The sequence below is a fragment of the Hyperolius riggenbachi genome, chromosome 8 (genome assembly GCF_040937935.1).
Source record: "Hyperolius riggenbachi isolate aHypRig1 chromosome 8, aHypRig1.pri, whole genome shotgun sequence".
Lineage (NCBI taxonomy): Eukaryota > Metazoa > Chordata > Amphibia > Anura > Hyperoliidae > Hyperolius > Hyperolius riggenbachi.
The window spans coordinates 279,829,874-279,974,052 of record NC_090653.1 but is presented as its reverse complement, the minus strand read 5'-3'; the positions used below and the strand labels follow the sequence as shown (position 1 = coordinate 279,974,052).

At 46.2% G+C, this 144,179-nt stretch overlaps 1 protein-coding gene across 1 annotated transcript; it reads left to right on the top strand.

Annotated features, from left to right (window-relative positions):
- The first annotated feature begins 64,155 nt into the window (after positions 1 to 64,155).
- On the top strand, positions 64,156 to 133,726 carry LOC137528583 (histo-blood group ABO system transferase-like). The gene is made up of 6 exons (XM_068249924.1): positions 64,156 to 64,199; positions 69,361 to 69,402; positions 90,151 to 90,219; positions 111,901 to 111,936; positions 114,156 to 114,290; positions 132,438 to 133,726. Exons 3-6 carry the CDS (start codon positions 90,206 to 90,208, stop codon positions 133,126 to 133,128), a joined length of 876 nt encoding a protein of 291 aa, XP_068106025.1. The 5' UTR covers positions 64,156 to 64,199; positions 69,361 to 69,402; positions 90,151 to 90,205; the 3' UTR covers positions 133,129 to 133,726.
- The last annotated feature ends 10,453 nt before the right edge of the window (positions 133,727 to 144,179 follow it).

Genomic DNA, 144,179 nt, shown 5'->3' with positions numbered 1-144,179 from the left:
CCCCCCCCCCCCCGCTCCCCGGGGCCCTGCTGAAAGGATATTAACAGCCACAATTACTTTTTTAGTGCCGGCGGGTGAGCAAGCGGGCGGGCTGTGGCTACACTCAGAGACACGCTTTCTCCCTCCTTCTCTATGACCTGGTGCGTCATGCGTAAACATGCCGGGTCATAGAGTGGGATGGAGACAGCGTGTCTTTGAGTGCAGCCACGGCCCACCCACCGGCACTAAAAGGTAATTGGGTAATTGTGGCTGTTAATATCCTTTCAGCAGGGCCCGGGGAGCGGGGGGGGGGGGCTGGGGGGCGGGGGAGGAGCCAAAAATTATAGCAGGGTCGGCGCTATATAGTGTACTCTGCCCGGAGATTTATCAGTGCTGTGCGCTGGACTGAGTTACAAGCTGCTGAAACTTGATCCTGTAACTTCTCATTAGCAGCCGAGGGGAGGGCCCCAGAATGCTTTGCAGTATGGTATGCGGCTTGCGTCCTCTTAAGAGCTTGTGTCTAACAGCTTTGATAAGCACACATCAAATGTAAGAGAGATTTTTAACTACAGTATTGACTTTTTGGCTTCCTTCTAAACTGTTCAACATAGGAGAATAGAGGTTTAAATTAGCTTTTGCAGCCTGACAGTTACTCTTTAAAGAAACCCTATAAACAAAAAAAAAAAATCTACCTGGGGGATACTTACCTCGGGAGGGGTAAGCCTCTGGATCCTAATGAGGCTTCCCCTATCCTCCGGTGTCCCTCCTTTACAGTAGCGGTACCCCCCCAAAGTGCGGCGATGTAAATATTTTCCTCTCCGGGATCCTGCGCAGGCGCACTAGCTGCTCTTCATTCAGGATAAGGTGGAAATAGCCGAACCCGATCAATCCGCTCTACTGCGCAGGTGCGACTCATTTTGCGCCTGTGCAGTAGAACGGATACGATCGGGCTTTTCTATTTCTGCCTACCCCGAACGAAGAACAGATCCTGCGCGGGATCCTGGAGAGGTAAATCACCGCTTGTCGGGGGAGGATTCAGGGAAGCCAGCGCTGAATTCTCGAAGCTACAGGGGAGGGGGAGGCCTCATTGGGACCCTGAGGCTTCCCCCTCCCGAGGCAAGTATCACCTAGAGGGTTTTTTATGTTAGTCTCTTTAAGATTGGTTATATCAGCAGGTCACAAATTGTGTTTTTTTCAGAATAACGTATGTTTGACATGAAATACGGCTGTAACAAGCACATCTAAAAAAAATAAATCAGTTTTATGTTAGCAGGTGCCTACAGGGCTGCCATCAGAATTATTGGGGCCCCTCACACATCATCAGGTCTGGGCCCCCCTCCCTGGGCCCACCCACTGGTTGCTGTACCCGCCTACTAGCCACCCCACCCCTGTGTCCATGCGTGAAGTGCACTGCAGCGAAAAATGTGCGTGGCTCCGACACTGAAAAAAGCGGCTTGCACACCGTGATGCGGAAAAAAAATGGCAGTGGCTCCCCACTTTCAAGCGCTGATGTCACTCTTCTTTCAGTGCTGGAACACTGTGTGCTGGTTAGTGAGCCACAGGCCCACAGCAGCCCTGGGCCCTTCACTGCAGTGTCAGTTGTCCCCCCCCCCCCCCGCCCCCCCCCCCCCCCTATGGCTGCCCTGGGTGCCTAAATTCGGTTAATTCTGTTCAAAATAATTTGACATGAATGGCACGGACTAAGGTTAGGCACGACCATGTGGGTTTAAGGATAGGCACTACCTGGGGGTGGGTTATTTGTGACTAGTGTGTTTCCCCGAAAATAAGGCACTGTCTTATATTCATTTTTGCTCCAAAAGATGTGCTAGGGCTTATTTTCAGAGGATGTCTTATTCTTGGGGGAAACGCTGGTAGTTTTCCTATACAAAATGTATATACTGCATGCCATGCTGAAACACAAGCAGCGTACACAGAGCTTGTGGTTTGCAGATATTGGCTCTCAATGACAAGAAACTGATTCTGCTGATCATGTGGGTGAGGGCCCAAGCCGGCGATTTTGGCAAAACACTTGAGCGCTAGCTCTTTTGAAAGCGCTTGTGCTATAATACCCTATGGGCCCGTTCTTACTTGGGCGATTTGCGTTAATCGTCGGTGATTAGTGCAAATCGTCAAACGCGTAACCTGCCCCATTTTCAGGCGATCGCGTTTCAGTGCTATAGAAGCGCTAAACACGACGCGGAAAAATTGCAGCAGTGTCCAGTGATCGCCAGGAAATTGCCTGAAAATGGTGAGGGCTACACATCTGCGTTAGGCGATTTACGTTAATTGACAGGGATTAACGCAAATCACCCAAGTGAGAACGGGCCCATACGGTTTTATTGCACTAGCGCATAAGTGTTTTGCCGAAATAGTCGGCAAAACGCTCTAGTGTAAATGAGCCCTAAGGACCCTTTTCCACCAGCGCGTTTGCGCTGGCTGAATCGCAAACCGCTAGCGATTTTACAATCGCTACGGTTTGCTTTTTAACATAGGAATCGCGGTAGGTCATTTCCACTACCGCGATTCGCTTTTGTCGGGAACGCGAACGCGCGGCGGAGCGATAATTGCCGCGATTTTGCTATGCAGTGCATAGCATAGCAAAATCGCAGCCGCAAACGTCGGGGGAATCGCCGGTTTTGCGATTCAGCAATCGCTAGCGTTCAGCGTGAACGCTAGCGATTGCAGGTGGAAAAGGGCCCTTAGAGTCTATTTCTTGTAGACAGAAAACTCTGTCAGGCTCTCCAAAGCTATGATAAGGATAAGCTGTGTGTCCTGGGAAGAGTTGAAGTGCTGCTGATGCTTATCGGTACAGATCAGGAGGGCTGGCTCCAACAAAAACATAAATTGCCTCCTGACACATATACAGGGCTGTAGAACTCACATTATACTGCTGCTCTCCTGTATCCAGGCTTTGTATTGAGGTGACTTGCTGGTGTCATGTGGGCTGCTGCCTAGCTAGGGCTTACATTCATGGGAGGTCTTATATTTCAAGCATGCTAGGAATTCCTGCTAGGGCTTGTTCCCAGGGAAAGTCTTATGGTGTGTACACACATGAAAGATCTTAGATCTTAATTTTACCCCCTTCCATGTAGTATGAGAGCCATACCTACACAGTCTATTCTATTGATCTGAACTCACCATCAGATAAAAATCTTTGCAAGATGCTGCACACACAGATGCTGTACACATGCAACAGATCAGTATCTGCAAAAGATCCGTTCCTGCAAAGTGCAATAGTGCATTCATAGTCTATATCTGCAGATCCTCATACACTCCTTGTTTGACTGACATTCATCTGCAGATCAGATCCACCAGGATGGATCTTCAGATCTGCAGATGATTGTCTGATCTGCAGACGACTAATGTCTGTTAAACAAGGTGTGTATGATGATCTGCAGATATCGTAGACTATGAATGCATTTTGCAGGGAAGCATGGAAGCATGAAGGGAGCTGTGTTTCTTCTGTGGAAGCTTGCTGGGAGTTATGGTGCCTTAATGGGAGGCCCGGGGGAGCAAAGATTTTATCTGATGGGGAGTTCAACTCCATAGAATAGACTGTGTAGAGTATGGCTCTCATACTACATGGAAGGGGGTAAAATTGGTCTGTGATCTTGCATTTTCCAAAGACTTTTATCTCAAGTGTGTATGAAGCATAAGTGTCCGATTGCCAAACCACCATTCCTAATGTAGAACTTCGCCCCCTCCTTTTTGAGTTTCACCCTAGCTTAATTAATTTTTTGCACTGATCTAGCTGCCACAATGTCAGACCAGACCACCACCGCTTCAGGAAAAAGTGACCTAATCCTGAGAAAGTCGAATTTTGAATTTTGATAATGACCCTGGTGGATCTTGAGGCCATATCATTTCCCCCTACGTGTAAAACGAGTATATCAGGTGCCCTATCCAATCTCGCGAATCTATGCAATTCGGATAAGACCCTGGACCACACCATGCCCGGGAAGCCCAACCGCCTTATACGCACCTGATCTTGCAGGAAGCCAAGCTGTCGGCCCTCAGCCCTGAACTCTGCCCTCTTGGCACCCCAGTACACATAGGAGTGCCCGACGATCCAGACCAGCACCTGAGGATCTGCAACATAAAGAAAACAAAATCAGAAACTGTGCTCCGCACACGGCCCCATAGCAACCGATCAAACCAGTTGCGGCCTCACATAAGATTTGTACCTCATAGATTCCCATCTCCCAATTTGTTTTATGATATTCTCTCCTAAACCCCAACGTGACGCCTCAGTAGCGGCCCCAATTCGGAAGGAGTGGGAGGCAAACTCGGCAGGACGCAACCCCATGGAACTCAAACACCTCCTGAAAATTGCCAGAAATTGAAAACGCGATAAAGCCGTGCCGTCGCGATGAGACGGGAAGACCGCGGCCCCATGGGCCGGACCTTGAAAAATGCGTCCACTGCTGCGTGCAGGCATAATGGCCCCCCAATCCAATTTTGTTAAGACTCACAAGCTCACCTACCCGAAACGCCCCCAAAAAAGCCAATATGAAACCCGTTCTAAACAAAAGAACCTCGTAATCGGAGGAGCAAGTGGCTGAGAGTGCTTGAACCAATGCCCCCAATAACTCAAATGTCACTGGACACCTAGCGTCCCTGCACACTACCCCTGACCTAAAACCTTTCAAAGCCTGTCGCACCCTGAAGTCCTTCGTAACGTCTAAGAACCCCCTGATTTTGAACCAGAAAGCCATAGCCGACATTCTTTTTGCCATGGCAGACACCAACACCCCTTCCGCAAAACTCGTGCCTACAAAATATAACCATAAACACAACCTGTCCTTATCTGAATTACAACCCCCAACCTGCAACATCAAGGCATCCCACGTGTGTCATACTACCGTGTATGCCGTCATTGATGAGCTTGATAGGGACTCTCTCGATCAAACATGAAACCGCCCGAAAGGAATCTTCCACGTCGCTGAAGGGCAGGGAACCCCACTCTCTTCCGCCGAAGGGGCCGCCGCCCGGAACCGTTCCCACTGGAATCGAGAGTGCATCAGCAATCACATTATCGACTCCAGGTATGTGTACCGCAAACAAAAACATGTTCAATCGCAGGCAATCTAGTACCAACTGCCTTATCAAACAAATAACTGGAGGGATGAAGCTGAACAATTGTTGATCGCCGACACCACCCCCATGTTGTCGCAATTTAACCTGACCCGTTTGTTTGCAAGCTGAGGGCCCCACAGCTGTACCGCCACTACAATGTGAAACAACTCAAGTAGCACCAAGTTGGATGTGAAGCCCGCCTCGATCCACGTTTTGTCCCAAGCGGCCGCGCACCATTTTCCCGCCAGGAATGCGCCGAAACCGTGCGCCCCGGACGCGTCAGTGAACAATTCCAATTCAAAATTGTTCACTGTGTCCTGCATCCATAATGACCTACAGTTAAAATCCGTAAGGAAAAACGCCCAAACCTCGATCTGCCCGCATATCCGCACTCATCCGAATATGGTGATGCGCAGCAGTCTTCCCCGTCGTTTCCAGGGACCATCTCCTGCAGAATATACGCCCCATGGGCATAATCCTGCAGGCGAAGTTCAATTTGCCCAACACTGATTGAAGTTCCCTCAGCGTGAGCTTTCTGCTGCCGACCGCTGACTGAATCGTTTTTTTTTAAGATCATCCACCATATCCTGCGGCAGCCTGCATTCCATAGCCACTGTGTCTATCGTGATCCCCAAAAATGTCAGGTTGTAGGGCCCTCCATCTTGTCCTCCGCTAATGGCACCCCGAAACGTTCACAAACATAGTAGCTAGAGCGTATGCACAACCAGGTGAATCAGCTGCCCCCATGAATAAGAAATTGTCCAGATAATGTATGATCGACTGGACATCCGACACGTCTCTAACTACCCATTCCAGGAAACTACTAAATTTCTTAAAAAAACGAACAGGAAATGGAGCAACCCATAGGAAGGCACCTGTCCACGAAATACTCACCCTTCCAAAAGCAACCTGAAACTAGAAGGGTTAATACAATACAATAACATTTCTATATCGCTTTTCTCCCATAGGACTCAAAGCGCTCAGGCTCTCTCAGATTCAGTAATTGGTAGTAGGATGAAGTATTCACACAACAAAAGTTATATTTCTGCAAATGCCAAACTGAACAGGTGGGTTTTCAGTCTGGATTTAACCACTTAAGGACCAGGGCTTTCTGCAGTGATCAGTGCTGCGTGGGCTCTCCAGCCCGCAGCACCGATCAGGATTGAGCCTTGGCGATCAGACTCCCGGTGGATTTCCGTCCTGCGCATTGAAGGATAGGCTTCAGCCTATCATATGCCGGCGATCCCCGGCCAATCAGAGGCCGGGGATCGCCGATCTACATCACGGCGCTGCTGCGCAGCAGCGCCGTGTGATGTAAACAGCGGGGATTTCTTCCCCGCCTGTTTACAGTTCGCTGGCGAGCCGCGATCGGCGGCTCTCCGGCTGTTCACGGAGACAGCCTCCGTGAACTGGCATGGAAAGGCCGCTCGATCGAGCGGCCGTTTCCATGCTATACCACTAACGACCCGCTGACGCCTATCGGCGTTAGGCGGTCGTTAAGTGGTACACGTCCAGGGATGGAGCTGTCCTGATCTGTTGAGGTAAGGAGTTCCAAAACGTAGGGTTGACAGAACAGCCTAAACGCTGCCTCAATGTCTGTTTTGGCTAACAGTGTTCCCTGCCCCAGCTTCCTCACCCAGGACAGAGCCGTATCAAAAGCGGTGTAAACTACCGCGGTGTCTTCGACCAACAGACCGTCATTAACCGATGACCCCCTCGGGAACGATAAATGGTGAATGAGGCGGAAGGAACCAGGTTCCTTCTTTGGCACCACCCCCAATGGAGATACAACCAGACCCTCCAGTGGGCAAGCTGCAAAGGGTCCCACAAGGCGACCCGCTGCCACTTCCTTAGCCAATTTTTTATCTACCACCTCAGGGAGGGCGTTAGCCGATTTCAAGTTCTTAAAAGGAGGACGGGACATTAACGAATAACTACTGGGTATAACAAAACCCTCCTCAAAACCGCTCCGCAGGAACTCGGCCACCTCCGCCTTTGGATACCTACTTAGGAACGGCTCCATCCCTGCTACCCTCACTGGGGTCGTCCCTCTTACCTGCAGCATCTGCGGACCTACCCTTCCTTTGTTTATAACACCTTGAAGCTGCGTGAGAGCCTCCGCAACCGGAGCACTCATGTTTAAAACGGCAGGACTGACCGAAACGACATGAACCTTCGTTGAACTGCCAGCACAATCCTTTTCCTTTGTTGGCCAGCTGTCCGGCAGGAGCCGCCCCTTGATTGAATCATGAGCTGCATCCACAAGCTAATGTCCTTGTGGTCCCTTCGTACCGCAGGCCGCGCCGCCTTTGTTTGCCTAAACTGCTCGTCATATTGCAGCCACGCGTTGTCCCCGTATGACCGGTGCGCTTCCCCAATTGAATTCCTATATCCAAAAAGCGGCGAACAATGTTCAGGCGGTTTCTCCCCGATCACACTGGCCAGAATCGAAAAAGCCTGAAACCAATTTGAAATGTGCGTGGTGTCAGGCGATACCGACTCTCCTCCTCCCGTTTCTTTTCGTCCGGCTTATCCTTGTCAAGATTACATTTTCCCAAGGGTAAAAGAGAAAAAATCTTGACGTATTCCCTTTTCCAAATACGCTCTTTTACCTCCTGCTTCAGATGTCTACCCAACAGACCATTGAAGCAGACATACAGCTCAGCATGCGACGCGTAAGCTATCCTCACCTGACCTATCTCACCTGACCTACCAGACTCACCTGCTGCTTCCGTCTATATCGCCACCTCGGACTGTGCACTGACTGAGGGTACCAACCCCTCCGGATTGGCCACCACTGTGACGCCCGAAGAGACTGGGGAAGGGGAGTGAGCCCCTACTGATGGCGTGTTACCCGATCCCAGAACACCTGGTGGCACGACCCCCACGCCCACGGGAGAGGCAGACCATACCCCCACTGGAGACATAGGCCCCGCAGCGACAGGCAATGTAGCCTCACCCACTGGCCCTGCCAAAGGAGGTTGACCCACTTGTGAAGCTACTAGTACCCCTAACCCCCCCCCCCCTCTGTGCCCCCACAAAAGCCCCCAACAACAATGTAGCTAAAGTATTCAAGGCATTCAAATTGACCTCACCTGGCCGCTCCGGACGGTCATCCCGGACAGCCGTTCCTCCAGATCCAGCTGACGGGCCTGCACTCCCCTCTGGTATTGATCCTGCATCAGAAGCTGGACGTCTGCTCCCTGCAGTCTGGATGTCACTGTGTTGGGCAGCGCTCTGCTGCGAACGACGGTCCTGGCCATCCACTCTCCTCTGGCTTGATCCCTTGGCCTATGCTGGGGCCCCGCCCCTCTTTCCCTTCTTTTGTGTGAGCTCCTGCTCACTCCGCGTGGTGACTGGGCTGCCGCCGCAGGCCTGGAGGAGGCAGCGCCCGCATGTCCGGTGCCCTTCTGCTGGGCTCGCTTGACCTGCCGCGCAGAGTGGGGGTCAAGAGCCACATCAGGTCCGGAAGTAGAAGCCGGCGAGGCAGCGGGGGAGGTGCGGGCTGCACCTCTCCGGACGAACTCCGCCTTTGCTGGGGATTCCTCCCGGCAGACCCGCTGGCCGAAGCAGTGTGACGCTTGGCCGGGGGAGCCGGAGGGTCCTTGGCAGGGCTCCCATTGCGGCGCTGAGCTCGCAGGGATTGGTCTGGGCTGAGCCGCTCTGGCGGCCGCGATCTTCGCTCCCTCCTGCTGGCCAGATGTACCTGGGGCCAGAGCGGCAAGCTGGACCTGCACCCAGTCTGGTCCCCTGGCCACAGCTTCAGCCCGGATCCTATCCACGAGGTCCTCCACACCCTCCATTACGGCCAGCAAGCGAGGCACAGCTATCAGCTTCTTTCACCTCGAGCTTGCTGAGCCAGGAAGGTCTGCCCACCCCTCTTATACCCCTCCTCACCCAGTCCAGCCCTTTCCTGCCTAGACCTACGCTCCTTTTCCCCACCCACTAATCTTAACCCTTGTTTCCCCACCTGTGGGCTTGATATACTATCATCATGGTTGATGAGGAAGAGTTGTTCGGCGGTGCCTCTATTTTGTTTTTCATGCACCCTGTACGAGTATTGATTATATTTTTTAGTTTGGCACCTGGTAAAGGCATTACTACTCACTGTAACGTCTGAAATAGATACTAACGCTACTAATAGCCTTAAGGCAGCCATACACTGCTAGATTGCCACCAGATCGACCAGCATATAGATCCCTCTGTGATCGAATCCGATCAAAGAGGGATCTATTGGCTGCCTGCACTGCAATCAGATTTTGAATTGATTTCACTATGAACAGGTGAATGGAACAGGTAATGTATTGCAGCTAGTGTCGGTCATCGGACTTTGAACACAGCTATCGATGCACTCCTGACCCGCCGGCGATCGAGCGAAATTTTCCGTGCGGACAGGTCTATCGGCGGGAAATCGAGTAAGTGTATGGGCACCTTAATGCAGCACGTTACACCTCAATGCAATGTGTGCACTGTGAACGGTGCATACTGTAGATTTGTCATTTCTGCGTTTTTATAAATGGTTTTTATAAGGCGCGACCTATAATGTCTCACTGTGTACTTAGCCTTTAAAAAGAAACTGTAATGATGCTTACCTAAGCTATATCACTAAAATTTCTCCTCCCAGTGCACTCTGGGAGACTAAGCTTTATTTCTGTTCCCCCTCAGAACACACTACAAACATTCCGCTGTGACTCACCTGACAGGACTTAAAGATGTTACCACCTGTGATAAATTTAAGAATGTGATCAAGAAGGGGCAAGATTTTACAACGGGCAAACACTTACTAAATCCTTTATAAAGTAGTAATGGAAAAAATAGCAATTTTTATTCAATAAGTTATATTAAGCAAAGTTGCTCTTTTTAAAGTGGTCCTGAACTCTTGCACCGAACAGAAAGAAAACATAAGGCTCACACACCCACATACATCACATCACAATTTTGACTTTTAAAAGTGTAAAATTCGAATGCGGTGAAATTGCTGTGCTCATCCCTTCTCGTGACCAACATCAGCAGCATGCTGGGAAATTCAACATTCCGACTATAAAAACAAGAACACAGGGGCGTAACCATAGCTCATACAACCGCGTGAGGGCCCACTCCTCCTCCCTCTCCTTACCCACATGTAGAGTAGCACAGGTAGTGGGGTAATGTTTACTTTGCATAGAGGAGACCAGCAGCACTGGAGCAGGTTCATATTACCAAAAAAATGTGCTGAAAAGTTGCCCCCTCAGCTTATATGTGAGGCAGAACGGATGGTGGAGCAGGTTTTGTTACTGGCAGAGGAGCCTAAGGATCCTGCACTAGTGATCCTGCTCTTACCAGCTGGCTCCCTGTTGTGCTGTGTCCATACCCCCACCCATAGGCAAACACGGGGGGGGGGAATTACAGCTGCCCAGAATCCCCCCTCAGACCAGGGTCGGTGCAGTGTCTGGGGACAGGCACACGTTGAGACACCAGAATATCTGCAGGCATCCTGCAGCTCACAGCACCTCCCCTTTTTTTCCCGGCTACATTTGACTTTGGATGTAGCAGCGGCGTGTGCGCAGAGCATGGAGTAGCGGCGCGTGCGCAGAGCATGGAGTAGCGGCGCGTGCGCAGAGCATGGAGTAGCGGCGCGTGCGCAGAGCATGGAGTAGCGGCGCGTGCGCAGAGCATGGAGTAGCGGCGCGTGCGCAGAGCATGGAGTAGCGGCGCGTGCGCAGAGCATGGAGTAGCGGCGCGTGCGCAGAGCATGGAGTAGCGGCGCGTGCGCAGAGCATGGAGTAGCGGCGCGTGCGCAGAGCATGGAGTAGCGGCGCGTGCGCAGAGCATGGAGCAGCGGCGCGTGCGCAGAGCATGGAGCAGCGGCGCGTGCGCAGAGCATGGAGCAGCGGCGCGTGCGCAGAGCATGGAGCAGCGGTGCGTGCGCAGAGCATGGAGCAGCGGCGCGTGCGCAGAGCATGGAGCAGCTCTGGGGAACTTAACAGAGTCAGGTATGAGCACAGCCCTGTGCCCTGCTGTGTGAAAGCTTCACTTTTCCCTTCATTAGCAATGTCGGCTGTCCTCATTATTATCTGTATCCAAACTGCTCCTGATCAATCCCATTGTCGATAGGGAACAGATCGGACATTTAGGAAATAATTGTCAGATCCTGTCGGAGGGGAAATTGCATTATGTGTACTCAGCATGATGTCCTTCCATATTATTATTCTACTGTATTGTGCGTGGCTGAGGAAGACCTTTCAGGATTCCCCCCCCCCCCCCTTGAAAATCCTGGGTTTGCCCCTGCCATCCCCTGCATCATGGTGTGCAGAGTGCGCAGCTCAAGACTACCTGTGTCCCCTGGCTTGTGGAGCGAAGCATGCAGGCGATGCAATGATCATGGATTTTTCCTGTGTGGCAATCGCTGTGTCTCATATCGATGACTCCATCTAGTGGCGTCTTGAGCCGCAGCTGTATCATCCTTGGGGCACATCTGGCTATGGGAAGAAGGAATGACTTGTACTGGGGGCACATCTGGCTACTGTGGAGAGGGTTATACTGGGGAGTGGGCTTATACATGAGTCAATCACGGTTTCCTGGGTTCTGAGAGAAAAGTGGGTACCTTGGCTTCTATGCTGGTTGGCTTATATGTGAGTATATGGTCTGTGCACTATTCTGCATTTGTATCACGGCAAGGTGTGTGTGTGGAGGGAGATCTGGTTTGGTGGGGAGAAGTTTGGATTCCAGGGGGCCCCCAATGACCATTTCACAGGGAGGGCTTATGGGCTTTTATGCCCCTACTAGAACTGGTGAAGGTATTTGATGATGATAAAATAAAAATAACACCTGCTATCACTTACAGCCAGCCCCGGATTTGTGGACAGGCCCCCAAGGCCCAGGACTAGGGCGAATACATGTTCTACCTTTTTGTGGGGCGGCTACGGGTGACAGGTTAACTGCACCTGTCACCCTCCTCTATAGGCTGTCAGGTAAGCTGCAACTGTCTGTCCACAGCCGCCCGCCCCACTTGCCGCTCTGTGTGCGAGTGCGATGTGAGCAGAGCAGGTCAGGTGGAGGCGGCTGTGGTTGCCTGGCTACGAGGAGGCGGGCACCCGGAGGACTGAGGAGATTGGAGGCATGCGATGTGTAGTGAAGCTGCTGCTTCCCGCCCTGGACTCGAGCGAGTCTGCCTGCACCTGGCAGCCAGCCAGTACTACTAGGCACTGTAGGCAGACTCTCGCTTTCGAGTCCCAGGCAACTTAAGCAGCTCCAGGCTTCCAACTTGCGGGCGGCTGTTAGAGCGAGCGAGTGTATCTATCAACAGGGCGCCCCCCTGTCAATCAACTTTACTGATCTGCCTACGCACGTGACGTCACATCAACACAGCGCTGGCCAGGAGCCTGTAGTGAATGGGGAGGTCTCGCGGTGCCACTAGGGCTGATGGATTCATGAGAGGCTCAATGTGCAGGTGCCTAGGAGAACGAGACCACCCCATCCCTAATTATCTACTGCACACATCCCTGGCTCCAGCTTTCAGTGTCTATACTCTGCACCTTCAGACTTGAATGTAAGTGAAAAACTTAGTTAGACATCATATGCTGCAGCATCATGTCTGTCTGTGTGTCAGTGACTGTAAAATCAAATGTAAAATGACAACTGCTGGTGGTGATGTTTACTGAGGAGATGGGCTACTGTGCAGTTGCTGCATATTCCGGTCAGTGGATGCGGGCAGGCGGACAGTGCGGACAGTGCAGGTGAGACAGGTAGGAGGAAGGGGTTGATTGATTTCAGTTAGTTGGAGAGGAATAATTGTTAAAGTGAACCTCCGGACTAAAAATCGACTCAGCAGCACTGAAAAGGCTTTGTGTTTCTTTAACAGTTTCACAGCATCAGAACTTTGTTTCTCTTATACAAGCCTCATTTTTAGCTGCACAGAAGAAAACTGCCCGGGCTTTTTTCCGCTGATGCTGTGCAAAGCATGATGGGATTTCTGATTTTGTTCTCGTTCTGCTGTTTTGGTGCAATTTTTTTTTTTTCTTTTTTCTTACATTTTGAATTTGACATTTGAAGCCTAGCATGTGCAGCTGGGAGGGGGTAATCAGGACACAGGACAGTTGGAACTGTGTCTCCTGCTCCTTGTGACCTCCTTCCAACCAAAAAGATGGCTGCCCCCATGACAAAGATGGCAGCCCCCATGAATCACAAACCTTTGCCTGTTCTTTTAAAACTGGGTGGGTAAGAGATTATATTACCTATCTATTCTAATTAACATAACTAATGTAACTTGATGACAGTATGTTTGTTTAGGCTGAAGTTCCCCTTTAAAGGGAAGGTTCAGGGACGCCTTGAAAAAAATAAAAATCCATATCCACTTACCTGGGGCTTCCTCCAGCCTGTGGCAGGCAGGAGGTGCCCTCGCCGCCGCTCCAGAGGCTCACGGTCGTCTTCGGTGGCCGACCCGACCTGGCCAGAAGAGCCCGACCTGGCAGCCAGCCTGGCCAGGTCGGGTCGGCCACCGAAGACGACCGAGAGCCTCCTGGAGCGGCGGCGAGGGCACCTCCTGCCTGCCACGGGCTGGAGAAAGCCCCAGGTAAGTGGATATGGATTTTTATTTTTTTCAAGGCGTCCCTGAACCTTCCCTTTAAGCATCAAAGGGGTTGTAATTGTCACAGGATATTTTATGGGTAATGTCAGGTTTGTGAAGGGAAGAAGGTTATGTTAAGCGTTAGTGTGGGAACAAACTGCTGAGCATCATATTCTGCATGGTGGGGGTACAGTGTGGGCATTGTCTACTCAAGTCTCTGGTGGGAATTTTGTAATGAGGAAGTGTGCTTTATTTGGGGGAATTATGATTATTAGGTTGTATTGTTCACACAAACTGGTTGTACCATTTTGTTGTATGCGGAGCTTATACCTGACTCAAGGCAAAGCTACCTAAGGTGAGCAAAGAGTGGTGTTGATGCTGGATACACATAACTCTGTGCGTTCCTCTCTGTTCTCGCCCCCAGTCCTAAAATCACTTATTGGTTTTGGGTGAAAAGAGCAATGGACAATGCACAGAGGTATGTGGATCCAGCATGTACCAAGCTCCAAAGATCTTTGCTTACCTTAAGCTGGCCACTAACGGTCCAATTTCTAGCGAAAAATCGTTCGAGCGATCAGAAATTCTTATCGGACGAAAAATCGTTCACCACACCATCAACTAACCAATTATTGCTTCCTATCTATCACGACCACCAAGAAAATCCAAATTTTCGTGCGATGAAAATTCATTTGGGCGTTCATAATCGATTGTGTCCACCAATGGAGATTATTTACAACCAATCCGATTAGAATTTCTGATCGCTCTAACGATTTTTCGCTACAAATTGGACCGTTAGTGGCCAGCTTTAGATAGCTTTGCCTTGGGTCAGGTATGCTTTAAGGGAAGAGATTATGTCACTAACTTAATTAGCGAGCAGGCATCACTCTTCGATTGAGTCTGGTAAAACAAATATTTGATGATATGGAAACAACGGTCATCACTTTTGATCGCACTTACTTTCAGGGCAATTGATCAAGGGGGGAGGCGGGGGCACCTTGTAACAGCGGGCCTAGGGTGATAAAGTACAAATCTGGCCCTGCTTCCAGCAAGTGCTGCTGTGTCTACATTCCTTTGTATTTGAATAGACAGGTTGCTGGATGAGCTCAAACTGTCACATGTTGTTGCTATTCTTGTCTAAACTGTGATTTTTCTTAGGTTGGAATTTGCAAACCAGGTTCTTCTGGGAGGTGGCATTTGTAAATTCGTGGAAGGGATTAAAAATAAAAACACTCGTGATTTCATTCAACGTTCCTGATCCCCAGTAAAGGGCAAGGCAACAACATGAGTCAGAGAAGTCCTCTGCTTGTGACTGTCACGCTCAGCGGCGCGAGAACCAGACAGCCATAAAGGCTGAGGAATGGTTGATGGCTAAGGTCGAAGCTCAAAAAAATTTTTTCATACACTTTTGTCTGATGTGCAAGGCCGGCCATGAAGCAAGGTGAAATGCTTACAGGGGTGGCATCTGTGTACTGTATGTTTTACACTTACAGCACGCAGTCAGTCCTTGTTGGTGGACTTTTGTCCCACTTTTTTTTTTTTTTTTTTTTTTTTTTTTTAGCGTTGTGGGCGTTTTTGTAAGCGCTTTTGCAGAGCGCTTCCGTTTTTTTGATCCATTGAATACAATGTGTTTTTCTTTTTTTTTTTTTTTTTTTTTTTTTTTTTTTTTAACGCTCACGCAATCGCTTGCCAAAGTGATTTTGTGAGCGCTTTGCGTTTTTATCCTATACCTTTCATTGAGGCAAATCGCCTCAAAAAATGGCTCGAGCACCTCTTTTCAAATCGCACCGCAAACGAACCGCTCTGATATGAACTCTCTCTCTCTCTCATAGAAAATCATTGCACAAGCGCTTTGAGGGCGATTTTGAAAATCGCCCGCGTTTAAAGAGACACTGAAGCGAAAAAAAATGATATAGTGAATTGGTTGTGTACTATGAATAATTACTAGAAGATTAGCAGCAAAGAAAATATTCTCATACTTTTATTTTCAGGTATATAGTGTTTTTTCTAACATTGCATCATTCTATAATATTACACAACACTCAGCATTCAAAATGATTCTTTCAGAGCAGTCTGTGAAGTAATGACCTCTCCTCTGCCAGAGGAAAAGTAAATAGTCCAGGAACAGTTGAGAAAATAAAAGTCAGATAACAGCCCTCTCCACGACTAACTTAGTCGGAGAGCTTAATGGCTTGTTTGCATAGAGATAACAACTGGAGTTTCTCAACTCTTCCTGTACTGGAAACAATTACACTGATGTATCTGATCTTAATGTTTTATTTCTTAGCTGTGCTACACATACAAATCATATCATCATTTTTTTTTTTCGATTCAGTGTCTCTTTAAAATTTTACAAAAACGGATATAATGTGAACAAGGCCTCTGAGTAGGAGGAGAAGGGAGAGGAGAGTGAGCGAGGTGAAAAGGTAATTATTGGGGAAAAGCAGCTTGTTGTGCTGTGTGAGAAGTCTGACAGTCTGAACTGCGGCAAAGATACAGCGACTAGATCGTCTGGAGCGTCGAAAGCGGTGAGAACGCGCGGTATCAGTGAATTGATATCTACGCCCAGGCAGCCAGATCGGCATCAAAACAAGGCGTAGGTTTCACTTAACGTCGTCTTTAAATGGGTAATGAGTCAGCGAGGGATCATATGCAACAACCTGAGACCTGATATGCTGCAGCGCAACACAATAACACACTGGCTGGCTGTCAGGCCCAGTGCACACCTAAAACCTATAGCAGATCTGCCAAACCCTAGAGATTTTTGAAGCAGATTTCAGAGCGATTTCTAGGCATGTTTAGGGCCCATTCCCATCTAGAGTCGCAAAACTTTGGCGATTACCGCTGGCGGTTTTGCAGGAGTGATTTTCCTGCGATTAACGCGGAAAAATCACTGGACTCTGCGGCGGTTTTGGAGCTAATCGCGAATCACAAATCGCCGCCAAACCACTGAAAACGCGGCCGTGAGAACACTGCTACTTGCTACAATGTGTAGCGGTTTTTGCAAAACCGCTTGCGGGTTTGCCATGAGCGGGAATCGCGCAATTCCCGCTCAGGTGTGAATGGGCCCGAGGTTTTCTAATCACGCCTAGCGTTTTTTGGAGCGTTTTTTGTGTAGCAGATTCCATATATTACAGTAATGCTGTTAAAAAACGCTCCAGAACCGCTCTGGTGTGCACCAGCTCTCAATCTGTGACAGACTGCTCACCCTCAGCCAGCCGGCCGTCCACCATTTCTCCTAAATCAGGACAGCCAGGGCCGGATTTGGACTTCCCAGTGCCCTAGGCCCGGTACCACCAACCGCCCCCCCCCCCCCCCCCCCCCACACACACACTCACACACTCAGGGTGCATACATACATCAGACCATAGTCTTTGGAAAATGAAAGATGACAGACCAATTCTACCCCCTTCCATGTAGTATGAGAGCCATACTCTACACAGTCTATTCTATGGAGCTAAACTCCCCATCAGACAGAAATCTTTGCAAGATGCTGCACACAAAGATGCTGTACACATTCAAAAGATCTGTATCTGCAAAAGATCTGTTCCTGCAAAAGATCTGTTCCTGCAAAATGCATTCATAGTCTATGAGATCTGCAGATCATCATACACACCTTGTTTAACAAACATTCATCTGCAGATCAGATCCACCAGGATGGATCTTCAGATCTGCAGATGTTTGTCTGATCTGCAGATGAATGTCAGTTAAACAAGGTGTGTATGAGGATCTGCAGATATCATAGACTATGAATGCATTTTGCAGGAACGGATCTTTTGCAGGAACAGATCTTTTGCAGATATTGATCTTTTGAATGTGTACAGCATCTTTGTGTTCAGCATCTTGCAAAGATTTCTATCTGATGGGGAGATCAGCTCAATAGAATAGACTGTGTAGGTATGGCTATCATACTACATGGAAGGGGGTAAAATTGTTCTGTGATCTTTCATTTTTCAAAGACTATGGTCTGATGTGTGTATGCACCTTCACTCAATATCATTCTGTCCAACATCCTGACTAAAGGCTCATACACACATCAGACCATAGTCTTTGGCCACATACACACATCAGACCATAGTCTTTTGAAAATGAAAGATCACAGACCAATTTTACTCCCTTCCATGTAGTATGAGAGCCATACCTTCTCAGGCTTTTCTATGGAGCTGAACTCCCCATCAGATAGAAATCTTTGCAAGATGCTGCACACACAGATGCTGTACAGAGACAAAAGATCAGTATCTGCAAAAGATCTGTTCCTGCCAAAGATCCATTCCTGCAAATTGCATTCATAGTCTATGAGATCTGCAGATCATCATACACACCTTGTTTAACTGACATTCATCTGCAGATCAGACAATCATCTGCAGATCTGAAAATCCATCCTGGTGGATCTGATCTGCAGATGAATGTCTGTTAAATAAGGTGTGTATGAGGATCTGCAGATATCATAGACTATGAATGCATTTTGCAGGAACAGATCTTTTGCAGATACTGATCTTTTGAATGTCTACAGCATCTTTGTGTGCAGCATCTTGCAAAGATGTTTATCTGATGAGGAGTTCAGCTCCATAGAATAGACTGTGTAGGTATGGCTCTCATACTACATGGAAGGGGGTAAGATTGGTCTGTGATCTTTCATTTTCCAAAGACTATAGTCTGATGTGTGTATGAGCCTTAACGATCACTTGTTTGCAGGAAGAAATGCCTGTTTTAGTGACTCGTGTATACCTATGAATGTTTTCTCTCTGAAAAATGATGAATGATTGTTTTTCCTGTTAGAGCAGTGAGTCACTAATGCCTGGTACGCACCAGATAGATGGGTTGAATCGATTTTCCGATCACTTATACAAAGTCGATTAGAAAAATGATCAGAAATCAGATTAGACCTGTCAGAAATAATCAATTCGAACCCATCTATCTGATGGCAAATTGCATGGTGTGTACCAGGCATGAAGTAGCAGAGCGGCATTCATCTCCCTCTCTGCTCTTCTGTAACCACAGATCTGTTGCATTTATTTTATAGTATTTATTGTACTGATTCTTTCACAGGTTTTTTTTTTACGGTTTGCCAACACGGTACAAATATATATTTTTTTTTTAATTTTTAGTGTATGTTATTACTTTTGGTATACAAAACAGAATGTAACAATACAAAAGTATACAACAGTACATTTGCAATTATAATTATAGAGAAGTTGTCTATCTCATACTAGACTACTGCTGCCTTTAAAATGAGCCAGCAAGGGGTTAAGATTTAGCTTAGAAGGGGCTGTCATAAATCTCTCTAAGGAAAAAAACAAACCTTATCTTTCTGTTTAAGATTTACAATCCAGCGGGAGAGAGGAGAAGGAATGGCTCAAGTCATTAACAGAGTCTGACCAGCAATACATTGTTTAGCCCAGCTTGAGTTGTAAAGTGGAAATAATTCTGTTAAAATGTTTACCTTACTGGATCAGAAATTGTTCCTACATTGTGATCCATGTTTCTCTACACCCCTGGCAATAAACTGAAGCTTGTATGTTCAGGAGATAGCACTGTCTCATCGCACACCACAAAGTAAGTAAAATACACGGAGCTCTGGAATTCTGTGTGTGCAGCAAAGCCGGGGCGGCTTCGGAGCAGGAGAAATGATTTATTTTGACATGAAGCCTCTTATCTCTCTCAGGTCCTGCCGCCCTTTTATCCTTCTGATTTTTTTTCGCCCTAGGCCGTGGCCTTTGTGGCCTTTGCAGAAATCCAGCCCTGAGGACAGCAGTGCCACCTCCTCCCCTCTGCTGTGCAAGTCAAATGAAACACTGTTGCTCTCCTGCCTCCCCCCCCCCCTCCTCACTCACTGTTGGACTCCTCCCACAGCACAACAAGCTGATTTTCACCAATGATCTCCTCCTCTTGATTCTCCTCCTACTCTGACTGCATGGTGTTAGTGTAAACACACAGTACAAAAATGCTGCCCCTGTAATCTCTGCGCCTGATGCAAATGTTTCACCTTGCTTCAGGAGGGAACCGGCCCTGGCGGCAAGAGGCGGCTCCCCCTCCCCAAATGTCCCTCTCCTCACACTCCCCATCTCCCCCTTCCTAGATGCTCAGCGCTACTTCACTCACCTGCTCTCAGCGTTGCAGAGATAGAATCTCCTTCCGCCCGTCCAGTGCCCTGTATCCATGGCTACAGCGGTACCTCATGTGACCTGTTACGTGCTGCCGGGTCACATGAGGCGCCGCTGTAGTCAGAGAGGAAGCAGGACTTCATGTGGGGCTGGAGATCCAAGGGCGTAACGATAGACCCTGCAAGGGATGCATCTGCAGGGGTGTCCAGAACCCTCAAGGCAAGAGCAAACACAGGATTTTTAAGGGAGGGGGGGGGGATTCCTGAAAGGTCCAGAAGCACTTATGTCCCTGAGTGCTTCCGAAGACAGGTGGCTCCATACTGCCCATGCACAAAAGTGTGCAGTAGAGATGTGTAACCCACCGCAAACAGCTGTTTGTGTTGTGACGGCCGTGCTGGACTGGTGCGCACCATGGCGAGATTACTCTCACTCAGTGATATCAGGTAATGTCTGACTGCCTTATCAACTTTCGATGGTTCTTTCTCTACCATTGTTAAAGCTTACATCTATTTTTTGTTTTTATTTTTTTTTTATTTTTTTATTATTACATTTTCTGCTTGCTGTTCAGTACCTGCAACGAGAATCTATTATGAAGGGCAAGTTTGCCATTGTGACCACAGGAATCAGGGTTCGATTCCGGTCTGGAGTGGGAGCCTAAGAAACTGCTACCACCCACCACACATCCAAGGAAGGCAGCAGGCATGCTGTGGGCAAAGGAGCAGGAACGGCTACCACACATCCAAGGAAGGCAGCAGGCATGGCATGCACGTCCAGAGGTAGTGAACAAAAATAACAATACAGGAGGACTTTCGAGGCCCTGCTGTATATGAGATGAATCAACTTTAAATCCTTTAACGAGAATCTGTTATGGAGGGCAAGTCTGCCATCAATTCAAGTGAAAGGTATGCACTGACTTGACTAATACAATGTGCAGTCACACAGGTGCAGTTAACTGGTATGCACAGATCTCTGCACAGCAGCTCTCCCTTCTCTAATTACTGCAGGCACACGAGTGAGTCCAATGCTTGACACTGCCTGCCTTTTATAAGGGGGAGAGTGGCTCCAAAAGGGAGTGTAGCCTGATTGGCTACAATGTGCCTGCTGACTGTGATGTAGAGGGTCAAAGTTGACCCTAATGATGCACTATGGGGGTGAATCAAACTTCTGGAAAAGTTTGCGGTTCTCCGCGATCGCGAACCCCGGAAGTTCACCCGGGGTCGTTCGGGCCATCTCTAGTGCGCAGGCGTATTACGAAGCTGCCTATCTTTGGAAATACTCAAGGACACAAGTGTTTCTGAGGGCTTCTGGAAGCAGCAAATTTGAACGGGGGACAGCGCTGGAACAACTCCCCGAGAGAGGAACGGGAGATAGACTTAGTTTAGACAATTCAGTGGAATATGCCACATAGTGTCACATAGCGCAAGCGATAGCCATATGATGCAGAGATGTATGCATCTGCGGAAGATGGCGGCGCTATATAAATTCTAAATAATAATAATATTAGCATCTGTAAATCAGCTACATATCAATTCAGAGGTTAGAAACAAATTTTCAAGTCTCACAAATCATTCCCAGTAGAAGGGTCCATATATTGTCACTATATAGATCAGTACATCAGTTCCAAGGCTTGAAAAGGGACAAAGAATTTGGCACCAAAAGACCTGTTCCTCTGTAACAGGAACAGCTAGTACCCAGTTTTTACAAAACTTTCAAAGTGATACAAAGGGCTCATTCCCACTAGGCCACGCATGCATGAACGCCAATTTCATACATGCATTGTAAATCGCATAGGTCCGCAGCTTCCATTCTATAAAAAAAAAAAATGCATGACAGACAATACATACGTTGTGTGCGATGATGTTCCCGGCTAAGTTACAACGCAGCACATGGGAACGCAAACTGTAGTGTGAATGGTAACATGAAGGTCTATAGGCTTTCATGCTACCTGCATTGCAGGCGTTATGTGTGGTGCTGTCTGTCATGACTCACCGCACATAGTGTAAATGAGCCCTAAAGCTATACGAATACCAACTGCCATCTAAATAGTATCTTCAGCAATGAATACACAAACAAACCCTTGCAGTTGTGCAGGGCCTTTTAACACCTAATTTTACAACACAGCATAGAAAGCAAACATATCTCCACATTTAATGTTCATATCAGAAGACGCACTTTTTGTCACAAAGGTGCAATTCATGGCATGGACACATCCAGCCAGCACTAGGGGAAGGGGGAAAACAAGGGTGAATGAGGGAGAGAGGAGTGGTGGAGAGACTGAGATAGAGCAGAGAGCATATCTGTATTGCAGTCCCACATCACACAGAGGCTACTTGCCTGTAATGTGTCTCCTGTCCCTGCCAGCCTCTCACACAAGCTGCAGGCAGCCCTCCTGCAGTTTAGGGACTGTCAAAAACTTGTCAACCTGTGAAATACCTTATGTAGCTGTCCACATGCAGTCTTTACAATGGTCAGATAGCTGAGTTTTCCCCACAGACCCTGCAGGAGGCAAGCCTCTGTATATTTACCAGCTTGCCTGCTTCAGTAATTTCAGGGAATTTTTTTTAAAGGTACGGGAGTCTTAAGGGGCATTCCAGATGCGGCACGCCTGTGGATATGGTTCCCGACTGTGGGTTTGACCAGATTGAGAGGGGAGCGGCCTTATTCAAGCTACAACAAGGCTGTCGCCCCTCAAAGCACTTCTCACTGCCACCACTAGCTGCTGCTAGACACTTCAACAATCCCCACTCTGCTGTCGAGTGATCTGCATGCAGTCCACATTTTCATATTTGGGTCAGCTTTGCGCTTAGGCCAAACACAGGAACACCAAACACACAATACAATCGTACAGTAGCACGGCACAATCAGGCACTGGACTCTTAACGTAAATTACACTGCAGTCTCTTTTAGGCTATGAGCGTTGGCTTAGTACAGCAGAAGTCAAACTTATTAAATAACGATTTAATATTCCAGAACAAAGTGGAACAATGCAGAAAATATATACACAAGATTTACAAAAAAACAAAGTAAAAATTACAAAATAAAAGTTGCAAAGATACACAAGACAGTTTGCAGAAAATGGGGTAAACGTTACCAATATGAGGTCTAACTTGGTCGTGGGAAGACACGAATTTCCGATTCGATCGGGATCATCTCTAGCTATGTGCTACCTCCAAGAGAAGATGATTTGTAGGCATCTGGCCCTGCCTTTTATGCTGGGAGATATGCCTTGAGGCTGCAATTTCGTTGGGAAGGGGAGGAACTAGTTTTAATTAACTTTCCAGACATTTCCATCTCCCCATAGATCTAATTTCCACAGGTAAAAGTGTATTTTAGCACACACATCAAAAAGACTTCCCTACTCCAAGTTACAGGTGACCACATTGGTGACAGTATTTCCTAGCAGATCAAAGGTAAGGACAAGGCTGCTATTGGCCTAATTAGCCATCTCCTAATTAGAGGCTAGGTAGACAGTCCCTAATTGATCTATTCCATGCAGACAATAGTAGTTTTCCTGTTAGCCTTTGAAGTTCCCAGACTCAGTTGGTCCTGATTTGTATATTGGGACAATGGGCTGTCTACATGTACACAGAGTTCAAAAGACATGCAGACACAGAGTATTCTTCGCCAAGTGGCTGCTAATTAGCAGCTCCCTGCTACCAGAAGGACTAAATGCAAATGTAGTTGTCATTGACACGCAGACAATCACAGCTTCCTCCAAAGCCAGACTGGCTTTTAGCAGGCATACACATGTGACACAGACAGAAAATGTGAAAATATGGCTTCCACGAGATACACCTGTGCATGTTTGTGGTTTCCTGCAAAACATGTACTGTTGGTGGGGACAGGGTTGGGGAACTGTGCTTTTAAAGGACCAGCGAAAAAAGTAAGTAGTTAAAATCTGACAGAACCGACCGGTTTTGGTCTAGTCCAGCTCTGTACTAGTCTGAAAGCATTTCCTGAATGGCAGTTGCTAAGTCTTAACTGTCAAAATAGTGTGCTAGTGTATAGGGAGGCTGATTGGTGTCTTACTATTTTGGTAGTTAAAACTGCCTTTCAGGAAATGTTTCTGAAAACACTGAGAATCCCCCCATGAGGAGATGGACTACTCCAAAACCTGTCGGTTCTGTCATATTTTAAAGGATGACTGAAGTGAGAGGAATATGGAGGCTGCCATATTTATTACCTGTTAAACAATACCGGTTGCCTGCCAGCCCTGCTGATCTGTTTGGCTGCTGTAGTGTCTGAATTGCACCATAAACAAGCATGCAGCTAATCTTGTCAGATCTGACAAGAATGTCAGAAACCTCTGATCTGCTGCATGCTTGTTCAGGGGCTAGGGCTAAATGTATTGGAGGCAGAGGATCAGCAGGGCTGCCAGGCAACTAGTATTGCTTAAAAGGAAATAAATATGTCCGCCTCCATATTCTTCTGTTTACAGTTGTCCATTAACTGCTTACTTTTCTCACTGGAATGGTCCTTATATCAGGGACACCTATACTGGGGGCACCTATACTTGGCCACCTATACTGGGGGTATCTATACCAGGCTATCTATACTAGGGCACGTATATTATATTGAATTAAAAAATATTTTGTGCATATATGAACAGCGGAGGCAGCCTGGAGGCTGGAGCAAGCAGTTGCCATGGACAGGTAATGTATAGAGTGCATCGGGGGGGGGGTACAGTAAACATTAGGGGGACAGTATCGTGTCAGCATCACAAAGCCGATTCCCGAATGAAATTGATTGATAATTAAGCTGTAGTGTACGGGCACCTGACATCTCTTGGTCGAATCTACCCATCCTCACTAGATGTAAGGATGCCTTTACAGGGAATGCATTCAACTTCCACTGTGAATTTTGTCTAAAGGGGCCCATACACTGGTCGATTTCAGCCATCGATTGATCTATTCTATAGAATTGATTGATCGATCAGAAATCTATTCTATCAAATTCCCCATTCGATCGATTTGCAGCCGATTTCGATGGATTTGATCTATCTGACAGGATGGAAGATCTAGGTCAATCTGCTGCTGGTGGCAGATCCATGGCCCATAGAGTTGCATTGGATCTAATGGTCCAATAATGCATTTAGATCGATTTCCGATAGATTTCATTCTGAAATCTGTTGGAAATCTGTTCCTAGTGTGTGGCACACATCAGATGGATTGCTGTCAGATTGGACTTGACGGGCATCAGACAGAAATCTCTCTGATGGTCAAATCTGTTGCAAATCTATAAGTGCATGACAAGACAAGACACAGAACATTTTATAGTGCACCTTTTCTCCTGGCGGACTCAAAGCGACAGCTGCAGCCACTAGGGTGTGCTCTATAGTAAGTGTCAGGGAGTCTTGCCCAAGGTCTCCTTAATGAATAGTTGCTGGCTTACTGAACAGGAAGCGCTGAGATTGGAAGCCAGGTCTCCTGTGTCAGAGGCAGAGCCACTATCCAGCCACTGTATTGCTCCAGGGAATAAGAAGATGCATAAGTAGGCCATGAAATTTAAATCATCTCAATTTAGGCTACTTTCCCACCAGGACGTTGCGTTTTAGGGGACGTTATGGTCGCATAACGTGCCCCTAACGCAACGCCTGGTGGTGTTGGATGTGGACGTCAGACTGAGCCGCATTGTGCAGCTCACTCTGGCGTTCGTGATGCGTACTCTTGGACGCATGCAGCATCACGTGGTCCCGCCAGCCAATCGCCGCACAGAGCGGCCGCTCCAGGAAGTAAACACTGCACGTCACACCGTGCAGTGAATATTAATTAGCCATGTGGCTGGCCGAGGAGGAGAAGGGGAGACCTCCTCCTCAAACACTACTGAGCATGTGCAAACAGTCTAACGTGGCTTAGACGCTTATAACGTACAGCACGCAACACTTTAACTTGATGTGCTGCATTACAATCAGGGGCGTAGCAATAGGCCCTGCAGCGCCTGCGCCCGCGGGGGGGCCCGGCCCCCCCCTGGGGCCCGCTCGGGGCCGTTTTTTGGGGGCTGGAGGGGTGGCAGTATGAGGGGAAAGCCTTGCCCACAGTCGGCGGGGAGAGGGGAAGTTCCCCCCCTCTCCCTCACCTCGGGGCTCTCCCCTCTGCGCTCCCCTCCAGCTAGTCAATGTGTGTGGGCAGCGGGCAGCGGCGGCGGGATACATACCTTCTTCCTTGCGTTCCATCGCCGCCTTCTCGCTCTAGCGGCTGACGTCACTTCCGGAAGCGGAAGTGACGTCAGCCGCTAGAGCGAGAAGGCGGCGATGGAACGCAAGGAAGAAGGTATGTATCCCGCTGCTGCCCGCTGCCCGCTGCCCACACACATTGACTAGCTGGAGGGGGATTTTCAGGTGTCTGCTGCCCACATTGTGATTTTCAGGTGCCTGCTGCCCACATTACGATTTTCAGGTGTCTGCTGCCCACATTACGATTTTCTGGTGCCTGCTGCCCACATTACGATTTTCAGGTGCCTGCTGCCCACATTACGATTTTCAGGTGCCTGCTGCCCACATTACGATTTTCAGGTGTCTGCTGCCCACATTACGATTTTCAGGTGTCTGCTGCCCACATTACGATTTTCTGGTGACTGCTGCCCACATTACGATTTTCTGGTCACTGCTGCCCACATTGCGATTTTCTGGTCACTGCTGCGCACATTACGATTTTCAGGTGTCTGCTGCCCACATTACGATTTTCAGGTGTCTGCTGCCCACATTACGATTTTCAGGTGTCTGCTGCCCACATTACGATTTTCAGGTGTCTGCTGCCCACATTACGATTTTCTGGTGACTGCTGCCCACATTACGATTTTCTGGTCACTGCTGCCCACATTGTGATTTTCAGGTGCCTGCTGCCCACATTACGATTTTCAGGTGTCTGCTGCCCACATTACGATTTTCTGGTCACTGCTGCCCACATTACGATTTTCAGGTGCCTGCTGCCCACATTACGATTTTCAGGTGTCTGCTGCCCACATTACGATTTTCTGGTCACTGCTGCCCACATTGCGATTTTCTGGTGTCTGCTGCCCACATTGCGATTTTCAGGTGTCTGCTGCCCACATTACGATTTTCAGATGTCTGCTGCCCACATTACGATTTTCAGGTGTCTGCTGCCCACATTGCGATTTTCAGGTGTCTGCTGCCCACATTACGATTTTCAGATGTCTGCTGCCCACATTACGATTTTCAGGTGTCTGCTGCCCACATTGCGATTTTCAGGTGTCTGCTGCCCACATTACGATTTTCTGGTCACTGCTGCCCACATTACGATTTTCAGGTGTCTGCTGCCCACATTACGATTTTCTGGTGACTGCTGCCCACATTACGATTTTCAGGTGTCTGCTGCCCACATTACAATTTTCAGGTGTCTGCTGCCCACATTACGATTTTCAGGTGTCTGCTGCCCACATTACGATTTTCTGGTCACTGCTGCTCACATTACGATTTTCAGGTGTCTGCTGCCCACATTACGATTTTCTGGTCACTGCTGCCCACATTGCGATTTTCTGGTGTCTGCTGCCCACATTGCGATTTTCAGGTGTCTGCTGCCCACATTACGATTTTCAGATGTCTGCTGCCCACATTACGATTTTCAGGTGTCTGCTGCCCACATTGCGATTTTCAGGTGTCTGCTGCCCACATTACGATTTTCAGGTGCCTGCTGCCCACATTACGATTTTCAGGTGCCTGCTGCCCACATTACGATTTTCAGGTGTCTGCTGCCCACATTACGATTTTCAGGTGTCTGCTGCCCACATTACGATTTTCTGGTGTCTGCTGCCCACATTACGATTTTCTGGTGTCTGCTGCCCACATTGCGATTTTCTGGTGTCTGCTGCCCACATTACGATTTTCTGGTGTATGCTGCCCACATTAGGATTTTCTGGTGACTGCTGCCCACATTGCGATTTTCTGGTGTCTGCTGCCCACATTACGATTTTCTGGTGTCTGCTGCCCACATTAGGATTTTCTGGTGACTGCTGCCCACATTAGGATTTTCTGGTGACTGCTGCCCACATTGCGATTTTCTGGTGACTGATGCCCACATTGCGATTTTCTGGTGACTGATGCCCACATGGCGATTTTCTGGTGACTGCTGCCCACATTGCGATTTTCTGGTGAACTCTGCCCACATTACGATTTTCTGTCCCACATTACGATATTCTGGTGAACGCTGCCCACATTACGATTGTCTGGTGAATGCTGTCCACGTTACAATTTTCTGGTGACTGCTGCTCACGTTACGATTTTCTGGTGAACTCTGCCCACATTATGATTTTCTGGTGAACTCTGCCCACATTATGATTTTCTGGTGAACGCTGCCCACATTACGATTGTCTGGTGAATGCTGTCCACGTTACAATTTTCTGGTGACTGGTGCCCACATTACGATTTTCTGGTGAACTCTGCCCACATTATGATTTTCTAAAGGCCCACATTACGATTTTCTGGTGAACTCTGCCCACATTACGATTTTCTGGCCCACATTACGATTGTCTGGTAAAATGCTGCCCACTTTACAATTAATTTACAGTGAAACGCTGCCCCATTACGATTATTTGGCACCTATGGGGGGGGGGGGGGGGCCCATCTAAATATTCGCAGGGGGGCCCAGTGATTTCTAGTTACGCCCCTGATTACAATGTAATGCAACGTGGGCACTGTGAACAGCCCATTGACTTTTAATTACTGTGCAGTGGGGTGCGTTACAGGCAGGGCCGGTTTAAGCAACATTGGGGCCCCAGGGCAAAATAAACCTGGGGGGGCCCCCCAACATATACCCCGGAACAAAAATCGGCATTAGGGGACCTTTTTTGCAGCTGGTATAGTCAGGGTGTGAAGTCCCAATCGGTCGGAGCTCCACATTCTGGCTATCCCAGCCTGCATGGGGGACAAGGGGTTAAAAAGTTTCAGGAGGGGGACCCCACATAATTTAAAAAAAAAAAAATTCAACACTCTAAACATAAAAAAAAAATTGGGAAGATAGGAAAAAATGCCAGGGATCTTCATGCAGCCATATACTGTGTAGCGATCCCTGGCCAAAGCGCTGCGGCTGCGTATAGACCCCCTGGAAACCCCGTCAGGAAATGTATTGCGCTTTCGTTTGATGCATGTAAAATTACACTACCGTTAGGTTTGCTACTAAAAGTGACATTTACCGCATTTAAAAGTATACTTTTTTTTCTTCGAAACTTTAAAATCGATTTTCTCAAAAACTATAAGGTCCTTTTGAAAAATTGTTTTTTCCTCTTATTTCTAATGATCTCCTTAACATACCCTGCAAATTTAGGGTTTCTAGCATTTAAGGAGGATTTGCTATCAACCATTAAAGTCGGCAGGTTTTTAAATGTGTATTTTTTTTTCCTTTGAAACTTTAAAATCGATTTTCTCAAAAACTATAAGGCCGATTTGAAAAAAATGTTTTCCTCTTGTAGCCACTGGGGGCCCCTACAAGCTCTGGGGCCCTGGGGCAGCTGCCTCCACTGCCTCTATCGTAGCGCCGGCCCTGGTTACAGGCTGCACTAAGGTGCGCCTGTAACGTCTAACTGTGAAAGCAGCCTTATAGTCTTTATGAAGACATGAAAAAGAGGCCGTTAAATTGATAATCCTCAAAAGGGTGTTGTTGTAAAATCTGACATTAATCCTGACAAAGAGCATGGGACAACCATACATTAAATGCATTTCAGAATGACATATTGTAACCTGTGTGGGCGGTGCCCTCTCTAATTAGATCTTGTTAATCGATGGTTGAGTAATGTGGTGTGAAATGGATTTGTGTTGCTTCTGCACATAGTGTGTATACTGTGCTGGCTGAACGATTACCGCCTGTGCAGTGCGCCCTGGAGCTTTGCATGTCTTTGAATAATATGTTTCCCGGTAGGAATGCTGTGTTGAGACTACAGGACTTCCCGGGAACTGTCGATTCATAAGGGCTCTTTCACATTAGGGCAGATTTTCTGCGTTTCAACGCAAAGGATAAAGTTTGCGTTACCCAAGGTGAAATGAAAGTCCATAGACTTTCATTTTAGCTTTCACATATAACGCAGCCTTTTTGTGCGTTGCGTTCCACTGCACCCAGGCGCAGTTTTTTGGCCAACGCTAGCTTTATGCGTTACAATGTTAGTCAATGTAAAACGCACACTATGCGCGTTTTTAATCCGTTAACGCAGGCAATCAGTCCCAGAATGCAACAGAGGAACAATGTAGAAAGTTGACAACTAAAAGAAAAAAAAATTACCTGCGTTTTTCTATGTGCAGTAACGGATTGAAAACGGATTAAAAACGCACACTCACTGCAGTGCAACGCATATCAAAACGCAGTAAAAGGCATACAACAAAACGTATGCTTTGAGCGTTCTCCAACGCAAGCTCTGATGTGAAAGAGCCCTAAGAAAACCTGTGTGGGTATTTTGACTGAACTTTTTATTGTATGGTTTGGAGAGCTCAGTGAGTACACATAATAATGTTTGGATATCAGAGGAGAATATGTAAAGGTGCCCATAGATCTAGCAATTTTATTTATTCTTTTTCCCTTTTGCGTCCTGATCAATTATCTGATTTTGATTATCAGACTGAAATCGGTCAAATGTATTGATTGTACATTTTGGAAAATATTATTGTTCTGTTTGGTATCCCTCGCATGCATCAGATTTGGTGGGAAATTCAAACTATATGTACTAAATTTAAAAATGTGCACTTATGTTTTCTTGTACCACTTAAAGGGAAGGTTCAGGGAACTCTTGAAAAAAATAAAAATCCCTATCCACTTACCTGGGGCTTCCTCCAGCCCGTGGCAGGCAGGAGGTGCCCTCGCCGCCGCTCCAGAGGCTTCCGGTCGTCTTCGGTGGCCGACCCGACCTTGCCAGGTCGGGCTCTTCTGCGCTCCATGGCCGGGCTCTTCTGCGTCCCACGCGGGCGCGCTGACGTCATCGGACGTCCTCCGGGCTGTACTGCGCAGGCGCAGAACTACTGCGCCTGCGCAGTACAGCCCGGAGGACGTCCGATGACGTCAGCGCGCCCGCGTGGGACGCAGAAGAGCCCGGCCATGGAGCGCAGAAGAGCCCGACCTGGCAGCCGGCCTGGCCAGGTCGGGTCGGCCACCGAAGACGACCGGAAGCCTCTGGAGCGGCGGCGAGGGCACCTCCTGCCTGCCACGGGCTGGAGGAAGCCCCAGGTAAGTGGATAGGGATTTTTATTTTTTTCAAGAGTTCCCTGAACCTTCCCTTTAAGGACCACGTGGATTTTTAATGATCGGTGCTGCGTGGGCTCTCCAGCCCGCAGCACCGATCAGGTAAAAGGCAGGGCGATCAGACTTCCCCCCCCCCCCCCCCTTTTTTCCCCACTAGGGGGATGTCCTGCAGGGGGGGTCTGATCGCCGCCGGCTGCCTGTGATTTGCGGGGGGGGGCTCCTCAAAGCCCCCCTCCGCAGCGATATTGTGCGCTCCCTCCCCCTACCTCCCTCTCTCTTCCCCTGTGTGAGGCGCAGGACGGATATCCGTCCTGCGCCGGATAGGATAGGCTTCAGCCTATCAAATGACGGCGATCCCCGGCCAATCAGAGGCCAGGGATCGCCGATCTCCGTCACGGCGCTGCTGCGTAGCAGTGCCGTATTGATGTAAACAGCGGGGATTTCTTCCCCGCGTGTTTACATTACGTGTGCGAGCCGTGATCGGCGGCTCGCACGCTGTTCACGGAGACAGGCTCCGTGAACTAGCATGGAAAGGCCGCTCGATCGAGCGGCCGTTTCCATGGGAAACCACTAACGACCCGCCGACGGCGTTAGGCGGTCGTTAAGTGGTTAAATCGTATGCATGTCACGATGACGCGAAAACGCCGTGACCGATTTGAACGAAACTTGGTACACAGATCCCTTACTACCTGGGATGATATGTTCTGGGGGTCTCGCGTCACCCCTGCTTACCTGGGCAGAGCTACAAACCGCAAATCAGATTTCACCCATTCAAGTCAATGGAAAAAATGTAAAAGGCTGCCATTCTCACAGTAATCAAGCCAGAGTCCCCACACTTGGCACAGTTGGTCACTTGGTGACCGAGGTTACAATTCCAGGGAAGTGGGCGGAGCATAAATCAAGCCAATCAAATTTCAGCCAATCATTTTAAATTGGGAACTGTAAACTGCAGCCATTTTTACACTATTAATCGCAGGGTTTTCAAACTTGCCACACTTGGTTACTGGGTAACTGGGATTAATATTCAGGAATGTGGGCGGAGCCTACTACAACAGCCAATCAAAATTCACCTATTGATTTTCAAGGGGGATATTTACATTGCTGCCACTGAAAATGGCAGTCAGTCACTGGGAGACTGGGGTTTAAATTTATGAAAAGGGGTGGGGCCACAAACAGCCAGATTTGTTTAATTTCCGTGGGAAAATGCAATTTATTGATGCCAAGGACTCCAAAGCTCATAAACTTGGTCATTGAGTGACTGTATGTCAAGGTTGGAAACCAGTGGGCAGAGCCAAAAACAACTAACTTGAAAAGATAAACTGCAGCCATTCTTACACTGTTAATGGCAGGGTTCTCAAACTTGATACACATGGTCACTGGGTGACTGGGATTAATATTCAGAAAAGTGGGTGGAGCCTACAAGAGCCAGTCAAAATTCACCTATTGATTTTTAAGGGGAATATTGATATTGAGTCCTCAAACCTGAGCTACAGTCGGTCATGTCATTAAGTGACAGGGTTCAAATTCCCTAAAGAGATGGAGCTACAAACAATCAATCAGATTTCTTTGCTGGACAAACTGCTTCCATTCACGCAATTTTGATGCCAGGAACCCGAAAGCTCACAAACTTGGTCACTGAGTGACTGTGTGTCAAGGTTACAAAAAGTGGGTGGAGTCAAAACATACGCTGTATGAGCGTCCCTATGCGTGGCACGAGGGCGGACTTCGGATAGTGGTGGACAGTTGCGGGCGTGCACGCAGGTGTCGCAGCCGTGCGTTGTGTTAGGGGGCGTGGCTGTGATCTAACACCTGTTTTAGTTAGTGTTCCAGTTAGTGGCCTAATCGTAATTCGCAAGAACGATGCAACATTTTGGGAAAATTTGTCATTCAAAGAAAATTAAATATGAAAAGGAAAAATGGTTGTCATTTTTCTGAGTTAAAAAAAAAATGTTTTTTCTCTGCAATTTTTAACCCTCCTGGCGGTATAAAAAATTCCGCCAGGAGGCAGCGCAGCAGTTTTTTTTTTTTTTTTTATTACATGTAGCGAGCCCTGGGCTCGCTACATGATAGCCGCTGCTCAGCGGCATCCCCCCGCCCGCTTCGATCGCCTTCGGCGATCTCCGATCAGGAAATCCCGTTCAAAGAACGGGATTTCCTGGAGGGCGGGATGACCTCACCGACGTGGGGATGTCATTGGGAGTCCCGAACCACCCCTCAGCGCTGCCTGGCACTGATTGGCCAGGCAGCGCACGGGGTCTGGGGGGGGGGGTTACCGCCAAGGAGGTTAATATCTATTTTCTCTAAAACTACATGGTCTTTTTGAAAGATCCATTTTTTTTCTCCACTTGTCCCCCGTTGGCTTCCAGGATTCCTCCTCTGCATACATGCACACCCCACGTGCGTTTCCTAGCAAGGGCGTGTGTGTGATGTCACAAGAGCGCCCTTACTAGGAAACCACGTGGGGTGTGCGTGTATGCAGAGGGGAATGTGCCCAGAGCAGCGGGGGACAAGTGGAAGCCGCGGAGAGGTAATGTATACTTCACACGGGGCATGAGGGGATATTTATATTGGGGCCCACAGCATCGGGCATTTCGTCACGTTTGTCAATCGGCAGGAAATTGCACGCAGTTTCCGCGAGTCAGCCCAACATTTTGCAGCAATGTGCGATCGAGAATGCAACCAATTTGTGTCCCGAAATTGGTCGCATTGTCGGTCGGGCATGCACTTGGCGGCACCGATTTTCAACCAATTTGTTTATAAAAATCAAATTGGATGGTTGGTCGGCCGCTAAGTCACCTGATGTATTGCCACCTTAAGTTGTACATCTTCTACAATGTACTCCAGGAATTTTCCTGCACATACGTTGTTTAAAATTTAATAAAAACAATATTGCAAGATCATTTCCAGCATGTTCAATCTGCTTCTGATCAAGGAAGGGGTTTTGAGTTGCTCTGCATAAATTCAATCCCTCTCTTGATGGGAATGCCCATGTACTCAAAGTAGAGACATACTACAGAATTTATATGTAGGTAGAAAAAAACAAAGTCTTGTAAAAGTAATACCTTTTAATGGCTAACTGATAAAGTTAAATAATGCAAGCTTTCTGGGATCTAGTCCCCTTCTTCAGGCATATTTCTAGATGTTAGCTGTAGTAAAACACTGATGCAGGGAAGCTGCATGAAGATGGCAGTTGTACTGGTTGCTGTTTAGCAGTTAGATGTCAGGTGATCAGCAGGCTGGAGCCAGTGAGCTTATGCAAGCAAACATGAAATCTAGCAGGTTTCTGAAGATAGTGAAGCCAAGTCAATCATGTTACATAAGGAGTCATGAATCCCATTCCACAATTTAAACCTTCTGTTAATGTCTTGAACATTTTCATAAATTTGTACTCAGAAATCTTTCTTGCTTGTTCATTTTTGAAGTTACCCTTAAGAATAAATACTTTTAGATCTTGCATGCTGTGTCCTGGTTCGCAGAAGTGTTGGCCCACTGGAGTGTCCATTTTACCCTCATTAATTTTAAAGCGGTGATGGTTCATTCTTGTGCGCAGTTTTTGTCCTGTTTCTCCTATATAGATTCCTCTTGAGGGGCATTTCATGCAGCGTATCATGTATACAACATTGGATGATTCACAGGAAAATTGGTCTGATATTTGATGATATTTCTGTGAGTTTGGTATTTACTAAACAGCAACCAGTACAACTGCCATCTTCATGCAGCTTCCCTGCATCAGTGTTTTACTACAGCTAACATCTAGAAATATGCCTGAAGAAGGGGACTAGATCCCAGAAAGCTTGCATTATTTAACTTTATCAGTTAGCCATTAAAAGGTATTACTTTTACAAGACTTTGTTTTTTTCTACCTACATATATTGTTTGGCTAACACGGTACAGAAACATTTTTACTACTATCATCATACAGAATTTATATTAATGCATTTTGTTAGTGGCTGATTAGCAGACCTTGTCCTGGTCCTACAGCACCCAAGGCTGAGACACCAAAGTGCGCCCCTCCATCCCTCCCACCCCAGCCGTCACACACTGATTGCTATTAGAATAAGAGGCTCCCCAGGGCCCCCAACACCTTAATCTCTATTTATCTGGCTTGCAGTCACTGCCATGTATACCCTTTCCTTATTTCTCTCTGCTTCAAACACAATAGGGGTGTCAGGCTTGTCTGGTAAACAGCCACAGTTCAGACTGTATGCCCATATGACTGACCCAGAGCCCAGACCAAAACAACTGCACAAACTCCTGTCAACACAATTACTACAATACACCCTGCAGGTAGATACAGTCTGACAGATAGTTAATCCACCAGACAGAACCTGATCATTCTTGGATATGCAATATGGGCACAGGGGGTATGTATATATACACATGGTCACCTGAGGCCTAGTGGATGAGGCTATTCAGACAAGTAAATCAAGTGCCAGGAGTTCCTGGTGACAGCGAGGTAGTACAGATCGGAACTTTCTAGAGATAGCGTAGTCAAGGCAAGCCGAAGTCAGTCCAGGCAGAGTTCATGCAAATCTGTATCCAAGCAAAGGTCGATCTAGGCAGCAAGGCAAAGTGTAGTCGAGGTACAAGGCAAGGTTGGCAACAGCAATCCAGCAGAGATGAGTGTGTTCAGGATACAAGGTAGTAGCCGGCAACAGGAATCAAGCAGAGGTTAAGTGTGGTCAAGATGCAAGGCAATAGTGAGCGCTACCCAGAAACAAGCCAAAGCTAATGCTATCACAGGCGATGACTGGGGGTGCTCACCAGGTTTAAATACTAGAACTAACTAATCAACAAAAGGCAGAATTTAACCTCTTGAGGACTGCAGGGCTAAACCCCCCTAGTGACCAGGCAATTTTTAGTTTAAAAGGCCACTGCAGCTTTAAGGCCAAGCTGCAGGGCCGCACAAAATAGCACACGAGTGATTTCCCCCCCCCCTTTTCTCCCCACCAACAGAGCTCTCTGTTGGTGGGGTCTGATCGCTCCCCCCATGTTTATTTTTGTTTTAATAAATATTATTGTTGCCTTTTTTTAAAAAAAAAAACCCTCTTCCTTTAAACCCCTTCCCTCCCTCGCTCCCTCCCTCCCCACAGCCGGCCAATTACGGCGATCGGCTGTCATAGGCTTCTGCCTATGAGAGCCGATCGCTCTCTTGTCCCCCAGGGGGACAGCCGTGTCACACGGCTGTCCCCAGTGCAGCGCTGCTGCTGATCGCAGCGCTGCACAAAGTAAATAGACGGCGATCACGCCGTCTACCGGTCTCCCGAGCGGCAATAGCCGCTCGGAGACTGAAGGCGGGGCGGAGCTCCGCCCCCCAAGCAGGAGATGCGCGCGATCTCCTGCAAAACAGAGCCCCAGGACTTTACGCCAATTGGCGTTAGGCGGTCCTGGGGCTGCCGCCGCGGCCACGCCTACTGGCGTGACGCGGTCGGCAAGAGGTTAAAACAAACAAACCAATAGCAATCCAGCATGTCAGCTGGATCAGCTGCCACACAATCATGAACGTCAGTTACTGCTTACATTTGCGGAGTACATACAGAGAATGCATCCTCCACCTATCCAATGGGAACTAAGAAGCCTCCTGCGTTCCACTGAAGTCAGCGGTTTGCCGAGACCCGAAAGTCGGAGCTTCAACCCGAGTCTTGGCATTCCGCTGCTGACCAGACACAGCGGATCTTACAAGGGGAATGATAGCCGAGTGAGATGTGCACCCCCCTCCTACACTGCGCCCTGAGGCTGGAGCCTCTCTCGCCTCTGCCTCGGCCCGGCCCTGCTGGATAACATACTCTGCCTCTGACACAGGAATTCAGGGTTTGAGTCTCCGTTCTTCCTGTTAAGTAAGCCAGCACTTATTCAGTAGAAGACCTTGGACAAGACTCCCTGACGCTGCTGCCTATAGAGCGCGCCCTAGTGGCTGCAGCTCTGGGGCTTTGAGTCACAAAGAAAAGAGCAATATAAATTATCTTTCTAGTCTTGTGAGTTACATAGTGCAATCAGCATTGATTCTTACCCCTGGGCCACTCCTGAAGGCTGGTGTGTGTCCAATATACGCACGCTTAATGACGTGCTCACAGGTACAGTTGTAGGTCTGAAGGGTGTGCCCAAGAATGTTTATCTTTGTAAATTTTCACATTGAGCAAATCTTGAATTTGAGATAATCATGTTCACAGCTAATCAACGATTGGAGATTGTGCTCACCACAACTATGTGAACAATCCCTTATTTATGTTCAGCAAATATGCAGTCTGCTCAACCCAATGCCAAATTCAGAAATAATCAATTGATTAAACACCAGGCACCTTATATCCTCCTTTATTCAAGTTTATTAATAACAATAATAAATGCTATATGTCAAAACGTTCAGTCTATAATTAGGTCCCTTTAGAGATTAACTTTACTGAATGTAACTTGATTCAAATTGCTTATATTAAACAATATTCATTTTATTTCTTCTGCCTCTGAGCAAGGAAGGGGTTTTGAGTTGCTCTGCATAAATTCAATCCCTCTCTTGATGGGAATGCCCATGTGCTCAAAGTAGAGACATACTACAGAATTTATATTAATGCAATTTGTTAGTGGCTGATTAGCAGACCTTGTCCTGGTCCTACAGCACCCAAGGCTGAGACACCAAAGTGCGCCCCTCCATCCCTCCCACCCCAGCCATCACACACTGATTGCTATTACACTAACAGGCCCCTCCACTATCCCTCCCACCCCAGCCGTCACACACTGATTGCTATTACACTAAGAGGCCCCTCCTCCATCCCTCCCTCCCCAGCCGTCACACACTGATTGCTATTACACTAAGAGGCCCCTCCCCATCCCTCCCACCCCAGCCGTCACACACTGATTGCTATTACACTAACAGGCCCCTCCATCCAGAGGCGGGACAAGGTCCTCCAGCACCCAAGGCTGAGACCCCAAAGTGCGCCCCTCCATCCCTCCCACCCCAGCCATCACACACTGATTGCTATTACACTAACAGGCCCCTCCATCCCTCCACCCCAGCCGTCATACACTGTTTGCTTTTACACTAACAGGCCCCTCCTCCATCCCTCCCACCCCAGCCATCACACACTGATTGCTATTACACTAACAGGCCCCTCCATCCCTCCACCCCAGCCGTCACACACTGATTGCTATTACACTAACAGGCCCCTCCATCCCTCCACCCCAGCCGTCATACACTGATTGCTATTACACTAACAGGCCCCTCCCCATCCCTCCCACCCCAGCCGTCATACACTGATTGCTATTACACTAACAGGCCCCTCCCCATCCCTCCCACCCCAGCCGTCACACACTGATTGCTATTACACTAACAGGCCCCTCCCCATCCCTCTCACCCCAGCCATCACACACTGATTGCTATTACACTAACAGGCCCCTCCCCATCCCTCCCACCCCAGCCGTCATACACTGATTGCTATTACACTAACAGGCCCCTCCATCCCTCCCACCCCAGCCGTCATACACTGATTGCTATTACACTAACAGGCCCCTCCCCATCCCTCCCACCCCAGCCGTCATACACTGATTGCTATTACACTAACAGGCCCCTCCCCATCCCTCCCACCCCAGCCGTCACACACTGATTGCTATTACACTAACAGGCCCCTCCCCATCCCTCTCACCCCAGCCGTCACACACTGATTGCTATTACACTAACAGGCCCCTCCACTATCCCTCCCACCCCAGCCGTCACACACTGATTGCTATTACACTAACAGGCCCCTCCCCATCCCTCCCACCCCAGCCGTCACACACTGATTGCTATTAGAATAAGAGGCTCCCCAGGGCCCCCAACACCTTTAATCTCTATTATTTTATTTCTTGTAACCCCCCCCCCCCCCCGCCCTGATTTACTTTCTTAGAGAAACTGTAACAACCCAATGCAGTAAATTATTCTGGATACCCACATTACATATCCTGTTTTCAGTATCTCCTCCTATACAGGGCTGGATTTAGGCCGAGGGCACCACAGGAGGAAGGGCACCTAAGCAGCATACTAAACAAGTGCAGCATTTGTAAGCTTGCAAATGCTACAATGCAGGGAGATCAGGCGAGCGCCAGACCGTGGTACTCTGCTGCTAGCCGCCTGTGCAGCAGCCACCTTGCTCTCTGTGCACGTTTGCATTGTGGCCGGCGGCTATGGACTTGGGCAGCATTGGAGACAGAGGGGAAGAGGAAGCTTCTGTGCTGGAGATGGGCAGAGAAATGAGTGACACTGATGGCTGCTGCGGTGTGAAGGCAAGCTGTACTGAAAGGGGGGAGTGGGAAAGGGAGGGATTAAGGGAGTCATCTGGCTACCTATACTGGAGGGAAGGGGGAGGGGTCGTCAGGCTACCTATACTCAAGGAAAGGGGGAGGGGTCATCTGGCTACCTATACTGGAGGGAAGGGGAGGGGCCATTTTGCTACCTATACTGAAGGGGGCCGGCTGGTGACATTGGCCTTGGGCGGTAAAGAGTACAAATCCAGCCCTGCTCCTATAACTCTATAATACTGTTTATTGGTATGTAGCCACACCCTCCCACTGAGGCTTAGCCTAGTTTTATTATTATGCGCAATTCCCCCCCCCCCCCCAGCATTTTGAGAGGCCAGAAATCTTTTCTCTTGGCTTAAAAACTCTTAAAGGGAACCTAAACTTAGAGGGATATGGATGTTTTCCTTTAAACCATACAATTCGATTATTCTAATCGACTTGGATGAAAATCAGTGCTGCCATCACTGACCAACAAAGCGTCCAATTTTGGCATAGTCAATCACGTATTTACATCAACATCAGGTGAACGGTGTAGAAATTACAACAGTTTGCATATGTGACTCCCACTTGTTAAGGGAGTAAAAAGTAATTATGGGACAGAATAATTATTCTAACTCAAACTTTCACTTTTTGAAAATTGGTTGCAAATCCATTGTAGTCAATTACAGCCTGAAGTCTGCAATGCATAGACCTCACCAGATGTCGGGTTTCATTCCTGGTGATGTTCTGCCAGACCTCTACCACAACTGTCTTCAGTTCCTGCTTGTCCTTGGGGCATTTTCCCTTCAGCAAGTGAAATGCATGTTCAATCGGATTCAAATCAGGTGATTGATTTGGCCACTGCATAACATTCCACCTTCCCTTCATAAACTCTTTGAGAGTGTAACGATCGGTGTCAGCACGCAGAGAGAATCTGATTATTGGTGATCTGCAGTATCACCAAGAATACAGATTATACCTGATTATTGATGATCTGCCGAATCACCAATAATCCAAGTATAACTAACCTCTGGACACCTTTATAGTGTGAGTGTTTGGTGCAACAGTAATGACTTTGAGTAAGACCACCCGAGGAGCAGGTGGTCTTTGGTAGTATGGAGGATATCGCTTTTTGGGAAGTGCAAAAACCTTCCAGCAGCCTGAGACCTCCAAAGGGGTGGAGTCCCAGGCTGAAAGTAGGAAGGACCTGTGAGTGAGTGACACCTGAAAGGTGGATGTCACTAGCAGGTCTGGAAACTATCTCTTAAGGCGAGAGATAGCTCTCAAGGTCGGGCAAGCCAGGTCGGCAACACACAGACAAAGTACAGAGACAGAAGGCTGATTCGGTATCCAAAGGCAAGCAGGGTTTGGCAACAGATAATCAGATATGCGTAGGTACCGAATCAGAAAGCAGAGGGATGGTCAAGAATGCAATACGTCATAACAGATATGCCTAGTCTTGGGTGTGAGGTCCGTGGTCTCTACACCCTGGAACTAGTCTGAAGTATAACACAATAATACACAGAAGTAATCTGGCTCAGTGTGAATTCCCAGGTCCTCCTGGTTCTAACACACTGTAGGATCTGACTAAGGTCTGAGTGCTTCCACGTAGTGTTCGCAACGGCAGACAACTTGAGACTGACCAGCAGTGACTATATATAGAGCGGCGCTCTCCGGCGCCACCCATCAGCGATCAACCAATAGCCACTTGCTTTGAGGTCAGCTGACCAACCTGGTCAGCTGATCCCTCCTCGTTTGTCATAAAGGTTCTGCCTCTCGGTGCACGCGCGCGTATTCCTCAACCTGTGTGAACTAACAGACCCAACCACATCAGATGCACGCTGCTGCGGACAAACCGCCGCGCTGGACGCGGAATCAGCCGCCTTGCCGCCAGTACACGCGGCGGCTTTTCTGCGTTCTATCACAGGGTGCTTTTGCAATATGCTTTCATTGTTTATGAAGCATTTGGCCGAATATGAGCATGAAACATGAATATGAGCAGATAATATTGCCTGAAACACTTCTGAATTCATCTTGCTGCTTTTGTTAGCAGTCACCTCATCAATAAATACAAGAGAACCAGTTCCATTGGCAGCCATACATGCCCACGCCATGACACTACCACCACCATGCTTCACTGATGAGGTGGTATGTTTAGAATTATGAGCAGCTCCTTTCCTTCTCCATACCTTTTTAGATGTCTTTGGCAAACTCTAATATGGCCTTCCTGTTTTTGAGGCTCTCCAATGCTTTACATCGTATGGTGAACCTTCTGTATTCTGTATCCTCTGTATTCACCCTGGTGAAGTCTTCTCTTGATTGTTGACTTTGACACACATACACCTATCACCTGGAGAGTGTTCTTGATCTGGCCAATTGTTGTGAAGGAGGTTTTATTCATCAGGGAAAGAATTCTATGGTCATCCACCACAGTTGTTTTCTGTGGTCTTCTGGGTCTTTTCATGTTGCTGAGCTCACCAGCGTGTGGCGGTAGAAGCCAGCCTGAACCAAGTTCGGGCTTACCGCTCTCAGCTCCTAGAATAGAGCCTGAGCTCAGTACGGGATTACCACAAGGGGGCTTAAAGTGGACCTGAACTCTTGCACAGGACAGAAGAAAAACACGGAGAAAAGCACCCTGTATATATTTAGAGAGTTTAGCCCATTTAGTCTAATTCCCCCTCATCTGTGACTTGGCACAATTTGTTGTTTAATGCCTAAGATGTGTCAGCTGACTACCATGGCAGAAAGCTAATTTGTAAGCACAGGATGTTAACCCTGTGTCCGCTTCCATGAAAGAAGGAAATAGAAACACTGCAGATTTGTATCCGTTGTAACAAAGAAATGTTCTTTTGCAGTAGAGGGGAAGTTCTGAGTTCAGGTCTGCTTTAAGGTAAAGCGAGGGTGGAGTGGTTGTTTACTTACCTGAGGCTTCATGCAGCTACTCGTAGCCTTTCAGCTCCCTGGGTGTCTTCTGGGTCCCATCCGATGTGCTACTGTCAGTCCCGTTAAAGTCCTCTATTGTGCTTGCATGATCCTGTCTGATCGCCTCCGTCATCACCATGCCCATGCCTGGCACGGTGGAGGGGACCTGGACACAGGGCCACTTCTAGACTTTTTGCTGCCTGATGCAAACTTGTGCCCCCCCCCCCCCTCCACAGAGCTGGAATGATCGAACAGCACCCAAAATTTTGCACTGCACGTTATAGCTGCGGCGAGCCCCCCCAAAAGCGCCCTCAGTATAGGTAGGTAGCCAGGTATAGGTGCCCCCAGTATTGGTAGCTAGGTACAGTTGGCCCCAGTATAGGTTAACTAGGTACAGTTGCCCCCCATATAGCTTGGCCAGGTCCTCTCTTCACTTCCTGTTTCTGCCTGGTGCTGCCCCCAGACTTCTGCTTCCTGAGGAAGTTGCCTCACTATTTGGCATCATGGGCGGACCGGGCCTGCCCGGACGACACAGAGATCTGAAACACTATCGGGGTCTGGAAGAATCCCCAGTTAAGTAAAAACCACCACTCCACCCCCAACCTGCCCTCACACCCTTTTGGGTTTTCTTTAAAAATGAAACCAACTTTACCAGCTATCAGTCTGATGTTATTATGGATGAAGTTGCAGAATTGTGCTGGAAGATGGACATGACTCGCAAATCTCAGAAGCGCGATGCAGAGTAACATTTCTGGCTTGACTTGTACATAGCTCTCAACTGTCCCTCTTTTGGAGGGACAGTCTCTCTTTGGGAGCCCTGTCCCTCCTTTCCTCCTTATTTGTCCCTCTTTCAGGACTTTGTCCCTCTTTATTTGTAAATATACTGCATATATTTCTCTACTAAAAATGTGTTTGACCCTAAACTTTATTCCCATCCTTTCAATTGATATACAGGTAGTTCCCGGGGACTGTAGAAAGGGGACTGTAGGTTCGTTCTTAACCTGAATCTGTTTTTAAGTCAGAACTGTCACAGACCGCGAGCCGGTCTGCGGGTGGGGTAAATCGATCAGCGTCAGAAATCCTCTTACACGGTCATTTGTTCATCACGAAGGGTAACCCGCATTCGCAATTTGATGAACTGACTCGCGAAGGGAACGTTCTGATACCAACCGAATCACTCCACACACATATACAATTCAAAGATCTGCCACCAAGCGAGTTACACAGCCCGCTACTGTAATTTTACTAGGACTTCGAGAACACTTTAGTAACCCCTAGCAGTATGTAAGAATCTGGGCCAGATCGTTATGTCTGGGCCGGGTTCTCGCATACGGGTTATAAATGTATACTTCTATTAAACACAGGGTAGCGAGTTCAGGAGAATAGGTACGATTGTGTATGTTCAGCAACAGGTCATAACCGCTAAACGATTTTTAAACGTTTAATAACACAAATGCATTACATACAGTTATATACACCTATTAACATATAAAACACAGAGCTTAAAAATAAGATGAATAAAACAGAAAGTTCTTACTTAGTTAGCTGAGCAGTCCATTTGAAGCATGAAGAAAATAGTCCAGTTTAAACGTAGGCATTCAGCTTAAAAGTCCTTTGTACACAACATGCGCCCGGTTCTTCCGTGAGCACATGTCTGGACTTCCCTAGTTGATGTAAATTGAAGAACTGGGTGGAGTTCCTTGCAAACGCTTTTTACTGACCAGAGTTTTGGGGCGGTCACTACCTGGAAAATAGGTGTGTTTGAGGCAGGGTTACCTCCTGGCAGTCAGGTTACCACCCCCAGACTTGGAGCAAGGAATGTACCAATTATTAATAATTTGTGTAATTCCGCCCCAGATGGGTGCAACGCAAATCCGAGACCATATTCATAAGCAGCATGCGACTCTGTATTAAATGAGACTATACACGTCTAGTCTAATGAATTTGCTCTACGCATGCCGGATAAAGGGGTCTCTCTATTGATTGCTGATAGCCAGAAAATTATAAATCATGTGAGTGATAGAACTGATTTCTGGGTATCAGGAAATGTGTTTGTTGTCTTTCTGTGCCAAACCCATCTTGAATTATTAATAAAGTAAAGGTTCTCATTGTGTGAAGCTATGAGCTTGGAGGGAAATGTGAGTCTCAACCAGTTTGAGCTGGTTTGGTGGAACATGAGCTATGTGACCAAATGTCTGCTGTCCAGGTGGTCTGGCCACGTGTGAATTCTTTCCTGACCTGAACAGGATGTGGGGGGGAAGGTTACTGTTCTCAGTAAGAGAGAGGGAAATTGACATCTATTGTGCATTTACCCAAGACTGACAGGGACTGCGCACGACTATTGCGAAAATCGCTGGCGTTTACGCGCACGACTTTCGCAATATCCGTCACATCTCTCCCCTACCAGACGGACGCACAGAGTGGGTCTGCATGACCCGCTCTACGTGCCGCGTAGCTACTGAACGGGTTCTCCGCAGCGCGACAGACCGTCGGCATTCTGGTGCCGACTCCCCGCCTTATGCTGGATTGTGAAGTCATACTGCTGCAGGGACAGACTCCAACGCATGAGTTTGCCATTGGTTCCAGCAGCACGATTCAGCCAGGTAAGGGGGTTGTGATCCGTGATGATCGTGAAAGAGCGACCGTACAGGTACGATTGTAGTTTATGTAGGGCCCATACAATCGCCAAGCACTCTTTCTCGGTGGTTGAATACGCTACCTCTCGGGGAAGCAGCTTCCTGCTCAGGTAGAGGATAGGGTGTTCCCCGCCCTTCTCGTCTACCTGGCTGAGAACTGCCCCGAGTCCGTAGTCAGAGGCGTCGGTTTGCACCAGGAACCGACGTCTGAAGTCCGGGGCTTGAAGCACAGGAGCACTGACTAGCGCCTGCTTCAAGGCCTGAAAAGCGGCCTCACACTCCGGGGTCCAACTGACTATCTTGGGGTGCTTTTTACTAGTGGCATCGGTCAGGGGCTTGGCCAGGGCACTATAGGCTGGGACAAACTTCCTATAGTAGCCTGCTGTGCCTAGAAAGGCCTGGACCTGCTTCTTGGTGATAGGCCGAGGCCATGCTAGGATGGCGTCAACCTTCCCAATGTCAGGTCTCAGGGTGTTGCCTCCCACCCGGTGTCCTAAATACTGTACCTCTGTCATGCCAACTTGGCACTTACTTGGTTTAACTGTCAAATTGGCAGAGGACAGCCTCTCTAGAACCTGCGACAAGTGATTGAGATGTTCATCCCAGGTGGTGCTGAACACGGCAATATCGTCCAGGTAGGCTACGGCAAAGTCTTGCATCCCTGCCAGCAGGTCGTTTACAGCCCGCTGAAACGTGGCAGGCGCATTTTTCATGCCAAACGGCATCACCGTGAACTCGAAGAGGCCGAATGGCGTGACAAATGCCGATTTTTCTCGCGCTTCGGGTGCAAGAGGAATTTGCCAATACCCCCGGCTCAGGTCCATGATTGTTAGATAGCTTGCGGCAGCCAGCTTATCCAACAATTCATCGATGCGAGGCATGGGGTAGGCGTCAGTGGTGGTGATGGCATTTAGCCTCCGGTAATCCACGCAGAACCGAGTTGTCTTGTCCTTTTTGGGGACAAGGACAACTGGGGCGGCCCATGCACTGCAGGATTTCTGAATCACCCCTAACTCTAACATCTCCTCTATCTCTCTCTTCATATCTGCCTGTACCTCAGGAGAGATGCGATAGGCAGATTGCCGGAGGGGCGAATGGGCTCCTGTGTCTACTCTGTGAACAGCGAGATTGGTTCGCCCAGGGGGTTCTGGTGAACGTCTGGCCATGCCTTCCTAACACCTCTTGCAGCTGCGCTTCCTGTGAGGGGGTGAGTTGGGGGTTGACATTGACCCCACCTTTGAACCCCCGTGTGTCGGCCAGTAAATCTAAAAGGGGATCTGTCTCTCCTGGTTCCAGCTGGCTACACACTGGCAAAGCATACTGCGTTCTGTCTCTGTGGGCCTTCAACATGTTCACGTGGAAGCTTTTTTGCCTTCTACCTCCCATGTTCACTAGATATGTAACAGGGGTCACCCGCTTCACTACAGTGTACGGTCCCTCCCAGGCGGCGTGCAGCTTATTATGCTTTACCGGGAGTAACGCATACACTTTGTCATTTACCTCATATGCTCGGTCTCTGGCATTGCGGTCATACCACATTTTTTGATTGGCCTGTGCCCGGGCCATGTTTTCAGTTACCACCTCCATGAGTGATTCCATTTTGTCCCTGAATTTAAGGACATAATCAATCACGGACGAGTCGGTGGGGTCACCTTTTCCTTCCCACGTCTCCCGGATCAGCTTCAAGGGACCTCTGACATTCCTTCCGTACAGGAGTTCAAAGGGTGAGAACCCTGTGGACTCCTGTGGCACCTCTCGGTACGCAAATAACAGGTGAGGCAAATATCGCTCCCAGTCCCCCCCTTGCGACTCGACGAACGTTGAAAGCATCTGCTTCAGCGTCCCGTTGAATCGCTCGCAGAGGCCGTTGGTCTGCGGATGGTAGGGGCTGGAGACGATGTGCGTCATCTGGATTTTCGTACAGAGGGCCCCCATAAGGTCAGACATGAATTGTGGTCCCTGGTCTGAGAGCATCTCAGCAGGGAAGCCTACTCGTGAAAAAATGCCGAGTAGCGCATCTGCCACTTTGTCTGCCCTTAGGGAGGAGAGTGCGGCAGCCTCTGGGTAGCGGGTGGCATAATCCACCACCGTCAAGATGTATTTTTTCCCAGAGCTGCTTGGAATGGGCAGGGGTCCTATTATGTCAACTGCCACCCTCTGGAAGGGTTCACCAATGACTGGCAGCGGACAAAGAGGAGCCCTGCAGGTTCTTCCCTTCTTAACCTTCTGGCACACCGCACATGACCGGCAATAATTAGTCACATCTGACCGAACTCCAGGCCAGTAGAAATGCCGTTGAATGCGATCAAATGTTTTGTGGATCCCTAAGTGTCCTGCCAGGGGAATGTCATGTGCAGCTTTCAGCACATGCCCTCGGTAGGCCCTTGGTACCACAAGCCACTTGGCATCCAGGCCTGTCTCCTCGGTGGTGGGCTGTATCGGTTCACTATACAGCTTCCCACCTTCCCAGTACACTTTAAAACTGGCACCGTCTGCGAGTGGCTCAGAGGCCTGCCTTCTGAGCGACTCCAGACTGGGATCGTCCCTCAGTGCCTGAACAAAACCGTTAGTCTCAGCCAGCTGGCCTGTGGTATAGGTGACCAGCTGTTGAGGGGTGCTATCCCTGGGGTTGGAGCAAGGAGGGGGGGCTGCAGCGCCTCCTGCTTGCTCCGAGCTCAGGCGCTTAGCAGTGCTGCTGCGAGTCACTGCTAACACAGGTATAACATCAATATCACCATCATTGTCTTCATTTACATTAGTTACACATATATTGAGAGCATCATTGTCAAGTTCTGTAGTAGAAAAGCCAGGATTGGATGGCTGTACACTCAAACCCAGTACCTCTGTAGAAGGTACTACCACATCCCCTCCCCTCTCCTGTTCAGTCCCAAGGGTGCACAGTACCTGAGGGTTGGCAGGGGTTTCCTGTTGGCTGGCGGCAGGCTCATAATACGACACTAACCTGCCCAGGTCAGTTCCCAGCAACACGGGAACAGGGATATTATCCCAGATGCCGACTACTTTCTCTTGGGGCCCCACACCCCAGTCGATCTCCACACGAGCCTGGGCAATGTGGGAAAGGGTGCCCCCCACTCCTGTGAGGGTGAGGTGCTTATCAGGGATAATGTCCTTTTCCGCAACAAGGTGGGAACGAATCAAGGTGATGTCGGCGCCGGTATCTCGGAGGCCAGTGACAATCTGGTCGTTCACCCGTACAAGCTGATGGTTATCGGAGCTGCGATGGGTGCCCTCCTGGCCAACAACCAGAGCCGATGGGGAGGAAAAGGGGTTGCTAGGCAGCCTCTGACTGGGCCCTGGCGCTGTCATCTTTGCCTTTGGACAGGCGGACTTGAGGTGTCCTCGATCCCCACACTGGTAGCACTTGGGAACATAGGTCGCATCTGACGAATGAGCAGCAGGTGTAGCCCCCGGCCTCTGTGGCTGTGGGACCCGGTTCCCACGGTTCGCAGGGGGAGGAGAGCTGGGTTGCATAGGTCTCCCCCCTCTCCAGCTCGGGACTGGAGGTTTGCGGCTGTCCGGCACACGGGTGGCCACAAAAGTGTCTGCAAGTTCTGCGGCAGCTTTGGCGGATTCAGGCTTCCGCTCCAAGACAAACTGCCGAACATCTGGAGTGCAGCAGTTCAGCAACTGCTCCTGTACGATGAGGTCCTCCAGACCTTGGTGAGAGTCTTTTTTGAGGCCCCGCGACCACTGCCGGAACACGGTCAGCAGGCGACTCTCCAGGTCGGTGTAAGAGTCGGTGTGGCCTTTCTGCAGGGAGCGAAACTTTTTGCGATAGACCTCTGGGGTCAGCTGGTATTTGGCGATAATTGCAGCTTTTATCGCCTCATAGTCATTGTCCTTGTCAGCGGGTAAGTCCACAAACGCCTCAAGCGCTTTGTCCCGCAAGTTGGGTGTCAGATATCTCGCCCACTGCTCCTGGGGCAGATGATGCTGATGACAAGTCTTTTCAAATGAGTGTAAATAAGTGTCCGGGTCGGTTCCCTTCTCCATTTCTGGGAACTTAAATTTTGGAGTCCCAAACGGGCCTGCTGTGGGCCGGGGTTCCGGAGCACTTTGCGAGGGATTTTGGCCTTGCCCTCGCAGTTTGGCCATTTCAAGGTCGTGTCGGCGGGCGGATTCTCTCTCTGCCGCCTCTTTCTCAGCAAGCCACCGGCGCTCTGCACGGTCCGCTTCCCGTTCCGCCTGGCGTTCTGAGGCTTCCATTTCCGCCTGGCGCTGGCGTTCTGCACGGTCAGCATTTTCTCTGACAATCTGCATGTACAGCTCAGGATTTGTCTCCAACAGCCTTTGTAATCCAGGTTGCATTCCAGCATCAGGAACACAGAACAGGTTGGCATGGGCGGGCTCCTGCCGGCCACCATGCTCCTCAGCAGTTACAGCAACCGGTTCAGCCGCGGTACCGTTTTCCTCTGGGTCTGGAAGTGGGTTGCTTTGCTCCAACTGTTCACTTTCCTCTGCCCCAGTTACAGCACCGTCTGAACCAGGAGTGTGCTCTCCCAGCATCTGCTCCGGCTGGGTATTCAGTCGCAACAAGTCCTCAATCAATTGCGCTTTCTTTTTTCTATAAGTCACAATGCCTTTTTCTTCACACAAGTTCACTAGGTCTGCCACTGCCATTTTCTTGTATCTTGCTGCAGCCATTTTTGCCAAATAAAAGATAGGATAGGAAAAGAGATTGGGGGGGAACTCTGTGCTACACGTTTAGTCTATATAAATGGTAATGCACCGGTTATCGACCACAGATTTTTGATCTGTTCTGGCAGGTTAATCAAATAACGTTGCCGTTGATGTTCTGAACATACACAAATCCCAAAAAGCTGCCAAACAAATGTCACAGACCGCGAGCCGGTCTGCGGGTGGGGTAAATCGATCAGCGTCAGAAATCCTCTTACACGGTCATTTGTTCATCACGAAGGGTAACCCGCATTCGCAATTTGATGAACTGACTCGCGAAGGGAACGTTCTGATACCAACCGAATCACTCCACACACATATACAATTCAAAGATCTGCCACCAAGCGAGTTACACAGCCCGCTACTGTAATTTTACTAGGACTTCGAGAACACTTTAGTAACCCCTAGCAGTATGTAAGAATCTGGGCCAGATCGTTATGTCTGGGCCGGGTTCTCGCATACGGGTTATAAATGTATACTTCTATTAAACACAGGGTAGCGAGTTCAGGAGAATAGGTACGACTGTGTATGTTCAGCAACAGGTCATAACCGCTAAACGATTTTTAAACGTTTAATAACACAAATGCATTACATACAGTTATATACACCTATTAACATATAAAACACAGAGCTTAAAAATAAGAGGAATAAAACAGAAAGTTCTTACTTAGTTAGCTGAGCAGTCCATTTGAAGCATGAAGAAAATAGTCCAGTTTAAACGTAGGCATTCAGCTTAAAAGTCCTTTGTACACAACATGCGCCCGGTTCTTCCGTGAGCACATGTCTGGACTTCCCTAGTTGATGTAAATTGAAGAACTGGGTGGAGTTCCTTGCAAACGCTTTTTACTGACCAGAGTTTTGGGGCGGTCACTACCTGGAAAATAGGTGTGTTTGAGGCAGGGTTACCTCCTGGCAGTCAGGTTACCACCCCCAGACTTGGAGCAAGGAATGTACCAATTATTAATAATTTGTGTAATTCCGCCCCAGATGGGTGCAACGCAAATCCGAGACCATATTCATAAGCAGCATGCGACTCTGTATTAAATGAGACTATACACGTCTAGTCTAATGAATTTGCTCTACGCATGCCGGATAAAGGGGTCTCTCTATTGATTGCTGATAGCCAGAAAATTATAAATCATGTGAGTGATAGAACTGATTTCTGGGTATCAGGAAATGTGTTTGTTGTCTTTCTGTGCCAAACCCATCTTGAATTATTAATAAAGTAAAGGTTCTCATTGTGTGAAGCTATGAGCTTGGAGGGAAATGTGAGTCTCAACCAGTTTGAGCTGGTTTGGTGGAACATGAGCTATGTGACCAAATGTCTGCTGTCCAGGTGGTCTGGCCACGTGTGAATTCTTTCCTGACCTGAACAGGATGTGGGGGGGAAGGTTACTGTTCTCAGTAAGAGAGAGGGAAATTGACATCTATTGTGCATTTACCCAAGACTGACAGGGACTGCGCACGACTATTGCGAAAATCGCTGGCGTTTACGCGCACGACTTTCGCAATATCCGTCACAGGAACATTGTGCCATCTCTGTCCCCTGTACCTCTTCTGTGCCCTCCTGTGCCTCCCGTGTCCCCCTCTGTCACCTCTGCCCTTTGTGCCTGTTTATACAAGTTTAAAAGCCATTTTTTCTTGGAAATGTAGTTTTTGAGAAAATCGATTTAAAAAAAATCAAATTTGAAATTTTTTGTTTGACTTGTTCCCATGGAAACAGAGAATCCATGCCGTATCGGCGGCTCATTCGTAAGTCGGGGACTACCTGTAATAATAATTTTAAAATGTAAATATAAAAGAAAATGAACCAGGATACAAAGGACCTGTGTGGTTTGAATTATAAAACCACATATTTTTCTTATGAAATCTTTATGGTTTGTGTGATGGGGCGTGGTCAGGGGTGTGGCAGGGGCATGGCTTAAGTGTCCCTCTTTCTCATCTTAAAAAGTTGGGAGGTATGTTTGTAAATCCGATGAGTTCCCAGCAACGTTTGTAACGTGAGCACGAGACTGCATACCAAATATGATGATTGGGGAATTAATTCATTCAGAAACGGTTGATTTCAGAGTGAAGGACACTTCCCACATATCAACATGACTGTGACTCAATCATTAAAAAGTTTGAGCCTTATAGATAGACAGTGATGAGGGAAAATGATGATATTGTTAGATTAGACTTTCAAACGAAAATAGCATCAAAAATCGTTTTGTAAAAAAGTTTGTGCGGTCTTTTTTTTTTTTTTTTTTAATGTGAATTTTTGTGCTAAAATTATTTTTTTTCTTACAAAAATAATTTTTTTTTTTTTGCAGTGAAAAGAGACTTCCTATTTATGCAGATTTTTCTCCATTATTGCGCAAATGCAATGTATTTTCTCACATTTCAAAAAATGCCATTTTCAATGCCAAAATAATTGTCGAAAATTTGCACACAACACGGCTTCTAGGAAAGGAGAAGAATGTAATGTATAGAGCTGGTCAGAGGGACGCAAAATTGCAGCGTCCATGCAAATTCCCTCCTAAATCGCATGAAACTTGGAGTCAATCGGAAGTGTGTTTGGCCCAATTCATAGCTGCATACAATTTGCACGCAAATCATAAATATTTGCATGTCATTGACCATCTCTAGGACATGTTATGGAGAGATGATCAGAATGTTCTGTACTATGGGGGGGTTCAAAGCGTGTACTGCCGAGACCGGATTTATACTTTTTGTGCCCCAAGGCCAACCTTCTTACAGCTCCGCTTCCATGTTCCACAGCCCCCTCCTGTTTCCTGTGCAGCCCCCTCTTCCATGTCTAACATTCATGTACAGCAGCCCCTTTGTATCATATACAAATCCCCTGGGCTGCAGCTCCCTACTGCTATCTGTTGCTCCTTATTGGCAACCTCTGCATTCAATTTGCAGCAAGCCCTCCTCCATGTCTAGCCGCCCCTAAGCCAGCTGCAGCCCAAGACCCGGGCGTTCGTGGCCTTCCCAGATATCTGTTCTACGTTGTTCCATGAATAGAGGATGAAGGTGCAGCGGTGGTAATTAGGGATGGTCGGAAATGCCAATTTCTGATTCCGAGGTAAATCCGCATTCCGCCATTTCCAAATACCGATTCCGCTTTCCGCTACCAATTTCCGCATTCCGGAAATCGCGGAAATTTCGCCCGACTTTAACATCGATTTTCTCAAAAACTATAAGGTCTTTTTGAAAACTTTTTTTTGCATCTTGTTCAGGAGATTAACAAACCCTGAAAATTTGGTGTTTCTAGGACTTACGGGGGCTTTGCTATTAACCGCTAAAGTCGGCGGATTTTCACTGTAATGTAAAATGCAGAAAATAGGCAGGTGCAGATTTTCTGCATTTTACATTACAGTAAAAATCTGCTGACTTTAGCAGTTAATAGCAAAGCCCCCGTAAGTCCTAGAAACACCAAATTTTCTGGGTTTATTAAACAGAATCTTCTGCTGAACAAGATGCAAAAAAAAGTTTTCAAAAAGACCTTATAGTTTTTGAGAAAATCGATGTTAAAGTCGGGCGAAATTACCGCGATTTTTGGCGATTTTCGGCGGAAATCCGCCTAATGCACTTGCATTACCGATTTCCGTATTCCGATGCGGAAATGCAATTTCCGATAGGAATTTCGGAAATTGCATTTCCGTGGAATCCGAATGAGCATCCCTAGTGGTAATGGTAAAATAGAGGGAAACCTCCAGCGAATGGCAACTTCATACAGTTTCCTGCACCTGTCCCTTTGTCATCTGCTGGTGGCGCTTGTGTTTCAGTATTATATTGGAGTACCAGCAGCCACCAGCAGGTGGCTCATTGTATATATCATGGATCCTGGGAAACTGCAAGCTGCTAATATTCTTAACCTGTTTATCACTGAGCAAATCTATAGTTTAAAGGTGGACAGATGCTGGCAGATGGCCACCTAATTTGACCAAATGGATAAATCCGTCTCTGATCAAAGTCTGATCAGACTAGTGGGATCTATTTCTGCCACATGCTGCTTGAAATGTGAAAAAAAAAAAATTCCCCAAATTTTGCATTGTAGAGCTCCTCAGTAGCCCGCAGACAGGTGAGTGCACAGGGTCCCCGTAGGAGCACTGCCTATATTTGAGGGGGGGGTTCACTCAGCCGTTGATTTACCGCAACAGCCCCACCCCCTTTTAAACAAGTTCTTGCCATCTGGAGTGATCGTAATTTTGACTAATTCACCGTCAAAGTTTATCGATTAGGCGGCCATTTTGGGGCATTGACCTCGATCATAGAGATGCAATCTGCCAGGGGAGAATCAGTAAGTGTAAGGACACCTCTACAGGACACCTGAGGCAAAAATAAAGTAATTAAAGCGGACCCAAACCAAACATTTTTTTTTAATTCAAAATATTTAGTTGCAGCACTCTGACACATACAAAGATAGATAAACACTCCTGCAAGCCTATGAGCATTTCAGTGCATGCTTTTCACCCTTCTCTTTTCATAACTAGGATTATACAGGTGGCAGCCATTAGCAAATCCTCCTTTGCTGGACACCATATACTCCACTAGTTTGCCGTATTCTGTCCCGGCAATATGAAAGGAATAGAGGGGTTCCTTTCAATAAATGTAAAATACATTATATTTGTCATCATGCGGCTGAAAAAAGGCTGCTATTTATTATTATAATTTAGAAAATAGATTTTATTTCTGAAATCTTGTATTTTTAATTTGGATCCACTTTAAATGAACGATTATATCTAGCTTCCTTCTCCTAAAAATGACTTTTTAAGATGTTCCAGTTTTTTTATTTTGTTTTTTATATCCATTTTTAAGTTGTTTTAACTGTTTTTGCTCAATGACACATTCATAGATTTTAGCTCTGGCATACTTCAATGAACTATTGATCCTTTTTATCTCTTTTCCCGCTCTTAGAAGCAATTTTCTGCTAGGAAAGTGTTTTATAGTTGGCATTCCTTATCAGTGAGGGTCACACTGTAGTCACTTCCTGTCTGAGTCAGGACTGAGTCAGCCACTTACATACCTGATATTCAACTCTTTCAGGCAGAGAAAGGGGGAAAAAAAGGAACACAGCCTAGTAATATGTGTGTACATACACATGTCTACCTCATCATGTCACATGCCAGTTCGGGTATCCTTTAAGTTACCTTCCTTATATTTTTTTTCCGCACTGAGCCAGTTTGCTGCAATGACTTGTTAACTTTTTAATAACTTATCTTTGCTCTGCCCTGACCTCACCAGACTTTGTTGCTATGTAATCTATAAATTGTATATAGCTTGCTGGATGTCTTTTGCTTGCTGTTTGCTTTTCCTGTATAACATTCGACATTCGATATGATTCACTGAATTACCCTGGTGAAACATAATTTGAGTGCGAGATCCACCTGAAAAGTGAGGCGGTTTAAATCCGGTGAGCCTCTCTGTTGTTGGGTGACAGGTGCAGGAGTGCCGACACTTGGTTCACACTGCACGGAGGTTGTGTGCTGTTTATGCCTGGCGGAATTACGCGATGTGCAGTCAGTTTGTTTTGTAGGTTGGCCACATACAGATTGAAGAGTGAGAGCGTGGTGGACTGTTTATTTATTTTTTAATTACCTGGATTGGACAAACCATAGTGAGCTCACAGAACTTTTATCAGAAGAGAAGCAGTTTTGAATAATACAAATTGTTCTTTGTTGCGAGGTGGTGCAGCCTATTGTTCTTTATTAAGATTTGTAATATTGCCGTGAAAGCGCTTGTGCAATGATTCCCTATGAGAGAGTTCACATCTGAGCGGTTTGTTTCCGATCCGCTCAGATAAGCGGTGCTTGGGCCATTCTGGGCTTTGTGCAGCGACTGCGTTCGCATTTTTAAGAATAAATACATTGTATTTATTATTTTCCTGATCAAAGAGTTCACTTCCTGACTGACATCAGGAAGTGAAAAAACAATCGCTCTGCAAAAGCGATTAGAAAAGTGCTTAAGTAAACCGTCCAACGCAGAGAAATCGGAAAAATAAAAGCTTCACTCCTCTCCCATAGTGCCTCTCTCTATCCTTCCCTATGCAGATTCCTGAGCTGCATAGGTAAATGTAAGATTACTCACCCAGCTAAGTGTTGCTCGTCAATTTTCGCACAAGTCATTTTCGACGCGAAAATCCTGTTTTCGATTTAGTAAAAATGTTCGCGAAAATCTATTTTCGCTTAGAAAGGCGAAAATTCACCTTCATTTTTGCCTAACGTCCGTTTATTTCACGTTTAATATCTAAGCCCCCTTGCCAGCTAGAATCACCAAATTTGCAGAGTATATTAAGGAGATATGTGGGTACCAGAGGAATTTTTTTTTTTTCAAAAACAACTTATAGTTTTTGAGAAAATCGATTTTAAAGTTTCAAAGGAAAAAAGTACATTTAAATGCAGTAAATGACTGTAGCAAACCTAGCGGTAGTGTAAATTTACTAATATCAAAAGAAAGGGCCAAGTGCCAAGGGTCAAGTGCAAGTGCCATGGGCCAAGGGTCAAGTGCAAACTGCCAAGTGCAAAGGGCCAAGTGTTACTGTTACTGTAGCAAACCTAGCGGTAGTGTAAATTTACCAATATCAAAAGAAAGGGCCAAGTGCCAAGGGTCAAGTGCAAGTGCCATGGGCCAAGGGTCAAGTGCAAACTGCCAAGTGCAAAGGGCCAAGTGTTACTGTTACTGTAGCAAACCTAGCGGTAGTGTAAATTTACCAATATCAAAAGAAAGGGCCAAGTGCAAAGGGCCAAGTGCAAGTGCCAAGGGACAAGTGCAAAGGGCCATGCCAAGTGCATAGTGCCATGCAAAGTGCCAAGAGCAAAGTGCCATGCAAAGTGAAAAATGAAAAGTGCCAAGTGCACTTGGCCCTTTGCCACTTGGCCCTTTGCCACTTGGCCCTTTGCCACTTGGCCCTTTGCCACTTGGCCCTTGGCACTTGGCCCTTTGAATTTGACACTTTGCACTGGCACTTGGCCCTTTGCACTTGGCCCTTGGCACTTTGCAGTTTGCACTTGGCATTTGGCCCATGGCATTTGCACTTGGCCCTTTCTTTTTATATAGGTAAATTTACACTACCGCTAGGTTTGCTACAGTAACTGTCATTTACTGCATTTAAATGTACTTTTTTCCTCTTGTACCCACATATCTCCTTAATATACCCTGCAAATTTAGTGATTCTAACTTGTAAGGGGGCTTAGATATTAAACGTGAATAAAACGGACGTTGGGCAAAAATTAATGCAAAAATATTCGGGCAAATTTTCACCTTTCGAAGCGAAAATAGTACTTATTTTTGCAAAAATTCGGTGAAAAGAATATTTGCATTTTCGCTCATCACTGACCCAGCTCTCTGCCTTCCACTGACAAGATCTCCCTTCAGTTGGGGGCACCTCTAGCTACTTAGTATTTGGTACTAGCCAGAGCTATCCTCCTCAGTATTAAGCTACCTATGATGGGCAAGGGAACTAGGGGAGAGGTGACAGCTGGGCCAGCAAGCACAAACATGGGGTGCGGTTCGGCGGGGTTTGTAGGTTCATAAAGGGCGAAGTCTAGGGTGCCGTGAAATCTGTGCCTATAGGCTCCAGAGATATTAATCTGGGCCTGCTGACACAAACAATGATAACACAACTGATCTCCTTCCGGTAGGAATTTTCCCCATACAGGAAATATTTCCGTGTCAAGGTGGAATGCATTTGTTGTATGACTGGTTCTGTAGGTTTCTACCTCCTCATATGTTGCTGTTTCACCACCGTGAAGTACTGTAGAGTTGTTGAAAGATATTCTTTGGATGGCTTGAAAACTTGAAAAGCCATGCATGCCAGCCCAGCTGCAACGATCTGCAACAATCTTTCACATGAATATGACCTATGTTGGTCTTCTCATTGCCCTGACTGTGTTTCAGATACTATGCAGGAGAACAGAGGCGCCAAGAGGATAAGCTAAATGAGCTTAAAAACCAAATTCTTGGTAAATAGAGGAGGTAGTGGTGGACTTGCCTCCTCCAAGTAGACACACAACGACTGTAGTAAAGACAGTCAATATATTTTATTTATGAACTCCAAATATGCAACGCGTCTCACAGGTTCGATCCCGCTTCATCAGACAATAACAACGAAGCAATAGCATATGTGACTTCTCACTGAGGTGCCTGGCTCTTCTACTGACCATGCTAATTGCTCCATTGTTATTGCCTGATGAAGCGGGATCAGAGCTGCAAAACGCGTTTTAAGCTCATTTAACTTCCTTTTTATCCTTTTGGCGCCTCTGTTCTCCTGCATAATATTGAGTCCACCCTGGGTGGAGGGTTGAACCCCCATTTTCTCATCTACAGAGAGCGACTTCTTATTCCTGAGTGGGGTCAGGAAAATCTCCCCACCTGCCTTTACAGTGGTTGCCTAATGGTAACCCTGGTTTGTGAGTATTAATATTTACTCTATCTAGTAACCATTTACCAGTACATATTACACTATTGGGGCTCTTGGTGTTCCTTGTTTTTATTTTGTGTTTCAGATACATTCACAGTCGGTAACTACAGTGGCTTGCAAAAGTATTCGGCCCCTTTGAATTTTTCCACATTTTGTCATATTACTGCCACAAACATGAATCAATTTTATTGGAATTCCACATGAAAGACCAATACAAAGTGGTGTACACATGAGAAGTGGAACGAAAATCATACATGATTCCAAACATTTTTACAAATAATTAACTGCAAAGTGGTGTGTGCATAATTATTCGGCCCCCTTTGATCTGAGTGCAGTCAGTTGCCTATAGACATTGCCTGATGAGTGCTAATGACTAAATAGAGTGCACCTGTGTGTAATCTAATGTCAGTACAAATACAGCTGCTCTGTGAGGGCCTCAGAGGTTGTCTACATAGCCAGCCTTTGACCTGTGCGACCAGAGCGGTCGCTCAGGGCGGAGGGACGGATCTAGGGGGGGGGGGGGGGGGGGCAAGCAGGTCTCTTGCCCCAGGCGCAGTTTGTTGAATTCTTAAAAAGGCGCAAAATTTGGATGGGGAATGGTAGTTTAGGCGCCAAAACCTGACCTTACCCCAGGCGCAACTTGGGGCAACTTGGTCTAGATCCGTCCCTGTCAGGGCGCTGGCTTCCAAGGGGGCGCCTAATAGCTGATTACCTATATTGAGGGCACCTATAGCTGGCTACCTTTACTGAGGGCACCAACACCTGGCTAGCTATACTGGAGGCACCTACGCCTGGGTACCTATGGGGGCGATGGAGACCTTCAACTGACTTCCTATACTGGGGGCACCTATGCTTGGGAACCTATATTGAGGGCACCTACACGTGAGATCGGGGGTGTTTTTTTTGGGGGGGGCGCACTGCAGCTATAACGCGTGGTGCAAAGTGTCGGTGCTGTGCTATCATTGTAAATGGGGGGGGGGGGGGGGGGAAGGGCGCCTAACTGTCCCACTGACTGTTTTTATTAATATTCCTGAAAGGTTCTAGCCTTCATTTTTAAGTATATTCAGGATTATGCGCTTTTTCCATCCATTCAGGGTTATTAATAGTATTTTTCCTATTATACATATGTCACGTGTCATAGAGATCTGAGCATTTTGCGTGATGTGTCATGACGTCAAAAAAGTTGGGAACCGCTGTCCTAGGAGATATCTCAGGAGAAAAGATAAATTGCATATGGGCCTGTGTGTGTGTGTGAGTGCGTGTGTGTGTGCGCGCATGCGTGAAGAGGATGAAGGGGGGCACAAAAATCAGGTTTCGCTCAGGGTGCTCTGAAACCTAAGGCCAGCCCTGGTTGTCTAAGAGAATATTGGGAGCAACAACACCGTGAAGTCCAAAGAACACACAAGACAGGTCAGGGATCAAGTTATTGAGAAATTTAAAACAGGCTTAGGCTACAAAAAGATTTCCAAAGCCTTGAACATCCCACGGAGCACTGTTCAAGAGGAGTATGGCACAACTGTACACCTACCAAGACAAGGCCGTCCACCTAAACTCACAGGCCGAACAAGGAGAGCGCTGATCAGAAATGCAGTCAAGAGGCCCATGGTGACTCTGGACGAGCTGCAGATATCTACAGCTCAGGTGGGAGACTCTGTCCATAGGACAACTATTAGTCATGCACTGTACAAAGTTGGCCTTTATGGAAGAGTGGCAAGAAGAAAGCCATTGTTAACAGAAAGCATAAGAAGTCCCGTTTACAGTTTGCCACAAGCCATGTGGGGGACACAGCAAACACGTGGAAGAAGGTGCTCTGGTCAGATGAGACCAAAATGGAACTTTTTGGCCAAAATGCAAAACGCTATGTGTGGCAGAAAACTAACACTGCACATCACTCAGAACACACCATCCCCACTGTCAAATATGGTGGTGGCAGCATCATGCTCGGGGGGTGCATCTCTTCAGCAGGGACAGGGAAGCTGGTCAGAGTTGATGGGAAGATGGATGGAGCCAAATACAGGGCAAACTTGGAAGAAAACCTCGTGGAGACTGCAAAAGACTTAAGACTGGGGCGGAGGTTCACCTTCCAGCAGGACAATGACCCTAAACATAAAGCCAGGGCAACATTGGAATGGTTTAAAACAAAACATATCTATGTGTTAGAATGGCCCAGTCAAAGTCCAGATCTAAATCCAATCGAGAATCTGTGGCAAGATCTGAAAACTGCTGTTCCCAAACGCTGTCCATCTAATCTGACTGAGCTGGAGCAGTTTTGCAAAGAAGAATGGGCAAGGATTTCAGTCTCTAGATGTGCAAAGCTGGTAGAGACATACCCTAAAAGACTGGCAGCTGTAATTGCAGCAAAAGGTGGTTTTACAAAGCATTGACTCACCCCACTTTGCAGTTATTTGTAAAAAATGTTTGCAATCCTGTATGATTTTCGATACACTTCTCACGTGTACACCACTTTGTATTGGTCTTTCGCATGGAATTCCAATAAAATTGATGCATGTTTGTGGCAGTAATGTTACAAAATGTGGAAAACTTCAAGGAGGCCGAATACTTTTGCAACCCACTGTATGCATCTGTGCTTCCTACATGCTTGAGTGTGCAGGTTTTAAAAAAAAAAAATAGGCGTCTGGTAAAAAGGGCACAGCTAGAATATCGGCAAATGTATTGATATTTTACTACTTAATTCTGATAGTAAAATGCCGATAATTCGATGTAACCCTCTACCAGACCCTGACCTTACTCTCACACAGAACCCTCCCTCCACCAGAGCCTAGCCTTAACTCCCCCCCCCCCCCCCCCGGGAGTGCCTAACCTTACTCTCACACAGAATCCTCCCTCTACCAGAGCCTAACCTTATCCCCCCCCCCCCCGGGAGTGCCTAACTTTACACTCACACAGAACCCTCCCCCCCCCCCGGGAGTGCCTAACCCTACTCTCTCACACAGAACCCTCCCTCTACCAGAGCCTAACCTTATCCCCCCCCCTCCCGGGAGTGCCTAACCTTACACTCACACAGAACCCTCCCTCTACCAGTGCCTAACCTTAACCCCCCCCCCCCGGGAGTGCCTAACCCTACTCTCTCGCACAGAACCCTCCCTCTACCAGAGCCTAACCTTATCCCCCCCGGGAGTGCCTAACCTTACACTCACACAGAACCCTCCCTCTACCAGAGCCTAACCTTAACCCCCCCTTCCCCGGGAGTGCCTAACCCTACTCTCTCGCACAGAACCCTCCCTCTACCAGAGTCTAACCTTATCCCCCCCGGGAGTGCCTAACCTTACACTCACACAGAACCCTCCCTCTACCAGAGCCTAACCTTAACCCCCCCCCCTCCCCGGGCGTGCCTAACCTTACTCTCACCACCCCCACCCCCCTGGGAGTGCCTAACCTTACTCTCTCGCACAGAACCCTCCCTCTACCAGAGCCTAACCTTAACCCCCCTGGGAGTGCCTAACCTTACACTCACACAGAACCCTCCTTCTACCAGAGCCTAACCTTAACCCACCCTCCTCTCCCGGTAGTGCCTAACCTTAAAGGGAACCTAAAGTGAACTGGAAAAGAAGTTTCATGTTCCTGGGGCTTCTACCAGGGTCGTACCTAGACTTCAGAGGGCCCCCTGTAAAAATGATAGCATGGGGCCCCTTTAGCCCCCCCGAACCCTATGGAGGGTCATGTGATCGGGAGTCGGCGAATGGCAACAGGGAGTGTTCTGCTGTGAAGCAGTGTCTGGAAGCAACAAAAAAAAAAAATTACACCTACTTGCTACTCTGCATGGTGAGAGAAGGTGGCAGGGACCTTTTTTGAGTGAACAGGGAGGTTTCTTTTGCTAACTGGCTGCACTTGCGGTTGGGGGAAGGAGGAGGAGGGGCCCCCAAAGCCTCTTGGCCCTCCCTGCGATGGCAGGGGTCGCAGGGGTGATTGCTACGCCCGTAGCTTCTACCAGCCCCCTGCAGCCGGATCCTCTGGTCCCCCGCATTGGCTGAGTCTTGATTTCACCAACAGAGCCAGTCGCCGGCCAATGTGCCTGTGCAGCTTCGATCACAATCCTGCCCACGGGAGCGTCCTGCGCGTGAGCTTTTCTCCTACTGCGCATGCGCAGGGCACTCCCGGCAGTGGGGGGCTGGTAGATGCCCCAGGTAAGTGATTTTTTTCAGTTTACTTTAGGTTCTCCCTTTACCCCCCACCCTCCACCCCCCCCAGATGCCTAACTTTAAAGAGAATCTGTACTCTAAAATTCTTACAATAAAAAGCATACCATTCTATTCGTTATGTTCTCCTGGGCCCCTCTGTGCTGTTTCTGCCACTCCCTGCTGCAATCCTGGCTTGTAATTGCCAGTTTTATGCAGTGTTTACAAACAAAAGACATAGCAAGTGATAGGCTGAGAGTAGCTCAGTGTGTGAGTCATACAGTGTGTGCAGGGGGCCTGTGGATAGGGTATGTATAGCTTCTATCCAATCACAAGCAGTGCAGCACATTCCAGCCTGACTGCCTCAGCCTGACAGAGGACAGAAGATCAGATCATATAACAGCGATAATACAGCCACTGTGCATTTAGAAAAGGCTGCAGTAAGACAGAGCACATTAGAACAGGTATAGGAACTTATAGGATAGAAGAAATGAGGATGAACATTTTGTTAAGAGTCTCTAACAAACATCCCCACCCCACTCCTAATGCTAAAAACCCAGCCTCCTGACCCTAACTTCCAACATGTTAAAGGCCGAGATTAATCGCTATAAATGGTAAATATTGGCTGACGCCTGACGCCCGCTATTTCATTGGGTGACTTTGGGCACAGTCTTGTAACTGCTAATCGCGGCTTTTAACATTGACGCTTACAGCAGTGCCATTTTTACCAGATTGCCGCTGGGGCCCTTTTTACCTTTTCCACCTGTTTGAAGCATTGTGATACATTAGCAAAGAGGTTTGTATGATGCATGGGGACTGTAGGGGGACATCCAGAGGGATATACAGACGTTGCCTATATAGCCTGTACTACCATTGTTGGGTGCCCTTATGACTTAAAGGGAAGAGAAATATGGAGGCTGCCATATTTATTTCCTTTCAAACCACACCAGTTGCCTGGCAGCCCTGCTGATCCTCTGCCTCTAGAACCTTTATCCATAGACCCTGAATAAGCAGGCAGCAGATCAGGTGTTTCTGACAGCCTCTGTATCCCGCTCTTCAGGTACCCTTTAAATCTACAGTATAATACAGATGAAAACTAAGGTTCACAGACAAGGTATCATTAATTTTTATTGTATCAAAAAGGCACTCATAAAGTGTAGAGAAACCGAGAGCCCAATATAGTGTAGTATGTTAAACATAAATGAAGTAAAGGTTATCGTGAGAAAATTATACTCACAAACATGGGTTACCACAAAGGCAACCACTGTATAGGCAGGTGAGGAGATTAGACCTGTCCTCACTCAGGGATAAGAAGTCGCTCTCTGTAGATGCGAAAGGGGGTAGATCACCCCTCCACCAGGGGTGTACATGATATAGCAGTAGGAGAACAGACACATCTGTGCCTATAGGCTCCTGTGATGTAAATCCGGGCCTGACTTTAACTGTTGGTCCTCTGATTTCAATCATCGGCAGACCTTAGCATGCGACTGCCATGAGTTCCTTTTTAGCAGTAGGAGAACAGAGGCGCCAGCAGGATAAAAGCGGATAAAAACTTTAAAATTTGCTGGGAGGAAGTGGTGGACTTACCTCCATAAAGCAGACACGAAACCTGTCTGAATAGCTGCAATCACATTTATTAAATATTACCCCAAAAAAGTGCAACGCGTTTCGCAGGCCAAGCCCGCTTCATCAGGCAATAAACATGGGGACAAAACAGAATTTCGGCAATAGTAGGTGTAGCGCCTCTGGCACTTTTTTCGGGTACTATTTAATAAATGTGATTGCTGCTATTCAGACAGTCTTTCGTGTCTGCTTTATGGAGGTAAGTCCACCACTTCCTCCCAGCAAATTTTAAAGTTTTTATCCGCTTTTAGCCTGCTGGCGCCTCTGTTCTCCTACTGCTAAAAAGGCACTCATGGCAGTCGCATGCTAAGGTCTGCCAATGATTGAAATCACAGGACCAACAGCTAAAGTTAGGCCCGGCTTTACATCACAGGAGCCTATAGGCACAGATGTCCTGGCATCCTGAACATCGCCCTCCATGAACCTACAAACCTCGCTGAAGTGCAACGCAAATGTGCTTTCACTTCCCTTGCCTGTTATAGGTAGCTACAGGTTCCCCTTAGTATTCAAAGCATACATGTGAGATTTTTGTTTTTTTTTCTTGATGTTGCGTTGTTCTGATTTGTGATGTCATTCTTGCAGCTGAGAAAACACGCCGGAGCAGATGGTGCATTGTGAACTACCTGGTAATAATTCTCCTCCTGTCCGCCTTGTGGTGAGTAAGACATGGAAATGATCCAGTATCTGTGAAAAAAATGTCAGCTTCAAAGTTTTTACTGTAGACTTTAGCCGGGTAAATCTGAAAATATTTCTATGTAAGAGACAAATAAGGAACAAAACATTTACCGTATTTGTCGGACTATAAGACACTCCTGACTATAAGACGCACCTAGGTTTAGAGGACAGAAATCAGGGGAAAACCTGGTGCATGCATGGTGGAGAGGCATCTTGTGGATTATGCCCCTTTTGTACCTCATGTCCCCTTGTACCTCTTCTGTCTCCCTGTGTCCTCCTCTGTCCCCTTGTGTCCCCATGTGTCCACCTCTATCCTCCTTGTGCCCTCCTCTATGCCCCTTTGTGCCCTCCTCTATGCCCCTTTGTGCCCTCCTTTATGCCCCTTTGTGTCCTCCGTTTGTCCCCTTGTGTTCCCCTCTGCATGGACACAGTACTTGGAATCCCCGTCATTGCGGTGGGTTGGAGGTTCATAGTGGCAGGCGTTCACAAGCCAGGAACTCCCTGCATTTGGACTATAATACTCCCCCCCCCCCCCCCACACTTTTGGGGGAGCAAAAAAAGTGAGTCTTACGGTCCAAAAAATACAGTAAGTGCTTTTCTCCCATAGGACTCAAAGCGCAGCGCAGAGAACGCCGCCACTCTCATTTCAGCAGCCACTCCCCTCTGCTCTTCTTTTTATTGTGAAATTGGAGCGCCAGCTAAAAACACCTCCAAACTTCCAGCCAGGCCTTCCCATTGGGACACTAAAGTGGACAATGAGAATCCACCTCAGGGAGAATTCTCATCAGTTCAGTTTAGGGGTTAATTTAAAGGAATAGGATGTAGTGTCAGGCTGGGGTTACGTCAGTGTTAGATGATCAGGGGCTTGATTCATTAGGCTGAGCTGCTTTAGCAGCTTAACAAGAGGAGCGCGAGCTTAGTGCATGCTATGCTGCGGTAGTGCCGCGTAATTCTCTTTGTAACTAACGGCTGCTTCACTGAACCTTCTCTGAGCCCCGTCGGGTCCAGTGGCTTTATAGAATGTGATCCCCGCACGTTGATTAGCCCGATCGGCTGTCTGTCAAGTGACAGGAAGCCTATTGGGCCAATCAAAACGCAGGGGTTAGGCTAAAGTTAGATGATAAAGTATCAGGCTGGTGCAAGTTATGGGTTAGATTATGTGGTGTCAGGCTGGGGTTGGGTCATGGTTAGAAGATGTAGGCTGGAACGACAATGGTGCAAACATCAGTGCTCAAAGGAGATACCCTCCCTAATTGTTCTCCAAAAGAATAACCAGGCAATGATCAACAAGTCCTCTTTTTCTATCACCGGAAATTTAAAAAGCAACCAGCAAACCTGTCCAGCTATTCTGCACAGTTTAGAGTCTATGTAATCCATATTGCCAGAAATCCAACCTCACATCCTCAAAGGACTGATATGGATTTTATGGCAGACCGAATAGATAAGACTTTGGCCTCAATTCACTAAGATCATGCTGGAGATAATAAGGCAAGAGAAAACGTACCTCCACACAGTGAGAGAGTTCTCTTATCTCTTCATTCCTTAAGTTACCTCTTCTGTAGTTAATTTACCTCCTCTGTAGTTAATTTCACACGCAGTTAATTAATAGCCTGTCTTTAACTCTGGAGTTATTTTAAGGATTGGAGAGTTAACTTAAAGGGACACTTAAGTCAAAAAAAAAATGAGTTCTACTCACCTGGGGCTTCCAATATCCCCCTGCAGCTGTACGGTGCCCTCGCCGTCTCCATCCGATCCTCCTGGCCCCGCCGGCAGCCACTTCCTGATTCGGTTACAGGAGCTGACAGGCTGGGGACGCGAGTGATTCTTCGCGTTCCTGGCCACAATAGCGCCATCTATGCTGCTACAGCATATATCATATACCATATAGCAGAATTAAAGACGTTATTAAAGACAGGAGATAAGCTTAGTGAATTGAGGCCATTGTCTGTGAAAATCGGGGATACGCAGAAACTACGCCAGTGCGAATTTACACATCGTATTTCGCATCTATGCATCGTAGTTCATAGGCGAAGTTTCAAAACTACACTTATGCATTTACGCGTAGCAAAGTACCGCTATGCGTAGTTTATGCCTGCTACGCGTAGTTGACGTGTATTGAGCAGCAAACTACGAATGCAGTAATTGCGTATATTTTTCCACGTACAGATCAAATTTACGCTTGCACATACCCAGAAATATTATTTCTGTTTATGCATACAAAATTACGCTTTGGAAAGGGTAATGTACGCATGGAATAGGTCCCTGAAAAAGATTTTAAAGGTGAATTCATGCAGAAATTTTTCCGCTTAAGGGCATACACTACGCTTTGCACTATGCATAATTATTTTAACGCGTAGTCTAAGTAGCGAAGTTGGCTGACTACGACCATCGTTGACCTAACACAAACAAATCAGAATTTCGGGAAATTCATCCATTGTCGAAATTGTGTTCCAGTCCAGAGCCTCCTGATACATTTCAAGCGACAGCACTTGCAGGGACCTTTGCATTATTAGATATTGCAAGGCCCAAAACCAAAACATGACCGCTAAGTGCACCATGGCAAAGAGCACCTGTCTTAGAAGTGTCTGCAGATAGAGCCTCCTGATACATTTAAAACGACAGCATGTGCAGTGGCCTTTGCATTATCAGTAATTGCAATCAATGAATGACTTTCCTAAGTTTAGTCATTAACTAAAGGTGCATAATTACTATTAGAAATTAAATTACATCCATTTTTCGTAAGTAAAATAATTTTTTTTTCTATAGAAAACACGAAATTACGAGATTTCATGCTAAACACAAATTTGCGCCAAAATGCGAAATTACAAAACCGTAATTTCGCTTACGGAATTCCGAATTATGGTTTATATGGCAAATACGAATTTGTGTCGTAGCGGCAAAATTCGCGTCCGTAATTAAGGAAACAAATTATGAAAATTTCAGCTCAACACTAGGAAGAACACAAAGGGTAGCCTTGGGGCTTTACCGGTCCAGCTCTGTACCACTAAAATATGGTGTGCCCCAGGGCACCCAGCTATACTTGTCATTCAAAGCCGACATGACAGACCACATTCCAAAAATGAACACATGCTTAGCTGAGCTTTACGAGTGGATGAATGACAACGGATTTAAACTAAATGCTTACTAAACGGAGGCTTCTGTCATTCGAGGTCATTGCCTAGGAGCAAAGCGGCTCCAGACAACACCACTGAGGGTAGGGAACTCAGACCTTGCTAGCCCCAGCACTGTGTGCAGATTAGGTGTACTGATTGAAGGAGAAATCATATTTAAAATTTCAGCTGTTGTGTAACATTCCTTTTTTTCACCAGGGGAATATTGCAAAAATTAAGCACTTCATTCCTTTTTAGGACCTTCCAACTCTAGTTTACGCCTTCATCACATCACAGCTAGACTTGGGGCCGGATTTGTACTTTTTACCGCCCAAGGCCCACTATCGCCAGCAGCCACTGACCAACAGCATCCAGGACAATTCAGATTCCAGCTTTCAAGTCTTCCTTCAGTAAAACGCATGGGCACATCACATGGTGGGAAGCCAGCCTCACACAGAGATACATAATCCTGGATCTACTGTGCTTGCTGAAAGAGCCCTTTCATCCCCTGATTAAGTACCAGACTTGGCCACCCTCTGCTATATACAAGCTAAGCAGGGTGGCCACAGACTGGGTATGGCTGCTACTGCTAAAAGCTACTCTGTCTGTCTATGGTTCTGCAGAAATGGCATGGCCGGCGCCCATGTCCCGACCGTTGTAAACGTTCGGCAGGTTAACTGCCAATAAAGTCTGCTGCCCATAGCCCGCCCCTTTCATCCTGGCGCCCTAGGCCATGGCCTAGGCGGCCTTGCCAGAAATCCGGCCATGGCTGGACTATTGCAATGCCCTCTATGCAGGCCTTCCAAATAAAGACCTGCACCGCCTACAGCTAGAACAGAGAATGCTACTGCAAGACATTTAACAAGCTAACCCTGTCATTGCCACATGACACCAATCCTTTGTTCTCTACACTGGTTACCCATAAAATGGAGAATCCCTTTCAAAATTGTCAAGCTAACGTTCAACGCCATATGCGATCTAGGCCTTGGCTACCTGATAAAGCAGAGGGACACCAAGAGCCCCAATAGTGTAATTCGTCTTGGGGACAACAAAATAAATGAGAAGTTAAAATTATACTTACAGAGGCGCCGAGCTCACTGATATAATACAGATGCTGTGACTCCTACTGTATTTTGCCTGAGGAAGCGGGATGTATGGCCCGTGAAACGCGTTGCATTGTTTTTTGGCGTCCCGAATAAATTGTTGACTGAATCGCAGTCCTTGCCTGTGTCTGTTTGGAGGGGGTAATGGCCCATACTCACGAGGGACTTTTGTCGCCTCAACACGCGGCGCGTGTTGCGGCGACAGGTCGCCCGTGAGTATGGGCCGCGCACACCCCGAACTGTCGCCCGGAACGGGCGCGCAACCGGAACTGTTGCCCGTCGCTGATGTTGCCAGGCGATTGAAATGTTCAATCACCTGGCGACAGTCGCCGCCGCAACTCCGCCGCAGCTGTCACTAGTCCGCGTGAGTACGCGGACTAGCGACAGCAACCTCCATTGGGATACGCAGAGCTTCCGGCAGGGGGAGGAGGAACGTCGGCGACAGCTTCCGTCGCGGCCGCTGGTCCCTCTTCCGCGTGTGTACGCGGAGGGACGTGGCGACGAGCTGTCGCCGGCCTGTCGCCCACACGCTCACGTGTGCTGGCGACAGGCTACTTTTGCTGCCCGTGAGTATGGGCCATAAGACCACTGCTGCCTCCTCTGTTTAACCAGTTGATTTTTTAAGTTCATTTAATTACCTTTTATTCTTTTGGCGCCTCTGTATTTTGTACACTACTTGGCTACCTGAAGGATTTGTTGCGACTGTGTCACACCTGGATGATGTAGTGCCAGAATGGGGTCAGATCAGGGTTAGATGATGTCGTTTCAGGCCTTGGTCAGATAGGGTTGGATCAGACCTTGGTCAGATAGAGTTGGATCAGGTTGGGGCTAGGCAAAGTTAAATACGATAGTGCAAAGTTCACTAGTTTTAGTTTTAATAAATATTCCATGTAGGACCAGGAATAATTTTTACTCTCTCTCTTTCCAGGTATACCATCAAAGGTCGCCTTCAGTTCCAGTGCGGAGCTCAGTGAGTAGCTTGTAGCTTTACGTTGTCAAATTCGTCATTAAAAACATTGTTGAATCTCCAACAATGGTTTCTTGTCAACTGCATGCTGTGTTTTTTTGTTGTTGTCCTTTTTTTCTTCCTTTTTGGGATAACATCCTCTCTATGGGCTTGCTTTAATTGTATGTTCTGTATAACTTCTCTGATAAAGAGGTGCAGTGGTCCATAATGGTAACCTAACTCTACCTTTTACGAGCTTTAGAAGCAATCAAAGCATAAAACAAAATGGAAGCGGCGGAACCATGAGCTCTCTGCCGCAGATTGTGGAGACTAGTGATGAGCACAACATTTGCAGAAACGTTATTTCGTATCGTAATTCACAATTACGTTGTGAATTTTTTGGGGAAAAACCATAATTGCATTTCAATATGGAATCAATACGAAATCAATCAAGAACAGCAATTTTGCGTTATTTTGTGCCGACCTTAACTACTTAAGCTTTTTGGACGTAAATAGTATGTCCAAAAATGCATGCTGGATGTAGAAGCTACGTCCATGAAAAAACCCGTTGCTGCGGCCGATCATGTGTTCACCCGCGGGGGCACTCGTCGCCGCTCGCTAGCCTGGAGATCAATGAATGGGAACATAGTCCCCGTTGTAATGATCGGCGGCTTCAATTAGCCGCGATCATTCAGAAAAAAAAAAAAGTTACACGTCCTCTCTTCACTTCCTGTAAGCCTAGCTTTCTGGAATCTAAATTTTTTTTTTACAAAATTACAACTACATACATTTATTAAAAAAAAAAAAAAAACACAATTACATTTACAATTAACCGTCCCACACACTCCCAAAGTACCCCCAACATTTTGGGGCATAATTAAAAAAACAAAACCACAAACAAACAAAAAAACCATTTACAGAAATAGTCACCTCAGGGACTGAATTTTTTTAATATGTATGTCAATAGGGTATATTGCTGTTGTTTATTTTTTTTTTATTATGGGCTTGCAAATAGTGATGGACGCAAAATTGAAAAAAAAAAATGCACCTTTATTTCCAAATAAAATATTGGCGCCATACATTATGATAGGGACATAATTTAAATGGTGTAATAACTGGGACAAATAGGTAAATAAAATACGTGGGTTTTAATCATGGTAGCATTTATTATTTTAAAACTATAATGGTCGACAACTGAGATACTATGAATTTTTTCATTTCCCCCCCCCCCTTAATATTCACGTTAAAATGCATGTAGGAATTTTTTTTTTTTTAAGCAAAATGTACCACCCAAAGAAATCCTAATTGGTGGTGGAATAAACAAGATATAGATTATTTAATTGTGATACAGTTATCTGCAAATTAATGGAAGTAGTGCTGAAATGATGCATAAGGTGAAAAAACACTGAAGGCTGAAGTGGTTAATAGCAAAGTCCCCATACATGCCATTGTCACCAAAATTGCTATGTATATTAAGAAGAATAATGGGGAAAAATCATTTTTTTTTCAAAAATACTAGTAGTTTTTGAGATAATCCATTTTGAAAAAAAGAAAAAAAAATGTTTTTTAAATTCTAATTTTTCTGAGTTTAAAACCCAATTTTCCTTTGCATATTCGAAATCTATTTTCTCAAAAACTATAAAGTACTTTTTAAGTTTTTTTTTTTTTTTTAACTTATTCACACTATTCTCCTATTGCCTAGTAATGTTGGTGACAATAGCCTGTATGGGGACTTTATTGACCACTAAAGTTGGCAGTTGACACAAAGTTATGTAAAAATTACATGAAATTATGAATGGTTTACACTGGAATTTCCGAATCGTTATTAAGAAAAATTGTGTGAAATTTTGCATAATCGTAGTTAGCAGAAATGTAATTAGCAGATTACAATCATCGCTAGAGGAGACTGAGGGTTGGGGAGATGCTGGTGCAACATCCTGAAAATGTAATGAATTGACTGAAGTAAGGGTAAAATGTTTGTATAGTGTATTCTGCATTTATCATGGTGCCTAGCAATTACCGGTACTTGGGATACGTAGAAAAGGATAAGGGATTAGAGAAAACCTTGAAAAAATTATGATGGGTTTGTATAGTAACAGCACATTTTCTAGTGCTTTGCAATGATGTTGCCACAAACCATACATACAATGACCTGATCAGGGCCAGATTTACCATAAGGCACTTGTAGGCACATGCCTACATGCGCCTGATGATGGAAAGGCGGCTCACTCCCTCCCCTAGTACCTCTCTCCTTCCCTATCCAGAGTCCTGAGCGGAGTGTAAATAAGAGGTTACTCACCCGGCTCTCGGCATTCCACTGATGAGATCTCCCTTAAGTCAGGAGCACCTCTAGCTACTTAAAGAGAACACGAGGCGGAGTTCTGAGAATAAAATCCGCATACAGAGGCTGGGTCTGTCTATAGAGCCCAGCCTCTGTTGCTAGTTAGTTTCCCCCAAAGCCCCTCCTGCGCGCTGTCAGACCCCATAAAACACAGCCGCGCTGGTGACATGCAGCGTGTCGCAGCCGGCTGTGTTTACCTCACGAATGTCAGTCTCCACTCTCCCTGCCTCCTGAATCGCTCCGGTCCCCGCCCACGTCCCTTCCCTCCCCACTGATTGGAGGGAAGGGACGCGAGCGGTGACCGGAGCGATTCAGGAGGCGGGGGGAGCCGCCGAGACTGACATTCATGAGGTAAACACAGCCGCATAGCGCGGCTGTGTTTTATGGGGTCTGACAGCGCGCAGGGGGGTCTTTGGAGGAAACTAACTAGCAACAGAGGCTGGGCTCTATAGACAGACCCAGCCTCTGTATGCGGATTGCGATGCAAGAACCCTGCCTCGGGTTCTCTTTAATACTGAGGTTCCTCTAGCTACCTAATACATGAAGGCACCTCTAGCTACTTTAGCTACTTAGTGAAAGGAGTTGGATCTATTTAAGTTCATGTCAGATATCAGATGCTTTAGACTACTTCATTTCCTGGCGCCAGGACATAAAATGGTTAATCAGAACACACAGACACAAGAGATGTGAGCACAAATTATGCTAAACTTTACTTCAGCTGCTTTCCTTATATGCTACTCAATACAGGGTTTTGCTCATGCGCAGTATATCATCATATGTCACCATAATTACAGAAAGTCATGTGATTTACGAGAATTAACACAGTTCAATGATCACGGGGAAAACATGTTATTTATGACATTCCAGGTGTCCCCATTTGGGGTATTTATGGGTTTTCCCCAGAGAGAAGAATTTGGCTATTCTCTACCTCATGTAGCCAGCTCTTCCTGCACAGATGTGTGTGGGTGGCTGATTGTTCTATAGACACATTAATATCACACTGAATAGATACATGTATGCTTGTATATGAAATTGATCTATATACTAATATATATACTATATACTACTATATATATATAAATATATATCTATATCTACATATCCTTTCAGTCCCCCCTTTGGTCATTTCTTCCAAAGGAAGAAGATGACCATACTAAAGCCAATACCTAGAACAGGCAGAGCTAGCATTATAGTGGGCAAAATTTTGGTCGAAGTCTTCTAATGGTCAAAACACGAATAGCTATTTGGTAAAGTACTCCTACCAAAGAACATTTCTCTTTCCTGATGTGATCTAGTAAAGATCTTATGCGGACTACATGTGAGGGTACACTCATGTGTATAACTTAGCCTGCGCCAGGAATATTTCTCTTAGATCAATATAAGAAGCTTTCTTATCTCAGCACTTACTCCAAGAGAAACTTCCATCTGCTCTATTTTAGAAAAGGCTTTTCTAAATACTAGGCCTTAGGTAGGCCAAGGTCAGAAACCCATATGGTAGCAACTAACTCATGCATAAGGTGGCTATATTTGGGAGAGGGTGGTCTTGACTCTACAATTTAGTTCACAAACCGTTTGTGAGGCATGGCAGACCACTCATCCTCCATCAGCCACTGTACTCCAAGCTATCTCTGTATCCTTTACTCTAAGTCACACACTCCTGCTAAAACAGGGGGTGGACACCAACCCAACTACACTCATACTCAGGTCTCAATGCCCAGAGTACAGAGGCTGAGATCAGAAATACAGGAGTACTGCCAGAACTCACCAAACAAATCAAAACCGTAGCTACAGGCCTCAGTCCAGGACATATCTGTGAGAGGGAATACAGATCACAGCAGAAGTCTAGGGAACAAGGCTGCATGAGACCATCAACATCTCTGGCCTTCCAATTATCCCATATTAAATATACCAATCTGGTTGCTCAAGGCAACTGTGTTGCTGTGAAATTGTAGTCCATCACACCAATCATACTGACCAAAGCCTGTTATGCTTGCTTCAGACAAACAGATACAACTCTGATTCAACAAGGGAAGGGAATGTTAACTAATTGACTTTTTACCACAGTAATGGTAAATATCTAAACAAACACACTACAAATCAAAGCAGAAAAAGATGTAACTAATAGCAACCGCTGCCAAAGATACTCTTTCAAGGTCAGGACTAACAGGACAACTGTAATGATGGCTACCTTCAGATTTAACCATACTAGAAGGACTCTGCTAATCACACATATGGACACTCATCAATTATACTCACAATCAGGATAGGACAAACCACAATAGCAACATGAACCCTTCGCAAAACAATTATGGCCAGATTAAATCTACTAATGACCAAGGTATGAAAAAGTAGGAGACTTGTTCCCTGAAAATCGCCCACTGAGATCAGGCCTGCTGAATTATATGTGTAGTAACACATATGAGTATGTATGTATATATATATATACATACATTTTACTGTCTGATAAATATACAATTTTATAGTTATCTGGGTTGAAGAAAGATGTGTGTACATAAAGTTTAACCAAAAACAAAGCACCACACCGGCCCATTTCACTGCTGATCCAGAGGAAGGCAAAAACCCTTATAGGGCATAGTGTAATTAGCCCCAGAAAGGGAAAAATTCCTTCCCGACTCCAAAATGGCAATCAGAAAAAATCCCTGGATAATCAGCACTTGGCCTTATTTAGTAATTGAGATAAAAAAAATATCAGCTCATTACATATCAACCCATTATCTAACTTACAAAAACCCTAATCCTAATCTTTACTTAAAGAATGATATAGCAAAATAAAGGCTTTTTACTATTCAGAAAGCATTAACCCATAATGTGACTTCCAACTAACTCTCCATCTAGAATATCCTTAATATCGTAGCCCACCCCTCTAGTACTGAACCAATAGAAGTTATTTTTAGATAAACCAAGGTTTTCCCCATAGTCACTATTAATAGCTTTCCTACGAGCCCAATACACATAAGAATGTCCCACAATCCATACAATCTTCCTGGGTCTGAGATCCAGATCTTGTTCCATTCTTCAACAGATGACACAAGCAACCTTGAAACTTTTATCAGAGCACGCGTTACTGTCCACCTGATGAATAGTCTCTTTTTTTCTTGGGATTCAGGACTTAGTAGATACAGTGGAACCAGTAGAAAATCCTTCTGTAAAGATAACCTCAGGATAGCTTCTGGTCAGAGATTCCCTCTGGATGGATTCATCTGGATGGATTACCTCCGGATGGACTCCAGTCAGGCAGTCTTATCCTCCTCAGGATAGATGTCTGGCAAGTTGTTTCTGAAAGAATAAAGAAAAATGTGCGAGTATCATGTTTTTCCCAAAAATCCAATAAGTCATTTATTTTTCCTAGTACTTGTAATACTACTATGATTCATACTCTCCACCATGAACTTCAAAACATACTTAGCGGATCTTTCTATGATCCCAACGGATCTCTCGCAATACCCCGTTCGCATGACGTCGTGTCGCTGTACCCGTGCGAGTATGTGACTCCATACATGGCAGAGAGGATAAATTCCCAATGAATTTTTACACCATAATGAATTCCCATTTTTCATTCTTCCATTACCAGTCACACTCTCATTCCATCATCATACCTTCCACAATCATACCAAACCCTAAATAGTGATGTATTTAAAGAACTTAGGTGGCCCTAGGCAGGGCTCTTTCCCCTCTTTGACCATACATTAAAGTTATTTTAATGTCTGGTCAGAATTAGCAAAAGACTATATGGCATAATATGAGCAGGGTCACAGTACAGTGAAACAGTGGCCAGCGCTGTCTCCCTGTAATAGGGTTGGATCCCCTTTCAGATTTAAAGCTACAGACATACAAGGAACATCTATAGTGTCCTTATCCCTATAGTGCGCTTAAGGTACTACAGCTATGGTTGTCCCTGAGACACACAGAAACAGCACTAGAGAGACTAGACTAAGGTCTCCTTACTAAACAGGCACTGAACTACAGATCAAGCAGAACTGAAATTAAAATCCTGTCAGAGGTAAAGCTTCTAATCAGTACACTATAAAATTAAACAGTGTATTTTTTTTCTCTCTGGAGTCTTCAGAACAGTGAAAAATCCATAAAATAATTGTCATACCAACATCAAATGATTCTACAGTTTGTCAAAAAGCTCAAGCAAACTAAAATATTTTCTCCAAGGCCCTGCCTCCATCAATGTGCCTCCGTCCGCTTCCCAGCAACATGTATCAATCTGGAACATTGATGTGCTGATAAAAAGCGGACAGAAGTGGACAGACGGAAACAAGACCCAAGGATGGAAAAATGTTCTCATTTTCCCATGCTGAGTGTAAGGACTTTGGGCTTACAAAAAAACCATATATTCTCACTAAAAACATGAGTGACTTAGAGTCAGAGCCTTAAACAGCTCTCTGCTAATATATTTGTCATTAATTACATACACACAAAGATGTTGTGTCACCCGGAGAGGAGATATTAATTTAAAGGAGATGGATTTATGAACAGGAAGAGGGGTTATTAAGGTCAAAACCCCACTATTGGGAAAGAATTCCCATAATCTAAAGGGTGATATGAAATAAACAGCAAGTGTGACCCAGAACTACACATGCGATCTTAATTGACCTAAAACTGTATACCTGTCCTGACTATTTAATATGTCCTCAATGTTTTCCATACATTTTCCCAAATGAATATGGCTTTCAGAGTTTCACAATATCCACTAAAATATAAGTACAAACACTATACAATGCATTATTTTTTCAATAGTTGCATGACATTTAGAAATATTGAAGTTACAATAACTGTGCTTTATCAGTATGGCTTGGAGGAGGAGCAAGCTGAGAGAATTCGTTCAACTGGGTGACCAGGCCAGTGAAGAATTAAATCAGACACAGTTTAGTTAGAACAGCAAGTAACACTTCAACAATGAGTTGCAAACATCATTAAATGCCTTTTCTGCTGCGATTTATATAAAAAAATACAGCATACCAACTATGATACAATATTCAAGAAGGAACTTATTCATGGAGAACTATTGAGTAAATCATTTGAATCTATATGCTTCAAAGTTACAAGCTATATAAATTCTGTTCAAATATGAACATTATTCTAACAAACTTATGGCAAACTACCATTACATGGGGAAATGATTTAACTCTACTCACTTGTATAAGTCTGGGTGACAAACGCCATTACTTAATTAATCCACCTTAGACTAAGGGAATTAGGTTGTACTAAAACTCAATTCTCGTTACACTATGAAACTAAGGTAACACGGTGACGTAGCAGCCAGTGCTATCGCCTTACAATGTTACTCAAATCTCTGACTGGTCAACATCTGCACGGAGTCTGCATGGGTTTCCCCCAGGCACTCAGTTTCCTCACCCAAAAAAAAACACAGACAAATCAACCGGCTTCCTTCCAAATTGGCCCCAAACTATGATATATGATTTCACTATACTACCTATGAAAAAATATCAGAACCCCTTTTGGACACGTATAAAAACTCCAGAAATCTATTCTGCAGTATGGGAAACTTCATTCATATACATATGGACCTGGGTGACAGTTGGTATCAATTAATTAATCTAATTTAATTTAAGGATACTAAGTTTCAGGAGGAAAATCATTCTTATTAAAAAAACTTCCTATACTAGACTTGTGGATTTATTTAGAGACTGCCACGTGTGTAGTGAACACAGAAGCAGGTATATTAAAGAAAGATAGGGACAAAAGAAATATATATATAAATTATTCACTGTTCCAAATACTCCAAAAATATAAATCATAAAATACATATATACATATGTATGTATACATGCATACAGATATACGGTATATTTTAAATGTACTTTTTTTCCTCTGAAAAGTAGTACGTTAGTTCCTCTTTTTTCTGCTGGCAGAAGAAAAAAACCCACAAACAGGTGTTTTGTGCAGCCACCCGGAAACACCAATTAAAGAAAGAAAAAAAATGAATCCTTTGTCACAGAACCGGGCCTATTTAGATACAATTTAACTCTTTTATTTCTAACTATTAAGAATACATCCGTATATATGCAGAAATCATTTATTAACAGATAAAGAGTTGAAAATACTACTATTTTATAAGGCAAGTATACCTGAAATTAATCCATACATACGGACATATATGTTTCCTAATTAATCTAATGTCTAATGTTAAACCCTATCAGATTAAAAGGTAATAAACTTTTTACTTCCTCATTTCTGTACTCATTTTACTTTTCCTGTCACTGACTCCTTCAGAAGAGGAACCCACACAGATGTTGGCAGGCGTAGATTAGATCCCTTAAAAATGACATGTCCTCATCTTTAACCCTTTCAAACTTAAAGGGGAATTCTAACTCTATTTAATAAAACTAATACTTTCTGATTATTTCAGAATTACATCTGCATTTAGCTAAAAACCTGGTGTAGGTTTTACATTAGGGCCCCCCTCCCCCAAGAACTTTATACATAGCAATTGATACAGACTGTGATAGAGAGTGGACCCTTCGGGGCCCTTCTAGACCAAGGGCCTTGGTGCGGTCACTACCTCTACACCAAGCATGTACTCAATACAATCTTTCAATTTACACACAATATATATGAATACATTATGATACATGGTATTTTATAACTATATCCTAATTTACAGGAATTACATTACTATATTTCTGAAATTTTCTCTTACAAAAAAAGCTTATATTAAATGACCCATGGATAATTCAGATAATTTCTGACGGTCAATGTACAAACCTCAGTATAACCAGATATTTGTTAAATATGGCATCTGAAACCAGGTTTGTACGTACATAGAATTTATACTGTAGATTTTGATAAGTGACCGTTCTCATCCGAATTTCATAAGTGTCCCCAATATTACTAATCATCTCTTTAGAAATCTTCAGAAAATACAGTAATGATCTTATAACACTTTATATAATACTTTGTCATCGCTGGCGCAACCAGACGGAGAACAGACATAAAACACACATTACTAGTCAAGATTAACACACAAACAAGACAGACTTGGACATATATAATTCTAATCACCGTTAGACATAGTTCTTTAACCAATTGTATATGGATTGAACTATTACTCCTCTCTCCCCCCCAAGGGAATGACAGCCCAAGACTAATATACTATATTATATTCTAACCAAAAATGAACGAAAATTTTTTCTCCCAGATATTCTGGCAACATAAAGGTTCATAAATTTCATCTATATTAGGGATTGGGATAGGAAACATTTTGACAATATTTTGACCCATTGATCTAATTCCAGTTTTATACTGCAATTTATTGGCCCTCTATTAAATCTATGTATCAACTATAAATATAAGATATTGCCGTACCAATAGACAATTCTTAACTAGATAAATTATAATTTATGTATTTTTCAAATTTATCAACACTATTTTTATCAATAACTAATATATATCAATAATTCTATCTATAATTCTCATCTCATGAGAACAAAACAAACTTTGTCTAGGGATTTTATCTTTCTACAACCTCACTAAACCCAAACTGTTTCTCAGAATTTAATAACTTTTTTTTTTTTAACCTTGCTAATAAAACAGATTATTAGTTACAAAACAAACGCAGACACATAATCTAAAACATCTGAATCTTATCTGACATTATAAAAACCTTACAAAAATCACCTATAATAAACCCATTCAAAACCTAAGAAGAACTACAAATACCCAGAAATCCATACTATATGGTGTTCTGTTCATTTCCCAAATGAACTCTATTTTCTTGCCAAAAGAAAATTTATTGAAGTTGATCAGACTTCAAATTTGCTAGATTTTTCCCAAAAAATCTATATTTCCCTTAGACCTACTAAGAGAAGTGTAATAGACTTACCAAAAGTCTACCTTTTCCCTAATTTTTTTTTTTTTTTAAACTAAGGCCTTCTAAAAACCTTATAATCTATATAATTAAATTATACTATCAAAAAACACAAACTCCAACACCGGATTCGTTTTGGTATCAACAGAAATTTCACATAAATAATATAGACACCTCTCTCTTTAAAAAAATAAAAAGAGAAATATAGTCATATTACTTACGTGATTTCTTGAAGAAGACCATCCGCGACGAGCCCTCAGCTGAAAGGAGTTGGATCTATTTAAGTTCATGTCAGATATCAGATGCTTTAGACTACTTCATTTCCTGGCGCCAGGACATAAAATGGTTAATCAGAACACACAGACACAAGAGATGTGAGCACAAATTATGCTAAACTTTACTTCAGCTGCTTTCCTTATATGCTACTCAATACAGGGTTTTGCTCATGCGCAGTATATCATCATATGTCACCATAATTACAGAAAGTCATGTGATTTACGAGAATTAACACAGTTCAATGATCACGGGGAAAACATGTTATTTATGACATTCCAGGTGTCCCCATTTGGGGTATTTATGGGTTTTCCCCAGAGAGAAGAATTTGGCTATTCTCTACCTCATGTAGCCAGCTCTTCCTGCACAGATGTGTGTGGGTGGCTGATTGTTCTATAGACACATTAATATCACACTGAATAGATACATGTATGCTTGTATATGAAATTGATCTATATACTAATATATATATACTATATACTATATATATATATATATATATATATATATATATATATATATATATATATATATATATATATATATATATATATATATATATATATATCTATCTATCTATCTACATATCCTTTCACTTAGTTCTCTTGAAGAACCTCAGTATTATTACTTGGTGGCACCTCTAGCACACTTAGTATTAGGTAGTCCGATGTACCCTCGATACTAAGGGACAACTGTAGCTACCTGTGACGGTCAACAGAGGTGACCCCTGGGACAGCCTCCACACTTGTGGTGAGGTTTGGTGGGTGGTTGTGTGTTCATGGAGGGTGAATTCTAAGGTGTCGGTACATCTTTGCCTGTAGGCTCCTGTGAGGTAAATCCAGGTCTGTACATGATACAAGAAGTCTGAGATGCATAATGCACAGTTGCACAGCGTGCCCAGTAGGAAATACACAGCAAAGAAGGCAATATGCAACAATAACGTGATGGATCCAGAAAGGTGGCCCAAACCATATGAGTTTACAGTTTACAGTGCTAAAAATATTAGTAATAATGGTGTAAAACACAAGCTGAAGGGCATTGGTAAGATGGGGTTAACTGAATAGTCCGTACAGAATGAGATTGGGCTGCATCAGTAGCTTGGTGGCATGTCCTATGTCAAACTGTATGCTTACTTGAAGTGGAATTTAAAGGGAGCCTGAAGTGAGAAGTATATGGAGGCTGCCATATTTATTTCCTTTTAAACAATACTAGTTGCCTGGCATCAGCAGGGTGCTGATCTATTTGGCTGCAGTAGTTTCTGAATCAGACCACAAACATACATACAGCTTATCAAGGTAGATTTGATAAAATGTTAGAATTTGCTGCATGCTTGTTCAGGGTCTGTGGCTGAAAACATAAGATGCAGAGAATCAGCAGGACAGCCAGGCAACTGGTATTGCTTAAAAGGAAATACATATGGCAGCCTCCATCTCCTTATACCTCTCACTATAGATGTCTTTTAAGGTTGTATTTCAATAGCTTGAAGGATAGAGCGTACTGGATGGAAGTGCATTCCAAAGAGTAGGAGTAGCTCTTCTAAAGTCCTGAATGCTGTTATGGAAGAAGGTGATTATGAGAGACGTGATTATGTTTTGGTTGGTATCTGGGAATTGTAACATGAACTATACTGGTTTCTGTTGGCAAAGTGAAGTAGATTAACAATCAGTGTCGGTCGGGCTGGGAGGTGGAAAAGCTGAGGAAAAACCCCTGCTGGCTGAGCAGCAGAAACTATGGGTTATCACTCCCAATAGAAACCTGTAGCAACAAGTCTTCACTGTGAGCAGCAACACATCATTACTGCTGCTTGGCCAGCAAGATGATTTCCTCCATTTTTACTGCTCCCAGTCTGACACTGTTAACAGTGTTGCTTGTACCCTGGCGGTACCCCTGGCCATATGGTCACTGTACTCCCCTGGAGGCATGATGGTGGCCACCACACAAGCCATGTGGCCTCAGTTCTCCTCAGCATCAGTGATGGTAGCCACCACAAAATATGTGGCTGCAGTTCTCCCCTGAATGGATGATGGCAGTGACCACAATCCATGTGGTCACCATTCTCCCCTGCATGGATGATAACCACGACAAGACATGTGACCACTGCTCCTTCTTGGAGGGATGTTAGACTTATCACTAAACCCTGAGGTTACTTTTGTATGTACTTTTGTTAAATGCACTTAAATATAAATTTACCAAGAAAACAGGAAAGCTGCAGCCCTCATAAATCCCAGGATCACCATTCTATCCCATAGGAATGCTAAAAATCTGCGTAAGCTCTGAATTAACTTATATTTGTGTTTGTGATTTTGTCTCTCCATGGAGTTGGGTACTCTTGCAAGCATGTTTGTTTCTGTGTTGGTTGTGAGTCTGTCAGTCGTCCTCGTCTACGTCTTGGTCTCGGTCTACGTCTTGGTCTTGGTCTCGGTCTACGTCTTGGTCTAACTCGCTGCACTATGACACTTGACAAGTGTAAAGTTAGTGACACACAATGACCCTCAAACAATAGTTCATCCAACTCCTGTCTTTTGGATGGCGGCAGAGGATGGAAATTCCTCAAAAGTTCCTTCAGAAAACTGCTGAAACAAAACCATTATTCCACTTAGGGTGGAAAAAAAGAAACCTACAAACCACTTTCAACTTGACACAAAATTATGACAATTTTTGCTGTTTGAGTTATGAATTGCCTTGGTTATGTGTAACTGACATTTTACACATATGGAGAACATTTTTGTAACATAAACAACCGTTTAAGAAAATCACCTGGTGGCTTGAGTAATTGGTTGGTACTATGTGTGGCCAGCCTGGTTACAGACATTTCAATTAATAACTATTTTAAATAGATTTGTTTAGAATTTATATTTGCAAATTAGAATACTCAAGAGTGAAGGGCGAAAATGGCAAAATTCTTTTCGCAATAATATTCATGGAAATAATGTTAAATTCGATTTTCAAGTGAATCTCTCATTTTCACAGTAAAAAATGTTCGCTGTAAAAATTTATTTTTTTCCATGTTTTTGCGCTTTTCATGGTAAAATAACAATTTTTTACAAAGAACGAAAAAACGAAAAAAAATTGAAGTTATTTTTCACAAACATTTCTCTATCGAAAATACCATTTTAACATTGTTCAACAAGCATAACACTGCTCAACAATAAGTGATTTTGAAATAAGCTAGCCAATTGTTAGAGTTAATGGAGTGTCAAAATAAATGATTGTATGAAATATGTAGGGGAATTTGGAACACTATCTTTATGAAGTTTGTATGAACTCCCTGTGTCACCCTAAAATTGGCCTAAAGGTGGCCATACACGATTCAATTGATTTTTTTTTTTAATATACTGGTAGGTGATCAGAGGCGCCAGCAGAATAAAATTAATATAAAACTGTTAAAAATTGCCGGGAGGGAAAGTGGTCGACTTCCCCTCAATAATTAGACACCAAGGTCTGTCCTTGGTGTCTAATTATTGAGGGGAAGTCCACCACTTTCCCTCCCGGCAATTTTTAACAGTTTTATATTAATTTTATTCTGCTGGCGCCTCTGATCACCTACCAGTATACTTGAGTCCACCCCAGGTGGAGGGGTGACCCTACCCCATTTTTTCTGATCTACAGAGAGCGACTTCTTAATCCTGAGTGGGGACAGGTCTAATCTCCTCACCTGCCTATACAGTGGTTGCCTGAGCGGTAACCCATGTTTGTGAGTATAACCATCTCACTTATTCATTTCCCTTCGTATCTCTGACATACTACACCATATTGGGCTCTCGATTTCTCTCTTTTCGGCTTTTTTTTTTTTAATGACTAAATAAATGTACCGTAATCAATTTTTTCACTTGATCTTTTAATTTGAAAAATCTAACCAATAGATTGTACACAATCATAATTTTTGTTTGTTTCTTTAAAATATCCAACGTTCAGTTTTTGTATTTATTTATTTTTTTTAACAAATCTGCTCAGATATCTATCAAATTTTTTTTAAAAAACCTATTTAGTCATCGATTAAAAATTTGTTGTATTTTCACTGTACATTTGATAATTTTATCAGAAAAATAGGAAAACTGATCTATTTGGATGAATCATGTATGGCCACTTTTAGACTACGATAGGGACTTTATACTATGGTAGAATTAGATTGCGAGCTCCTCTGAGGACAGTCATTGACATGAGTATGCACTCTGTAAAGTGATGCAGAAGATGTCAGTTATATATAAATATATTAATAATAATAATTATATGGTAGGACAATAAAAATGGCTATGACGGGGTTAGAAAATGTCAACAATCTTTAATTAATACACAATAACAGTAATAGGATATAAAAGCAGTGTAAAGACCCCATAACAATCAATCATATTACAGAAGAGAATAGTCAGTGGTTTTGGATTAATTGTGTGTTGCTGAACTTTGTCTTGTAGTGTCGGCTTCTGGTGCCTTGTGTCACTTGGGAGGAGCTAATCTCAGAGCTACTTTTGTTTTTTGATTTATTGTCTTGTTGTTGTTTTTTATGTAAAAGTTTAAACCGTTTTTGAATATATATTTGTGTGTGTCAAAACTGAGAATAAAGTAGTTTGAACTTTACACTTGGACAGCCTTTTGTGTTCTGGAAGTTATTTGTTTCCTGACATTCAATCATCTTATTGAAAAACTGTGAAAATGTAACTCTTTGGTTGTATTGCGCATGGTCCTTTTTTTTTTTTTTTGACATGGCCATACACAATTTTTTACATATTTTTTAACCTCTCTTTAGAATATAATTGATTTTATTCATTGATGAAATCATCATGCCTAATTAGATATTTTATCAAATGTTCTACAAAATTAATAGACATTTTAAACTTTAATTTGATTTTTGCTATACAACTGCTCATTTTATTAAATAACAGTATAAATCTTTTTTTCTTTGTGTTGTGTATTTCTAAGCGTAGTAAAACCTCTCAGAACAAATAAAGAAAGGGTATGCATATGCACATCTGATTTTGAAACAAGATTAAGAAACCCCAGTTAAGTAAATAAAAACAAAAATAATTATACTTGGTCAAGTATTTTTAGAAGGAATAAAAAAATCCAATAACTAATCTGTGTGTGGCAAAAGTAAGTGAATTCTTAGGATTATATCATTTTCAGGTCTTTTCAATGAATGGGGTGACAATCCAGTATGAATGAGGCCCCATTTTACTAACACATACAACACTGTTAAGATTAAGGATTGGTACAGTCCGAAACATGTCAGCTTTGTGCTATGCCATGCTGTGTTACGATACATCTATAACGGCATTGTCTAGAACGTTCTTCTTTTTTCAATTACGGAAGTGTATTCTGGCTTGAAGAAAGGAGGTGTCTGAGTACCTCTTAAAGGGAATCTTAACTGAGGGATATGGATGTTTCCTTTTAAACAATACCAGTTGCCTGGCAGTCCTGCTGATCTCTTTGGCTGCAGTAGTGGCTGAATCACACACCTGAAACAAGCATGCAGCCAATCCAGTCTGACTTCAGTCAGAGCACTTGATTTGCTTGCTTGTTGAGGGGCTGTGGCTAAAAGTATTAGAGACACAGGATCAGCAGGAGAGTCAGGCAACTGGTATTATTTTAAAAGGAAAAATCCATATCCTTTTCAGTTAAGGTTCCCTTTAAAAATGGTCTTCAAACCTTAAACAACTTCATGGGCCTCAACTTTTTTTTAAGTGTTTGGACTCCTCCAATCAACAGTCATGCATATTGTGCTACATAGTTTGGTTGAAAAATACATCCATACATCGAGTCCAACCAGGATAAAAAAAATCAAAAAACAAAACCGATACGGAAGAAAGAGACGGAATTTGGCATTCCAGTCCCATGAAACTTTATTAATGCATGGTTACAAGATTACAACGAAGAAAAAAAGGCTGCCTGTGTCTAAGGCCATTTCACGTGTTTCCACGCCTCATCAGGACAAGGCAAACAGCAAATAAACAAACATTAGAAACCTTTGTGTCCTACACCCTCGTATATCCTAGTTCAGGGTACAGCAAAAAACACAAAAACAAAAAACCCTTACAAGTCTTGGGCCAATTAACCTGTAAGAGTAAAAAAAAAAAATCATTTCGACAGTCAGATAAAATCCCTAGATCAACACCACAGAGAATAACCTGGTAATTATAGCCGAGGATGTTATTCAATGCAAGGAAAGCATCCAAGCCTCCTTTCAATGCAGATATAGAATTTGTCAAAACTACTTCTTGTGGCAAAATATTCCACATCATATGGCAAAACTTTTTCCTCTCTATGCAGATCATGTCCTCTTGTCCTTTATACAAGTCTAGGAACAAAAAGCTAATCTGCCCAGCTTTTGTATTGTATTTATGCATGTTAATCAGGTAATTTTTTTTCCAAGCTAAATAAACCTAGTTTGTCCAGCCTTTCTTGGTAAATGGGACCTTCCATCTCCCTGATTAATTTAGTTGCTGATCAATGTCCTTCCTATACAGTAGTGTAGCACCCAAAACTGTATTCCATACTCTAGATTTGGCCTCACTAGGGATTTATACAGAGGGAGTAGTATACTAGCATTTTGTGATTTTTTTATTTCCTGTTTTATGCATCACAGAATTGTATTTGCTTTAGCTGCTTGGCATTGTATATGGTTACATGTCCTCATCAACCAGTATTCCAAAGTCCTTCTCCAAAGCCCCATCTACACAGTACAATTTTCCATCAGATCGACCAGTGATCTGATAAGAAATTGCATCCTGTCTAGACGTCCAAATTGCTTCCGATCGATTTTGCATTGATAAGTACCCAAAATTGATTGGAATTTGATTGCACCGGTTGGAAATTATCCAAAAGATCCGTCGATCTGACGGAAAATTGTTCTGTGTAGATTAGGCTCAAGTCTTCTGTTAACAGCTGTAAGACAACCCGTAAATATTCAAGACCATTGTTATCCCATTTAGAAGTAGTTGACAATCCAAGATAAGTCCAACTGCAAGGGGAGTAATAGTTTGAGATGTTACAAAGGAACCCAGGGGATTGTCTCACTATGGTGAATGTTTATGTTAATAAGTGCACCATCAGGAGAGCACTGAACAGCAATAGTGTGGATGGCAAGGTAGCAAAAAAGGCCTCTGCTCTCCCCCAAAATATTGCTAGTCCTCTACAACTTGTTCATGATCACAAACCAGAAGGACACTGGAAAGGATTTACACCAAATGCTGATTCACTTACTGTTGTCTCATGAAGCTATGTTACTGGATCATTTTTTTTCAAAAAGCATGTGACCAAATGTAATCCTTTTTGCTTAATTTGTTTAACCAGGTTTTCTTCGTCTACTTTTAGGAATTACTCAATCGGTTTAGTTCTTTCTTCTTTTTCCTTATGCTTTTTCATGTTCATCAGCAATTCAATTCATCAGCATAGCCAATTCAGAAAAACTGAATACTCCTGATCTACAAGGTATTTTTGATTTCCCCCCCCCCCTCCTTGTTCCCACTGTTTACCTTAACATTCCATGCCATTGACTTCAATGCAATTTTGCAAAAGTGTTTTGGCAAAAATGTGCGGTGCCACCCAAATTTCAAGTAAATTCTTGTGAGACAGTCAAAGACCTTTTCACTCATCCCCATTGATCAAAAATAGGCAGTGATGATCATAATCACCAAAATGGCTACATATGTTGAGGAGAATATTGGGTTCAAGTAAAAAAAAAATTCCAAAAAGACCTTGTAGTTTTTGAAAAAAATCGATTTTAAAATGCAAAGAAAAAATGGTTTTTAAACCAAAAAACAACAGTTTAAAAAACATTTGCATATTTAAAATCGATTTTCCCCAAAACTACAAGATCTGTTTGGAAAATATATATTTTTTCGAATTGTACCCAATATTCTCCTTAACATATGTAGCAATTTTGGTAGCAATAGCATGTAAAGGGGCTTTGCTATTAACCGCTAAAGTCGGCACAAAATTTAGCAAAATTTTGAAATATTACTATTACAACCGAAATAAATTAAGATTTTCCCTGAAATTTCGCATGATGCGTAAATGTGAATTTCGATGCGAAATTTTGCATTTGCGAAATTCCGCCCACCACCACTGCAAATAGGAAGAAAAAAATCATTACACTACTCTGAAGGGAACTATCTTGTAAAAGAACGAAGGTAGAATTTCTCATACTTTGGCTGGGAACACAGTAGGCAGTGTAGAAAACCATGCATTTTCTGCACTTTGTTTTTTGTTTTGTTTTCTTGGCATTTTTGTATGCATTTGCATTTTTTGGTGCATCTTTCATTTTTTTTTTTTTTTATATTTTCCCATTATCAATGGCACGGCTGCAAAATTAGGTCTTAGCCCAGAGTCCACTGCGGTCTGGAGAGACTATAGTAAAAAGAAAATGCCACTGGGATTTTTGCAGGACCAGGGTGAGACGTTTTACGGTCTTAACCTGCACCCAAATTTCCCGGTGCCTTACATGTACATGTGTGCAATTACATGTACACCAAAATTCCCCATTTTCTCAGAAACAAGTCCAAAAGTGTGGCTTTAGAATAACATGTTTAAACATTTTAACACACTGGCCTTTATTCAAGTCATTTTTTTTCTCCTATGTGATATTTTTTACTTTTTTTTATTTATTTGTTTAAATAATGCCTTTTAACCTCCCTGGCAGTATTGACGGTTATACACGTCAATACAAATCAAGCTGTGAACAGTATTGAAGTGCATACACGTCAATACTCTCCTGCACTGTATACTTGAGATGTGCTTGACACATTTTGGCAAGTTACAGGAAAAAAAGTTATGAAAATTAATTGGATCACTTTTTTGCAGAAATCCTGGGGAAATTGAATGCCAGGCAGGTTAAGCCACCAGCAAGCAAGAAAATACTTTGAATAATGTGTACAGTACTTTTTCACTTACTTTTTTCAATTGTGTTGAAAAATTATTTTAAACAGAAGATTAAAAAAAATCTCCTAGGACAAGACTCCGTAGCAAAAATGAATTGAATAAGGGCCACCACAGATAAAAACAAAAACCTCCTAGCTCAAAACTTAATAAAAATAACTCAACTCGTACAGCAATGCAGGAATAGGCCAGTCCCTAGACCCAAGGAAGAAGATGGTATGTAAAATCTGCAGTATACTGGGAGACAAAGTTGAAATTAAAAGTCCCCAAATCAGGGAGGGAGACGGAAAAATGGTGGAAACATTTTTCAGATGCTAGGTGTCCATATAATCTTGAAAGATAAAGTATGCATAGCTGTTTGAAAAAAAAGCCTGATGCGTTTCAAACATCAGCACCTGTATTCTTTTAGCCCCGACTGGGAAATCTAGCTTCATCAGCTGCGTGTTACTGCTGGGAAGTAGTGTGCATCAAGATTTGCATGCTTTTTTTCCTAAGTCCCCAACCCCCCCCCCCCCCCCTCTCTCTTATTGTTAATAGAAATAAGGCAGCTGATCCTTTTTTTTTTTTTTTTTTTGCCATCTTCTGCATGAATCGATAAAAACCTTTTTTTTTTTTGGTCTCCCTGCATGCTAGTCTGTAGAGAAACACACACACACAAAAAAGGATATAGAGAGCCCAATATAGTGTAGTAAGTACTGGTACGAAATGTAAGAGTAAGTATAGCTATACTCACTAACCAGGGTTACTACTTAGGCAACCACTGGCAATGCAGGTGGGGAGATTAGACCTGACTCCACTCAGGATTAAGAAGTCGCCCTCCGTAGGAAAAAAAACTAGGTAACACCCCTCCACCAAGGGTGGACTAACACAATCTGGAGTTGAACAGAGGTACCAATGGTATAAAAATCCCTAAAATGATTAAAATAGAGGAGGCAGGGGTGGACTTACCTCGTCCAAGTAGACACAAGATAGTTGCACAACGATATAGTTTATTTACATACTGAAAGTTACAATGCAATGCATTTCGCAGGCGTCACCCCACTTCATCAGGCAGTATAGACAGCAGCATATAACAAATGCAGGTCTAGTTCAAACCAAGCGCCTCTGTGCGTCTGTTAAATGTTCCTGTCTATACTACCTGATGAAGCAGGGTCACGTCTGCAAAACGCATAGCATGGCCACATGTGAGATGAAGTTGAGAATACCGTAAGGCATTGCTGGCCTTTTACTGGAGAGGTGCTTGACCATTCTCAGTGATGTGATGGATATGGATAATGATGGATGATTTATGGGAACGAGGAAGGACTGGTAGGTTGACACAATTTTTTTTTTTTCTTATTAAATTTTTTTGTGAAGAGTACATTTTTGTTGAGGTTCAGAAGAACTTTGAATTCAGGATAGTCTTGAAATGTCCGCTTTCTCCGTACAGTTTGCACCACAGAAGGGCCCACCACAATGAATCACCCCTGGACCACATAAAAGACATGAAGCTGCCGAGGTAAAGTCCATCTGGAGGAGCCAGCCAATTATTCATGCTGGCAATTTTTTCATTTGTCAAGATTTTCGTATGTTGTGTTTTTTTTTTTTTAAACACTTGGATATGTGTGCGCATGGGATGGATGAGAATATTTGTTGCGGCTTTGAGTAAAGCTGAAATTCTTTCCAAATACCAAATATTACACATTGTGACATGAAAAAGAACATTCAGAAGTCTATCTGATACTGTCTTGGGCCTCCAGTTAGCAGCTGGGGATGACCGAGGACATGGAGCTTTATGGGAGCGGGATATGGAGATTTATAGGAGCTGGCTTTAGGTAACATGTGAAAGGGGGCTGTGGGTAATAGGTCTCCCCACATGGACTGCAAGAAAGTGGAATTCTCATCTTCTTAATATTGCAGCAGTGTATATGTATTTGGTCTGCATGTATGGTCATTCCTTTTTATTGGCATTTTTGTTTTTAAAGAAAATCTGTCCAGGATCTGTTGTCTGTGTTTGGAGGCTACAGTTTATTCTTCTAGCACGTCAACCATACCTGCTGTGTTTCTGAGGATGCAGCGAAAGTACATGTTCCTAGTGGTGATCGTAATCAACAAATTACGATTTCGCTAAATTTCACATCAATTTTTTCGCAATTACGTAATTACGATTTGCAAATGAAATTGCTTTCGTGTAGCCATTCGTAATTTTGCATGAAATTTCGCAAAGTTTAGCAGTGAATAGCAGAGCCTCCATACAAGCTATTAACCCCCAAATTGCTACATATGTTAAGGAGAATGATGGGTACAAGTCAAAAAAAGAATTTTGCAAAAAGACCTTGTAGTTTTTGAGAAACTCTATTTTAATAATGCAAGTAAAAAATGTTTTTTAAACTTACAAAAATGACAGTTTAAAAACCATTTTCTTTGCATCTTTAAAATCGAGTTTCTCAAAAACTAAAAGGTCTTTTTGAAAAATTATTTTTGTGACATTAACCCACTATTCTGCTTAACATATGTAGCAATTTTGGTAGCAATGGGGGATTTGCTAATAACCTCTAAAGTTGGCACGAAATTATGCGAAAATTACGCAAAATTTTGAAATGCTACTTTTACATACGAAATTAATTACGATTTTCTCTGAAATTTTAATTACAATTACGATGCGTAAATGCGAATTTCGATGCGAAATTTCGCACATGCGAAATTTCGTCCCACCACTGCATGTTCCTGGCTGCCCAGGACTATAATTTATTATAGAATTGAACTCAAAAAGTTAGTTGGTGCTGGTTTATGGTGGTGATTTCTATACTATGTGGTGTGCATTTCTTGGGATCTATTGTTTCCGTTAAAGACTTCAGTGAAGCAGAATTATGTGGCGTAGAGATTCTTACTCTTATGTATAATTTGAGGAAGGATTCTGACCTTATTACATAAAGTCTTTCTATCTGATCGTAATCTGCTAATTACGATTACCCAAAATTTTTGCGTACATTTCTGCAATTACACCTATACGTAATTACGATTTGTAAATTCAATTGATTTTGCATAGTCATTCGTAATTCCGTATAACATTTTGCGTAATTTTCGCGTAATTTCATGCCGGCTTTAGCAGTGAATACATGCTATTGACACTAACATTGCTACATATGTTAAAGAGACTCTGTAACCTCAAAAACATCCCCTGGGGGGTACTCACCTCGGGTGGGGGAAGCCTCCGGATCCTAATGAGGCTTTCCACGCCGTCCTCTGTCCCACGGGGGTCTCGCTGCAGCCCTCCGAACAGCCGGCAACAGACCCGACTGTAAAATCAATATTTACCTTTGCTGGCTCCAGCGGGGCGCTGTGGCTGCTTTCCGCTCTGAACTACACGGAAATACCCGATCTCAGTCGGGTCCGCTCTACTGCGCAGGCGCCGGAAACTTGCGCCTGCGCAGTAGAGCAGACCCGACGGCGATCGGGTATTTCCATGTAGTTCGGAGCCGACAGCCGTCAGAGCGCTTGCGCAGGAGCCGGGAAGGTAAATATTGACGTCCTCTTTCACGGAGGGCTGCAGCAAGACCCCCGTGGGACAGAGGACGGCGTGGGAAGCCTCATTAGGATCCGGAGGCTTCCCCCACCCGAGGTGAGTACCCCCCAGGGGATCTTTTGATGTTACAGATCCTCTTTAAGGAGAATAGTGGGTTCAAGGCAAGAAACAAAAGAAGAATTTTCCAAAAACACCTTGTAGTTTTTGAGAAAATCGATTTTTAAAAATGCAACCACTGTTTCCATCATTACAGGGTTTATTTAACCTCCTGAGCATTAGGCCGCTTAGGAGGTTTTGTAGCCTGGGTGAAACATATCACATTAATTGTAATCAGAACATATTCGTTCGCACTAGGCTAGCTAGTATTGGTGGCCGGCACCCCCCGATCGCCCCCAATCCCCCATCCAGCTGCTTATACATTACTCAGCCTGGATCCAGCGATCGCCGCAGCCTCCCCGCACAGCTCCGGTCTTCGCTGGATCGCGGCGATCGCTGGATCCAGGCTGAGTAATGTATAAGCAGCTGGATGGGGGGATTGGGGGCGATCGGGGGGTGCCGGCCACCAATACTAGCTTGCCTAGTGCTAACGAATATGTTCTGATTACAATTAATTTAATAGCTTTAACCCGGGTGAGGCTATCAAAACCTCTAGAGTGGGATGCCTGACACAGTGTCGGTCATACCGCTAAGGAGGTTAACTACATTTGCAAGTGCAGCATATTAGACCAGGCATGAAACACCAGTGCTGGTTTTCTACTCCACCATAAACTAACATTACTATGCTTAACTACTGAAGGACCTTAGTGATTGAAATCTACACCCTGGCAGCCAGGTAGCCATCAAAACAGGGTGTAGATTTCAATCAATCGACCCCGTGTGCTCTCTGCGCTTTTCGTCACTCCCGACGATCTCACTGCTGTCTCCCCGCCGCAGCTCAAAAGCTCATACACATATACAATTGAAAAAGAGAAGAACCGAGAGCCCAATATGGTGTAGTATGTCAAGGCAAATGGATAATTAGAACGAGTAAAAATTGAATACTCACAAACCAGGGTTACCTCCAGGCAACCACTGTATAGGCAGGTGAGGAGATTAGCCTGTCCCCACTCAGGATTAAGAAGTCACTCTCTGTAGGTTTGAAGACAAGAAGGGGTATCCCCCTCCACCAAAGGTGGATACAATAAGTGTTATAATATAAAGAACAGAGGCGCCAAAAGAATAAAAACAGTATTTAAAAGTTTTAAAATTTTGCTTAGGAGGCAGTGGTGGACTTACCTCCCACAAGCAGACACAACAAACTGTGTATTCACAAAAGGGATATTTATTGGTATACTCCAAAAATAGATTGCAATGCGTTTCGCAGGTCAAGCCCGCTTCATCAGGCAAATACAGGAAGGAGCACACAACAGCGGTATGTCTAGGTAGCACCAGTATGTCCGAGGCGCCAGGTGCTACCTAGACATACTGCTGTTGTGTGCGCCTGTATTTGCCTGATGAAGCGGGCTTGACCTGCGAAACCCGTTGCAATCTATTTTTAGAGTATACCAATACATATCCCTTTTGTAAATACAGTTTGTGTCTGCTTGTGGGAGGTAAGTCCACCACTGCCTCCTAAGCAAAATTTTAAAACTTTTAAATACTATTTTTATTCTTTTGGCGCCTCTGTTCACTTTTCATACAGTAGACACACTTGTATATGTGTATTAATAGAGGAGTATGAAGGTGATCAGAGTTCTTGTTTCGGGGCAGTCTCCTTTTGGCAAGTGCGGCCTCTCCTGCAACTAGATCGATTTTATACAGAGCTCAGTCTACACACACTCCTATGTTGTAGCTCTGGGTTCTGACTAGTGTTGGGCGAACATCTAGATGTTCGGGTTCGGGCCGAACAGGCCGAACATGGCCGCGATGTTCGGGTGTTCGAGCCGAACTCCGAACATAATGGAAGTCAATGGGGACCTGAACTTTTGTGCTTTGTAAAGCCTCCTTACATGCTACATACCCCAAATTTACAGGGTATGTGCACCTTGGGAGTGGGTACAAGAGGAAAAATTTTTTTTAGCAAAAAGAGCTTATAGTTTTTGAGAAAATCGATTTTAAAGTTTCAAAGGGAAAACTGTCTTTTAAATGCGGGAAATGTCTGTTTTCTTTGCACAGGTAACATGCTTTTTGTCGGCATGCAGTCATAAATGTAATACATATAAGAGGTTCCAGGAAAAGGGACCGGTAACGCTAACCCAGCAGCAGCACACATGATGGAGCAGGAGGAGGGTGGCGCAGGAGGAGAAGGCCACGCTTTGAGACACAACAACCCAGGCCTTGCATGAGGACAAGAAGCGTGCGGATAGCAATTTGCATTTTGTCGCCATGCAGTCATAAATGTAATACAGATGAGAGGTTCAATAAACAGGGACCGGAAACGCTAACCCATCACAGATGTTCATTGTTCATGTTACTTGGTTGGGGTCCGGGAGTGTTGCGTAGTCGTTTCCAATCCAGGATTGATTCATTTTAATTTGAGTCAGACGGTCTGCATTTTCTGTGGAGAGGCGGATACGCCGCCGATCTGTGACGATGCCTCCGGCAGCACTGAAACAGCGTTCCGACATAACGCTGGCTGCCGGGCAAGCCAGCACCTCTATTGCGTACATTGCCAGTTTGTGCCAGGTGTCTAGCTTCGATACCCAATAGTTGAAGGGTGCAGATGGATTGTTCAACACAGCTACGCCATCTGACATGTAGTCCTTGACCATCTTCTCCAGGCGATCGGTGTTGGAGGTGGATCTGCACGCTTGCTGTTCTGTGTGCTGCTGCATGGGTGTCAGAAAATTTTCCCACTCCAAGGACACTGCCGATACCATTCCCTTTTGGGCACTAGCTGCGGCTTGTGTTGTTTGCTGCCCTCCTGGTCGTCCTGGGTTTGCGGAAGTCAGTCTGTCGGCGTACAACTGGCTAGAGGAGGGGGAGGATGTCAATCTCCTCTCTAAAGTCTCCACAAGGGTCTGCTGGTATTCTTCCATTTTGACCTGTCTGGCTCTTTCTTCAAGCAGTTTTGGAACATTGTGTTTGTACCGTGGATCCAGAAGGGTATAAACCCAGTAATTGGTGTTGTCCAGAATGCGCACAATGCGTGGGTCACGTTCAATGCAGTCCTAGGCCGAAGAGGTCATAGCCTAGGGTCACAAAACCTGTTTATTTGGGCAATTTCAATGGTGGCGAGTCTGACGTACATAAATCGCAGCAATGGCCGTTAGCAACGTCTGAATCTCACGAAATGTCTCATGCAGGTAGAAGACATATTGTTAGACTTGGGCTCCAAAGATGGGTTCCCTACATCTCTGCAAACCAGAGTTACAGGGCTCCAAATTTGGTAAAATCCCCTATAGGCTTTCATTGGGCCTCCTATTTACAGTTCCAAAATCTCACATCTTTTCAAAGGGCAATTACTCAGCAGTGGCAAATTTTCTAGCATTGTAGGGACCCTTAGGGGGAACATGACTGGTGAGTTTCGGGTCCCTAGGCCGAAGAGGTCATATCCTAGGGTCACAAAAACCTGTTTATTTGGGCTATTTCAATGGTAGTGATGGTGACGTACATAAATCTCAGCCATGGCCGTTAGCAACGTCTGAATTTCACGAAATGTCTCATGCAGGTAGAAGACCTATTGTTAGACTTGGATTCCAAAGATGGGGTCCCTACATCTCTGCAAACCAGAGTTACAGGGGTCCAAAATTGGTAAAATCCCCCATAGGCTTTCATTGCCTCCCTATTTCACTTTCCAAAATCTCACATCTTTTCAAAGGGCAATTGCTCAGCAGTGGCAAATTTTCTAGCATTGTAGGGACCCTTAGGGGGATCATGACTGGTGAGTTTTGCTACTGCTGAGCCATTGCCCTTTGAAATGGTGTGAGATTTTAGAACGGTAAATAGGAGGCCCAATGAAAGCCTATGGGGGATTTTACCAATTTTGGAGCCCTGTAACTCTGGTTTGCAGAGATGTAGGGACCCCATCTTTGGAATCCAAGTCTAACAATATGTCTTCTACCTGCATGAGACATTTTGTGAAATTCAGACGTTGCTAACGGCCATGGCTGAGATTTATGTACGTCACCATCACTACCATTGAAATAGCCCAAATAAACAGGTTTTTGTGACCCTAGGCTATGACCTCTTCGGCCTAGGGGCCTGAAACTCACCAGTCATGTTCCCCCTAAGGGTCCCTACAATGCTAGAAAATTTGCCACTGCTGAGCAATTGCCCTTTGAAAAGATGTGAGATTTTGGAAAGTGAAATAGGGAGGCAATGAAAGCCTATGGGGGATTTTACCAATTTTGGAGCCCTGTAACTCTGGTTTGCAGAGATGTAGGGAACCCATCTTTGGAGCCCAAGTCTAACAATATGTCTTCTACCTGCATGAGACATTTCGTGAGATTCAGACGTTGCTAACGGCCATTGCTGCGATTTATGTACGTCAGACTCGCCACCATTGAAATTGCCCAAATAAACAGGTTTTTGTGACCCTAGGCTATGACCTCTTCGGCCTAGGACTGCATTGAACGCGACCCCCGCATTGTGCGCATTCTGGACAACACCAATTACTGGGTTTATACCCTTCTGGATCCACGGTACAAACACAATGTTCCAAAACTGCTTGAAGAAAGAGCCAGACAGGTCAAAATGGAAGAATACCAGCAGGCCCTTGTGGAGACTTTAGAGAGGAGATTGACATCCTCCCCCTCCTCTAGCCAGTTGTACGCCGACAGACTGACTTCCGCAAACCCAGGACGACCAGGAGGGCAGCAAACAACACAAGCCGCAGCTAGTGCCCAAAAGGGAATGGTATCGGCAGTGTCCTTGGAGTGGGAAAATTTTCTGACACCCATGCAGCAGCACACAGAACAGCAAGCGTGCAGATCCACCTCCAACACCGATCGCCTGGAGAAAATGGTCAAGGACTACATGTCAGATGGCATAGCTGTGTTGAACAATCCATCTGCACCCTTCAACTATTGGGTATCGAAGCTAGACACCTGGCACAAACTGGCAATGTACGCAATAGAGGTGCTGGCTTGCCCGGCAGCCAGCGTTATGTCGGAACGCTGTTTCAGTGCTGCCGGAGGCATCGTCACAGATCGGCGGCGTATCCGCCTCTCCACAGAAAATGCAGACCGTCTGACTCAAATTAAAGGGAACCAGAGAGAAAAGGGGGGTGAAAAAAGAAAAAGATTTTATACATACCTGGGGCTTCTTCCAGCCCCATAAGCCTGAATCGCTCCCACGCCGCCGTCCTCAGCTTCCTGGATCCGCCGGTACCGGGCCCGTCACTTCCGACGGACGCGGCCAATTGTCCGCATCACAGGAGCTCCCTCCATACATGTACGCATGCGCCTGCGCAGTTAACAGCCACATGCGTATCTGTATGGGGAGAGCACCCTGTGATGCGGAGAATTGGCCGCGTCCGCCGGCCGACTTGCCGACTCGCGGCAATGACGGGACCCGGTGGCGGCTGATCCAGGCAGCGGAGGAGTGCGGCGTGGGAGCGATCCGTGCGTATGGGGCTGGAGGAAGCCCCAGGTATGTATATTGCATCCTCTCTGGTTCCCTTTAAAATGAATCAATCCTGGATTGGAAACGACTACGCAACACTCCCGGACCCCAACCAAGTAACATGAACAATGAACATCTGTGATGGGTTAGCGTTTCCGGTCCCTGTTTATTGAACCTCTCATCTGTATACATTTATGACTGCATGGCGACAAAATGCAAATTGCTATCCGCACGCTTCTTGTCCTCATGCAAGGCCTGGGTTGTTGTGTCTCAAAGCGTGGCCTTCTCCTCCTGCGCCACCCTCCTCCTGTTCCATCACGTGTGCTGCTGCTGTGTTAGCGTTACCGGTCCCTTTTCCTGGAACCTCTTATATGTATTACATTTATGACTGCATGCCGACAAAAAGCATGTTACCTGTGCAAAGAAAACAGACATTTCCCGCATTTAAAAGACAGTTTTCCCTTTGAAACTTTAAAATCGATCTTTTTGTTAATTTTTTTTTTCCTCTTGTACCCACTCCCAATGTGCACATACCCTGTAAATTTGGGGTATGTAGCATATAAGGAGGCTTTACAAAGCACGAAAGTTCGGGTCCCCATTGACTTCCATTATGTTCGGAGTTCGGCTCGAACACCCGAACATCGCGGCCATGTTCGGCCCGAACCCGAACATCTAGATGTTCGCCCAACACTACACGTGACCCGTTCGGCCAATCACAGCGCTAGCCGAACGTTCGGGTAACGTTCGGCCATGTGCTCTTAGTTCGGCCATATGGCCGAACAGTTTGGCCGAACACCATCAGGTGTTCGGCCGAACTCGAACATCACCCGAACAGGGTGATGTTCTGCAGAACCCGAACAGTGGCAAACACTGTTCGCCCAACACTAGTTCTGACCTCTTGTGGCAAAAATAGAATATAGTATCTAGTTGCCTGATTCCATTTAAACAAGGGAGATCACTAACATTGTAATTTACAATAACCAGGTAAACTACACGTATGTAAAAAAAAATAAAAATCTAAAAACGATTAACAAATAATCTGAAATGTAAAAACACACTGTGCCTTTCAGTGCGCATTTTAAGCGAGCAATTATAATAGCATATTGTTGGTATATATAAATAAAGGCAAAATAAATATATATATGTGTGTGTGTGTATGTGTATATATAAATATTTTTTTGTAAGGGAAAAGTTGGGGGCTTGGCTTGTACTCGAGTATATGCCATACATTGATTCTAAATTCTTAGTGATATGCAGATCAGGGGTGTGGTGGGGGTGTGATCAGGGGTGTGGCAGGGGCGTGTGTTAAGTGTCCCCTCTTTCTTATCTCAAAAATTTAGGAGAGATATAGATTTGTAAAAGATGTTTGGAATCATGTAAGATTTTCATTCCACTTCTCACATGTACACCACATTGTGTTGGTCTTTCACGTGGAATTCCAATAAAATTGATTCATGTTTGTGGCAGTAATGTGACAAAATGTGGAAAACTTCAGGGGGGCCGAATACTTTTGCAAGCCACTGTGTGTATATAGATAGATAGATAGATAGATAGATAGATAGATAGATATAGATGTTTTTCGACCCGAGTATAAGTCGGGGAAGGGGGGGTGGGGGGGGGGAGGGGAGCGGTGTGGGTTGAGGATAGGAAATGTCACAACAGCAGAGCGTTCACCCACCAGCTGCCAAGAACCAGGGGTCTAGCTATTAATATTTTATGCAAAACTTGAATTCTACTTGCCATTTGAGCGATACTACAAAGTACAAGGCGCATTCACCTCGCATGCACGCAGCTGAGCTGCACATAGCACAAGTAGAGTTGGGCCGAACCTCCGATTTTAGGTTCGCGAACTTCCGCGGAACGTTCGGTTCGCGGAAAAGTTCGCGAACCGCAATAGACTTCAATGGGGATGCGAACTTTGAAAAAAAAAAAATTATGCTGGCCACAAAAGTGATGGAAAAGATGTTTCAAGGGGTCTAACACCTGGAGGGGGGCATGGCGGAGTGGGATACATGCCAAAAGTCCCGGGGAAAAATCTGGATTTGACGCAAAGCAGCGTTTCAAGGGCAGAAATCACATTGAATGCTAAATGACAGGCCTAAAGTGCTTTAAAACATCTTGCATGTGTATACATCAATCAGGTAGTGTAATTAAGGTACTGCTTCACACTGACACAACAAACTTACCGTGTAACGCACCGCAAACAGCTGTTTGTGTAGTGACGGCCGTGCTGGACTGGTGCGCACCATGGCGAGAGTGCAGGTTTTGGTGGCTTTACAGCCCATATGGTCGCCTGGCTGATGTAGCTGAATGACAGAACAGTGACTGTCCAGCTGATCAAATTTGGTCTGACCACAATGAAGCAACGACCTTATTATCTTTTGTGTGCCCCCCGAGACACTTATCTAGGCGCCGGTCATTGCTTCATTGTGATACGCAAGCCCCTTCACCATGGCAAGGTAATGATCATGAAGGGGAATGGGCGCACAGGTATGCAGTGGCAGGTTCACTGAACAGGTATGCAGTGGTGGGTTCACTGAACAGGTATGCAGTGGTAGGTTCACAGTACAGGTATGCAGTGGCGGGTCCACTGAACACAACAGGTATGCAGTGGCGGGTTCACAGAACAGGTATACAGTGGCGGGTCCACTGAACAGAACAGGTATGCAGTGGTGGGTTCACTGAACAGGTATGCAGTGGTGGGTTCACAGAACAGGTATGCAGTGGTGGATTCACAGAACAGGTATGCAGTGGCAGGTTCACTGAACAGGTATGCAGTGGTGGGTTCACAGTACAGGTATGCAGTGGTGGGTTCACAGAACAGGTATGCAGTGGCGGGTTCACAGAACAGGTATGCAGTGGCAGGTTCACTGAACACAACAGGTATGCAGTGGCGGGTTCACTGAACACAACAGGTATGCAGTGGTGGGTTCACAGAACAGGTATGCAGTGGTGGGTTCACAGAACAGGTATGCAGTGGTGGGTTCACAGAACAGGTATGCAGTGGCAGCCTGGCAGGTTCACTGAACAGAACAGGTATGCAGTGGTGGGTTCACAGAACAGGTATGCAGTGGCAGGTTCACTGAACACAACAGGTATGCAGTGGCGGGTTCACTGAACACAACAGGTATGCAGTGGTGGGTTCACAGAACAGGTATGCAGTGGTGGGTTCACAGAACAGGTATGCAGTGGTGGGTTCACAGAACAGGTATGCAGTGGCAGCCTGGCAGGTTCACTGAACAGAACGGGTATGCAGTGGTGGGTTCACAGAACAGGTATGCAGTGGTGGGTGGGTTCACAGAACAGGTATGCAGTGGCAGGATCACTGAACAGGTATGCAGTGGTGGGTGGGTTCACAGAACAGGTATGCAATGGTGGGTTCACTGAACAGGTATGCAGTGGTGGGTTCACAGAACAGGTATGCAGCCAGGAACAAGCTAAGCCTAACTAATCTTTCCCTATGAGAGACAGTCTGCAGCAGCTCGCCCTACTCTCACTAATGCAGGCACACGAGTGACCGTAATGGCCGCCGCTACCTGCCTTATATAAGGGGGGTGGGGCTCCAGGGGCTAGTGTAGCCTAATTGGCTACACTGGGCCTGCTGACTGTGATGTAGAGGGTCAAAGTTGACCCTCCATGGTGCATGATGGGGCGAACCGAACTTCCGCAAAGGTTCGCCTGCGGGACGCGAATCACGGAAGTTCGCATGGAACCGTTCGCAGGCGAACCGTTCGGCCCAACTCTAAGCACAAGCTCACAGATGACTGTATAATATGTATTTCATACGGTCAGTTATAGCAAAGTGAATGTAGCATCTTCAGCTACATGACAGCCACTGACAGGTGGTTAAGGTTCAATTGCTGGCTGTATACAAATAAAATGGAAGTCTGTGTTGCATTAGTAGATTGCCACCCTTCCCTAGAGCGGAGTGATATACCCAGCTTTTTATTTATTACAATTTGACCCCCCCCCCCGAGTGTCTCCACTATATGCATGCGCCTCCCCCTTCCCCCGTGCAAGCGGCCTAATGGTGATCGATGCAGTGCGGTTACCCACAAGTCTTTTTCTTCCTGCTACCCTTTCCTAGAGCAGAAAATGTAGTGGGGAGAGAGGGATTTGGGGGTGACCGCACTGCACCACTCACCATTAGGCCACCTGTATGTGTTGGAATAAGCATTGTGGTGGGGGGAGGTGCTAGAGTGACCAGACGTCCCAGATTGCCCGGGACACGTCCCGGATTCGGGGTCCGCTGTCCCAGGCTTAATGAGGTCCCGGGAAACGTCCCGCTTTCAGCAGCGGGACGTCCCGGCCTCGGGACTCTGGCCACTCTCTCCTCAATGAACTGGCAGCGGCGTCTATAGACGCCGTGCCAGTTCATTGCCCGCAGCCCCGCTCCAGCCTCCTCTTCCGGTGTCTGTTTCCGACACCGGCAGGCGAGCAGGGCTACGGCAAGATGGCTGCCGAAGCCCTGTACTGGAGACCTATTTGTGTCACTAGTACAGGGCTTCGGGCGCCATCTTGCCGTAGCCCTGTCAGCGCGGGAGAGAAGAGCAGGAGGAGGAAGACGGTCCCGGGACGGAGCAGCGCGCCAGAGGCCGGACACTTCTGCCAGGTGAGTAAATGCTTTCTTTTCCAGGTGAAATGTTTGCCCGCATTGTTTCTTTTCCAGGTGAAATGTTTGCCCGCATTGTTTCTTTTCTGGTGAAATGTTTGCCCGCATTGTGTTTCTTTTCCAGGTGAAATGTTTGCCCGCATTGTTTCTTTTCCAGGTGAAATGTTTGCCCGCATTGTTTCTTTTCCAGGTGAAATGTTTGCCCGCATTGTTTCTTTTCTGGTGAAATGTTTGCCCGCATTGTTTCTTTTCCAGGTGAAATGTTTGCCCGCATTGTTTCTTTTCTGGTGAAATGTTTGCCCGCATTGTTTCTTTTCTGGTGAAATGTTTGCCCGCATTGTTTCTTTTCCAGGTGAAATGTTTGCCCGCATTGTTTCTTTTCTGGTGAAATGTTTGCCCGCATTGTTTCTTTTCTGGTGAAATGTTTGCCCGCATTGTTTCTTTTCTAGTGAAATGTTATTGTTTGCCCGCATTGTTTCTTTTCTGGCGAAATGTTTGCCTGCAGTGCGTTTCTTTTCTGGCGAAATGTTTGCCCGCAGTGCGTTTCTTTTCTGGCGAAATGTTTGCCTGCAGTGCGTTTCTTTTCTGGCGAAATGTTTGCCGCATTGCGTTTCTTTTCTGGTGAAATGTTTGGCCGCAGTGCGTTTCTTTTCTGGTGAAATGTTTGCCCGCAGTGCGTTTCTTTTCTGGCGAAATGTTTGCCCGCATTGCGTTTCTTTTCTGGCGAAATGTTTGCCCGCAGTGCGTTTCTTTTCTGGCGAAATGTTTGCCCGCATTGCGTTTCTTTTCTGGTGAAATGTTTGGCCGCAGTGCGTTTCTTTTCTGGTGAAATGTTTGCCCGCAGTGCGTTTCTTTTCTGGTGAAATGTTTGGCCGCAGTGCGTTTCTTTTCTGGTGAAATGTTTGCCCGCAGTGCGTTTATTTTGTACTGACATGTTGCCCGCATTGCGTTTATTTTGTACTGACATGTTTGCCCGCATTGCATTTATTTTATACTGACATGTTGCCTATTGCGTTTATTTTCTGGTGTCCGGGGTAACTGTTACTGCATTTATTATTTAATGGTCATAGATGGCTATGTTTGCTGCTTTGTGGTTACGGTATACTATTAGCATCACACAGTTTCTGCACACCCATGATACAAAGTCTCGTTTGTCCACATCATGGCGTAAACACTGCTTTCTTATGCCTCGCTGTTACATCATTACGTTAGCTCCGCCCATACAATGTCATGGCCACGCCCATTTTTTCGGCGCTGCGCGCGCCGCAGCCTCCCTCCCCCAGTCTTCGCCGCTGCGTGCTCCTCACTCCTTCCCACTTTTCGCCCCCCCCCCCCACACACGCCCCTCCCCCCCGTCCCAGGTTGGACCCACAAAAATATGGTCACTCTAGGAGGTGCACACATATATAGTGGGGACACTCGGGGTAATCAAAGTGTAGTGACTTCCTCCTTCAGGAGGAAGTGCGCGGTAGTGTTTCAACGCGTCCCATAGCGCCCCAGTGCCACAGCTGAGGCAATTAAGCCTAATTTGAGCCCAACGCTAGTTACTTGAGTATAAGCCGATACCCCCACTTTTGGCCCACTTTTTTGGGCCCCAAAACTCAGCCTTTACTCCAGTGTATAAGGTAGTTTCAGATGTAATTAATGTAATTTCATCATTCAAACCACACCGGTCCTCTCTATCATCAGCAGTTTTCCTTCATTTTAATACTTGAAAATAGGAAATATCTCAATTTAATTGATGGTAATAAAGTTTAGAGTCAATTAAACACGTTTTTCGGAAGAAAAATACACATATTTACACAGATTTGTGCATCAATCGTGAAAGAGGGACCTATGAGGACAGAAGGATTGGGTTCCCTAAGAGGGGCCTGTCCCTCCAAAAGAGGGGAGCTATGATATACATATATATATTTGTCTTAATAACCTGTGCTATATAATGTTCCTCGAATGTACAGTAAATATTGCAACACTGAAGATGGGGTGGGGAAGGAAATAGAGGAGTAACAAAAAGTCTGCTGTTTAACCAGTGGCGTAGCTAAGGAGCTGTGGGCCCCGATGCAAATTTTACAATGGGGCCCCCCAAGCACTCTATACATAACAATTGATATGTTGCACCAAAACCTGCCAATGGCAACTACAGTGTCAGAGGTGCAAGAAGGGGATGGGGAACAGTTTGTTAATGATTACCACTATTCAAAGTATCTATAGAAGTGATTATTAAGTGCACTGGACCAATAGAGAGCTAATACTGTAGTTGAGGGAGGGCCCTTCGGGGCCCCTCTGGCCCAAGGGCCCCGATGCGGTTGCTACCTCTGCACCCCCTATTGCTACGCCCCTGTGTTTAACAATGGGCGCTAGGCAACTGGCTGCATTGCTTACATAAAGATCCTCATTAAGGATCTAGATGGTTCTGATCCAGTTCTGTAACATGCCTGAAGAAGAAATGTAACCATTTAATGACCAGCCAACGTCAATAGGCGGCGGCTGGTCGCAGTGGTATTTCCATGGAAACGTTTCCTGTCAGCTCACGGAGGGAGTCTCCGTGAACAGCCTATGAGCCTCCGATCGCGGCTCGCAGGTGAAATGTAAACACCTGGGGAAGAAATTCCCGGTGTTTACGTCGCACGGCGCTGCTGTGACAGCAGCGCCGTAAAGGAGATCAGCGATCCCCGGCCTCTGATTGGCCAGGGATCGCTGCAGTCTGATAGGCTGAAGCCTATCAGAGGCGGTACAGGATGGATCACCGTCCTGTGCCGCCCATAGTGAGGAGGAGAGGGAGGGAGAGGGAGGGGGGAATAGTGCTGCGGAGGGGGGCTGGGGCAGAACACAGCGGCGGCGATCAGACCCCTCCCCCAGCAGGACATCCCCCTAGTGGGGAAAAAAAGGGGGGGGGGGGAAGTCTGACTGATCGCCCTGCCTGCAACACGATCTGTGCTGGGGGCTGAAGAGCCCACGCAGCACAGATAATAGAAAATTCCTGCGGTCTTTAAATTACTGAAAGCTTGCAAGGAAATCTTGTGCAGTTAGTCATTGAAGGTATCACCTAAACAACTTTTATTGTGTCTTCAGATAGTTAATTGCAAGTTTTCTGTACCACTATTTACGTGTGTGCAGGCTGTAATCCCGCCCCCTGGCACAAAATGTAATAGGCATGTCTCTATCTCCAAGTAGAGAAACGCCAATGAACTTGTGTGCAAGGGGACGGAGCTATGCGACGGAAGCTGGCATACATGGAAATAGAGACAACCGGCAGGTAGACAAAACTTTTATAAACTGGAGTGTAACCAAGGTAGGTGGTGGGACTGCTAGTTTCTATGAATTTTTCTAACATCACTAACTGTGTCATTGATTTGCATGAAAAATATTCAGGGCTGGTTGTAGTGACAATGGGGCCGGACCCCCTGACCACCCCCCAACAGGCCCGACACCACTAAAGTGGCATTAGTTGACCAGCCCTCCCCCCACCGGGGCCCCAACAGAATCTTTGGCAGAGTAGCATTTCCCCCATCCTGGCGGGCATTCTGCTCCTCTCATCAGTCCATGGCTCCTCCATCACGCAAGGGGCCAAATGTGATTGCAACCTGTGCATCCATATAGGTGTCTTAACCTCCCTGGTGGTATGATTATTTCTGGATTTTAGGGTCTCTTCCGATTTCAGACCCTAAGACGAGGAAAAAAAATCATGTTGCCAGAGTCTCAGCAGCAGCCCCAGCACTCACTCCCCTCCCTGGGCACCAGCGCTGCAATTTTCCCTCCGTCCTTTGGGTGGTGCTGTAACTCTGTAGTGAGATCACTGATAGTGATCTCACAAGAGTCCTTCAAAGCCTCCATGGAGAGGAAGTAGAATGGCTGCTGGCGTCTGGATCCCCCGGGGAGGTGAGTAAAAACGCCCACTGTGCTCCATTGCTCTGCATTGATACAAAATACACAATTGGTAATGACAGCAACAAAAGTAACATGATTAATAAAATATATAATGAATTCCACGACACAAAATGGTGAGGCCCTGCCCTTGCAAGCTTACAATCTAAAGGGATTAGGCACTGTCTTCCCTTCAAAACTACATAATGTGGAGGGGGGTCCCCATAATTGGGCAGGTGTTCTTCCAAAACATAACTTGCCAGCAGTTCACTCCCAAATAGCATAGAAACTATGTACAGGGCTGATTCTTGGGCAGGGCGACCACCCTGGGCGCAAACCAGCAAGTAGAAGGGGGGTGCAGGCAGAAGGACATAACCGCTACGGAGCTGGTGACGCATAGTGCAGCCAAATGGAAGAAAGAAGATTACCAGCGCGATCACCTTCCTTGACTCCACTGAGGCTGGCTGCGTCAAACATCGTCATTATCACTTCACCACCACGTAATGACACCTGATGTCCTATAGCGGTACTGCAGGCTATCAGTGCGCGGCGCCCATGGAGGAGTCAGCTTTCAGGGCTCTCTTCGCCTGTGTGTTTTCCTGGTCCCTGCTTCCTCCTGGATGAGCGGCTGGTCACTAGTAAGTAGGCAGAACTACTTGTGACTGTCCCTAAAGAGTAAGGGTTCGCAAGTCCACGGGGGGTGGGGGGGAAGGGGGCACCATTTTTATACCCTCGCGCTGGGTGCAATTTTTAACCTAGAAACTGCCCTATGTACCCTCAAATAAGTTAGGCATCATGTTTTCTTTGGTGGCATGTCCCACAAACATTATGTCCCTGCCACAAGCAATTAGGTAATTAGGTAGCTATGACTGCCTCCCGACCACCACCCCCCCCCCCCAAAGAAAAAAAAATGGGCAGTGTTCCAGAACTGTCGTCGTCATGCCAAGCATTTCTATAAAGTCATAACTGCAAAAGGAAGGCACTATTTTGTAGGAACTTACCGGATGCCACGTATGTTCCCGGTAGAGGAGATGACCAGGGGGACAGTTCAGAGGGGGAGCCAGAGAGGAGTAGGAGGAGACAACTACATGATAGAAGCAGAGGGAGCTCGTCCTCAGAAACAGCTGGGGGCAGTGTCTGGAGCCATGTATCGCCAGCTATGGACAGCCAGCCAACATGCCCTTCAACGTCAGCTGCTGATGCCACCGTAGCGCCATCACCCCAGGGGGGCTCAGCGGTTTGGAAATTTTTTAACGTGTGTCTCAGATCGGAGCAAAGCCACCTGTTGTCTCTGCCAGCAAAAATTGAGCCGTGGAAAGGCCGACTCTCACGTAGGGACAAGTGCCTTACGAAGGCACCTGGAGAGAAGGCACAAACAGCTATGGCAAGAACACCTGAGGAAAAGCAGCACACAAAAGACAAGCCACCCTCCTTCTCCTCTTCCTACTTCAGGTGCATCGTCTTCATCCGCTTTCTCCCTTGCACCTTCACAGCCACCCTCCTCCACTCTGCCTCTTCCCTTTAGCGGTTCCTTCTCCTCTGCCCACAGCAGTACCCAGCTGTCCGTGAAGGAAGTATTTGAACGTAAGAAGCAAATGTCTGCCAGTCACCCTCTTGCCCGGCGTCTGACAGCTGGCGTGGCGGAACTATTAGCTTGCCAGCTATTACCATACGAGCTGGTGGAGTCGGAGGCTTTCCGTAACTTTTTGGCCATTGGTACACCGCAGTGGAAGATACCAGGCCGCAATTATTTTTCACAAAAGGCCATACCCAAACTGTACCGTGCAGTTGAGAGGCAAGTGGTGTCATCTATTGCGAAGAGCGTTGGGTCAAGGGTCCACCTGACCACGGATGCCTGGTCTGCCAAGCACGGGCAGGGCCACTACATTACATACACAGCCCATTGGGTCAACCTGGTGACCGATGGCAGCAAGCAGGGAGTACGTGGCTGCACAGCGGACCGACTTGTCACACCTCCACGGCTTGCAGGCAGGCCTCCAGCCACCTCCTCTCCACCTGCTACCACCTCTTCGCTGTTGTCAGCTTCCTTCTCCTCCTTGGCTGGTGCAGCAATCTCCTCTCCAGCTACACAGCCCCAGCACCCTAGGGCCTATGCTGCATGCCGGGGACGACGGTGTCACGCAGTGTTAGACATGTCTTGCTTGAAAGCGGAGAGTTACACTGGAGCAGCTCTCCTGGCTGCTCTTAACAGGTGGAGCAATGGCTGACCCCGCACAAGCTTGAGATCGGCAACGTGGTGTGTGACAACGGCAGCAATCTCATTTCTGCGTTGAATTTGGGAAAGCTGACACAAATACCCTGCATGGCACATGTGCTGAATCTGGTCGTGCAAAGATTTGTGTCCAAGTACCCAGGCTTAGAGGTCGTCCTGAAGCAGGCCAGGAAGTTGTGTGGGCATTTCAGGCGCTCTTACAAGGCCATGGCACGCTTTGCGGACATTCAGCGTAGAAACAACTTGGCGGTGAGACGCCTGATTTGCGATAGCCCGACTCGCTGGAATTCCCCCCTGCTGATGTTCTCTCGCCTGCTAGACCAGGAGAAAGCAGTCACTCAGTACCTGTATCATTACAGTACAAGGAGACAATTTGGGAGGATGGGGATGTTGTGGCCCAACAACTGGACACTGATGCGAAATGCATGCAGGGTCATGGAGCCCTTTGAGGAGGTGACCAAACTGGTGAGTCGCGATGAGGGTACCATCAGCGACTTGATCCCCTACGCCTACTTGGAGCGTGCTGTGCGTAGAGTGGTGGATACAGCTGTGGAGGAGCGTGAACAAGAACAGTTACAGCAGCAGGAGTCGTGGGAGCGATTTACATCCGAACCCGATGTTTCCACAACACCTGCGGCAGCACAGAGGGGGGAGGAGGAGAAAGAAGAGGAGTCGTGTGGGGAAGGAGAGGAGTCAGACTCTGATGATGGTGATGAGGAAGGTGTTTCTGTGGAGGAGGAAGAGGCGGCGGAAGAAGAACAACCGCGGCAGCCGTCACAGGGGGCTTCTGCTGCTGCACGTTCCCGTTGTATTGTTCGTGGCTGGGGGGAGGAAGAAGAGTTGCGTCCCATCACTGAGGAAGAGCAAGAGGAGATGGAGAGTACGTCTGCATCCAGCTTTGTGCAGATGTCCTCTTTTATGTTATCCAGCCTGTTGAGGGACCCCCGTATCAAAAAACTCAAGGCGAATGACCTGTACTGGGTGGCCACGCTACTAGACCCTCGGTACAGGCACAAAGTGGCGGACCTGTTACCAACTCAACACAAGGCGGAAAGGATGCAGCACTTGCAGAACAAGCTGACGATGATGCTTTACAATGCGTTTAAGGGTGATGTGGCTGCACAACGCAATCAAGGTACCACTGGCAGTAACCCTCCTCCTCCCCAGGGACGGATCTAGACCAAGTTGCGCCTGGGGCAAGATCAGGTTTTGGCGCCTAAACTGCCATTCCCCATCCAAATTTTGCCGCCTTTTTAAGAATTCAACAAACTGCGCCTGGGGCAAGAGACCCGTCTGCCCCCCCCCCCCCTAGATCCGTCCCTGCTCCTCCCAAGTCCACGCAGGCAAGAACAGGATGCTCCAGCGATCTAAGGGTGATGTCGGACATGCGGACGTTCTTTAGTCCAACTCCTCGCCATAGTCCTTCCGGATCCACCCTCCACCAACGCCTGGACCGGCAGGTAGCCGACTACCTGGCCTTGAGTGTGGATGTAGACACTGCGAAAAGCGACGATGAACCCTTGGACTACTGGTTGCGCAGGCTTGACCTGTGGCCAGAGCTGTCCCAATTTGCCATACAACTTCTCTCTTGCCCTGCCGTAAGCGTCCTGTCAGAAAGGACCTTCAGTGCAGCTGGAGGCATAGTTACTGAGAAGAGAAGTCGCCTAAGTCACAACAGTGTTCAATCAGTACCTGACCTTTATCAAAATGAATGAGGAATGGATCCCGGAGGGCTACTGCACGACCGAAGACTAAGTCAGTCCCCACACACAGCATCTCTGCCTGCAGGCCACTTGCCTTCTCCGCCACCACCAACAGGGTCCAGGACTCTAGGCGGATTCCTGAATTTTTAAGGCCGCTGCTAGCAGCGGCCGCTACATTAATTTTTCTGGTGCGTGTACATGCCTGCCTAATTTTTCTGGCTGCACTGCGGGCGGCTGCAACAAAAAAACAAAAGGCATGTACATGTGCCCATCCCCCTTCGTGATCATTACCTTGCCGCGGTGAAGGGGCTTGCGCATCACAATGAAGCAATGACCGTCGGCTATTTGAGTGTCTCGGGTGGGGGTGGCACACAAAAGATTATAAGGTCGTTGCTTCATTGTGGTCAGACCAAATTTGATCAGCTTGACAGTCACTGTTGTTCTATCATTGAGCTACCACAGCCCGGCGACCATATGGGCTTGAAAAACGCCACAGCCTACACTCTGGCCACGGTGCGCACCAGTCCAGCACGGCTGTCACTATGCAAACAGCTGTTTGCGGTGCGTTACACAGCTCGTTTGGTGCGTCAGTGTGAAGCAGTACTCTAATTACACTCCCTGATTGATGTATACACATGCAAGATGTTTAGTTGCACTTTAGGCCTGCAATTTAGCATTCAATGTGATTTCTGCCATTAAAACGCTGCTTTGCGTCAAATCCAGATTTTCCCCCGGGACTTTGGGCATGTATCCCACTCCGCCATGCCCCCCTCCAGGTGTTAGACCCCTTGAAACATCTTTTCCATCACTTTTGTGGCCAGCATATTTTCCAAAGTTCGCATCCCCATTGAAGTCTATTGCGGTTCGCGAACTTTTACGCGAACCGAACCTTCCGCAAAGGTTCGCGAACGGGGTTCGCGAATCGAAAATCGGAGGTTCGCGACATCTCTACTTACATCTAGATAAATGAACCAGGCAATTTTGGCTGTAGACACACGTGACGAGGTTGGTACCTCCCCCCCCCCCAAAAAAAAGTCACTGGTATTTTTTTTTCAGACACTAACCTAATAAAATAGTGTTCACACCACAAAATCCATCAATGATCATTATGTGCGTCACGATGCATTGTCAGTGGCCCAAATTGCCTAGTATGTCTTTATACTTCTACTATTTTTATTATCTTAAAGCCAACGTAAAATAGGAAAAAACAAACCAATACTTACCCAAAGAGAGGGAAGGCTCTGGGTCCTATAGAGCCTTCCTGTTACTTTCACCATCCCCTCGTTCCAGCACCGTCCCTGCCATTCCAATCTGCCGCTGCGGGAGGCATTGGAAGGCTTCGGGAGCCTGAGTGCTCCAGAAGCCAGGTGGCTCCATACTGCGCATGCCCGAGTACTTGAGAGAGAGCGTTAGCACAGGTGGAGTACAGAGAGCTCCTGAAAACTTCTGAAGCCTCCTGTGGTGGCACAGAACAGTATGCGACCAGTCAGTTGGACACTGCTACCGGGGATGACAGCGCTGGAACAAGAGGACCATAAGAGGAGCGGGAACGCTCTATAGGATACCGAGCCTTCCCTCTCCTTAGGTGAGTATCTTTTTTCCACTTACATTCACTTTCTTTTCTTTTCTTGGGGCATCTCTAATTACTATTTTCTTATATATGGTCTAAAGAATTTATATGTGAAGTTGAAACTAAACTGAAATCCCTTACTTTTCAGGATGGTGTATAACCAACCAGAAGTCGTCCAACCAGTGTAAGTATAGAGTGATGTGTGATGTTACTGCATGACGCATACAGGTTCTCTAGAGCGTACATGTCAAACTCCGACCCACGGGCCAAATATGGCCCTCAGAGCCATTAAATTTGGCTCGCAAGTGGTTTCTTCACTTTGCAATATGTTTGGCCCACTGTAGACCACCACGGAAGCTATATTGGAGGTGAAGCACTAGAGCACCAGGGAAGCCATATGGGGGAGGTAGGGGAAAGCACTAGTCACCAGGGAACTGTATAGGGGGAGGGTAGACACTAGTGAATTGTATAGGGAAGGGAGGAGGACCAAAAGTCGACCGGGGAACTGTATAGGGGTTGGCGGGGGACATTAGACACCAGGGAACTCTTTTATAAGGAAGGAAGGTGCCCAGTAGACATTGAGGTTGGCCAGCGCCTTGGTCCCATTGTTCAATTTTGGCCCACTTTGTATTTGAGTTTGACACCCTGACTCTAGAGAGATACGATTCTGTAAGTTCTAACACCTGTGCACAGAAGTAGAGATATTACACCATACACGTGTAACACATGAAGAGGAAGCCAGATGTTACACTGTATAACAAAGGAACAAGGAGAGGCTGTCTACACTGTGGTTACCCCATAATAAGTGGGGAGATTGTCAACCCAACCCAGGTATTTAAGCCTTTAGCAGGCCATTTATTTAGAGGCTTGCATGTGCTCCAGGCCTATTTATTTTAACTCCTTTTTTTATTATTATTTGTTACTTTTCCGTCTAATTAGTACTGCTGTAATGTGTATTTTGGCCACTTGTCACTAGGGGGCAGTGTAAGACAATAACCGAGAACTTCTGCTTTCAGTTTCTATATTTTCTGCTAGTACAGCGATATCAAGGCATTCCAAGCATTTACAGCACAACGTGGTCTGATGATTTAAAAACAAAAGTAGTGCACTTATCTCAAACGTGATGACTTTATTGAATATGCTAATAAGTTAAAGGTCGGGTGTGCCTGGTCATGCTTTGAAGGTGCATGATGCAGCCAGTCACTCACTTAGTACACAGACATTTTTGCAGACATTGAAACAGGTATACAGCAGACAGTTCCAGGACAGGGCTGGGGGTATGTAGGGAGGAGGAAGAAGCATAGGACAGTGCTAGGGTATGTAGGGAGCAGGCAGAGGCACAGGACAGTGCTGGGGTGTGTAGGGAGGAGGTAGAAGCATAGGGCAGTGCTGGGGCATGTAGGGACTAGGGACTAGGGAGCAGGAAGAGACATGGGAGAGTGCTGGGGGGTATGTAGGCAGAGATGGATTAATATGTAATGGGATCCTATGCAATTTGGGGCCCCCTTGTAGTCCTTTTGGTAAACTGCAGTGAAGAGAGGTCAGAGAAGGTGGCTGATGGGCCCCTTGACACCTATAGACCCCAGGTGCCTGCCTAGGTTGCTCCTGCTCTGTATGTAGAGAGCAGGCAGAAGCAATGGACCGTGCTAGAAGTATGTAGGGAGCAGGTAGAGCAGAGGCACAGGGCAGAGCTGCGCATACTGTATGTAGGGAGCAGGCTGGAGGAAGCTGCTATTCCCTAGATGCACGTGCTGCTGTGGTGGTCGAATGACCCCTCCCCCCCCCCCCCGGAAAGAAAAAATAAACACAGGCAACGGGAGCCCCAATGGTGAGGAGGTAAGTCCTAACAATAGTACAGGAAAGCAGAAAGCTAAAAGGAACATTCCAGAGGGGCAACCAACTGCTGTAGGCAGGAGGAGAACTTGAAACATGACTCCACTCAGATGTCCAAGCAAACTGGATGCTGCCGCAATCTAAGGGTAAAAACAACAGCCAGTGGGTTTAGAGGTGGTCGAGCCACATAAGACCCAGGTGGTGTACCCCTCCTGGGGTACCCAGGGTATGATAAAATAGAGCTAAAACCAGTTAAAAAGATAAAAATGAGGTGGCTTACCTCAAATGAAGACACAATCTTACGATTAATGCTTTTAATAAGCACTGGCAACGCGTTTCCTGGGGCTGTGACCGCTTCATCGGGCCAAATTAAAGTGCCTAAATGAGCAAAAAATAGACGCCTCTTGAAGTATTCCCTAGTTCTTTTGTACTAAGCCTGTTCAGTTTCAGGGGCAGTGATGTCCTCATGGCTGTGAAGGAATGTGTACTGGTTATGGTTACTACCCTCACTGACATTGATGCAGTACTACCATTCAAAGTCTTGTTATATAGTAACATCTCTTCCTACAGGAGAACAGATGTGCTAATCATGTCCCCTTGGCTGGCCCCAATAGTCTGGGATGGAACATACAACTTGGGAATACTGAACGCACAGTACCGACAGCGGAAGTTCAGAGTCGGAATCACCATATTTGCTATTAAGAAGTAAGTTGTGCAAAATACAGTTACTGCTGCGAATGTTCTGCTCTTTGTCCAAGAATGAGAACGTTACCTATTGTTTCAAAATATCAGCAAGAAGTTTTGAATCAGGAAGATGCCATTTATTGGCTAACTTAGAGACAAAAAAAGAGTAAGCTTTTGTGCTAACACGCCGCCTTCAGATTTTGTACCTGTATATTAACAAGGTGTTAAAACGCACAGCTTAAAGGGAATGTCCAAGGTCAATAAAAAAATAAATAAAAAAAGAGATCTACTTACCCGGGACTTCCTCCAGCCCCTGGCAGCCGACATTTCCCATGCCGCAGCTCTGCTCTTAGCCACTGGCCCAGGGTCCCAGCCAGTGCAGAGGCCGACCTCGTGAGATCGTCCTCCACTGCGCCTGCATGAGCGCCGCTGTCAATCAAGTCCACATTGTCTGGAGTGTACTGCGCAGGTGCAGAACTACTGTCTGAGCAGTACTGTACACTCCGGACAACGAGGACTTGATTGACTTCTGCGCTTGCACAGGTGCAGTAGAGTATTACCTCACGAGGTCGGCCTCTGCAGCGGAGGGGACGGGGAGCCAGTGGCGGAGAGCAGAGCTGCAGCGTGGGACATGTCTGCTGCCAGGGGCTGGAGGAAACTCCGGATAAGTAGATCTTTTTTTTTTTTTTTGGAGCCTGGCCCTTCCTTTTAAAGGCGACCCTGAACAGACGCATTAAGAGCAAATCTGAACTTGCCTGGGGCTTCCTCCAGCCCCCCTAGACTGCAAGGTCCCTCTGCGTCCTCTTTCCCCTCCATGGTCCTGCTGGGGTCCCGTTAGTGAGGCAACTTCGGCTGAAGTTGTGCGCAATTGCGTATGCGTGGCACATCCGCTCACCCGACTCAATCATGCGCCCGTTGCCATAAGTGTCCTGTGCCTGGGCTGTTGAGCCTTTCTAGAACCGCGCAGAATGCTTACGATGACAGGCACGTGACTGAGTCAGGTGCGTGGATGGGCTGCACTGCACATGCAAAGTTAGTTGTACACGACTTTGGCAAAGTCACCGCACTAACAGGGCCACCAGCAAGACCACGGAGGGGACCCAGAGGAGGCCAAGGGACCTCATGGTCTACGGGGCGCTGGAGAAAGCCCAGGTAAGTTCATATTTGCTTTTAATGCATCTGCTAATTAGCTGGCATCCCTGTGAGACCCTCCTGAAGTTGTAATTAAGCTGTGTTTTTTTAGCATCTTGTTAATATATAGAAACTAAGTCTAAAGAAGGTTTATAAGCCAAAAGCTTACTTTTTATTCATCTTTAAGTTATATAGCCAATAAATGGTATCATCCTGATTCAAAACGTCATGCTTTAAAGGGCAACTGAATAGAAAGAAATATGGAGGCTGCCATATTTATTTCCTTTTAAGCAATACTAGTTGCCTGGCAGCCCTGCTGATCCTCTGCCTCCAATACTTTTAGTAATAGACCCTAAACAAGCATGCAGCAGGTCAGGTGTTTCGGACACTATTGTCAGATCTGACAACATTAGCTGCATGCTTGTTTCAGGCGCTATTCAGACACTGCTAAATACCAGGGAACTGGTATTGTTTAAAAGGAAATAAATATGGCAGCCTTCATATCCCTCTCACTTCAGTTGCCCTTCAACTGATGGCTAGTAGCGTTGAGCCGAAAATTGCATCATTTCGCATTTCCATAATTACGGACGCAAATTTTGCTGCTACGTCGCAAATTTGTAATTTCGTCATTGCCATACAAACAATAGTTCGGAGTTCCGTGTTTTGGCGCAGGTTTGCGTTTAATGTGAAATTTTGTGTTTTCTATAGAAACAGTTATTTTAATTACGAAAATGTACATAATTTCGTTTTTAATAGTATTTATGCAAATATAAGTAATTACTAAACTGAGGAAAGTCACTCATTGATTGCAATTACTGCTTGCAATTACTGATAATGCAAAGGCCCCTGTCAGAATTCTAGCGGTTTTATTTATGCAGGAAAAGCTGTCATGTGTATGTATATATAAATATTAATAATCAATACCATCCTTCCAAAGAAATAAATAATTATTGTTAAAACCTGTAATATAATTTAATACTTTGAATTACATGTAAACTGCATTCTGCCAGTGATAGACAGTGAAACTTTTATAAGGTTATTTTAACTTGTAAGCTAGACAATTGTTTACATGTTTCTTTGCTTGAAGGCCAAGGCCAGCAAGAAAAGATAAAAATTTCCCAGACAGAGAAAGTCAAAATATGAAAGAGAGATAAAACAATAAGGGGTTTCCCCAATTAGTTAAAGATGATTCAATGATGCCACCTGGCGGTTTCATAGTCTTATAATTATTATTAATAGATTGTTATTTATGATGAGATAGCGACATCTGCCGGTTAGACATCTATTTATTTTATAAGAAAGACAAATATATAGAACATGATTTTATATTAAGATTTAATATGCAATTATTTCTTCTATGATTCATTGTTTTAAAAATAATTATATAATAAGCTTTATATTTAAATGAGTATATTAGAAGCCCTGTATGTTTCAATAAGCCGTAAATTGCTGAAGGCTCTTACAGATCTGTGTACAGTGTTATAGGGTCAACCTGACCTGGGAAAGTACGGACACATTCCAAAAACTAATTAGCAGAAGGGGATATTATCAGAAATGCATCATGAATGACATTTAGTCTTAATGTCTGGGGAAAAAGTCAACCAGCAGATAAGATGGCTGTTAACGTCCATTTTTAATTAATTGCGTCAGAAATGACCTGATTAGAATGTGTAAACATTGCAAACCTACGTAGATTCTCACAGTTAAGATAATTAAGGTATTCAAAACAAAAAAGTGTTAAGCTGGCCATACACTGGCCCGATTTGCCGCCGATTCGACAGCAGATTCGATCACTGGGATCGAATCTGCTGCCAATCGTTTGCGCTAAACGCACCCGCCGATCTGATTTCCTCCCGAAATTAGATCGGTCCATCGATTGCGTCGTGTGGGTTACTTCCGTCGATCGTCTGCGGGTAGGGAGTGCGTCGCTAGCGGCGGCCGATCCGATACAGTTATACATTACCTGACGCTGGCTCCCGGGCATCTTCTCCGCGTCTTCTCCGCATCTTCTCCGCGCTGCACCGCTCTGTTCCTGCTTCCATCCCAGCGTACATTAACTTCCTGTGTCACTCCAGTGACCAGGAAGTTCAAATAGAGGGCGCTCTATTTGAACTTCCTGGTCACGGAGTGACACAGTGTACGCTGGAATGCGGTGCGGGGTGTAGCGCGGAGAAGAGGAGCCGGAGCCAGCTTCTGGTAATGTATGCAGGGGGGGGGGGGGGGACAAGCGGCAGCGGTGGCTCCACAGATTGTGATCGGTTTCAGGCTGAAATCGATTCACAATCTGTTTGCAGTAAAGGCAGCCATACGATTCCTCTCTGATCAGATTCGATCAGATAGGGATCTGTCAGCCTGTCGATCTAATGGCAAATCGACCAGTGTATAGCTACCTTTATGGTTATTTTAAATGTCAAAGATAAAGCATTGACGCACAAAGCTTTAGCCAATCAGAACCTGGGATTCAGGGAAATTCCAGATTAGGCAGCCATATTGCTTCTTATCCCTATAAAAGTAGGAGCTGAAAGCTCATAGTTTGCAGAAGCCCAACAATCTCCTGAGAAGACACATGAGGCAGAAGCTACCTTCCCACAAGTGGTTCTAGATGCTGAAGAGATGACAGAGGAGGGGTAATATGCTTAATATTGTGGTGATTTATTTTATTAATTTCTCAGCATTAAGTTTTGTTACGATGTTAGCCAGAAGTTTTTTTAGAAGTTATTTTTTATGCTATTTCTTTAAGAAGATTACTACAAGTTTTACACAGCTACTAGATACACAGCTATCGATACAGATGAGACTACTTTTGATCTTATTCTACATAACACAACTGTTTTATTCTTTTTTTAAATGTTCTTAGAAGATTGATGATCGCTTGGCTCTAAAGCCTTGATGAGATGGAATACTGTTAGAAGGAAACACTACTTGGAACTGTTCATATTTTGTATATATGCTGTATGATAAGCAAATACAATTTTTTTTATATAAAATCATATACTGAGTGCTCTGATTCATTTCAAGGTATGGGGTCGCAGGCATAAGGGGGGAGCATGCCCCGGTCGCGGGGGGGGGGGGGGGGGGGTCGGAAATTCCCCCCTCCGCTAGTGCTCCCCCCTCTGCCCGCTTCCCCATACAAAAATTTACAGTAAAGTTCAATAGTACCTTCAGTGGCTGGCCTGGCTGGCACTGTGGTGTGTTGTGAGTGAGGAGGAGGAGGAGTCCGAGTAGGACGCGTTGAGGCCGGGCAGCGGGCGGTTCAGCGGTAGTACCCTTGTGGTACTTCCGCCCTTTCTCTGACCTCACGTCCTCTGCATACGAGGGTACGCGTCACGCGTACCCTCGTATGCGTCATCACGTAGATAGAGATGAGCGTAATGACCTAATTACGATTTTGCGAAATTTCGCGTAATTAGTGTAATTACGATTATGGCCGTAAGTACATAATCGTAATGAAGAAGGATTTCGCGAAATTTCGCGTAAGCGTAATTTTCGCGTAATTTTCGCATTACAGTCGTATCATGCCGTAATTTCGCATTAAACGCTACCGTAATTTCGCGTTAAACCGTAACGCTCCGTATAATATAAAAAAGCCGCCGACTTTAAGGGTTAATAGCAAAGCCCTCTTAAATGCTAAGAGCCTCAAATTTGGAGAATATATTAAGGAGATCAGGAGGAATGAGAGGAAAAATTTTTTTTTCAAAAAGACCTTATAGTTTTTGAGAAAATCGATGTTAAAGTTTCAAAGGAAAAATGTAAACATTTAAAAACCCGCCGACTTTAACGGTTAATAGCAAAGCCTGCTTAAAGTTTAGGAACACCAAATTCCCAGGGTATATTAAGGGGATCAGTGGGAATAAGAGGAAAAATTTTTTTTTCAAAAAGACCTTATAGTTTTTGAGAAAATCGATTTTTAAGTTTCAAGGGCGAAAATGTCTTTTAAATGCGGAAAATGTCAGTTTTTTTTTGCACAGGTAACAATAGTGTATTATTTTCATAGATTCCCCCAAGTGGGAAGAGTTTTACTTACTTCGTTCTGAGTGTGGGAAATATAAAAAAAAAACGACGTGGGGTCCCCCCTCCCAGACCTCTTTAACCCCTTGTCCCCCATGCAGGCTGGGATAGCCAGAATGCGGAGCACCGGCCGCGTGGGGCTCCGCACCCTGACTATACCAGCCCGCATGGTCCATGGATTGGGGGGTCTCGGAAGGGGAGGGGCAGCCAAGCTTTCCCCTCCCCCTCCGAGCCCTTGTCCAATCCAAGGACAAGGGGCTCTTCTCCACCTCCGATGGGCGGTGGAGGTGGAGGCCGCGATTTCCTGGGTGGGGGGTTCATGGTGGAATCTGGGAGTCCCCTTTAAAAAGGGGTCCCCCAGATGCCCACCCCCCTCCCAGGAGAAATGAGTATAGAGGTACTTGTAGTACCCCTTACCCATTTCCTTTAAGAGTTAAAAGTAAATAAACACACAAACACATAGAAAAAGTATTTTAATTGAACAAAAAACATAACCACGAAAAAAGTCCTTTAATATTCTTAATTAACCATTAATACTTACCTGTCCCTTTAAATAAATGATCCCACGCAATATCCTCGGAAATGTTCTATCAGTTACAATGTAACAAAGTTATTATGTAACAACTTTGTTACATTGTAACTACGCCGCACCCGACGCCACTCGCCGCTCAGCCGCCGCATACGCGTCCGTGCAGGACGCTAAGTCCCCGCAGCTCCCGCTGTCCACCCCGCCCACATCTGTCACCCACATGTCACCCACATGTGGGTGACATGTGGGTGACATGTGGGAGAGGCGGGGACGGCAGCGGAGCCGGGGGGGACTTAGCGTCCTGCACGGACCCGACAGAGCTCTGAGCTATATAGCTCAGAGCTCTGAGAAGCATCTTTGTATTTGGGCTCCAAGGAGCCCCATTGGTCCTTAGCAGACCAATGGGGTTCCTTCAAATCAGAAGGAACCCCATTGGTCTGCTAAGGACCAATGGGGCTCCTTGGAGCCCAAATACAAAGATGCTTTCGAGAGCTCTGAGCTATAGCTCAGAGCTCTGTCGGGTCCTGCAGCGCAGACGCGGCGGCGGCGGTGAGTGACGTCGGGTGCGGCGTAGTTACAATGTAACAAAGTTGTTATATTGTAATAACTTTGTTACATTGTAACTGATAGAACATTTCCGAGGATATTGCGTGGGATCATTTATTTAAAGGGACAGGTAAGTATTAATGGTTAATTAAGAATATTAAAGGACTTTTTCGTGGTTATGTTTTTTGTTCAATTAAAATACTTTTTCTAAGTGTCTGTGTGTTTATTTACTTTAACTCTTAAAGGAAATGGGTATGGGGTACAAGTACCTCTATACTCATTTCTCCTGGGAGGGGGGGTGGGCATCTGGGGGACCCCTTTTTAAAGGGGACTCCCAGATTCCACCATGAACCTCCCCCCCAGGAAATCGCGGCCTCCACCTCCACCGCCCATCGGAGGTGGAGAAGAGCCCCTTGTCCTTGGATTGGACAAGGGCTCGGAGGGGGAGGGGAAAGCTTGGCTGCCCCTCCCCTTCCGAGACCCCCCAATCCATGGACCATGCGGGCTGGTATAGTCAGGGTGCGGAGCCCCACGCGGCCGGTGCTCCGCATTCTGGCTATCCCAGCCTGCATGGGGGACAAGGGGTTAAAGAGGTCTGGGAGGGGGGACCCCACGTCGTTTTTTTTTATATTTCCCACACTCAGAACGAAGTAAGTAAAACTCTTCCCACTTGGGGGAATCTATGAAAATAATACACTATTGTTACCTGTGCAAAAAAAACTGACATTTTCCGCATTTAAAAGACATTTTCGCCCTTGAAACTTAAAAATCGATTTTCTCAAAAACTATAAGGTCTTTTTGAAAAAAAATTTTTTCCTTATTCCCACTGATCCCCTTAATATACCCTGGGAATTTGGTGTTCCTAAACTTTAAGCAGGCTTTGCTATTAACCGTTAAAGTCGGCGGGTTTTTAAATGTTTACATTTTTCCTTTGAAACTTTAACATCGATTTTCTCAAAAACTATAAGGTCTTTTTGAAAAAAATTGTTTTCCTCTTATTCCTCCTGATCTCCTTAATATATTCTCCAAATTTGAGGCTCTTAGCATTTAAGGGGGCTTTGCTATTAACCCTTAAAGTCGGCGGCTTTTTTATATTATACGGAGCGTTACGGTTTAACGCGAAATTACGGTAGCGTTTAATGCGAAATTACGGCATGAACGAAACGCGAAATTTCGCGTTGAAAATTACGCTTACGGTATTTTTAATTACGATTTTAATGGCAATTTCGCTACGCCAATTTCGCATCGTAATCGCAAATTTCGCATGCGTAATTATAGTAATGCGAAATTACGAAAATTTCAGCTCAACTCTACACGTAGAGGACGTGAGGTCAGAGAAAGGGCGGAAGTACCACAAGGGTACTACCGCTGAACCGCCCGCTGCCCGGCCTCAACGCATCCTACTCGGACTCCTCCTCCTCCTCACTCACAACACACCACAGTGCCAGCCAGGCCAGCCACTGAAGGTACTATTGAACTTTACTGAAAATTTTTGTATGGGGAAGCGGACAGAGGGGGGAGCGCTAGCGGAGGGGGTGGGGGGAATTTCTGACCCCCCCCCGCGACCGGGGCATGCTCCCCCCTTATGCCTGCGACCCCATAGGGGGGCAGTATTCGGCCGAACAGGGCCCTGTTCGGCCTGTTCGGCTGGGCATTGAGCTGTTCGGGCGAACCCGAACTAAAAAGGCCGAACACCATGAGGTGTTCGGCCGAACTCGAACATCACCCGAACAGGGTGATGTTCTGCAGAACCCGAACAGTGGCGAACACTGTTCGCCCAACACTAGTTCAGACCCCACTATGCTGGATTTATATGATAACAACGCTTTAACCTCCCTGGCGGTAAGCCCGAGCTGAGCTTTCTCAGGGTCTGTTGGGGCGATTCGCCCCATTCAAAGTGCTGTGCACGCAGCCAGCACCTTGCTAGCTGCGCGCACAGCTCGATCGCACGCAGCGGCGGAAGAGGGCCTCCCCCCCCCCGCCAGAGCCCTGCGCTGCCCGGACTAATGAGTTCCAGGCAGCGCTATGGGCTGGATCGAGTGCGCCTGACGTCAGGACGTCGGCTGACGTCCTTAACGTCATGCCGATCGTCACCATGGCGACAGGAGAAGCCAAACGGGAACGCATTATATACGCGCTCCCCTGTTTGCTATTGATGCTGGCGACGATCGCACTAGAGGGCCACATGCTCCCTCTAGTGGTGTTTCATGTAGCTACCACTCTGGTAGCTTTACATGAAACAAAAAAATTTTTTTTTTAAAAAAAGGATTTTTGCTTATTTGTGAAAATTTAACAGCCAGGGAGGTTAAGTCCTTTACTGAGTTAGCAATCATGAAAAGACAAGAATCGCTCAGGTTTTTGACACCCCTGCACGTGCTGTCGGGAGGCTCCTCCACCTGTAGCCACTAAGACAGGTGCTCTTTGTCAAGGGGCACTTAGTGGTCATGCAAGCTGATGCACTTGGTTTTGGGCCTTGCAATATCTGATAATGCAGTGCTGTCGCGTTAAATGCATCAGGAGGCTCTCGACTGGAACACAATTTTGAGAATGATGAATTTCCACAATAAACATAAAATTCCGTTTTGTTTCCGTTACAAAAATGATCGTAATTATGAAAAACTATAATTACGTAATTACGATAGGCTGAACTGCAAGCTGATTTTAATTTTTTTTTTCCACAAAGTGTCATTTTCCGCTAACTTGTGACAAAAAATAAAATCTTCTATGAACTCACCATACTCCTAACGGAATACCTTTGGGTGTCTTCTTTCTAAAATGGGGTCATTAGTGGGGTTCCTATACTGCCCTGGCATTTTAGGGGCCCTAAACCGTGAGCAGTAGTCTTGAAACAAAAATGACCTGTGAAATCCTAAAGGTACTCATTGGACTTTGGGCCCCTTAGCGCAGTTAGGATGCAAAAAAGTGCCACACATGTGGTATCGCCGTACTCAGGAGAAGTAGTATAATGTGTTTTGGGGTGTATTTTTACACATACCCATGCTGAGTGGGAGAAATATCTCTGTAAATGGACAATTGTGTGTAAAAAAAATCAAAAATAATTGATTCCTGAGTACGGCGATACCACGTGACACTTTTTTGCAGCCTAGGTGCGCTAAGGGGCGCAACGTCCTATTCACAGGTCATTTTGAGGCATTTGTTTTCTAGACTACTCCTCACGGTTTAGGGCCCCTAAAATGCCAGGGCAGTATAAGAACCCCACAAGTGACCCCATTTTAGAAAGAAGACACCCCAAGGTATTCCGTTAGGTATATGGCGAGTTCATAGAAGATTTTATTTTTTGTCACAAGTTAGTGAAAAATGACACTTTGTGAAAAAAAAACAATCAAAATCAATTTCCGCTAACTTTTGACAAAAAATAAAATCTATGAACTCGTCATACACCTAACAGAATACCTTGGGGTGTCTTTTTTCTAAAATGGGGTCACTTGTGGGGTTCCTATACCGCCCTGGCATTTTACGGGCCCAAAACCGTGAGTAGTCTGGAAACCAAATTCTCAAAATGACTGTTCAGGGGTATAAGCATCTGCAAATTTTAATGACAGGTGGTCTATGAGGGGGTGAATTTTGTGGAACCGGTCATAAGCAGGGTGGCTTTTTAGATGACAGGTTGTATTGGGCCTGATCTGATGGATAGGAGTGCTAGGGGGGTGACAGGAGGTGATTGATGGGTGTCTCAGGGGGTGGTTAGAGGGGAAAATAGATGCAATCAATGCACTGGGGAGGTGATCGGAAGGGGGTCTGAGGGGGATCTGAGGGTTTGGCCGAGTGATCAGGAGCCCACACGGGGCACATTAGGGCCTGATCTGATGGGTAGGTGTGCTAGGGGGTGACAGGAGGTGATTGATGGGTGTCTCAAGGTGTGATTAGAGGGGGAATAGATGCAAGCAATGCACTGGCGAGGTAATCAGGGCTGGAGTCTGAGGGCGTTCTGAGGGTGTGGGTGGGTGATTGAGTGCCCTAGGGGCAGATAGGGGTCTAATCTGATGGGTAGCAGTGACAGGGGGTGATTGATGGGTAATTAGTGGGTGTTTAGGGTAGAGAACAGATGTAAACAATGCATTTGGGAGGTGATCTGACGTCGGATCTGCGGGCGATCTATTGGTGTGGGTGGGTGATCAGATTGCCCGCAAGAGGCAGGTTAGGGGCTGATTGATGGGTGATTGACAGGTGATCAGTGGGTTATTACAGGGAAGAAAAGATGTAAATAATGCAGTGGCGAATTGATAAGGGGGGGTCTGAGGGCAATCTGAGAGTGTAGGCGGGTGATTGGGTGCCCACAAGGGGCAGATTAGGGTCTGATCTGATGGGTAACAGTGATAGGGGGTGATTGATGGGTGATTGATGGGTAATTAGTGGGTGATTGACAGGTGATTGACAGGTGATCAGGGGGATAGATGCATACAGTACACATACACAGGGGGGGGGGGGTGTCTGGGGAGAATCTGAGGGGTGGGGGGGGTGATCAGGAGGGAGCAGGGGGCAGTTTAGGGAATAAAAAAAAATAGCGTTTACAGATAGTGACAGGGAGTGATTGATGGGTGATTAGGGGGGTGATTGGGTGCAAACAGTGGTCTGGGGGGTGGGCAGGGGGGGATCTGAGGGGTGCTGTGGGCGATCAGGTGGCAGGGGGGGGGGAAATCAGTGTGCTTGGGTGCAGACTAGGGTGGCTGCAGCCTGCCCTGGTGGTCCCTCGGACACTGGGACCACCAGAGCAGGAGGCAGCCTGTATAATACACTTTGTATACATTACAAAGTGTATTATACACTTTGTATGCGCCGATCCGGGTGCTAGTAACCCGCCGGCACTTCCGAACGGCCGGCGGGTTACAGCGCGAGGGGGGCGGAGCCAGTCCCCGGCGGAGGATGGCGTCACGATTGCCGTGATCGCTCCACCCATGCCTGTACAAGGACCGCCGCCATTTGTACATGCAGCGGTCCTTGCGGGGTCCACTTCCCGGCCACCATTTGTACATGCGGCAGTCGGGAAGTGGTTAAAGCTTACATCTATTTTTGTAAATACTTGTTCTGCTTGCTGTTCAGTACCTGCATCGAGAATCTGTTATGGAGGGCAGGTCTGCCATTGCGAGTAACCACGGGTAATGGCTGGGGAATCCTGGTTCGATTCCGGCCCCGAGTGGGAGCCTAAGTAAACGGCTACCACCACCGCACATCCAAGGAAGGCAAAAGGAAGGCAGCAGGCATGGCATGCACGTCCCGAGTAGAGATGGCCCGAATGGTTCGCCGGCGAACGGTTCCAGGCAAACTTCCGGTGATTCGCGTTCGCCATCTAAGGCAAACTTTTCCGGAAGTTCGGTCCGCCCCCATAGTGCACCATTATAGTCAACTTTGACCCTCTACATCAGTCAGCAGGCACATTGTAGCCAATCAGGCTACACTCTCTCCTGGAGCCACCACCCCCCTTATATAAGACAGGCTCCGCTGACCATTACACTCACTCGTGTGCCTGCAATAGTGAGAGAAGGGACAGTTGCTGGCAGACTCTCATAGGGAAAGATTAGTTAGGCTGTTATAGGCTTGTTAGCTTGCTCCTGGCTAATTCTTATTGCTAAAATAGCACCCCACAACAGCTCTTTTGAGAGCTAATCTTGTGATCTATTTTTTTTTCTGTGTCCCCCACTGACACTTGTGTTGCATAGACAGCCTTGCTAATTCATACTGTGTGTGTGTGCCTCTGCCAGGCCCAGCACATTCAGTGACTACCTGTGTGTGTGTGTGTGACAGCAGGTGCACTTTGTAATACCCATTACTGCATATACCTACCTGTTGTGTTCAGTGAACCCACCTCATCACTGCATATGCCTACCTGTTGTGTTCAGTGAACCCACCTCATCACTGCATATACCTACCTGTTGTGTTCAGTGAACCCACATCATCACTGCATATACTGTACCTACCTGTTGTGTTCAGTGCACCCACCTACCTACGTGAGTGTACGCAGTGTGATATACACCTACCTACGTGAGTGCATGCAGTGTGATATACCACTCCGTGCATACCTGTTAACTGCACCTGTGTGACTGCACATTGTATTAGTCAAGTCAGTGCATACCTTTCACTTCATTCCCCCCAATATGGACAAACCAGGTAGAGGAAGAGGTATAGGCAGACCCAGAGGAAGGCCACTCGGCAGGCTGTGCGAGGTCGTGTTGATGTGATTTCATGTGGCCCTGGCCCAAAGTACAGTGCTCAGAAGAAGGCACGTCCCATCAACTCCTAAAATTGTCAGGACGTGGTTGACTATTTAACACAGAACACCTCATCTCCGGCAGCCACCAGCGCTACTACAACCACCCAGGGCCGGCCCTAGACTTTTTGCCGCCTGAGGCAAATTTATAAAAAAATGGATGAGGATGATGAAGTACCTGCTGTTGGTGCAGTTTTGGAGGTGTCTGAGGCAAGCGAAGCTGGGCAGGATGATTATGACGATGATGATACGGATCCCACGTATGTTTCCAATAGAGGAGATGAACAGGGGGACATCACCCCAGGGGGGCTCAGCGGTTTGGACATTTTTTAGTGTGTCTGCCTCAGATCGGAGCAATGCCATCTGTTCTCTCTGCCTCCAAAAATTGAGCAGTGGAAAGGCCAACACTCACGTAGGGACAAGTGCCTTACGAAGGCACCTGGAGAAAAGGCACACACTGCAATGGGAAGAGCACCTGAGCAAAAGCAGCACACAAAAGAAAAGCCACCCTCCTTTTCCTCTTCCTCCTTCAGGTGCAGCATCTTCAGCCGCTTTCTCCCTGCCACCTTCACAGCCATCCTCCTCCACTCTGCCTCTGACCTTGAGCAGTTCCTGCTCCTCTGCCCACAGCAGCCAGGTGTCCGTAAAGGAAATCTTTGAGCGGAAGAAGCCAATTTCTGCCAGTCACCCCCTTGCGCGGCATCTGACAGCTGGCGAGGCGGAACTGTTAGCTCGCCAGCTGTTACCATACAAGCTGGTGGACTCTGAGGTCTTCCATAAATTTGTGGCCATTTGGACACCACAGTGGAAGATGCCAGGCCGCAATTATTTCTCAAAAAAGGCGATACCCAAACTGCACCGTGAAGTGGAGAGGCAAGTGGTGTCATCTCTGGCACACAGCTTTGGGTCAAGGATGACCACGGATGCCTGGTCTGCCAAGCACAGTCAGGGCAGGTACATTACTTACACAGCCCATTGAGTCAACCTGGTTACCGATGGCAAGCAGGGAGTACGTGGCTGTACAGCGGACCAACTTCTGACACCTCCACGGCTTGCAGGCAGGCCTCCTGCCACCTCCTCTCCACCTGCTACATCCTCTTCGCTGTCGTCCTCCTCCTCCTCCTTGGCTTGTGCTGCGATCTCCTTTCCAGCTACACAGCCCCTGCTCCCCAGGGCCTATGCTGCATGCTAGGTACGACGGTGTCACGCCATCTTAGACATGTCTTGCCTCAAAGCAGAGAGTCACGCTGGACAAGCTCTCCTGGCTGCTCTTAACAGGTGTATCAGTGGCTGACCCCACACCAGCTGGAGATCTGCAACGTGGTGTGTGACAATGGCAGCAATCTCCTTTCCGCTTTAAATTTGGGAAAGCTGACATATGTACCTGCATGGCACATGTGCTGAATCTAGTCATTCAAAGATTTGTGTCAAAGTACCTTAGAGGACGTCCTGAAGCAGGCCAGGAAGATGTGTGGGCATTTAGGGCGGTCTTACACATCCATGGCGCGCTTTGCAGACATTCAGCGGAGAATCAACTTGCCGGTGAGACGCTTGATATGTGATAGCCTGACTCGCTGGAATTAGACCCAGCTCATGTTCTCTCGCTTGCTAGAACAGGAGAAAGCCGTCACCCAGTACCTGTACAATTTCAGTTGAAAGACAAAATCTGGGGAGATGGGGATGTTCTGGCCCCCGAACTGGACACTCATGCAAAATGCATGCAGGCTCATGTGGACGTTTGAGGAGGTGACCAACCTGGTGAGTCACAGTGAAGGCACCATCAGCGACTTGATCCCGTACGCTTACTTCCTGGAGCGTGCTGTGCGTAGAGTGGTGGATCAAGCTGTGGAGGAGCGTGAAGAGGAACAGTTACGGCAGGAACAGTTGTGGGAGTAATTTACATCAGAACCAGATGTTTCCTCAACACCTGCGGCAGCACAGAGGGGGTAGGAGGAGGAAGACTTGGATGATGAGGAAGGCGTTTCTTTGGAGGAGGAGGCAGCAGCAGAAGAACAACTGCAGCAGGCGTCGCAGAGGGCTTGTGCTGCTCAATGTTCCTGTGGTATTGTTCGAGGCTGGGGGAGGAGGAGGACTTACCTGACGTCACTGAGGAAGAGCAAGAGGAGATGGATAGTACGTCTGGATCCAACTTTGTGCAGATAGCATCTTTCATGCTGTCCAGCCTGTTGAGGGACCCCCATATAAAAAAACCTCAAGGGGAATGAGCTTTACTGGGTGGCCATTAGGGATGCTCGCTGGATTCCGCGGAATTCTAAATTCCGCAATTCCGGCCGGAATTAGGCCAATTCCGATTCCGCCGGTCAGAACGGAATTGCTATACCTCTAAAACGGAATTCCGAAGAAAATTTTTAATTCCACGGAATTTAAATTTATTTCCTCACCTATCTATTTTCTCTCCCTATTCCTCCCTCTCTCCCTCCTCCTGGAGAATTGTAGTATTTCAAAAGCCAGCTTACATACCGTGGCTGGGAATTGAACCCAGGCTGGGCTGGGAATTGAACCCAGGTCTCAGTGTGTGGTAGGTAACTGACTTAACCACTATACCACCAACAACACTACATGCTGAAGCGAGCCTAGCATGTACCATTATGATCAATCCAAGAGAAAAAGTAGCGTGCTTAAGGATTTGTAGCATGTCATGTGGAGGACAAACGTGGGCCTTGCGACGGCCGTTTTGCGTCCTAAAGGACACTTGGTCAAGCTGCGCTCCACTATGCGTTCATAGTGGAACGCAGCGTGACCAAGCGTCCTGTAGGACGCGAAACTGACGTCGCTAGGCTCACGTTTGTCCCTCACTCCCACCTCCACATGTAAAAACGTGGGTCTAGCGATGGCCGTTTCGCTGCCTGCTGCCTTTCTTGGATGTGTGGTGGTGGTGGTCATTTCTTAGGCTCCCACTCCGGACCGGAATCGAACCAGTATTCCCCGGCCATTACCCGTGGTCACCATGCTACTGAGAAAGTACCATCTAAAGTTTCACACAGTTGAATGAATGGCAGACTTGCCCTCCATAACAGATTCTCATTAAAGGCAAGTGGTGTCATCTCTGGCGCACATCGTTGGGTCAAGGGTCCATCTGACCACAGATGCCTGGTCTGCAAAGCACGGTCAGGGCAGGTACATTACTTATACAGCCCATTGGGTCAACCTGGTGACCGATGGCAAGCAGGGAGTACGTGGCTGTGTGGTGGTAGCCGGTTCTCCCACTCCAGACCGGAATCGAACCCTGATACCCCGGCCATTACCCGTGGTCACTCACAATGGCAGACTTGCCCTCCATAACAGATTCTTGTTACAGGTACCGAACAGCCAGCAGAAAATGTAAAAAAAAATTAGATGTAAGCTTTAAAAATGGTAGAGAAAGAACCATCGAAAGTTGATAAGGCAGACAGACATTACCTGATATCACTGAGTGAGGAAGAGCAATCTCGCCATGGTGCGCACCAGACCAGCACGGCCGTCACAACACAAACAGCTGTTTGCGGTTCGTTACACAGTGAGTTTGGTGTGTCAGTGTGAAGCAGAACACTAATTACACTACCTGATTGATGTATACACATGCAAGAGGTTTTAAAGCACTTTAGGCCTGCAATTTAGCATTCAGTGTGATTTCTGCCCTTAAAACGCTGCTTTGCGTTGAATCTACATTTTCCCCGGGACTTTTGGCATGTATCCCACTCCGCCATGCCCCCCTCCAGGTGTTACACCCCTTGAAACATCTTATCCATCACTTTTGTGGCCAGCGTAAGTGTTTCTAGTTTTCAAAGTTCGCCTCCCCATTGAAGTCTATTGCCGTTCGTGGAAGTTCGCTAACCGAAAATCGGAGGTTCGGAGAAGCCAGTGTCCAGTGTCACTTGCTGATGATAGCAACCCAGAGCTTGGAGAGGCCCAAATTGTATCCCTGAGTGGTATTGCTAAAGACTTCCTATGTAAGAGTGCTGTACAGTCACAGAGACTTTGTGCTGAGAATACAGTTGTTTATGCAGAAGAAAGCTGCTGATATAAAGTGAGACAAGTTGCTATTGCTTATAAAAAGTCCAGGCCCTACTGTCATTGAGAGACATTCTCTACTACCCAAAGTACCCTGCTAAGCTGACACAGCCCCGCTTGTCAAGTCCGTTTCAAGTCAAGCGTTAAACTTTCTGTGTTGTTGTGTTCTGCATGATTACAAAGAGTTTGATATTTAACCACTTAAGGACCGCCTAAAGCCAATAGGAGGCGGTGGGTTTAAGTGGTTATTACATGGAAACAGCCGCTCGTTCGAGCAGCCTTTCCATGTCAGTTCATGGAGGGTGTCTCCGTGAACAGTGTGCAAGCCGCCGATCGCGGCTCGCACGCCTAATGTAAACACGCAAGGAAGAAATCCCCTCTGTTTACATCAATACGGCGCTCGGCGATCCGCGGCCTCCGATTGGCCGGGAATCGCCGGCATAGGATAGGCTGAAGCCTATCCTATCCGGCGCAGGACGGATATCCGTCCTGCGCCGCTCTGATCAAGGAGGGGGAGGGAGGTAAGCGGAGGGAGCGCAGAAAACGCTGCTGAGGGGGGCTTTGAGAAGCCCCCCCGCTAATCAAAACTAGCCGGCGATGATCAGACCCCCCCCCCCCCCCCCCGGAAGGACACCCCCCCCCCGGAAGGACATCCCCCCCTAGTGTGGAAAAAAGGGGGGGGGGGGAAGTCTGGTCGGCCCGGCTGCCACACGATCTGTGCTGTGGGCTAAATAGCCCACGCAGCACAGATCTTACCAAACACCCCTGGTCCTTTTAAAGAGAATCTGTTTCCTTCTACAGGTTTTACCAGTGCACCGGCTGTGAAGACTAGATATTGTGTATCTTTGACCTTTGATGTGTAAGGGAGGAGTGTTTTGACATTGAAGTGTTTTGGCTGATAACAATTGACATGACCACTTTGCAAATAAATCAGTGAGTCGGAGCTTGGTGGAAGCGGTTTCATACGGGTTACACTACTATTTTCCATAACATACCTAGCTAATTTGATAAAGATAGTGTGTATGAGGGCTTTTCTGTTAACCGCTAAATTTGGCAGTATTAACTTCAATGCAAATGGAATTCGTAAATTCCACCGGATTCAGACCATCCCTCTACAGCAACTGTACCCAACGTTCATGGAGCAGGCCCCCCTTGTCTCACAAATGACCGTTTCTTATATGTTTACCTTATGATCAAACTATAGTTCCCTATATCAAAGATATGCAAAACCTTCCGAGCAAATGCAAATGTATGCAATTTTTATGCAAATATATGCAGCTTGAAAATGGACCAATCAATTTAAACCTGGGTTCAAATCGATTAGTCCATTTTCAAACTGAATAATTTGCATAAAAATGTGCATGATTTTGGAAGTATTTGCATTTCATTGATCAACCCTATTGAACTATCTCTTCCGTTAGTTAAGGTAAAAAGACACACAGACAAGACACAGAACATTTATATCATGCTTTTCTCCAGGCAGACTCAAAGCACCAGAGCTGAAGCCACTAGGGTGTGCTCTATAGGCAGTAACCGTGTTGGAGACTCTTGCCCAAGGTCACGTCACTGATTTGGTGCTGGCTTACTGAACAGAAGGAGACGAGATTTGAACCCTGTGTCAGAGGCAAACCCTGTGACCCTATCCAGCCACTGCATACCCTAAGTTGACTGATATTCTGCCCAAGTCCAATAACTCATTTTTTTCTTCTTGTTTCAGGTACACCGTCTTTGTCAAAAAGTTTATAGAATCAGCTGAAAAGTACTTTATGGTTGGACAGAAGGTAACTTACTATATTTTTACTGATCGTGCTAGTGACATACCAGTGATGAACCTGGCTGAAGGCCGAAGTATAGCTGTACTCAAAGTCCCCAGCTACCCAAGATGGCAGGATGTGTCCATGAGGAGAATGGAGATGATCCGTGATTCCTCCCACACGCGATTCTCTCATGAAGTGGATTACCTGGTGTGTGTTGATGTGGACATGACCTTCAACGATGAAGTCGGAGTAGAGATCCTGAGCAACCTCTTTGGGACATTACATCCTGGAATGTTTGGCTTGCCACGTGATAGCTATACTTACGAACGGAATCCTCAGTCTGAAGCCTACATTCCTGCGGATGAAGGAGATTTTTACTACGCTGGTGGATTCTTTGGGGGCAACACAGAGGAAGTTTACAAGTTGACAAACTTCTGCCACAAAGCCATGATGGTGGACAAGGAGAAAAACATTGAAGCCGTTTGGCACGATGAAAGTTACTTAAATAGATATTTTCTTTACCATAAACCAACAAAAATCCTCTCACCAGAATACTTATGGGATGATAATTTTGGCATACCAGCTTTTTTGAAGAGAAGACGTTTCCTTGCTGTTCCTAAAAACCATGACGAAATCCGAAACAGGCGGTGACTTTCACTCAAAGCCCTAATTCCTCTTCCTGGGATATTTATTGTTAATGAACAGGGGACTATGCCATCACTCACACAATTTTTTCCATATTTGGTGCAGCTATTCCAGAGAAATTCCCTTTGGAAAACCCATCATGTGACCTAAAGATCAATTTAGAATACATAGAGCTGGCAAGAGTGGGTGTTCCCTAGCTAGGTCAACCAGCCTCTCTGCCTACCTTCTCTATGTGCTGCTTGAATATTAACTCTTTGTAGTGGGCACTGCAGCTACTGCAGATTGTTTTCATCGTGGGACTCAGCTGAACTGCATTACTGAACACAAAGAGTTTATCTCTCTCTAGCACTGGGAGGGGCTTGGTTGGGTAAGATGATCTGTGTTTACAGGGAGAAACTAGTTAATGCCTCCTCCCAGCTCTTTTGTGATTACCTCCATGTGGGAGATAATGTGATAAGGGGAGTGGTCTGGACAGCTTTCTGTCTAGGAAGTGGAACTACAGGCGGCAGCCGAGCTCATACTCTGAATATATTTATTACAAAAAAGCACTGATGTGCAATTCACAAACAGTGATTTGCAAATTAATGCAAATTTTATGATCATGTGCATGAAACGTGGGGTGGGGGGGCTGTAGGCTGATGGAGGACTAGGGCTTTAAAGGACCTCTATCAAAATTGTACAATTTAAAATACATCTGAACACACATGCATATATAAGGCTCTAAACTGTATTGTGAATTAATTTATCCAGTGTTGCCGTCACTTACAGAAGGTAGTAACATTTTGGCCAGGTCTGCCAGTTTTTGGACTTGTCCATGTCCTCATGGGATTCTGTAAAAGACAACTCACTTGAACAGATCTATACAAAGATGCCAGTTGGCCTCCCTACTTGTGCACACACTGTTTTGGGAGATGGATTGAGCAGCTATCCTTTAGCAAGTGCTAGAAGAATCTGCAAGAATCCTCCATGAGGAGATGTACCAGTCCAAAACCTGGCAGATACTACTAAAACAAGTGAAAATGGAACTGCCATAGGTGGCAATGTTAATTTTTATGGGAAGCCCTTGTTCTACCCAAACATGGCATCATGGTGATTTTGAAATCATCCCTCTGTTTCCAGAAAAGCAAAGTTGTATTGGCATTAGGGCTAAGCCCACAAATTTCACAAAATTCCAATTCAAAATGATACAAATACAAAATGGTTTCCTACTGCTACTATTTTTTCGCACTACATTCGACAATCCTTATCCTGATCCAAATCGGGAACAGAGATGGTTGGAATTGCAGAATTCTTTGCAAAGTCTGTATTGTTTTTCAAAAGTACTTTTATGTGGCGCTTGAATGTTTTTCCGCATAAATATCGAAAAAATGTTTGTGGACCGCATGCAGCAGCAACATGTCTGCTGTTCGGGAGGGGAGCACAAAAAAGGAAAAAAAATTGCTATAGACTAACTGGCTACTCTGTATGACGTTCATCTGTATACAGGATTGAACAGTTATTAGCCAACGATGGAAAGCAATTCAATTCACCTTATCGATAAATGTCTTTTTAAAGTGAACAGGAGCTGAAGCTCAGGTCAAAAAGGAAATATAGGGGATCCTCAAGAGCATAGTTCACTAACCCTGTCCTCAAAGCCCACCAACACTATATTTTGCAGCAGAGGTGGCCTTAGAGTATGCGGGGCCTAGAGACATATGCTGTGGATACACACGTTGTGGAAGCAAACACTCTGTATAGGTTAGATAGGTAGGTGCCTCCAGTATAGGTTAGATAGGTAGGCGCCCCGCAGTATAGATTAGATAGGTAGGTGCCCTGCAGTATAGATTAGATAGGTAGGTGTCCTGCAGTATAGATTAGATAGGTGCCTGCAGTATAGATTAGACAGGTAGGTGCCCTGCAGTACAGATTAGGTAGGGTGGTGCCCTGCAGTACAGATTAGATAGGTGCCAGCCTGCAGTATAGGTTAGAGAGGTGCCAGCCTGCAGTATAGATTAGATAGGTGCCAGCCTGCAGTATAGGTTAGATAGGTGTCTGCAGTATAGATTAGATAGGTGCCAGCCTGCAGTATAGGTTAGATAGGTAGGTGCCTGCAGTATAGATTATATAGGTAGATGCCCTGCAGTATAGATTATATAGGTAGATGCCCTGCAGTATAGATTATATAGGTAGGTGCACTGCAGTATAGATTATATAGGTAGATGCCCTGCAGTATAGATTATATAGGTAGATGCCCTGCATTATAGATTCACTTTAAACAACAAAAAACAAAAGACCGAGAGCCCAAAATTGTGTGGTATTTTCAAGAAATTCGAATAATTAAATTAAAAATAGTTATACTCACAAACATGGGTTGCCCCTAGGCAACCACTCCATATGCAGGTGGGGAGAATTAGAACCTGACCCCACTCAGGTATAAGATGTCGCTCTCTGTAGAAGAAATGCAGGAACAATCCTTGCCACCGTAGGTGGATCACTTTGTTAGGAGGATACGGACCAGAGGCGCCAAAAGAGTAAAAGCATAATGAATATATTGCATTATAGATTATATAGGTAGGTGCCCTGCAGTATAGATTAAATAGGTAGGTGCCCTGCAGTATAGATTAGATAGGTAGGTGCCCTGCAGTACAGGTTAGATATGAAGGTAACAGTGCCCCCCTGTGGTGACATGCGGTCACGTCACCACAGGGGGGCGCTGTTACCAATACACAGATGCTGGGAGAGGAAATAGATGGTAGCTGGGAGCATCGGTGAAGACATGTGAGTTTTAACAACTATGTCCGCTCTCCCCACCGCTGCAGAGGGTGCGGGGCCTCCTCAGGCGCGGGGCCTGGGGCGATTGCCCCACTTGCCACCCCCAAAGGCCGGCTCTGCCCAAAGGCTCTGTTTTGCAGAAAACCACAAACATTCACAGGTGAGGCAATTAGTGTCTCAGCAGAGCTGATTATCTACTCCTGTGGATTTCCACAAAACATGCACAGTTGGTGGGCCTTGAGGACAGTGTTGGGGGAACACTGTTCTAGAGGCTTACCAGGTCCTCCTCGCTCCTGTCATTGTGCACTGTGACCTTCCAGATGATCTGGGCCATGTTCTTCTTCAAACACGACGGCGGTCGGCGGCCTCCTCTCTGCAGTAGCACAGAGCTGCATGTGCAGCGTAGGCTTGCTGTGCAGGCATGGCCATACTCGTGCAGGCGCAGTACAGCCATGCTTGAAGAGGAGTGCTGCCCCATTCAGATTATCAACAAGCCCTTGTTGGAAATGCTTGGGAGGTCTGTGAGCGGCAGTGGGGATTCTGGGGAACTGGTAGCAGAGCTGGGATAAGGTCCTCCAGCACCCAAGGCTGAGACACCAAAGTGCGTCTCTCCATCCCGCCCACCACAGCCCTCACACACTGATTGTTATTAGACTAAGAGGCACCCCAGGGACCCCAACACCTTAATCTCTAGTTAACTTGCTTGCAGTCACTGCCATGTATCCCCTTTTCTTATTTCCCTCTGCTTCAAACACAACAGGGGAATGATAGCTGAGTGAGTTGTGCGCCCCCCTCCTACACTACGCCCGGAAGCTGGAGCCTCTCTTGCCTCCGCCCTGACTGGTTGACATCATGGGAGTCTCTTTAGGATTACTCTGCTCGGGTATTTCCTTTTCGACCCAAGCTAAGTCTCGGGTACACTTTAAGCCACCATCAAACGAGAAAATACTGACAGTGATTATTCAACCACTGTATAGTCCTTTTCAACTGCTGAAAAGGACTAAACAGAAGATGAAAAATGATCCACTAGGAGAAAAGGGAAATAATGGGCCCTGATTCCCTTAAAGTGAACCTAAAGGCAGAAAAAAAAATGAGATGAACTCACCTGGGGCTTCCCTCAGCCCCCTGCAGCCGATCGGTGCCCTCGCAGCTCCGCTCCGATGCCTCTGCACCCACCGGCGAACACTTCCGGTTTGGCCGTCACCGGCCGACAGGCATGGGAACGCGAGTGATTGTTCGCGTTCCCAGCCTGTATATCGCCCCCTATGCTGCTATTGCGACCTCCTGGCCGCAATAGCAACATAGGGGGCGATATACAGGCTGGGAACGCGAACAATCACTCGCGTTCCCATGCCTGTCGGCCGGTGACGGCCAAACCGGAAGTGTTCGCCGGTGGGTGCAGAGGCATCGGAGCGGAGCTGCGAGGGCACCGATCGGCTGCAGGGGGCTGAGGGAAGCCCCAGGTGAGTTCATCTCATTTTTTTTTTCTGCCTTTAGGGTCACTTTAAGCCAGAGAGTTGTAAATGATGGTGTTTTGACCTAAAATACACTTTAGACCATCATATGAAGTTATTTGCAGATCCGGTGCTGTCTGCGCATCAGAAGCTCTGATCTCCTCCATCACAGGCAATAGTGAATCCATGGCCATACAGATCTCATTATCCATCTCCTCAAGCATTGCATACCTTATGCATCCTACTGCTTTGGCAGCAAGCTACCTACATATAACTGCACATGTGACTGGTACCTGGTGAATTTATTATGTAAATGCACAGCGTGTATGAAGTTTAACGTGTGTTTTATTTCATTAAATTATTTTATCATGGTGTGGGTATTTTTTCAATTACTTGTAACACTTTGGACCTGAACTCTTGCACAGGACAGAAGGAAAACATTGAAAAATGCACCCTGTATGTATTTAGAGAGTTTGGCCTGTCTAATCCCCCCCCCATCTGTGACTAATCACAAGTAGTAATTTGATCCCTCCCCGTGTCACATGATTGCCACGGCAGAGATGGCAGATAAGCTAATTTGAAAGCACAGGATGTGAATATGTCTGCTTCCCTTAAAGCAGGAAGTAGACACACTGCAGATTTATTTTAGGATGTGTATCAGCTGCAACGAAGAAATGTTTTTTTTTTTGTGTGTTTAAAGTGAACCAGAAACGAAGTATCCTCATGTATTTTACCATATATATCATTGGGAACATTAGAGAAAACACCTACCCTGCTCTCTGTTTCATTCTTTACTGTTCAGCTTGCTTCTTATCAGCCCTGATAAAATCCCTGACTGAGCATTCAGTCTGGTTTTGCTATAATGACTCTGCTATTTCTGAGCAGAGCCGGAAGGAGGCAGGCTTGGGCTTGAAAAGACATCAGAGAAGACAGACTCCGCTATAATGATTCCTGAGCAAAGCCAGACTGAATGCTCAGTCGGGGATGTTATCAGGGCTGATAAGAAGCAAGCTGAGCAGTGAAGAATGAAACAGAGAGCAGGGTAGGTGTTTTCTCTAATGTTCCCACTGATCTATATGTTAAAATACAGGAGGGTGCTTTGTTTCCGGTTCACTTTAAAATATACACAACAGCATAATAACCTTTAGGGCAGAGAGGACGTTCTGAGTTCAGGTCCGCTGTTTTCTGCTAGGAAAGTGTTTTATAGTTGTAATTCCTTATTAGTGAGGGTTAAGCTGTAGTATGACCCAGTCCTGACCCAGAAAAAAAATGTCACTTACATTCCTGATGTTTAACTCTTTTAGGCAGAGAAAGAAAAAAAGGAATACAGCATAGTTATTAGTGTACTTGGCACTGTACATACATGTCTATCTCATCATGTCACCTCAGGTATCCTTTAATCATTTAACGACCGCTCCACGGCAAATGGCGTGGAGGCGGCGTCAGCCCCAGGACCGCCTTACGCCGATCAGTGAGCAGTCCTAGGGGCGTGTTTTGCAGGAGATTGTGGTGTGCGCATCTCGCTTGAATGACGGAGCTCCGCCCTGCCATCAGCCTCCCAACGGCGATTGCCGCTAGGAGACTGTTAGACGGCAAAATCGTCGTCTGTTTACACGGTACAGCACTGCGATCTATGGCAGTGCTGTACTGGGAACAGCCGTGTGACACGGCTGTCCTCCTGACACCCACAGGAGTGATCGTCTGTCATAGGCTGATCACTATGACAGCTGATCACGGTGATTGGCTGGCGGGGGGAGGGCGGCCTTTTATAAAAATTGTAAAAAGTCAACATTTATTACAAGCATAAAAATAAACATAAATATAAATAAATAAATAAACAAGTCGGCAGGGATCAGACCCCGCCAACAGAGAGCACAGAGTCACTTGTGTGCTGAGTTGTATGGCCGTGCAGCAAGCCCTTAACCTCCTTAGCGATATGGACGAGTTATTACGTCCATTACCGGCGGAGGACGCCGTTTAGGGCCGATTTTCATAATTTTTCTTTTTAAACCCGCAGCAAGCACTTTGCTTGCTGCGTGTGGTAGACGATCGCCGCCGATGCGCCGCTACCCGCCACGTAAGGCCCCCCCCCCCCCGAGACCCCTGCGCAGCCTGGCCAATCAGTGCCAGGCTGCGCTGAGAGGTGGATCGGGACTCCGGATGACGTGTCCGGATGACGTGTCATCACGATCGTCGCCATGGCGACGGGGAAGCCATAAAGGAAATCCCGTTCAGAACGGCATTTCCTTTTGGCTTACGGCGCCGGCGGCGATCAGAGGGGTAGGAGAGATGCGGAAGGGAGGGGGGCGCATCATGTAGCTAGCGCTAGGCTAGCTACATGATTTAAAAAACCAAATATTTAAAAAATAGCGCTGCGCTGCCCCCCTGGCAATCTTTAATACAACGCCAGGGAGGTTAAAGAGAAACCCCGACTGATTTATCCCAATCAGTAGCTGATACCCCCTTTTACATGAGAAATCTATTCCTTTTCACAAACAGACCATCAGAGGGCGCTGTATGACTGATATTGTGGTGAAACCCCTCCCACAGGAAACTCTGAGGACTGTGGTACTCCTGGCAGTTTCCTGTCTGTGAACCTTTTTGCATTGTGGGAAATGGCTATTTAAAGCTGTTTCCAACTGCTAAAAAGGCATACAGCAGCTACATCACCTGCCAACAGTAAAAATGTCACCATGTCAAATGTCAGAATGTAAATCAGGGAGAGGAAAGATTTTAGAATTAGCAAACACTGACTAAATCATTTATACAGCGGGGCGGCGCCAGGGGGGTGCTTTGGGGTGCTGAAGCACCCCCTAAATAGCACCCTATTAACACCCCTAAAAAAAAGGTGCTGATTTTGTTTTGTTTTTTAGTTTTTATTGCTCTGTTTCTTTAATTGTATTTGACCCAGGCCAGCCCAGCCTGAGCCTGCGCTGCGACGCTGTCCCCCTTGCTGTGTACTGGCGCGCGGGCGCGCGGCGGCCGACGTCAGACGTGTGCGCAGCGCACGCTGACATGACGTCAATCGGCCTGGCCCAGGCAGCATAAAACAGTGCAAGCCCCACGCTGCGTGTGTTGGCGTGCCGTGGAGAGAGCGAGCGACGAGACAATTGACTGGCCGAGAGCGAGCGAGAGAAGGCGAGCGTGCCCTCAGCCAGTTCAGTGCGGGCATCAGGCGGGGCGGGGGGGGGGGGGGGGGGGGGGTGTTTGGATCCTGGGGTCTGGGATGGGCCCCTGCCTGCCTGCCTGCCTGCCTCTCTGATGGGGCAGCTGCCTGTGGGAATCGGGATGGGCCAGGCCGGGCCCGGGTGTGTGTCTGATAGGCTCTGGCCAGGCCGTGCTGGCGCCATTTTGATTGCACAGACAGATTTGACTGTGCAGTCAAAATGGCGCCAGCGGCCAGGCCAGAGCCTAACACAACACCTCCCAACCTGGACCCGACTCAGGCAGAGAGAGAGACACAGACTGCCTGGACTCCTGGACAGACAGTCTCCATATCCCTCTCACTACAGTGCTCCTTTAACTGCTGGAGAGTCAAGTTTGCAGGTAATTGTGCTACATCTTTTTAAAGTGGACCTGAACTATTGCACAGGACTGAAGGAAATAAAAAATGCGCCCTATATATTTACAGACTTTACATTGTCTAATTCTCCCACTTCTGTGATTACTCAAAAGTTGTGATGTTAAACCTACAGTTGACAGCTGACTGCCATGGCAGAGGGATAAAAGATATTAACAATATCTCTGCTTCGAAGAAATACACTGAGGAATTTAGCAATGCAGATTTATTGCAGGAAGCAGCTTGAGAAAAGATTTATTCCAGGATTTGATTCTGTTCAGGTGTAACAAAGAAATTCCTTCTTTAAAGAGGAACTGTAACGACAAAACGTCCCCTGGGGGGTACTCACCTCGGGTGGGGGAAGCCTCCGGATCCTAATGAGGCTTCCCACGCAGTCCTCCATCCCTCAGGGGTCTCGCTGCAGCCCTCCGTGCAGCGGTGACGTAATATTTACCTTCCTGGCTCCTGCGCAGGCGCTCTGACGGCTGTCGGCTCTGAAGTAGGCGGAAATACCCGATCGCCGTCGGGTCTGCTCTACTGTGCAGGCGCAAGTTTCCGGCGCCTGCGCAGTAGAGCGGACCCGACTGAGATCGGGTATTTCCGTCTATTTCCGTGCCGAAAGCAGCCACAGCGCCCCCGCTGGAGCCAGCAAAGGTAAATATTGAAGCTACAGTCGGCTCTGTCGCCGGCTGTTCGGAGGGCTGCAGCGAGACCCCCGTGGGACAGAGGACGGCGTGGGAAGCCTCATTAGGATCCGGAGGCTTCCCCCACCCGGGGTGAGTACCCCCCAGGGGAGGTTTTTGTTGAGTCTCTTTAAGGTTATGATGCTGTTTATCGTTTATAGCAGAGAGAAAGTCTTTAATTCAGGTCCACTTTCATTTCTGTGTTTGAAGTTTAGAGGGTACCTCAGTTATGTGTGGAGTGGTGAAAAACTGTCAGGCCAGAAAACCCACTGGGAGCGCTTTGTAAGCTCTTGGTAATGCAATGCTATGGGGGATTTTTATAAAATCACAACACTCAAGTGGGATCACACCCATAGCATTACACTAGCTAGAGCTTTTCATATCACAAAGCGCTCAGAAAAGCTCTCCTAGTGGGTTTCTAGCCTCATGCTCACAATATAATTGCCGTTTGAACTTTTTGTTTTCATTAGAGCTATATTTACTCAATTTTTATTGTTCATTTAAGAATGTTACATTTTATTGAAAATGGTTCACTGGTGTTAATTTATACCTGTATTGCCAATTCTATTGGTATAGTGTGAAATGGAGCCTAAAGTGGGAAGAATTGGATTGTTCACTGTACATTACCAGTCACCTTACTCTCCTGCTGATCCAGTGGCTGTAATGCTTTTAGCCTTAAGGCTCATACACACATCAGACCATAGTCTTTGGAAAATGAAAGATCACAGACCAATCTTACCACCCTTCATGTAGTATGAGAGCCGTACCTACACAGTCTATTCTATGGAGCTGAACTCCCCATCAGACAGAAATCTTTGCACGATGCTGCACACACAGATGCTGTACACATTCAAAAGATCAGTTCCTGTAAACTATCTGTTCCTGCAAAATACATTCATAGTCTATGATATCTGAAGATCCTCATACACACCTTCTTTAACCACTTGAGGACCGTAGGCTTTACCCCCCTTAAGGACCAGACCCTTTTTTTCCATTCAGACCACTGCAGCTTTCACGGTTTATTGCTCGCTCATACAACCTACCACCTAAATGAATTTTGGCTCCTTTGCTTGTCACTAATAAAGCTTTCTTTTGGTGCTATTTCATTGCTGCTGTGATTTTTACTTTTTATTATATTCATCAAAAAAGACATGAATTTTGTCAAAAAAAATGATTTTTTTGTAACTTTCTGTGCTGACATTTTTCAAATAAAGTAAAATTTCTGTATACATGCAGCACGAAAAATGTGGACAAACATGTTTTTGATTAAAACCCCATTCAGCCTACATTCAGGGGCGGACTGACCATTAGGGCACTCGGGCACGGACCGAGGGCCCGTGGTCAGGGGGGGCCCGCCACCCGCCAGAGAACCCTGAGCAGGAGGGGAGACAGCCAGTGAAGGAGGGCGATGGGCATAGCAGCGGAGAAGGGGGGAAGTTTCCCCCCCCTTTTCTCACCTTGGGGCCCCCCTTCCTGGCTCTCCCCTCCGTAATCTGCAAAGTGCAAACAGCTGGAAGCGGCTGACAGCGGGCGGAGACTTACCGCTGTTCAGCCACCGGAGGGATCGCTGATCTGTGCGCCGCTAGTCTGGGCTTCTCAAGCCCAGACTAGCGGCACACAGATCAGCGATCCCTCCGGTGGCTGAACAGCGGTAAGTCTCCGCCCGCTGTCAGCCGCTTCCAGCTGTTTGCACTTTGCAGATTACGGTGGGGAGAGCCAGGAAGGGGGGCCCCAAGGTGAGAGAAGGGGGGGGGGGGGGGACTTCCCCCCCCTTCTCCGCTGCTATGCAAATCGCCCTCCTTCACTGGCTGTCTCCCCTCCTGAAGACACTAGAAGCCTGGCTGCATATGCTGGGGGCACTTACAGACCTGGCTATACTGGGGAGACCTATACACCTGGCTGCATATACTGGGGTCACCTATACACCTGGCTGCATATACTGGGGGCACCTATACACCTGGCTGCATATACTGGGGGCACCTATACACCTGGCTGCATATACTGGGGGCACCTATACACCTGGCTGCATATACTGGGGGCACCTATACACCTGGCTGCATATACTGGGGGCACCTATACACCTGGCTGCATATATTGGGGAGACCTATACACCTGGCTGCATATACTGGGGGCACCTATACACCTGGCTGCATATACTGGGGGCACCTATACACCTGGCTGCATATACTGGGGGCACCTATACACCTGGCTGCATATACTGGGGAGACCTATACACCTGGCTGCATATACTGGGGGCACCTATACACCTGGCTGCATATACTGGGGAGACCTATACACCTGGCTGCATATACTGGGGGCACCTATACACCTGGCTGCATATACTGGGGGCACTTATACACCTGACTACATATACTGGGGGCTCTTATAGACCTAGCTACATATACTGGGGGCACCTATAGACCTGGCTGTATATACTGGGGGCACCTATAGACCTGGCTGTATATACTGGGGGCACCTATAGACCTGGCTGTATATACTGGGGGCACCTATAGACCTGGCTGTATATACTGGGGAGACCTATAGACCTGGCTATACTGGGGAGACCTATAGACCTGGCTATACTGGGGACACCTATACACCTGGCTACAT

Excerpts from the sequence above, each read along its gene's own strand:
- LOC137528583 (XM_068249924.1), top strand. Across the intron at positions 111,937-114,155 it reads CCAGAAGTCGTCCAACCAGT|GAGAACAGATGTGCTAATCA; the intron begins GTAAGTATAGAG and ends CTCTTCCTACAG. Across the intron at positions 114,291-132,437 it reads ACCATATTTGCTATTAAGAA|GTACACCGTCTTTGTCAAAA; the intron begins GTAAGTTGTGCA and ends TTCTTGTTTCAG.